The 102,111-nt window shown below is 41.5% G+C and overlaps 1 protein-coding gene across 4 annotated transcripts; it reads right to left on the bottom strand.

Annotated features, from left to right (window-relative positions):
• Positions 1 to 28,244: 28,244 nt before the first annotated feature.
• Positions 28,245 to 101,673, bottom strand: LOC126267398 (thymidylate kinase). 4 transcript variants are annotated; one of them, XM_049972605.1, is made up of 6 exons: positions 101,559 to 101,673; positions 92,372 to 92,508; positions 66,242 to 66,350; positions 44,374 to 44,464; positions 34,595 to 34,783; positions 28,245 to 28,563 (listed from the first exon to the last, which is right to left on the bottom strand). In XM_049972605.1, exons 2-6 carry the CDS (start codon positions 92,505 to 92,507, stop codon positions 28,456 to 28,458), a joined length of 633 nt encoding a protein of 210 aa, XP_049828562.1. In that variant the 5' UTR covers position 92,508; positions 101,559 to 101,673; the 3' UTR covers positions 28,245 to 28,455. The 4 variants fall into 4 exon arrangements, with proteins under 4 accessions (XP_049828562.1, XP_049828561.1, XP_049828559.1 ...); XM_049972604.1 differs by lacking the exon at positions 101,559 to 101,673 and adding an exon at positions 101,131 to 101,358 and having other exon boundaries at positions 92,372 to 92,543; XM_049972602.1 differs by lacking the exon at positions 101,559 to 101,673 and adding an exon at positions 101,131 to 101,358.
• Between the last annotated feature and the right edge of the window lie 438 nt (positions 101,674 to 102,111).

Genomic DNA, 102,111 nt, shown 5'->3' with positions numbered 1-102,111 from the left:
GTATATTATGGATCAGTTTACCCTTTCTTGTCTTATGGAATAGTACTGTGTGTGTGTAGGGGGGGGGGGGGGGGTATATGCCAAACTAATATGAAAAGGATTTCCATACTGCAGAAGCAAGCCTTGAGGATCGTGGTAAAAGTAAGAGCAGGAACGTCTTGCAAAACATTATTCATTAGGCACAATATTCTTACCATATGTGCCATCTATGTACTAGAAACTATAATACTACTGAAAGAAGACACCAAGTTCACAAAAAGAAACATGAATATTCACAACTATGAAACAAGGGATAGAATAGACTTTCAAATGATTAAAAGATGATTAACAGCTAAAATCCCCTATGTAAAAGGAGCTGTTTTTAATAGCTTGTTACCAAATGAAGTTAATATATTGGCAGGGGATGCTTTTAAAAAACAAGTCAAGCAGTGGCATATCCAAAAATGCCATAACAACTTGAATTTATCATGAATTGTAATGTAATAACAAATAATGTAAACTAAAAGAAATTGTAATAACTTTATACTTAGCTGAAAATGCACTTGTGTAAAATTACACGTTATGAGCAATAAATTGAAATTATCAAAAAAACTGTGTGCACCACCAACTATCCCAGTTTCCATGTTACAAAAGAAATCCCAGATTACATCTGCTACTCTGACAATAAATTAATTAATATATTCTTTCTTCTGCCATCTCATCCATGGCACATTAGGTTTGGTGTTAACTGATGTGTCTGACTCAGAATGTTGTTCACAATATACAGTGAAAAGTAATGATACATGAAATGCACTAGCTCAACCAGCAAGTCAGACATCACACATATCTTTCAAAGATTAATATTATCTGAACAATCATTACTCCACATGGGGCTGCAGTTTGTACACAGTAAATTCAATGATCTTGTGAGATTGAAAACATGTTCTTGGAACACGTTCATCAGTATCTGCCTTCCTATACTGCAATCACCACAGATAATGACTTCTGTTCTAGGTTTTAATGTTTTCTCCTCAAGACACAAGCAGGTATGTCTGCTTGTGTCTGTATATATGCGAATGGGTGTGTGTGTGTGTGTGTGTGTGTGTGTGTGTGTGTGTGTGTGTGTGGGCGCGCGCACACAAAAGAGGGTGTATACCTGTCCTTTTTTCCCCCTAAGGTAAGTCTTTCCGCTTCCGGGATTGGAATGACTCCTTGCCCTCTCCCTTAAAACCCACATCCTTTTGTCTTTCCCTCTCCTTCCCTCTTTCCTGATGAAGCAACCATGGGTTGCGAAAGCTTGAATTGTGTGTGTGTTTTTGTGTCTCTACCAACATACCAAAGCTTTCGTTTGGTAAGTTTCATCATCTTTGTTTGGTTCAACATTCCACGTGGGAAAAAATATCTAAAAACAAAGATGCTGTAACTTACCAAATGAAAGCGTTGGTATGCTGATAGAGACATTAAACACACACACAAATTTCAAGCTTTTGCAACCCAAGGTTGCTTCATCAGGAAAGAGGGAAGGAGAGGGAAAGATGAAAGGATGTGGGTTTTAAGGGAGAGGGTAAGGAGTCATTCCAATCCCGGGAGCGGAAAGACTTACCTTACGGGGAAAAAAGGACAGGTATATATACACACACACACACACACACACACACACACACACACACACACACACACACACACACACACACACATCCATGTGCACATATACAGACACAAGCAGACATATGTAAATGCAAAGAGTTGAAACTCTTGATCCTCCAGGTTGCCATATGTCATGCCATGTGATTTCTTCCTGTGGGGTTATGTTAAGGACAAAATTCTTGTATGCCCAGTGCCAACAATGTTGCAAGAACTGTGGGAACCCCTCACTGCTGTTGTGACAGACATTGACAGAAACACACTAGTGAATATATGGACAGAAATGGATTACTATTTGGATGCATGCCGGGTAACCAAGGGCGCACATTGAACATTTGTAGAGTGTATCAGAAACTTGGTAAGTGTGTCTATCTTTCCATATATCATACATCTTTGTGCATTGTATGTTTGTAAATAAACAGAGCTTTGAAATCTGACAAACTTGCTAACCCTATATCTACCATGAATTCTACAATACAGTCACAAGGCTGGTATGATACCCTGTACACTTTTATCTTATTCATTACGTGTCAGTGCAGAACTATCAAACACCTTCTGGAAGGCAAGGAACATGGCATTTACTGCCTTCTGGATTTGATAAGATCCTTGATGTAGCAGCAGCATCTCTGACTAGTAATCAATATACCTTGGGTCCTGTGGTTTGAACCCGTCCACTACTTAAATTTTGAATAAAAATAAATAGCAATGGACCTTAACCCAGTATAACAAATCACTCTTATTCTGCCAAGGGCCTTGTCAAAGAGAGAGAGGGAGCAGAAAGAGTTTCATGGTAAAATCTTGCATTTAGTATGGGAAACTGCCCCTAAAAGGTGGAAGAACCAGCAATGGTCAATGACATGAGGGATAGAAAAGGCAATGGAAACCACTGTATTAAAGATACATAATACATATTTATAGGACATGAGCTTGTAATTGAAAAGTGTCACAATGATATTTCCATTGGTAAAATAATCTGGATGAGTCCTCAATTCAGAACTCCATGAAGGGTTTCCCAATTGAACGTAACCAAGAAAAAGACTGGACAACCAATGAAATGGTTGGAGCATGGAATATAACAGGTTTGAACATGTTAGGGAAGCTAGAAAATCTGAAAAGTGAAATGCAAATTCTCAGTCTAGATATAGTCAGGGTCAGTGAACTGAAATGGAAAGAAGTAAGTATTTCTGGTGAGGTGAATATAGGATAATATCAACATCAGTAGCAGCAGCAGCAAATTGTATAACACAAGTGTGATTCTTTATTAACAGGAAGGTAGGGCAGAGTTTTAGTTAATATGACAGTTCAGTGAGAGAGTTGTCTTCATATAAATAGACGGCAAAAGAATACCAGCAACAATAGTTCAAGATGATGAAGTCATCCAAAAGTCAGAAGAATCACTGTGCAAAGAAGTGGGGTACTGAAGTTCTTAAGCAGTTAGATACTGAATGATTAATACTATGAAAGGCTGTTCAGGTGAAGAGGAATGGACATCTCTACAAGGGGTCAGCACAGAATTCAGGGATAAAAACACAGGTACAAGGAAGGTAACTGCAAAGAAACCTTGTGTAATAGAAGAAATACTTCAACTCATCAACAAAAGAAGTACAGAAATGTTCAAGAAAATTCAGGAATACAGAAATATGAGTCACTTAGTAATGAAATAAATATGAAGATCAGGGAAAACAAGGCAAAATGATTGCACCAAAATGTGAAGAAATCTAAAAAGAAATGGTTGTCGGAAGGTCTGATTCAGCTTATATACTTAAGCCAAAATAACTTTCCATGAAATTAAAAACAAGGGATTCTGCATTAAGAGTGCAATGGCAATTCCAATGGTACATGCAGAGGAGGGAGCAGAAAGATGCAAAGAATACATTAAATGCTTCTATGAGGAAAAGCACTTGTTTGGTGATGTGACTGAGAAAGAAATGGGAGTCAATACACAAGACAATAGAGGATCCAGTATTAGTCAGACTTTAACAGAGCTCTGGAAGACTTGCGACCAAATCAAGCAAAAGGGATAGATAACACTCTTGTGAAATTTCTAAAATCACTGGAAAAAGTGGGTTTGTTTGTTTTGTTTTAGGGCGCAAAAGCAAGTGCAGTCATCAAATGCACCCAAGTTAAAACTACAGAACATGAAGACAGAGAGAAGTACAAAAACGACTATGCGTCAGTCCCAATTGACAGAAGAGTAGACAGCTAAAACCAGGAATGTGGAGAAAGGGCTACAAAGGACACAATAAAAAAAGAGAGATCCAAAACTAAAAATTAAATGGCCTTCGCCATATTGCTTTGACAGATAAAAAGTAAAACGCAGTCAACAACCCCCGTGTCATTTGCTAAAACGGTCGATAACTCAGATACCGAACCCAAGAGGGAAAGTAAATAGTTAAAAAATGGGCATTCTGTCAGGAAGTGGCAGACAGTTACAACTTGGGCGCAATGCGTACAAAGTGGTGGGGGAGCGCAACTTAACAAATGACAATGGCTAAAAAGGCAGTGCCCAATATGCAATCTAGCTAAATGATCTCTTCCCAGCAGTAGGGCTGAGAGGAGGTTGTCCAAGCCGCTGGGAGAGGCTTAATAATGCAGAGTTTATTCCCATGAAGGGAGGGCCAATGGCAATGCCAAAGGAACACCACCTCCTAACAGATGGCAACACAGAGATCATGGGAGGGAATATAGGAAACAGTGGTCTGAGGTACGGAACTGCAGCCTTGGCAGCAGCGTCAGCGGCCTCGTTTCCTGGCAGATCGACATGACCGGGAACCCACATAAACTTCACAGTGGTTCCATCAAGAATGAGCAAGCGACAGTTTTCCTGGACCCGTTGCACTAAGGGACGGGCAGTGTACAGTACACATAGACTTTGAAGGACACACAGTGTCTGAACAGAGGACACAATTGGAAAGCCGTGTTGCCGAATGTACTCCATGGACTGATACAGGGCGAAGATCTCGCCTGTAAATACTGAGCAGTGTGCCAGAAGCCGATATTGAAAGACATGGGTGCCAATTTTACAAAGGCACACCCGACACCACAGTCAATATGACAGACATCAGTGTAAAAAACGGCACTATCGCAAAGTTCCATATGAAGATTGTGACACTGAAGGAGATAAGAGTAAGGCTGGAGTAGTGACCTTAAGAAGTGAATGAAGGCTAAGGTTAACACGGGCCACTGCACGAAGCCAAGGTGGTGGTGAGTTCACACCCACCAGGAAAGCTGCAGGTAGTGTGAAGTACGTTAAGCTGCTGGAGCAAGTGCCAAAAGCGGACTCCAGAAGGTAACAGAGGAAAAGAATATTCCCCATACTGGTGATCAAAGGAATCATCAAAGAAGGAAGCAGGTATAGGATGGGTGGTCACACAAGACAGACAAACAGCATGCATACCTGCTGAGGAGAAAGTCACGGCGGTAGGACAGTGGTAGTTCAGCAGCTTCAGCACACAGATTCTCAACTGGGCTAGTGTAAAAGTTGCCAGTGGCCAAACAGATGCCACAATGGTGAATTGTGTTGAGTTGGCATAAGATGGAAGGAAGTGTAGAAACATAAACCCACCATTGAGGACATTTACGACACTGAGGTTCTGCATACAGTGGGCTGCCAGGTAACACACATGGGAGGACAATGAAACTTTCCTATCAAGCATGAGCCCCAGGAATTCTGTAGTTTCAACAAATGGAAGAGCATTAAAAATGGTAGGAGAAACCAATTGCACCACCAGAAGTTCATACGGATGTTTTTCTCAACTGAAGAACAAAAACCATTATCGATGCTCCAGGAGTAAAGATGATCAAGATACTCCTAAAAACGCTACTCAATGAGACAGGTCTGTGGAGAACTGCAACAGATGGTGAAATCATCAACATAAAGGGAGCCGGAGATGCCCGGTGGAAGGCAGGGCATTATAGGGTTAATGGTGAGGATGACACTCAGGATGGAACTATGAGGTACACCGGTTTCCCGGATAAAAGTGTCCGACAAGGCAGAACACACATGCACCTTGAAAACTCGGTCTTTAAAAATTCCTGAAGGAAACAGGGCAGAGGATACCAGTTCTCCAGCAGGTGTTGCAGGCCTTCTCTGAATTGAAAAACATGGCCATAGTCTGGAATTTCTGCAGAAAACCATTCATGACATGGGTTGACAAAGTAACAAGATGGTCAAATGCAGAAATGTGCCTTTGAAATCCACACTGTGCAGTCATTAGTAAATTGCGAGAGAGAGCCAACATACCAGCCGGGCATGAATCATACGTTCCATCATCCTGCAAACACCAGCTGGTGAGAGAGATGGGGTGGTAGCTAGAAGGAAGGTTTCTGTCCTTGCTGGGCTTAGGTATGCGGTTGTACGTATTAAGCAAAAAATGCTTGCCCACAAGAAAGAGGTGTTGCAACATTTGAGTGTGGACAGTGTCTGGTCCTCAGGCGGAGGATAAGGATGAACTGAGAGCTTGATCAAGTTCCTTCATAGTAAATGCGGCATTGTAGCACTCATGATTCTGAGAAGAAAAGTGTGTTGCCCATACCTCCTCCACTTGTTTCCGATGGAGGAAGGCAGGATGATAATGGGAAGAGCTCGAAATTTCTGCAAAATGGCAGCCCAAGGTGTTGTGGATAGCATTAGGGTCAACAACGATATCGTCTGCTACTGTCAGGCCAGAAACTGGTGAATGGATCTTTGTCCCAGAGAGCCGTGGGAGGTTGGCTCACAAGACAGAGGAAGGGGTGGAACTGTTAAAAGTTCCAGTGAATGAAATCCAGCTAGCTTTTTTACCATCCTGAAGAATACGGTTTTTTGGGACGCACAAGGTCCTGTACTGGAATGTTATGGGGAAAGGGGCACAACAATAAACAATGTACTTTACAGTAATATGCTTACTGCCAGGAAAGCCTGCAGTTCGAAGCAAACGCCGAGGATTGCTGTCAAATGGTGTTGTGTTGTTGCGCGACAATTCCCGTCCACAACTGCTGCCCACACGGCTGAAACGCTCCAGAAACTCAAATTTGAAGTACTGGATCATCCTCCATATAGTCCTGATCTTGCCCCTTCTGACTATCACTTCTTTGGCTCACTCAAACAGGCATTAAGGTGCCATCGATTTGTCTCGGACGAAGCAGTGAAAGAAGCGGTGCATTCCTAGCTCGCAGCTCAACCGAGAACCTTCTTTTATGAGGGCCCCATGAAGCTTGTACAACAGTGGACCAAGTGCATTGAAATGCAAGGAGACTATGTCGAAAAATGATGTTCTTGTAAGTTTCCTATTTGATTACAATACAATTTTATAACTACTTTGCAGATAATAATTGACTTACCCTCGTAAGTTGCCATTTGGGAGTGCACGCAGATGGGGTACGAGTGTCAGCAAATGGATAGCACATGGGAAATGGTCACTCGAGTAGGTGTCAGAAAGAACAGACCACTCAAGACGATGGGCAAGCTGGGCAGTGCAGCAGGATAGGTCCAAATTGGAATAGGTGTGCAAGGAATCAGAAAGGAATATGGGTGTTCCAGTGAAGAGGTTGCATTGATTAAGAAGATCACTCTCAGAAAGGATGTAGGGGAACCCCAGATGGGATGATGCACATTAAAGTCACAGAGTAGCAGAAATGAGGGAGGTACCTGCCCAATAAGCTAAAGGTGGTCTGCTCTGGCAACATCGAATGATGGAGGGACATAAATGGTACAGAGGGAAAATGTCAGGTGAGGAAGGAAAAGACGAACTGCAACTGCCTGAAGATGGGTAGTCAGGGAGATGGACTGACTATGAACATCATCCTGATGGGCAACATGATGCCCCCATGTGAGGGAATGCCTATCTCAGGGGGGAGGTCAAAGCGAACCGGGAATAAATGTGGAAGCTCAAAACGGTCCTGAGGATGCAATTTTGTTTCCTGAAGGCAGAATAAAACGGGAAAAAAGGGATGCTGCAATGCTAAAAGCAGCTGTAAATTCTCTTTATGGGCCCAAAGGCCTCGAACATCCCATTGGAGGAGAGTCATGATGAGGAAGAAACGAAGCGGTGTCACCTCAGTGGATGCCGAGTGAGAGCCTGTGAAGACTCGCTGCTACAGGGCACAGAATCAGAAGGTCCACAGAAGCATCGGCTTGCTTGTGCTGCCAGTCTGTGGAGTACAATGCAGAAAACTGGTTGGTGGTGCACACCAGCAACACAGAGGCTGACAAGGCTAAGGTATCACATGGCAAAACCATCGAAGAGGATCAACGAGTCAGCGGCGAAGAAGAAGAAGAAGAAGAAGAAGAAGAAGACCGTTTGCCTCTGCTGGACTTCTTCCATCCTTTCCAGTTAGCAGAGGAGGACCCAGATGATGTTTGGCTGGAGGGACGTAGGAAGTGTTCAGGGGAATGCTCTTCCTGTCTTTCCAGCCTACCAGTTGTGTAGCTGGTAGCTTCGCCCCTTGTGGCGAGAGTTTGATGACTTGGTGCACAACTGGATGGGGAGGATGGCAATGCTCCCTTGAGACACTGGTTGATTTCACAACATCAGAGCTGAATTTGAGGTTGCATGTCTGCGTGGCCTTGTCCTTCATGGAGTGAGAGTTAACAAGAACAGAACTACAAGTGCCAGATGTGAGAACACAAGATTTGCAACTAGCCAATAACTTGCAAGTGACTAGGTAAGGCACTTTTTCCTTTACCCAGATCACCTGGATAGGCCGCTCATCAAGATACATGGAAAAATCCCATGAGGAGGAGGCATGGCTGCCATAGCAACTGATACAGTGGGGAGGAGGAGGAGGCAGAGAATTGCTCTCATGCTCATCCTCACCACAGGTTTGCATTTGGCTGGGTGTTGTCAAGACGTTCTCGTGTGACTGAAACAATGACACAGGTTGCAGTGCATCAGGTCAGTATGTATGGTCAGACTGTGATAATTTCATAGCCTGCTTTGATCTTGGAAGGAAGCACCACTCTATCAAAGGTGAGAAAAAGAGTGCGAGTGGGCACTACAGTGGAATCTACCTTTTTCATCACCCGATGGACGGCAATGACACCCTGATCACAGAGGTAAGATTGGATTTCAGCCTCGGTCAGTCCGTCAAGCAACCTAGTGTAAATAACACCATGAGAAGAATTCTTGAGTTGTATGGGCCTCGACACAAACAGGATAGCCATGGGGAAGTGAGACGCCAAGCAGTTGTTGTGCTTGAGAACCAGAAGTAGTCTCCAAAAGCAAAGTGCCATTCCGTAAACGAGAGCAGGAGTTCACAGGGTCAGCAATGGCATCAACAACTTTCTGGATAATAAAACCATGAGGAACTGTGGTGCAGCTGGAAAGGTCTTTGAACTGTTAGCCTCATTCCACTTACTTTTTGTAGATGTTGATTAGGAAGACGATTGGCTCATTGCGAGGAAATCCCCCATGATTGCCAGCATCTCCGATGGCGCACTGCTTCCAACTGGGGGTCCCCTTCACAAGGGGGCGCACCCACCATAGGCGATTTTTCACACCTCAGGCCACCTCTTATACGTCAGATTTGCGGGCCGGCCATCAGGTTCGCACAGGAAGAACAAGAAAAAGAGGAACCTCAAATACTGGAGCGGAGGAACAAGAGAAGTAGGGAAACAAAGGAAGAAAAAGGGAACAAAAAAGTGGTGAGACTGTTCTTGTGTCAGTGACAGATAATGTGGAAATTCCCAATAACACCCCAGACATGTTCCCCAATAGAGGGGGGAGGGGGGGGGGGGGGGAGAATAGCAAGAAGATAGACATGCAGTCGGAAGGGAAAAGATGACGCAAAGGCTGAGGTCCTGTGGTACACACGCACAAAACCACCAAATAGCAGCAATTCTCCTGGGAATGGAGGAAATGGGAACCAAGCAACTATTCAAGATCATGTGTAGAATCTCAGACTGCACACATACCATCAGAGTTTTCGAAAAATATCAACCCCACAATCCCAAAGACAGCACAGTCAGTTTAACGGCTCATGCATCAAAGTTGCTGACATGATAGCCATGGAGAAGTGAGGCAGCAAGCAGTTGTTGCACTTGAAAACCAGAAGTAGCCTCCAAAAGCAAAGTGCCATTCCATAAACGAGAGCAGGATTTCACAGGGACGGCAATGGCATCAACAATTTTCTGAATAATAAAACCACGAGGAACTGTGGTGCAGCTGGAAGGGTCTTTGAATTGTTAGCCTCATTCCATTTACATTTTGTACATGTTGATTAGGAAGATGATTGGCTCATTGCAACACAGGGAGAAAGAAGATAAAGAGGAACCTCAAATACCGGAGCGGAGGAACAAGAGGAGTACGGAAACAAAGAGAGGAAAAAGAGAACGAAAAACAGTGGTGAGACTGCTCTTATGTCAGTGACAGACAATGCGGAACATTCCCAATAACACTCCAGACATGTTCCCCAAGGGAGGGGGGAGGGGAGAGAGGGGGGGGGGGGAGAATAACAAGAGAGGATAGACTTGCAGCACGGAAGGAAAAAGATGCTGCAAAGGCTGGGACCCTTGATAGCCAAGCACAAACCCACCAAAGAGAGGTGAGCCCCTGGGGCGTGGAGAAAATGGGAATCACGCAACTATTCAAGTTTGTGTGTAGAATCTCAGTCTGCAGACATACCATCAGAGTTTCAGAAAAATATCAACCCCTCAATCCCAAAGACAGCACAATCAGGTTAATGGCTCATGCATCATGCATTCAAGTTGCTGACAAGAATAATATACAGAATAATGGAAAATAAAACTGAGGATCTGTAAGATGATGATCAGTTTGGCTTTCAGAAAAGTAAGGGCACCACATATGTGCATGACATTTCAACTAATAATGAAAGCAAGACTTTGAAAATCAGCAGTAAGCTACAGGGAGAGATGGACAAAATACAAAATGTACAAGAACAAGAGGGAACAATAAGAATTAGAGAAAAAGAACGATATGCTCTTATGAGAAATTGTGTAAGATAGGGACGTAAATTTCTTAATCTGTACACTGAAGAAGCAATACAGGTATAAAAGGAAGATTCAAGAGTGGGATTAAAATTCAGGGTAAAATGATATCAATGATAAGATTCACTGATGGCATTGACATCCTCACATAAATGAAGAAAAATTACTGGATGTGTTGAATAGGATGAACGGTCTAATGAATACAGTATATGGTGAGTAAACTGAAGAAATGTGAAATGAGAGCGCCAATAAACTTAACATCAAAACTGAGGACTATGCAGTAGACAAAATAAAGGAATTCTGCTACCATCAAAGAAAAATAAAACATGAGACAAAGCAAGGAAGACGTAAAAAACAGATTAGTGCCAGTGAAGAGGCCATTCCTGGAGAAGAGAAGTCTGCAAATATCATTATTAGCCTTAATCTGAGGAAGAAATCTACGAGACTGTATTCTTGGAGCACGGTATTGTATGGTAGTGAAACATGGACTACGGGAAAGTTGAAGAAAAGAATCTCAATGTTTAAGATGTGGTGCTATAGAAAATTAGGTAGACTGATAAAATAAGAAATGAGGAGATTCTCCAATGAATCACAGAAGAAAGGACCATGTGGAAAACACTGACTACATGATGGGACAGGATGGTAAGATATGTGTTAAGACATCAGGGTACGAGAACAAGCTGTAGAGGGTAATAATGTTAAAGGAAGACAGAGACTGAAACGTATCACACAAATAACTGGGGAAGTTGTACGCACTTGTTGTTCTGAGATGAAGAGGTTGCCACTAGACAGGAATGTGGGGTGGGCCATGTTGAACCAGTCAGAAGATTGATGACTAAAAAAGTCTCTTGGATAAAAAGAATGAGTTGGGTTTCACGAGGTGCCAGCAGCCTCCAGCAACTGTTGCTGAAACGGCAGCAGCTTCATTTGTGTTCTGTATGTAGAATCATATGGTATCATGTCAGATCTAGACCCCTTTCCCTAGTTGAACAATTGTAATTCATGTTCTATCCCACTGTTAATTTCTGAGATATGTATTTTGGTGTTAATGCATGACTGAAAGGGGTAACTGTAGTACCACATTTCTCACTAAAACAATTTTGGGAAAAGGAATTTAGTGTTTCAGTCTTCCGTCATTCTCCATTCTTGTGCCAGTAATATGAATCACTGTTATGTGGTTTATATCTGTTTACTCACTTAAGGTAAGACCAAAACTTCTTAGAATTGTTTGTCAAACCAACAGATTAGGCCATACTTTCAAATCTGTTGAACAAAAAAAATCATGGATCTCTCCTTGAACTCATTCTGCCTTAATTCAGTTCTTTGGCTGTTTAAATCTCCCAGTTTTCAGAGCAACTTTCTAACAGTGCTGTAAAACTAGAGCAGGCCTTTCCCATCCTTCACAACTTCGTAAACATGCACCTGTCCGGGGCATATTGTACAGTACTCTTGAATTTTGTCCATCTGCACTCCATTTCTAATCTCAAAAAGAATGTTTGGTGCTGACTGTTAAATAACCTGAAATATGTTTCTTGTCACACTAACTATGCAAAAGTTTCTTCCTACCTTTCTTAACATTCGTACTGACACTCACAGGGATGCTTTAACCCCCATATAACTGAGTCCCTGCGTTGTTAAGTGAATCAAAAACTTCTGGCCTGTGTGTATCCTTGAGATCCAAGACTGTCTCCAGCAGTCATTCTTTGAACATTGCTCAAGGTAACTTTTCGATAAACCATTTAGAACAATATCACATGAAACTTGGCGGATACAGGAAAACCTCAAGGAGGGAGTGCTAAAGATATCTTGAACTACTTTTACTTTTACAATAATAACAAATAATCAAGTCACACGCAAAGTTGAAGAAAGTTTTATTTAAACTAATTATTCACATATAGAATACAATGCCATCTTATGAAATAACAAAAGTTACAATTGTGGTTCTCTTCCGGTGTGAGTGAGTTCAAATATGCCATACCCAAGGTGTTTTGAAGTGCTGATTATTGACTGTCGTCGTTGCCACACAAATCTTGCTGTCACCATAACTGGAGGTAAGGGAGAGGAGGGCAAGATGCAGTGTTGAGTTTATTGTTATGCCAGCACCAGAGGGAGATACATGTGGCAGAGGTGGCTAGGGTACTTCATACCTGACCTCACAGTGTTACATTTCTGGCTGTCAGCAAGTTTATGATATATATATTTTTAGCAGGGCTTCCCAACCTTTTCAGCTGCTGGGCCCCTTCTTCAGTTGAAAATACATGACGGACCCCTAGTCAGTCAAGAGCACAGTAACTTTAAATTTCAGAGCGAAACCCATTGGGAACTGAAACCTTCATAATGCAAGTGCCTTGTTCCCAATGACCTCAGCTTCCTCGACAACCCCCCCCTCCCCCCCCCCCCCCCCCCGAAGTAGCAATAATCTTTGGTTTAGAGATGAATGAAAACAACTTAACTTCAAATTAATGATCTAATTTGAATTCCCACTATATCCAGACACCTAGTGGATTTACTCCCTTTGTTCAAAACATTATAGCCTGATTAAAATTTCTTGGTAATTGACATTTCACACGTTGGAGTTGCCTTCTTCCAAGAGCAATGAACGTCACGACCAAACTGTTCGCTGTTGACTAGCCGCCGATTGTGGTCTGTTCACTTCCACTGTTTGGCTGCTACTGTTGTGTAAGGAGTATGCATATTTCGTAACAGTGTGTGTGTGTGTGTGTGTGTGTGTGTGTGTGTGTGTGTGTGTGTGTGTGTGTGTGTGTGTGTAGTTTTTTGTGAAATCCAAAGAAAAATGTTCAAATGTATGTAAAGTCTACGGGACTTAACTGCTGAGGTCATCAGTCCCTAGTCTTACACACTATTAACCTAAGTTTAACTTCCGCTAAGGACAAAACACCCGCGCGCGCGCACACACGCACACACACACCCACACACACCCACACACACCCACACACACACACGCGCGTGCACGCACATGCCCGATGGAGCACTCGAACCTCCGGCGGGAGCAGCCGCACAATCCTCGACGACATGGCGCCTTAGACTGTGTGGCCATTCCTCGGGGCTGTGAAGAAAAAGAGGCAGACCTATGATTTGGGATACAAACACATCACGAAAGAAAAGAGGCCAAGGAATTACATTTAAAGGACTATTGTGACATCTGTTTTGCAATGTGTTGGAATACATTCACCGAGTTTACATGCGTTTCCAAAACCGGGTTTTGTAAGCCGATGTCCCAGTTCTGCTTTTGGTTGGACAGGTAAATACTTCAAAATCGATTCTGGAAATCTGCTTTTATAAATCTGTTTTCCAGTTCCACAATCGATTTTCGTGCCCATGTAAGCATCTCGGAAAGTCTAGTTATTTTTACGTCTTTGCGTATCAACTGAACAGCAGCTGCCAGTCCACAGCCGGCAGCTAGCAGGCGGTGTTGCAACAGTTTACTGTCAGTTGGTAGCTGGCAGCTGGCAGGTGGCGTGGCAACAATTTAGCTACAGCTGACAACTTCAACTACTACTTGGACACTATATCGTGGCAGTCAGCCTCATTTTTGTCACCTGTAATAAACACCCCCTCTCCTATGGCATTTAATCTGTCTTTCTGATAGATATTTCATGACTCACTAAATATTGCAGAACTTTGTACTTCAGGTTTTGGCCATTTTCAGTCACTATAGTAATGTGAGTGTAAGAAATTTCCTGGATGGCAGTAAATTAGGGTACTTTGTTACAAATAGTTCATCAATTTTTTTTGAAAAAATTTTGGCAGTCAAGGTATCTTTACTCTGAGCACAGTCCAATTTCACTATCTGCTTGTTGGCTGGTGAGAGTTCATCAGAGTACCTCAATCCACTCTGTGTGCCTTCCACAAGTGCTCAGCTACATGAACAGCTGCTTCTTTTGTGTAGTGCACACCTGACCTATCCTGGGGAGTCTTACAGTTCTCCTCTCTATATAATGTAGGCTCAGAAATCTGCAGCCAAGACTATCATAGTGTTAACAAAGCCTTTGGATGATACCCTCCTCTAACCTCAAAACCAAAAGACCCAAACCATCAAACAATGCTGCTAACTGAGAGCTCTGTTTGCAACCCGCGTGTAAAGCCAGCAGCCTTCACCACTTCCAACAGCTCTTCATTTGAAATGAAGACAGGCGTATTAACCATGCAAAAGGCATCATTGGTGCCAGTTTGAGCCACAACTTGCAGATGACTGCACCCTGAATTCTTGACAGCAGCAGGAAGGTCTCCTCCACATCTCAGATAAGGGGCTTCAGCAGACATATCGAGCACACACTTGCTTTCTTTCTGGCCCAGTACCCTATTTCTCTAAAGGGCTGCCTAATGCAACTGAAGTTAGAGCTCCCGATAACTAACAACCCCCCACCCCCCACTGTGTGGCTGCTCGAACCCTGCTAAAGAAGCGGTCACCTGTTCACTCACAGGGTGAATGGACGAGGCCAGAGGCTGGGTCAGCACTCACCACAGAAGTGTTTAGTTCTTAGTGCTGTGAAATGTGGGAAAGACCCCAAGTGGAAATTATAAGAGGAGGAACGGCACCAAAAATGGAACAGAAACATAATACGTAGAAAATCGTCCATGCAACCTGCCACTGAAGATGACTTGGAGAGAATAAAGGTGAAATGCATATGACACGAAAATTGTGTTCCTTTCAGTTGTAGTCAGACGGTCCAAAAGTAAAAATTATCAATATACCGCAAGACTCCTTACCTTTTTTGATTGCTTCTTCTTGATACAGGACACAGCAGGTTTCTCAACAGCTCAAGTGAGTCTTACTGGCCAGTTTTGGTTTCAGTGGGTGATGCAAATCAAACTTGTTAACTAGGGGAACAGTGTAACAACCTGTTCTTCATGTTCCCTGTACATGCACCCAGCCCTACCACTCACAGTCAAGTGAACAAGTGCTGATAGATCCCTTATTTCCTGATAATGTTACACTATAATTCACAAAAAAAAAGTAGGCAATTAGAGAAATAACTAACACTGCTCACAGCAGACAAATAAAACAGCTATGGATCATTTCCAAGCAGAAGACCCTCGTAAAATGACTGAACTAGGCACTCTACACAAACTAAGCATTGCTGCTGCTGCTACTTCTGGCTACAACCCCCTCCCTCCCCCCCCCCCCCCCCCAAAGGCTAGAGCACTGCACTACAAAGTTAGTTCATGCGACATCGACACTAGCTAAACATAACCTTCTAAAAATTAATTAACAGTCCCACAACATACATGGACAGTTACTGTTCATGTCTTTACACAAATATGGATGAAAATGACTAAACTAAATGCTGCATATGTACTAGGTAATGCTGCCAGTAGTGGTTGCTCACTGGTTTAAAACTAGACTACTACTGCATTCAGAACACCTTCAAAGAACATGCAGCAAACTCCTAACTTTATTAACATTGTATAAACAATCCAGAATGAATTTTCACTTTGCAGCAGAGCACGCACTGACTGAAGCTTTTTGATAGATTAAACTGTATGCCAGACTGGGACTCAAACCTGGGACCTTCATATTTCACGAGCAAGTGCTCTACCAACTGAACTGTCCCAGCACAACTCACAACCCGCCATCACCACCGGACTTGGAAGGTAGGAGATGAGGTATGGTAGAAGTATGGTTGTGGGGGTGGGTTTTAAGTCATGCTTGGGTAGCTCAGTCAATAGAACACTGTGTGCAATTCTCTACATAAAATAATGATTGACAAACATTCCAGTTGTAGAAACACACACTTGGATAATTCAGATTTTGAGAACAAAAACATGCTATACAACAAACAATACATCAAGCAAAGAACTCAAGCTGCATAAAAAATGTATTTAACAGATTTTTGGATATCTGTTTTACATTAAACTGTTACTCCAAAACGTTTTGATTATTAATTTTCCATTATTAATTAAGGAAGAGCTGGCTTGACACACTATGGATACAAGAAAGGACAACACAAAGGGTCACAGACTCGTTTGACCCATGGGGCAATGCTTTTATGGTGCAGAAAACCTAAATTGGCAGACACTTGAAGATACATGCCAACTGTTCCACCAAAGCTTCTTTAAGAAACAGCATTACATCAGGAATCTAGAAACATTCTACTAACCTCACACACTACTCCTGCAGGGACTGTAGGAACAAGATTAGACTAATTGTAGCATACATAGTAGAATTTACATAAATGAATACATATTCATTCTCACTACGTTCCATGCATGAATGGAACAGGAACAAACCTTAATACATGATACAGTGAGAAGTAGCTTCTACCATGCAGTTCGTGGTGGTTTGCAGACCGTGATGCTAAAAATCGTGGGATGATGAACAAACAGGAGGAGACTGCTCTAAAGTACGGCAGATCATGGAAAGGGAAAGATTACACACATCAAATTAAAATTTTAATTGAAATAAAGCATTTTTCATTCATCTAGAAATATGGTTAACATGTACTCTTACTTGAAAATGCATGGAAGGAACAATAAGTAAAATAAGGGAAAGGTAACCACTCGCCTATAGTGGATCAATGTGTGCACAGCAACACCAACAGAAAACCCCGGGCCCTTAACTGACCTAAATCTGCTTCTGAGTACATCCCATGCTTGTTATGTAGATTATGATACTGCTTACTTATATCTACTGAAGCAAATTTTGCATGCTTGGAACAAAGTTTCTTGATTTTAATGTTTATTTTTCAAATTTCCCTACTGATACACAAATGGCAGAGTGGATTGTGTCTATGAGGCACTGTTTCAAGTATTATATTTCTTGGTTTATTCTGTTCTAAACTTCAAGCAAAAATTTGCCTTTTTTTCACAACTATATTTGGGCTCATTACTCAAACAATAGTCATTTTCCTGTAATATTTTTGTATAAAGATCAGACTATACATTTTTAATTCCCACACTGTGTTAAATCGCTCTCATCACTTCAATGTTTTGATTTCTCTCCTGGAACATGATAGACAGTTTTCCACAATGAATGACTGTTACGGAAAACACATTGTAGTTTTTATTTAATTATTTCAATTTCCTATCTTTATTTCCATAATGGACATTCATTTTCCACCCATCCATTGTTACTGTTGTAAGTTCAATCATCTGAATGTCAAACATATCAGTTTTTATTTGGAAATTTACATGCTTTGCAAAGTATGGTAGCTTATTTGCAGCTAAAACCTTATCTTTATGCTTCACTTCCTTTCATTCAGACCATTTATCACATTTTTGCTGAAGAGAAACTACTGACCTCTACACTCAAAGCAACCTTAGCTACGTGTTTTACATCCAGGCTTTCTAGTTATTATGATTATCTTGCTATGAGCAAAACAGGAAGAATCAAAATGAAATTTCACTCTGCAGTGGAGTGTGCAATCATATGAAACTTCCTAGCTGATTAAAACTGTGTGCTGGACTGAGACTTGAATTCGGAACTTCTGCCTTTTGCAGGTAAGCCCTCTACTGACTGAGCTTCTAAAGCACGACTCATGACCCACCCTCACAGCTTTATTTCTGCCAGTACCTCATCTTCTATCTTTCAAACTTCACAGAAGCTCTCCTCGAAACTTGCAAGAAGGTCAAGGTGGCCAGAGACAGTGATCATGAGTGTGCGAGTTGTGTTTGCATGAATGTGTTGTTTGCTGTCCATTTCAGAAGGCCTTTTGGCAAAAAGCTTACTTGATCTATCCTTTTCATAATACTGTCATTAACTTAGTTTGTCTAATTCAATTCCTTAATATCCTACTGCACAATATTTTGGAACAACACTTCCCTGAGGCACAAATTAATCACTGTTAAGAAATGTAATTTTTATATACTGATTCTATAAAATACAGACTTGTTCTCCATAACGAATTGTTTTTGCATGTGAGATATGGATCATACTATACTAAAGTAGATAATGAGAACAAAGGAAAAACAAGACAATCATATGTGGTCATGAATATAGTGGGTAGGCGTCGGGGATATAGTCATCACTCTGCAGCAGTCTGTACACAATTTTGAAACTTGTACTCAGAACATTGCCTTTGTCAGTAAATTCTCTTTAACACTTATGTTAATTGGGTTTCTTATGTGGGGCAATACTGTCCAAGACCTTCAGTCTTGGCAGAAGGACAATATGGTGTTTTGATGACATGGAGCTTCCTGCATGGCAGTTGCTGATGTGGTGTGGTGTCACCCAACAGGGAACAATGTCCACTCTAGCTATTGGCTGAAAGCATCCGTAACATATATAAGCATGTGAAAGATGTAGGCCCCTGGATAGCCAAACAGTTTGAGGCCAAGACTTTCGCTATCACTGCTTGAGAAGTCTTGCGGGATCAGCCCAAGCAAACAGTTGTGTCTTGGTCACAGGCTGTACAAACTGTTGCATAATGTTTTAATTATCATCAGTTGAAGTTCAAATAACAGTCAAAAGGCAAAGAAATAGTCACAAAAATGTTGACATTCATAATTATTAAATCGGAAGTGAATGTGATGATTAAGAATCACTGCATATTATAATGTGTTGTTAGGCACCAGTGGATTTACGTGCTGTGATAGCATTGATTAAAAAAATTCTTTCAGTTCTGTCTTCAGACAGTTATTAAAGCTGGCATCCCTAAAATTTACTTAAAGTGTTCAGTACTGAAGTCACGTTCCTCACTATCCCACAATTTTCACTTAATAGTACTCCGACGTCTCAATGTATCAACAAGTCCACGGTATGGTCTCACCAACTACTGTGAAAGAGACATCATCTATAAATGACATCATGTTCGAGACCTCTATAGACATTCTTGGTAGGGTGTGACAGATCTGTACATCTCCAAACACAACTCTCACATGTACAGTCAGTTTACTGCAAATAGATGCCATGGCAGTACTTATCAATGTAATGGGAGTGTTTTACTCTTTTACCATCTGAGGCATGACTCACAACCCATCTTCATAGCTTCAATTCTGTCAATACCCCTCTCCTACTATCCAAACTTAAAAGAAGCTCTCTCGCGTGCCCAGCACTAGCATAAGAGGTGGGTCCTTCTCAACCTGGGACAAAAGTGATCTGGCCCTCCTTCCCGAACTGATCCCTCTTTTCTCAACGAAGAAGGAACTAACAGTTCCACAAGTTATGTAATACATAAAGACTTCAGACAGTAAATTATGCATGTCGTCCCATGCTAAGACCACTGCACAACAATTGTAGTGCTTTGTCAGAAGAAAGTAAGAGTGTACATGTTCTGGGCTTCTTGTAGACACAGGTCAGGTGCAGTATGGGAAACATCACAGCAGGTGTTTGAAATGGAACATCGACTGGAAATGTACTCCAAAGCTGAAGTACGCAGGACAGTATGATTCTTTTGAATAAAGTGAAATGGTGCCAACAATTTGACCGAGGCCCCACAGACGCTGTGTTGATCAGGAAGCCCAGATCACGCAATTTCCATCTTTTTGTCAAGCTGAAAGAATGTCTGGGGGGAAGAGAGATTTCCCAATGAAGAAGACATTCACAAAATGTTCTCCAATGGCTCTATAGCCAAGGAGCAGATTTTTATTGTTGAAGAACTGAATGACTGGCAGAATGTACAACTGTAGTTTACAAGGACTTGGTAACAACAATGAAAAGTTGTGCCATGTATCAATGTACTTTGAAGTGTAGTGCAGCATTCAATAGAAGTCACTTGGCCTGCCATAATAATGTGTAACTTACTTTTTGAAGTCTCCTCCCAGCTTTTTCCTACTTTAAATGTGTCCATCAGTGGTACTCGTACTGGCCAGCCACTCTGTTTCCTTGTAATTTGACAGCTCCCCCAAGTGGATTCTCTTTTTGATATTATTAATAAAATTAGTTTCAAAAATTTTAGTGCGCCTACCCAGAACCGATTCCATAAGCAAATGACAATCATGATGCATTATAAAGGTGAGAACAACTTGGGCAGAAGAACGGATTTTTAACAATTTAAAGCAGTTCACCAACAAACTTTTATTAATTCACATCACTGCGCCATGAAAAATGCAAAACATTTTCTTAGAACTTAGCTACTGTTCAAATGTATCACTGTTGCCAATAAGAAGGCCATGATAAATAAACAGATGCTCTCACCAAGATTTGAATTCCATTCACCTGATGACGACTTGATACCTCTGATATCAGTGCCTCGACAAAACAAATAAGTCAGTCAAAAATGTTGGTTATAACTGTGTATATATTCTCTATTTAAATAGCTCTACAAATAGAAATAACATGCATAGTACGAGAAACTGCATATAACTTTTGTGAATCAATGCCTAAGGAAATTGCTGATTTTGAAGTGTACTTTGATAATGGCTCATGTACTGATGTTTACTGACAAACCGTAACTTTGACCACTCTTCCTCCATGCTCAGTTTAAGGACTGGTTGGCAGCAGATCTCCAGTCATCTTTCTTTCTGTGTAGGTATTACACCTGACACCTTTTATAATATGATCTATTTATATCAGTCATGGTGTTTCTCTGGTTCTTACAACACTAAAACATACCTCTACGATTGTTTTTCAGAGCCCCTCTTGACTCACTAAATGACCAATAATCATAACTCTTCATTTTTACAGTAGTTGTAATGAGATTTATTTTATGCTTTCCATCACACAAGAAACTATATCATATGTTTTTAATAAAATATAAAGCAGTAATTCAACAGGCAGCTTCAACCCGAGATTACATAAAGTCACAGATAAGGATCAAATATACATCTCTGCCTACCTTCTTATGTTTTGTCTTCCACAGAGGACAAAGTGCAGCCATCTTTTAGACTTCATTTCCGCCACTGGAGAGAAGTGGCAACAAATAATCTTTCACCACCATTGTATCAAACTGCACAATTAAGCTAATGTATTTCAAATTAATTATGTGAAGATTCTGAGTTGTAAAAAAACAACGATGTTAGTTAATAATTAGACATTGCATACTGAACACACAGGGAAAGTCTTGGAGAACAATAAAAGGTCTACAGTTTTTTTTTCTCTGATCCTATCTCTACTCCGTGGCTCAAATTATTTTTATAAGATCCACCCCAAAGATTTAATTGCCTTCTCTGGGGTGCACAGATCAGAAATTATGTGTTTCATGATAGTCTTCTGTTAGCTCCTCTCTCACTGTTTTAAAGAGCTCTTCATTTGTTCTCTTATCAGTCAACTTGATTTTCAGAATGCATTTAACTACATATGTCAAAATAAGTGTTTTTCCTTTTCTCAGTACCCAGAGTGGAGGTCTTCCAGCCATAAAATATTATATTCAATTTTCTAATTTGTATTGGGTTTCTTTTAGAAGTCAAATATCATCATCTTTTTATTGAAGACACTTTTTGCTGGAGCAATTGTGTTTGTGATCTTGTTTCTTAAATATGTAAATGAGTGAACTGTTCCTATACTTCCCATATTTAAGAAGAGTGAAAAGACACAGCCTTCTTTGGTATGTTCTCACCAGCCTTTGTTGCACATTTTTCTGGTTGTCATTTGAGCTATGAAGAGTGGTGACAGCTGCTCGTTTCATACAAGGTCATGAATGTGATTCAAATTCTCAGTGCTGTGCCTAAACATCACCAGATTCTACATTAAAACGGTGAAGCACCATGAAGCTTAGAGATGGGCCATCCGTCTTATATACAAACCATTCTATGATTCCCTTGCAAAAATTGATTGCTGGTAACACAATAGATACCACTGATTTCTTGTCCATCAGCCAACTGCAGATTTGTTATATACATTACAAAAAGGAGAAAAAAAATAAATGACCACCACTGTGACACATATAATAATATATTGTGCAGGGCAGATTATATATATATATATATATATATATATATATATATATATATATATATATCAAGCTTTTGCAACCAACGGTTGCTTCTTCAGGAAAGAAGTAAGGAGACGAAAGGATGTGGGTTTTAAGGGAGAGGGTAAGGAGTCATTCCAATCCCGGGAGCAGAAAGACTTACCTTAGGGGGAAAAAAGGACAGGTATACACTTGCGCACACACACACATATCCATCCGCACATACACAGACACAATCAGACATTTGTAAAGGCAAAGAGTTTGGGCAGAGATGTCAGTCGAGGCGGAAGTACACAGGCAAAGATGTTGTTGAAAGACAGGTGAGGTATGAGCGGCGGCAACTTGAAAGATGTGCTGGCCGTGCACCAAGGCATGTTTAGCGACAGGGTGATCCTCATTGTCAACAAACACTGTCTGCCTGTGTCCATTCATGCGAATGGACAGTTTGTTGCTGGTCATTCCCACATAGAAAGCTTCACAGTGTAGGCAGGTCAGTTGGTAACTCACGTGGGTGCTTTCACACGCGGCTCTGCCTTTGATCGTGTACACCTTCCGAGTTACAGGACTGCAGTAGGTGGTGGTGGGAGGGTGCATGGGACAGGTTTTACACCGGGGGCGGTTACAAGGGTAGGAGCCAGAGGGTAGGGAAGGTGGTTTGGGGATTTCACAGGGATGAATTAAGAGGTTATGAAGGTTAGGTGGACGGCGGAAAGACACTCTTGGTGGAGTGGGGAGGATTTCGTGAAGGATGGATCTCATTTCAGGGCAGGATTTTAGGAAGTCGTATCCCTGCTGGAGAGCCACATTCAGAGTCTGATCCAGTCCCAGAAAGTATCCTGTCACAAGTGGGGCACTTTTGTGGTGGTTCTGTGGGAGGTTCTGGGTTTGATGGGATGAGGAAGTGGCTCTGGTTATTTGTTTCTGTACCAGGTCGGGAGGGTAGTTGCGGGATGCGAAAGCTGTTTTCAGGTTGTTGGTGTAATGGTTCAGGGATTCCCGACTGGAGCAGATTCATTTGCCACGAAGACCTAGGCTGTAGGAAAGGGACCGTTTGATGTGGAATGGGTGGCAGCTGTCATAATGGAGGTACTGTTGCTTGTTGGTGGGTTTGATGTGGACGGACAAGTGAAGCTGGCCATTGGACAGATGGAGGTCAACGTCAAGGAAAGTGGCAAGGGATTTCGAGTAGGACCAGGTGAATCTGATAGAATCAAAGGAGTTGAGGTTGGAGAGGAAATTCTGGAGTTCTTCTTCGCTGTGAGTCCAGATCATGAAGATGTCATGAATAAATCTGTACCAAACTTTGGGTTGGCAGGCCTGGGTAACCAAGACGACTTCCTCTAAGTGACCCATGAATAGGTTGGCATATGAGGGGGCCATCCTGGTACCCATGGCTGTTCCCTTTAATTGTTAGTATGTCTGGCCTTCAAAATTGAAGAAGTTGTGGGTCAGGATGAAGCTGGCTAAGGTAATGAGGAAAGAGGTTATAGGTAGGGTGGCAGGTGATCGGCGTGAAAGGAAGTTCTCCATCGCAGCGAGGCCCTGGACGTGTGGAATATTTGTGTATAAGGAAGGGGCATCAATGGTTACAAGGATGGTTTCCGGGGGTAACAGATTGGGTAAGGATTCCATCCTTCACGAAATCCTCCCCACTCCACCAAGAGTGTCTTTCCGCCGTCCACCTAACCTTCCTAACCTCTTGGTTCATCCCTATGAAATCCCCAAACCACCTTCCCTACCCTCTGGCTCCTACCCTTGTAACCGCCCCCGGTGTAAAACCTGTCCTATGCACCCTCCTGCCACCACCTACTCCAGTCCTGTAACCCAGAAGGTGTACACGATCAAAGGCAGAGCCACGTGTGAAAGCACCCACATGATTTACCAACTGACCTGCCTACACTGTGAAGCTTTCTATGTGGGAATGACCAGCAACAAACTGTCCAATCGCATGAATGGACACAGGCAGACAGTGTTTGTTGGTAATGTGGATCACCCTGTGGCTATACATGCCTTGGTGCACGGCCAGCACATCTTGGTACAGTATTACACTGTCCGGGTTATCTGGATACTTCCCACCAACACCAACCTATCCGAACTCCGGAGATAGGAACTTGCCCTTCAGTATATCCTCTCTTCTCGATATCCGCCAGGCCTCAACCTCCGCTAATTTCAAGTTGCCACCGCTCATACCTCACCTGTCTTTCAACAACTTCTTTGCCTCTGTACTTCTGCCTCGACTGACATCTCTGCCCAAACTCTTTGCCTTTACAAATGTGTGCTTGTGTCTGTGTATGTGCGGATGGATATGTGTGTGTGTGTGTGTGTGTGTGTGTGTGTGTGTGTGTGTGTGTGTGTGTGTGTGTGTGTTATTTTATTCTGCCTGTCTACCGGTGCTTTCCCGCTTGGTAAGTCTTGGAATCTTTGTTTTTAATATATATATATATATATATATATATAACTCTTTACATTCTCAATGACTCGTGTGAAAACTCTACTAGCTATTAATTATTTTATGTACAATATTCACCACCTCCCACGTTGTTGTTGTGGTGGTCTTCATTCCAGAACTGGTTTGGTGCAGCTCTCTTTGCTACTCTATACTGTGCAAGTTTCTTCATCTCCGAGTAACTACTGCAGCCTACGTCCTGCTGAATCTGTTTAGTGTAGTCACCTCTTGGTCCGCCTCTATGATTTTCTCTCCATGCTTTTCTCCAGTACTAAACTGGTGATCCCTTGATGCCTCTCTCCTATCAAACGAGACCTCCTTCTAGCTGAGTTTGCCACAAATTCTTCTTGCCCCCAATTATATTCAATACCTGCTCATCAGTTACGTGATCAACTCATCTAATCTTCAGCATTCTTTTGTAACAACACATTTCAAAAGCTTCTATACTCTCTTTGGCTAAACTATTTGTTCTCCACGTTTCACATCCATACATGGCTACATTCCATAAAAATACTTTCAGAAAAGACTTCCTGACACTTAAATCTATACATGATGTTCACAAATTTCTCTTCTTCAGAAATGCTTTTCATGCCATAGCCAGTCTATATTTTATATCCTCTCTACTTCAACCAACATCAGTCACTTTGCTACCCAAATAGCAAAACTCATCTACTACTTTAAGTGTTTCATTTCCTAACCTAGTACCCTCAACATTGCCTGATTTAATTCGGCTACATTCCATTATCCTCATTTTACTCTTATTGATGTTCATCTTATCTCCTCCTTTCAAGACACTGTCCATTCTGTTCAACTGCTCTGTCTCTGACAGAATTAAAATGTCCTCAGCAAATCTCAAAGCTCTTATTTCTTCTCAATGGATTTTAATTCCTACTCCAATTTTTTTTTCCTTTACTGCTTGCTCAATATACAGACTGAATAACACCGAAGATAGGCTACAACCCTGCCTCACTCCCTTCTCAACCACTGCTTCCCTTTCGTGGCCCTCAGCTCTTAGTACTGCCATTTGGTTTCTGTACAAATTGTAAATAGCTTTTCGCCCCCTGTATTTTACCTCTGCCACCTTCAGAATTTGAAAGAGTATTACAGTCAGCATTGTCAAAAACTTTCTCTAAGTCTACAAATGCTAAAAACAAAGGCTTGCTTTTCCCTAATCTATCTTCTAAGATAAGCCATAGGGTCAATATTTCCTTTTAAGTTCCAACATTTCTATGGAATCAAAACTGATCTTCCCCAAGATCGGCTTCTACAAGTTTTTCCATTCATCTGTAAAGAATTTATGTTAGTATTTTGCAACCATGACTTATTAAACTTATAGTTCGGTACTTTTTACAACTGTCAACACCTGCTTTCTTTGGGATGGGAGTTGTTATATTCTTCTTGAAGCCTGAGGGTATTTCGCCTGTCTCATACTCCTTAGTCACCAGATGTAGAGTTTTGTCATGGCTCATTCTCCCAAAGCTATCAGTAATTCTAATGGAATATTCTCTACTCCCGGGGCCTTGTTTCGACTTAGGTCTTTCAGTGCTCTATCAAACTTTTCACGCTATCGACAGGGGATCTCAGGTTGATTCCGTATTTCTAGATTTCTGCATTTCCTTCTTTGTTTAGGACTGGTTTTCTATCTGAGCTCTTGATATTCACAGATCTGGTTCTCTTTTCTCCAAACGTCTCTTTAATTTTCCTGAAGGCAGTATCTATCTTACCCCTAGTGAGACATGTATTTACATCCTAACATTTGTCCTCTACCCATCCCTGCTTATCCATTTTGCACTTCCTGTCTATCTCATTTTTGAGACTTTGTATCCCTCCACATTTACTGCATTTTCATATTTTCTCCTTTCATCAATTAAATCCAATACCTCCTCTGTTACCCAAAGATTTCTACTAACCTTCGCCATTTTACTTACTTGATCCTCTGCTGCCTTCACTATTTCATCTCTCAAAGCTATCCATTTTTCTTCTACTGTATTTCTGTCCCCTGTTCTTGTCCATCATTCTCTAATGCTCTCCTTGAAACTCTCTACAACCTCTGGTTCATTCAGTTTATCCAGGCCCCATCTCCTTAAATGCTTACTTTTTTGGAATTTCTTCAGTTTTAATCTACAGTTCAGAACCAATAGATTGTGGTCACACATCTGCCCCTGAAAATGACTTACAATTTAAAACCTGGTTCTTACATCTCTGTCTTACCGTTATATAATCTGTCTCAAACCTTCCAGTGTCTCCAGGCCTCCTCCACGTATACAACCTTCTTTCATGATTCTTAAACCAAGTGTTAGCTATGATTAGGTTTTGCTGTGCTACCATGCGCCTTCCTGTTTCATTCATTACCCCAGTCCATATACACCTACTACTTTTCCTTCTCTTCCTTTTCCTACTATTGAATTCCAATCCCCCATGACTTTTCAATGTTCTTCTTCCTTAACTATCTGAATAACTTCTTTTATCACATTATACATTTCTTCAATCTCTTCATCTGCAGAGCTAGTTGGTATAGAAACATTTTCTACTGTGGTAGCATGGGCTTGGGCTACCATAATGTGTTCACTATGCCGTTCATACTAGTTTATCTGCATTCCTATTTTTTATTCATTATTAAACTAACTCCTGCATTACCCCTATTTGATTTTGTATTTATAACCCTGTATTCACCTGACCAGAAGTCTTGTTCCTCCTGCCACCGAACTTCACTAATTCCCACAATATCGAACTGTGACCTATCCATTTCTCTTTTTAAATTTTCTAAACTACCTGCCCAATTAAGGGATCTGACATTCCACACTCCGATCCACATAACACCAGTTTTCTTTTTCTGATAACAACGTCGTCCTGAGTAGTCCCTACCAGGAGATCCGAATGGGGGACTATTTTACCTCTGGAATATTTTACCCAGAAGGACGCCATTATCATTTAACCATACAGTAAAGCTGCATGCCCCTGAGGAAAAATTACAGCTGCAGTTTCCCCTTGCTTTCAGCCATTCTCAGTACCAGCACAGGAAGGCGGTTTTGGTTGATGTTACAGGCTCAGATCAGTCAATCATTCAGAATGTTGCCCCTGCAACTACTGAAAAGGCTGCTGCCTCCCTTCAGGAACCACATATTTGTCTGGCCTCTCAACAGATACCCTCCGTTATGGTTGCACCTATGGTATGGCTTTCTGTATTGCTGAGGCACACAGGCCTCCCCACGAACAGCAAGGTCCATGGTTCATGGGGGGACATCACACATAAGATGAGCAAATGTTAGTTAATAATTTGAGCAAATTTGTCAATGAAGTACGTACAATTAGATGCAGGTGTTTTTTACCAACAGACTTTCAAAGGTGACTGTTGTTATTCTTTTTTTATGCATGCTTCATAACTGTGACAAAATATTTTAAAAAGTTCTCACAGAGGAGAATTAGAAGATGATTCCTGTTATTAGATGTACTGTCTCCTCTGCCACATACTCTCTTTCTCTTTAATTCAACACTTACATATTAAAAATCACTTTGCCTTTCAGCAGAAAGGGCAAACAATAACAATATATAAAAATGAGCAAATTACATTACACGTATATTAACTGTGTGATATTCTCATTATCAGCAACTGGAGAACTATGACAATCACCCTTCTCTGGAAATGAAAGCTACCACAGATAACCAATTTCAGAATTTTTCACATTTTCTATTATACTTAGAGCATTTGTAAGTATTTCTTCATGTAAAATGTCTTTCTTTTGGTCAGCATTCAAAACCTGAAAAATAAATTAATTTTTAAAAAGAGTGGCAAACAAAAGAAAAAATATTGTGTGTCAAATTGGTTTTGTAGTAACTATACAAATCAATATCACTCTGCTTCCCAGTTTAATATTTTTATCCAATAAGTAAAGGGTTGAAAAAGGGACAGAAGAGGTTGACAGAAGGATATAGGATGACTTAGAATTTCTATTTGGTGTGATGAATGTCAGCTTGCTCTAAAAGTAGAAAAATGGAAGGATATTTCAGATGACTAGGTAAAGGAATCCAGTAATGTTTGAATACAGTATCAGTGGGGTGCTGCTTGATACAGTCATGTCGATTAAATATCTTGACATAATGTTGAAAAGGGATGTGAAATGGAACAAGAGCACAGGTATTATAGTACAGAAGGTGAATGCTCAGTTACAGTTTATTGGGAGAATTTTAAGAAAGAAGACCATGTGTAGAACACTAGTGTGATCTATTCTTGAGTACTGCTTGAGTGTTATGGGATCCCTACAAGGTCAGATTAAAGGCAGACATCGAAGCAATTCGTAGTAGTGCTCCTAGATTTGTTACTTGTAGGTCTGATCAACAGGCAGGTATAACAAAAATGTTTTCTGAACTGAAATAGGAAGTTCTGGAGGTAAGGAGACATTCTTCTGGTTAATAACCACAAACATACTTTTTGTGAAAGGGCTTTGTAGACAAGACAAGACAGATTAAGGCTCATGAAGAGTTGTTTTTTACTCACTCCATTTGCAATGAAAGGGGAAGATCACTGTGGCACGAGGAACCCTCTGCCATGCACTATGTAGAGGCTTGTGGAGTATGTACATAGACATATATTTAGAGTAGATGGGCGTGTGTAGAGTTGAAAGGGATGGGGAGTTAATAACACAAGTTCCTTGTCTCTGCCAAAGTAACAGCAATTTTGAAGTGCTTATCTGCTGCTCAGATAACTATGCAGTGTGCTCATTTTTGTGTGTGTGTGTGGTGTGTGTGTGTGTGTGTGTGTGTGTGTGTGTGTGTGTGTGTAATTTTACTCTCTACAAATTACTTGTCCTAGCTCGATAATTGTATCAGGTTGGTGATGTACCATATTTTACATGAAACATCTGCAAAAAGCACTGAACTTAAAACTATTTTACCAAATAAAAATGCTGGTAAATATATTTATGCCTGTTTCAGGATAGTGTGGCTGAAAAATCTACACAACAGCCAATGCACTCCAGTCCAAACAATTTTCTAGACTTTATTTAGTCAATTTTCCTAACAATGGATGGATTTTCCAAATCATCTGTTACAGAGATCACAAAAGTCACAAAATCACTAGGTCTCTGAAAATCAGTAAGTCATCTGGTTATTATTGTATTTCAATTGAAACAGTAAAACACTGGTATTAGTTGCTTGTGTGACTTTCTAACTAGTCAATGAGTCAAAGTGTATTTCCTGAAAAACTGAACTGTGCAGTACTAACACGTGATTGTAAAATTGGATGTAAGCAAGTAATGTTATTACAGGTACTTCTTTGTCCTTCCTCTATACTGAAAAGTTCTTGAGAAGGCACCTCACAACAGTACACTGAACTACCACTCTGAGAATAACATATTAACAGTAGCCCAATTTGGCTTCTGTAAAGGGTTCTCTACTGACAAAGTTCTTAAACTTACATGCCAATAAATATAGTCCCTAATGGTGTTTGTGGTTAATATTGAGGAGGAACACAATTTTCATATATTGGCTTGTCACGGGTCCGCCAAAGGCGGCACAAAAAATATCCATGTAGTGATTACCAAACACATTTATTTACACAAGATGTGGAGTAAGTACTTCTTGATATAGAACAGCAACATTTCTGGCGGCTGAAGACCGGTTAGATTGTCACTGAGTCTAATTTCAATGAACACACTTTACAAAAGTCAAAGTCCCCTAGGATGCTCAGTATTACAGAACAAATTGAATGAATAAGGTTTAAGTCCCATAGGGAGATAAACTAAGCTCATCAGTAGCCATTTAAACAGGAATATATTTACAAGTCCACAATCTTCCACAACGACAGAGCTCCACCTTCTTTGATGATGAGGCCACGAACACTCTAACCTAACCTAAGTCCATAGATTACAGCTCACAGGTTTACAAAGTCAGATATGAATGGCAGCAGTGTCACGGAAGCAGCTCTCAAGTGAGAAATTGAATTGGTGGAATCCTTGTGGAATCGGCATCTGGCAGAGTGAAACTTACTCAGAGTGAACTCATCTCCTTTGGCCTAAACGTTGCCCTAAATACCATTTGCTGCTAGGTTCAGCCGGGCCTGTTTTTGATCACGTGTCTTATGGAAGAGAATAGCTCCATGCGGCCCATGGCTTCTTGAGGCACTTGGGTTGCCTCATGGTGGACAATCAGAGCACGCCATCAATCTTCCAAAAAATTTTCCCCTGTGTGTAAGGCATCTTCAGAGCACTGAACTGTCACTGGTTGCTGACGCTGCAAGTGTTAAGCCTTGGTACAGCAGTTTGCTTTTGAGTGTTCATCAGAGTTGCAGTTTCCATTGTTTTTCCATAACATTTTTATTACTAACTCAGCCATTATCTTCAGGTGCCATGAGTGGCATAATGATGCAATGATGCATAACTGCTGCCCGGCTGGAGTCCAATCATACAGCAAGAATGCATACCAACTCAACTTGCAGCACCAGAAGAAGATAATTGGATTGGTCATCAAAATACCATGCACAAAAATGGAATTGACAATTCAGCTAAATACACAAAAGCACTCTAACACACTATTAAGACCTGATTGATCAATTTTCACATAGACTTCTGCATTCTCATCGAAAGTTGAGAAAGGAGTTTTATATTCTGGAGCAAAAGTGTGTATCACATACCAGCAGAAAACTGATAATATTTCAGAATAGAATAAAAGAATACTTCAACATCCATTCCAACAATTTATCAGAGCATTTGGAATTAGAGTTACACATAGTTTATGCCCCTAACATTTGTATGTTGATAATGGACTATAAAGTTACATAAATGCTTTGTCCGAATCATTAGTAAAATCATTGACTGATATGAGAAGGAAAAGGAGGAGGAGGAGGAGGAGGAGGAGGAGGAGGAGGAGGAGGAGGAGAAGGAGAAGGAGGAGGATGAGGATTAGTGGCTTTTTCCAAAGCACTAAAGTAGTTTTTATCCTAATATACATTAAGTAATTTAGACGTGACTCACATAATTAAAAGTGTGAGTATGATGGCACCAGCTATAATTAGTTGTTAATATACTTTACAGAATTTGCCTGCAGTGGCTGCTTCTGGCTGTCAATTTATAAAAGAATGGAAAGCAGGGAAAGATTTAATTGCTCATTTTTCCCATGCACCATTTGGAACAATAGAGAAACAGTTTGGAGGTTTTGATGAACCCTCTGCCAAGCACTTAATTGTGACTCGCAGAATAATCACGTAGATGTAGATGTTGAACACGACTTGTTCCAGATCTCTGAAGGCTCTTCCAACTGATTGGATTCAGCTACCACAATGCATGTTTGGCTTGTACAACTTGTTTTATGCAGTCTTACCTCACCTATCAATGTACTCTACATGAAATAAATAACAAACCTCTGAAATGAGCTAGAGTGTACAGCTAAATGAAGAAAGAAAGATACACACATCTACCTTGAAATCTGGCACATACTCAATTTGCCTGTCTACACCCGTCATTACAGTATCATGGAATGGCTCCATTCAAAAGGAACCATCACATACGTTGAAATGCTTATCCCAATGGTAGACGATCAATTCCCATTTTGTAGAATGCAATCGGCCGCTGATGGATCCATCCACACTTGCACTTCCTCATCTGACTAAAACTGATGTCCACACTTCATTCTTCAGGTCACCAAAAATGTGAAAATCATACAGTGAAATAGCCAAGCTGTAATGAGAAGGTTGCAGTGTTTCACAACCAAATCAGACTTCATCTGATTGGCAATGTGGGGGCAGGCATTATTGTGCCAAAGTATGATTTCACCCGAAAGCATTCCCGGGTATTTTGACTTTATGGCAGTTTCTGCAAAGTGTCTTCATAGTGTGGCGCATTGATTGTGGTTCTACATTCAAGGAACTCAAGGAGCAAAGGGGCCTCCAGTCCAAGAATAAGTTCATCAGGACCCTACCAGAACTAGTGTGAACAGCTTTGGATTTCTTTGGCAGAGGACATGCTGGCTGTTTCCATTGTTGGTTTTGCCATTTACCCCAGGCTTGAAATGTTGGCACCACATTCCCTGTGACAATACAGAACACACATGCTTGCTCTTCCTCATGGTACTACAGCACATGACTCAGACTTGATAGCATTCTGTCCATCTTTTGACCCTCTGTCCAGTGATACAACACCCGCTGTGTGCAAATTTGCGGTAATGCATGTGATCTTTGATGAAGGCATGCTCAGAGCCATGGCTAATGCTCGCCTTAACATGAATATTATCTTCCGTGATCAGTCAGTCTCCCCTGATAAGGCCATCTATTCTCCCATGACATAAGGGTTAATGGCTCGATGGATCTGTCCTGGGTGCGGATCGCCTTGCAGTGATGGGCGCCCTTCCTGGAATCTCCTCTGCCACTTGTGCACACACATTAGGGGCATGCAGCGTTTACCATACACAGAGGACAATTAATGACAAATTTTGCATACTCCAGCACACTCAGCCGCCATAGAATGAACCACTCATCTCTTCTCTTCTTTTCTTGCCTCCATGTCACAGCTGAATGAACACACTAGACCAGTCGTAACCCAACAACTGTGTGCACCTCTGATGTGGCACTATGCCATTTCCCTACATGACAGTGACAGTATTTAAACATAACAACCGTGGGCCCATATTGTTTCTTGACTCATTTGGGAATGTGGGTTCTCTAAATGCTGTACGGTTTTCTGTGATGCTCAATATCTTCCTTGTATTGACTGCCACAGAAATTTGTTGAGCATTTCTGTGGCATTCCTATACTAACTGAATAAACCAAAACCCATAAGGAAGTGTGCAGCCTTACCCCCCCCCCCTTTTTTTTCTGTTTTTAATTCAAGTTGAAAAAATCTCAAGACATTCACAAAATAATCAGGAATTTTAATTACTTTTTCTCTGAATTCAGCCAATAAAACTTCTCCACTTCTAGATTCATATGGTCATCCCACCATAAAATGCTTCGGATACATAATTCTAAATACTTGTGCTTATGGCCAACTGCCTGTTGTGTAGTCAAACAAAATAGGACCTTTTCAACTATTTGAACATATAACATTTCATTTACTTTCAGATATACTACTTCTACTAATTCCAATTCAACTGGATCCATGCTTCAAGAAAACATTCACCACCCATCAGTTGATGACATTATCTTATACAGGGAAAGATGACATTTGGAGATCAAGTGTTTCCCAACTGCATGTTATTTAAATGATTCATAAATGATTCAAGATTTCGAAACAAGGTTTCCAAAAAGTGATGTTATGCACCACCTGTTAATTTACCAATCTACTGATGAACATGTTCTTTCTTTTTGTGAAGTGACGTACAAAAAAGCCAATCACATAATACTTGCCTACTTTTCCAGTGAAACATCTTACAAATTAAGCAATGTGCAGTTTCATCTCCATTGCTATAACAGGATCTGAACTGATGATGTGACCCTCGTAGAGATTATTTTCTGCTGATTTTTGTGAAACATTTTATATGCATTACATTACTAATTAATGTTTTCAAGAGCTCTAAAATGTCATTACAATAAAGGATATTCCACTTGTGGGATTAAGAAAGGAGACAGAAAAGAAGTAAGTAGCAAACAATACAGCTAAATACTTACTCTGTTGCATACAATCACAGCTGGAACTCACTCAACTTAATTAATGACTCTGTGTCATTACATAGAACATCTGTTATGTTTCTAGTTTCAAAAACTGTTCATACTAGCAATACAGACATAACAACTTTTGAAGTTCTACATATCTTATGATAAATTACATAATTAGAATCATTGAGTGAAAATGAAATGGTTACCTTCCAACTATTGTCAATTAGCTTCTTGAAGTTGTTATAAACTGATCTTTGGAAATTTGTTGTTTCATATCTCTCTGAACCAAATCCACCACGCTTTTCCATTGCTTCCATGTTCATATCCAGAAAGAAAACTACATCTGGCTTTGGCAACCCAGTCCCAGGTAAGGTGCACCATTTAAAGTCCATTGCCTATAGCAGAAAGTTATGCACACTAACAAGTTCATAACAATAAAATTACTGATGACAGTTACACAAACAAAATAAATTTCACTCAACTGTGAATGCTAAGTAAGTACCAACATTTAATTACACATCACCCAAACCATTTCCTTCTGTACATCTTTTCCATTTGTTAGATGAATCTGTATTTCTGAATTTTAGGATCAAATGTTTTTCAGGGGTCCTAAATTAGAGTGGGATTCTGAGAATAAATTATTTTAACAATTTTGTTGAAAAAATTATGATGTAATTTTGTGTTTTGGGGAAGAAGTCAATATGAAATCTCACACATTCCCAAAAATTAACATAAAACAGTTTAATCTTGACCTGGAATATTAATTTTTTATTGTAATTGAAGTTAGTAATCTACAGTTCCTGCCATATTGAGAAGCAATGATGAATAGATTCTTTGCACACATCTTCACCCCTGAGAGGATCCCTGCACTCTGTTTAACAAATGTCAACTTGTGCTACCTCCTAATCATTCATTCTCAAGTGCTTGCACTTTCATGTAGTTTGTTCTCAAGTAACCGTTTTAACGCATGTTTTGGAGTGCTCACATTGAGAGTGCCTATCCATTATTTAGGCATAAATCCATAAAACAGCCTAAATGCGACACGTAAGAGAATCATTGTCGTACGTTAATCCATTGTAACTTGTGTATTTTCTTCAACATTTCATTCTGAATCATGAAAAATACCCTTACTTGATCCGTGTCAAAATTCACTCTCCTTGCAGGGCTTCATTTCCCCCTTTCTCTCCGTTCTTCCCCTTTCAAACTTTTAAGTGAAAATTCTAATATCTTTATGAACGGATTGGAACCTTTCTTGACAGTAGGTCATTTCTTTTATCAGTTCACAGGAGAGATTGTTCTTGTTGTGCTTCTAGGACAATCAAAATGAAATGCTCTTTTGCTGTGTCAACGTCCCCTTATGTCAACGCGACCTCAGACAGACACACTAATAAGGCTATATTCTGGGGGACATTTTCTACACTGTTGTTCTCAGTAGCTTTGAAATAAACTGTCATACTTTAATAATGAGAATCGATTAATGCACACATTTTCTTTCTTTTTATTCGCCCAGATATGTTCTGACACCTATGCATCATCCTCTGTTGATCAAATTTTATTTCCATAAAGTATAATATAAAGTTTATAATCATTTATCTACTATAAACTTTATATTGTACTTTACAGAAACAAAATTTGATCCTCAGCACATGGCACACAGGTGTCAAAACATGTCTGACTGAATAAAAAGAAATAAATAGTGTTTCCATATGACAGATTTTCAAAACAACCCAAATTTTAAATCGCAAACACAGACAAACCTCAAGAGAAGTTTTGAGCCTTAGTAAGATGATTCAACAATTAATGTTTCTTACTTCAGGGAAAAAAAATCTTGTAGTGTACTCCAGCCAAGTTTGCTTTGAAGCTCTTCATAATGATCAGCATTTAGTGCATATGGATAAGTTATCCACCGGAAAGACAACTTGAATTGGATGTAGCATGCTTGCAGGCCATTGTCAAAATAGTTTTGAGTTATTTTTGCAAAAGGTAGTTTTATGTTGTCTTATTAGTTGGATGGACCTAAGAAGAAGGATTGTGCATGTAAACAGAAGAGTTTTATTTCTCTGCACACAACGGCATATTTTACTTGTGAAAGTGTCTCTCTTTCAGACAGACAGATCACCATCAACTGTGTCAGATGGCCTCACTCTATGATGTGCTCAGATTTGGGATTCAAACGAAACTATCATGCATAGTGATAAAAAATTTCTGGAGTACTTCTCTTCCAAGTGAAACACTGATGATGAAACATTCTTTAATCATCAGGATTTATATCAGCTACCACTGAGACATGTGCCACTGCATTGTAACACTTTAATGACCTTGCCTGTGGATATTCACATTGGATATTCACATCAGTACTTGTCTCAAACCATGATACGTTGATTTTCTTCTGACTGACAGCCACAAATGTAATTTTTACTAGTCAAAACTGGCCTTACTCATGAAAGCAGCAAAAATTGCATACTCTACTCTCCTAATTGCATATTCTACATGAAATTCCATGAGCTTCCATCATACTAAATTTTTGTGTTCTGTTCACATAGTGTTTCTTTATGTTCTCTGAAAAATGCTTGCTTTTGACCAATTTTCAAACAATACTGTCCAGAATATCTCATGATATTTGATACATTTTCCATCCACAATTGAGTGAACACAGCACCATACTGGGCCTCACAGATTTAAATTCACATCCATTCTCTGCTAACTGCTGCACAGTGCATGGCAGATGGTACTTTTCTCTGTAGAAATTATTAGGGCTTTTCCCCCATTCCATTCATATATGTATTGCGGGAAGAACAATTGCTTGTTGTAGTATACAGTACATATAATTACAACACATCACGATACACTGTAATTTTATTTCATTGTTATCTATTTATTACCATGCCTCTATTGTTTAACAACATTTAAATGTAGAAAATAGTCTAATCGAATTTTAATTCCACCTTATAAAATTATGCTGACCAATGTTCATGAAGTACTTGCTTTAAATACACGATGGGGTAGCTAATTTTGTACAGATTAATTAGTGTTGATGACGAACTAGTCCTGTTCTCAGCAAATGAAATATTAATATAACTCTGAACAAAATTGGCATATTGTAAAATTGATTGTTAAAAATACTCATCATGTAACGTTTAATAATGAAACAATCTTTATTTTATGGAATTTCTATTGAGCATCCTGTCTTGTTTAAATGATTTTTTACAGCTTAAAATATCATTTCACATATTACCTATGATCGTTTATATTGTCAAAATGTTATTTAAGTGACGGCAGCTGCAACCACAAAGAAAGAGGAGAGTAGTGGCAGTAGAATGAATGCAAGAGAGAGTCTCAGTAGTACTTGTTATGGAATTCAGTGCAGTTGTGTAATGGAGAAGTGAAGTTCCAAAGCTACAAATAGATCAGTTTTAGAGACAGTGCTGCTAACTATGAGCCTCCTCGTAACTTTGGGAGGAATGCCAGTCTTATAAACTTTCTCTGCCTGTTGCTGGAATGATCCAAGTACAACCTCAGAGACCAGACAACAGACCTCATTTTGTTGCAACATGCACAACAAACTGCGGTAGGTTACAACCTGTTTCCTCAATGGCCACTGGAACAGCCTCTTCAGCATGCTGAATGCACAAGGTATTCTTACACAGGATTTCACCTTCTCTGGTATTGCATGGGAGTCAACAAAACCAGAGGCAGTGGCCAGCTGATCACTGAGCACTGATCCAGCCCAGTACTCGGACAGTACGGCATGTGACATATTGGTGAACAGTTCTTGAGTGATCAAGAGAACTTTTTTCGACTATGTTGTTGTATAGTTTCCATTCGCTATACACTAAGGGTTGACACGTTTTTCTTGCTTTAAACTGTGCAAGAACAGAGTTCTATATGGAATGTCAGCTTACCTTCATATGAAAATTTTCCACAGGACATGTTTCCGAAGATTCAATGGTACGCATATTAGTAAAGAAATTTCGAGAGACTGGATCCATGTTGGTCACAAGAGGTCTAAGAAAGAAACTTTGAAATCATTACACCATTTAGCACTTCAGGCTGCTGTTCAGCACCATCTCCTCACAGAGCTATGCACAACCTCAAAGAAAAAAAACTTACAAAGGAATGGTAGTGCATCAACTGACAATTTAGATTCTGTTCCTTGACATCAGTACAGCAACTGGCTGTTGCAGTTTGTGCATGATGGAGAGGTTAATCCTAAAATGCTCCTTTTTCGATGAAGAATTAGTCTTTATCATTGTATGTGAAACTGCAGAACAATCAACAGTGAAGTTCTGAAAATCCTCATCAGTTACACAAAGACCAAGACTCTCAGAATGATGTAAATCACTACTAGTAGTGTGATATGCAATTAGTGCAACAAAATTATTGGACAGATCTCTTCATACTAAACCATAAATTTTGATATATTAGTGAACAAAAGACTTTTTTTTTTTTCTTCAGAGAGCTAACAACTAAGTAAAAGACCTACAGTTATTTCATACAGGACAATGACAACAGTACACATTGTGAGTGTGTCTAATAGTGTTACAAGTTGTTTTTGATGAAACAATTGAGCCATGGCATCTCTCCTGATATCGATCCTTGCCTCGTTTTGATCTTTGATTGTTGATTGCTACTTGAGCAAGAAGTGGTGTAATCTGGCACAGAGAAAAGGGCTCTCTGGAGAGAGGTGTGGGCAGTATAAACCTAGCAAATGCCCCGTGAAGTGGTTGTTCTTTTGGCCAGTGTCAGCAGTACTTACGGTGTGTTGTGGGTTAGTTGGGGAACCTAGGCATTTGGAGTCCATCAACAGCTGTTGCTAACTGGACCTTGTTCATTTATCTGCTTCTTGGAGAATTTATGCTGCCAAATGTGGGCCCTGAAAAATATTTTAAAGTGAGTTTGCCGAGCTTACTTTGTTTTATTTAGACATGTTTTCTGGCCTCAACATCTACACATGTGTTTACCCTTAAATTTTTTAAGTGCAGTTTGCTTTTTGCCTTTGAATTCCGAGTTCATATTTGTAACTTATTACATGGGTCTGTGTTACAATCCATCAAGTCCAGAGTGATGCTGAATAGTAATTCAAGTTATTCACACCAGGGTTTGAGTAATATCACCGACATTGTTACCCTGAAAACCTGTGATCATTGTGGGTGTGTGTTGTTTCACCCTCTCTTAACACTGTCATTTAGTCTGTTTCAGGCACCACTGTGTATTACCGAGCAGAGGTCATATTTGACAGCGCTGTTATTCCAACAAACATTTTCTGCAGAGTTTTGGGTGTTGCCTCTGCACAGGATAAGAAATGACTAAGTCAGATTTATAACTGGGTATTTTGCGAATTAGTTTTATGGAAATTTTGATGTAGTTTTGACACAAGCATTCTAAAATTTAAATTTCCTTGGGTCATTCACTTGTTCTGCCTGTAGCCCCCCATGCATCTGTAATTTATCTTTGGTACACTCAGTTGAGATTGTGTCACTGCATTTAGAGCTTCAGTGGGATGTTCTGGGCTTAGTTGTGTTCATTTGATTTCGCATGCTTACAGTTGGGGTCTCCATAATTTAAAATTTATTAATGTACGCTCTGTACACCAGGAGTCTATGCTATCCTTGATTGCTTGTCGGCCCTGTACTTCTATGTGCATGTGTCAGTGTTCGAGCCTCTTTGTGGCTTATGATTCTTGTTTCGCACGCCTATAGTCTAGTGGTACACTGTTTGTCCTTCCGCCAGCTGTCAGAGGATCAGGCTAGCAAGGCATTAACTGTGTCTAACATTGTGTGTGACCATGTTATTGGAACACACTCCATGTACGTAATACAAAATAAGTTGTATTGTTTTGTTTCACCCCTCAGAGTCTTTGACACAATTTTGGAGTGTTTGCTTTAATAGCTTGTGCTCTCCAAGTGGTCACTAAATTCTGTGCTAAAGAAAAGGATTCTAATTTTTTATGTTACCATACTTCCAGGTTGCTCACTGAAACTGGTACTTTTTACTGGTCTTGTATTTTTATATTTTTAAAAGAAAAAGGTTCTTGTTTAAATGCTTTCCTAAAAATGTTGGTGGGCATGAAGAACTTTGCCTGCGGGATTCACTAAACAGTATCGGTTCTTCTTGTCTCTCCTAATAGTGAGTATCATGTATTGTTCAAAATTATTTTAATAAGTAGAAGTTGTGATCCCCTAGTCTTTCTGGTTCGAGTTCTTGCCTTTATTGCCATCATCTTGTTCCTTCTGCAGGGAAAGTTTTATTAGTATGTTTGCACCCTTTGGGGCGTATATGTTGTACGTAAGTTTTGGGTTTGTGAAGTGAAATGTTACTTATGGATCTCTTACCCTCTAAGGTGCTGCTGTTAGATCATCCAAATAAATTTTTCTTTAAATTAAATTATTGTTTTTATAACTGAAAGCTATACATTGTAGTATTAAAATTGTAAACTTTATTTGAGTTTAAAGAACCTTTATATTTCCTAGTGAAGTTTATTACATGTTTTAATTCTGAAACCTTTTATGAATAAATCACTTTGTGTGCAATAAATGGTGAATGACGATCCAAACCTTGGGGTCCAGTCCTTCCACTAAATACTTACTGGTGATTTTGGGGTGCTGAGGTTTCCCATCAAGCATCAGTAACTGGCCTCCTCATTCCCCAAATATAAATACATACAAGCTTAACTTTGAGCGATATCAAATAATAAGATGAAGCCAACAATCTACATATAATGAACAGGTACAATACAGCATTCCAGCTTGCAATTTCAAGAATTTTTGCAGCTGAAGATCGGTAAGGGTTTGACATTGTGTTGACAAGGTGTCACTTCACCCTTACTGCAGAAAGACATAATTTTAATCAGCTGCTAAAAATAAAAGTAAGCTCAATTTATATGTACTGCATCTCAAGTTATGAACAACTCTGAGATGATATGCTGAGCTGTCTGGTGGCAGCTACAGAGAGCTAGCTGGTGTATATATTGAGTCAACTGCAGATATACTCTTCTGTCATACATGAAACATCCTATATTACATCCACTGTGTAGCAAAATTAAAGGCTCACTTTTTCGAAACCCCACTAATTGTCTCCCATGGTGATGTATAGATTTGAGGTTTGGCTCAAAGAAAGGTGTCATCACCTTTCTTCCTTTGTAAAAGTGCAAAAGCATGGCACCTTGCGACATCATTGGCAATGCTTCAAACAGCAAGGTGTCAACAGAAAACTCGGAACTTCATATGAGTTGTAAGGTGGGTTAGTGTTGTCACACTGGCACCAAATTTCACAAGAAGCCACTGTAGAGATGTCACATGGTGAGAAAGTCATCACAGCCCAACTTCCTCACATTTCACCCCTTCTTTTGATGTCTCTGAGAAGGAGATCAGAACTGCAACACACAGCATTGACCTAACCTGGTTTACTTATGGGTGGCTGACGATAACATTTCAGATACATTGATACTCAGAACCAACACGAAAAGGCCTCAGTGGTTGGCATAAAGGACATCAATGAAACCATGCCTTTCCCTGAGGCATTGATTCACACACATTTTGCAGTCAAAAACAACAGTCTGCAGTGCAGTGAGCAACAGGAAAATGTTCTTGACAACATTTGACACTGCTGACACCCTTGGATATTTCAACCCTTCTCTAAGGACATTGTGCGGCTGCACCCCCTCTGAATGTGCTCACACCCCTTTGGAACGTAGCCTGACTGTGAGCTTCGCTCTTGTGTACATGCTGGAAGCACTAGGGATTGTTCAAAAGCAATCAACAAAATTTGGACATAATCCAAACCAGCAAAGGGTACTTATGATTTTTCAACACTCCTTTTTCTGCCCTCCTGTGATGTGATCATCTAGCAGTGCAACATTAACATACGAATCAATAAAACCCCACAGTTCGGTATCACCCTTGGTGCCATCCATGCAACTATGGTGAGCATGTTACAAATGTATCTGTCAGAGACCTTGACACCAATTCAGCCTGGTAGCTGCTCTAGTGTCTTAAGGTAGGCAAACCCCACCCCTTAAACATGAAGGAGTTGCCTAACCCTCATGAACTAGAGCAGCCATCAGGCAGATTTGGGTGGCACTGATGATGTTACCGAACTGGAGGGGTCTTAGAGGCACCCTCCGCCGTTTTATTCGCGCAAAGTACCCTTTGCTGCTTCAGATCACATTCAAATTTTGTGGGAATGGTTTTGAATGGTCCCTAGTGGTTCCAACCTGTACACAAGAGCCAAAATTTGGAGTCGCACTGCACTCCATTGGGGTGTGATCACATTCAGTGGGTAAGCAGATGGACAATGTCCTTAGAGAAGGGTTGAAATGTCCAAGGGTGTCAGCAGTGTCAAAGGTTGTGAAGAACATATTCCTGCTGCATATCCCACAGTGAAATATCATTTACGACTACAAACTGTGCGAGACTCAATGCCCCAGGGAAAGGGTTGGTTGTTGGTTTCATTTATGCCCTTTATGCCAACCTGTAAGGCCTTTTTGTGTTGATGGTGAGCAGCGATGTGTCTGAAATGTTTTCCTCAGCCACCAATATGAAAACTGTGTGATTTCTATGCTGGATGACTAGTTCTGACCTCCATCGCAGGGGCGTCAAAAGAAGTTTGAAATGTGGATAAGAGGGGCTGTGATGACATTCTCATTGTGGTAACATCCATGGTGGCTTTAGGCAAAACTGTGGTAAAATTTGGTGCCAACGTGACATCATTAACCCCCCTTACAGCTCACAAGAACTCCCGAGCAGTGGCCCATTTTTTCACCTGTTTCAACATTCTGAAACATCGCCAAGCCCGATGGGATGCCGTAGGGCACCACGCATTTGCACCATTGTAGAGGAAAGTTGTAGGCATCCTTGAGCCAAACTTCAAACCTATGCATCACAATGGGAGATAATTAGTGGGGTTTTGAAAAAGTAGTTGTGGGCTGTATTTGTTTGAAAGGTCATAATAGTACTGGAACAATAATGTTCATGGGACACCTCAATCACCAAGACACATATTTTGCAATGACATAGCCAGCAAGAAGTAGAGGACAGCAACTCCCTGATCCCGCCCCCCTTCCTACGGGGAAGGCAGTGGGGGCAAGGGGAGGGGGAAGAACTCGGCAAACCAAACTTGCATCCTGCACCGAAAGGAATATTGTTTAGAAACAACTTTAAGAAAGCCAAAACGGGTTAAGGATATTCACTAGTAGTAAATGTAGTAAGAGCTATTTGTTGTGAAATCTCAAACCTGTTTCTCCATTTTTCACTACTCTCCTTGCAGCTGAAAATTCTTAAAGTTTCCAGTAGTGATGTACCTTCAGTTTGTGATTTTTTTTCTCATGTTAGCAAGTAATATAAAAAACTACACAAAATGTGAATATAGAAAATATTTGCAGTTATCTGAACATTAATTGCCTGAGTGCAACTCAATATATACAAATCACTTACAAACTATACTCTCTCTGTTAATTACAAAGTGCTCATAGATAACATTATGCAATGCTGTTTAGCACTATTGTGGTTTATTCATTTTAAAACACAGTTTTTCATTTGGTACGACTTTTTATTTTGTAAGAAATTGTGCTCTGTTTCCTGGTCCCACAAAACTAATATGAGTGGTCCCTCCTCCCCCCCCCCCCCCCCTTCCTCCCCACCCAGTTTACATCTTGCATGTGTTCTTAACAATATGCATAGGGGAGGTAGTAAACATTATAGTGACAGTCCACACAGAAAATACAGAGTGCAGGACACAGAATACTACTACCCACTTAATTATGCTCATATATGAAGCCACCATTACCAAACAAGCAATGGCCATCACAACAAGCATAAAACATTCAATGGTCAAACAGAATTAAGCAAATTAACTCTTCTTCATATGCACTTCGCAGTTTTCTTAAAGTATACAAGTTCAGTATTAGAGTTTTGGCATAGACACTTAAAAATGTTTTATCTATTTTAAAATTTTATGCAGTATAATTAAAATGTAGTAGCCAACATACCTCCTTTGCTGCAGAATAGGCCACATTTGAATATGCATATCGATCAATAACCAGCGTAACTCCATTTTGTAATGCAGATTTTATTTTTGGTCTATTAGGAAACAAATAAACAATATCATGATTACATTTAAAGAATAGATTTCAACTTAAATAACAATCAACAAAAAATGATAGCTCACAAAGCTGGAACAGTGAGATTGTTGCATTCAATATGGTTGTGATGCATGTGAAATGTACACATGTGTAAATGTCAGGTGCTTTCATATGAAATACACTATAGAATTAAATCTTAAATTTTTTCACCCTTGTTTAATCTTCCTTCAGTAATCATCTGTTCAATTAATATCCAGAAATTTACAATGATGATTTCTACCCATAGTACTTCACAATTGTCGAAACTATACAGCTGCATCACCAAATACAGATATCAAACTAGATTGGCAGATGCCACAGATTATCCTAAAGCTCTTACCCTCTTTTGGAACATAGGTTTCACTAAACAAAAAATGACAGCTGTCAGTGTGTAATTGAAGAGTACAATCAGAACCAGATGTGAATCACATATTCTAACTTGTTTCTTACTTTGGCATTAACAAAGACTGCACCATGAACACACCAGAAACATTACATACTCAAAACATAACCAATGGGCTCCCATTGTCACCTATTATTGCCAATTTGTTCAACAAACATTTCAAGGAATGGGCCTTAGAGTGCATTGAAACCCAAGAGTTTTTTCATATATTTGGCTTCACGGAAGTGAGAATTTAAATGGACTTTTAGAACATCTCTATTCAATACATCCAAATATTTGATTCATAATGGAGGTGTAGAAGGATGGCTGTTTTCCCTTTCTCTATTTGTTCGTCAGGAGGAAGACTGATGGTACACTGTGACACACACTGTTTATGGGAAGGCAACTCACACTGACTTGTACCTACAGGCTTATAGTTGTCACCATCCGGCTCAATGTGAAGAGGTACTTCATAACTTTGTTCACAGGGCCCACGTCACCTCAGACCCTGAAAATTTGTTAGATGAGCTAGCCTATCTCGAAGTCAAGCCTTACACAGGGAGCATTCTTAACAGGATTGCTTGAATTCTATGGAAATATAATGTGAAATGTTTTTTTCTACCAGCATCTAAAATTAGGGTCCTTATAGGGTCCATAAAGGATGATTTTAGTTGTCATACGGTGAATGTCTATCACATTCCTTGCAGTTGTGTCATGCCAATGGGCCAGACCATAGAAGACCAATGTACTGAGCATTAGAGTAATACACACTTACAATGGCCGAGTGAATCTGCTATTGCAGAACATTACCTTGGTATTGGTCATTTTATGGGCTATAACATGGAGATTCTGACATGCAGTACTCTCACCATTCAGACTAAAATACAACTGAAATGTGTCAAACAGGAGCAACAATCTGGAGTGGTACAAGGAAAGGAGAGGGACAATAGCCTAGAGGGGAAGAGGAATCAGTGCTGCCTAACAGAGTGTGCAGGGGCCAGAGGTAGCACAACAAAGCTGCTAGGCACAGCATCGGGAGGCTTTGAGGGAGAAAGATAGATGGCAAAGCTGAGCTGAAAGGAGAGGAGCAGAGAAGAGGTAGAGACCAGTGAATGCACTGGCAGAGAGCAGCACACATTGAGGTTGAGGGGACTTGAACTGGGAGAAAGTGGCAGGACAGAGGGGACAGAATAGTTGGGTAGAGGCTGTAGGGTCAGTATGTTACCAGAGGCTGAGGCCGCAACGATTTGGGGAGTGGGGAATGTGTTGTAAGGATAACTCTCATCAGTGCAGTTTATAAAATCTGGTAGCAGAAAGGAGGGTCTAAATGGGTTGGGTTGTGAAGCAGCCGTTGAAAACTAAAATGTTATATTCAGCTGCATGCTGTGTCACAGGGTGGTCAACTTTGCTCTTGGCCCCAGATGGTGGGCAGCTGGTTGGTAGTCATACCAATATGAAAAGCTGAGCAATGTTTACAGCAGAGATTGGTAAATGACACAGTTGCATTCACAGCATAGAATAATCCTGTGACATGACTGGAACAAGGAGTATTGTGTGTGTGGACTGGGCATGGCTTTCACTTGGTCCTTCTACAGGTCCTTCTACCCCTATGGCAAGGGGTTGGAATTTGTGGTGGCATAGGGATGGACTAGCATATTGTGGAGGTTGGGTGGGTGACAGAACAGCACTTAGGAGAATAATGTATTGCAAGGTTCACAGGTTAAATACTGTTTCTCAATACAAGTTAAATACAGTACTCACAGCAGAATATTGACAGTGGAGGGAGTACTGTTTACTACACCACACAGTCATAGTTTTTTACAATTTTATTCATAGTATTTTTTATGGATTTTTTGGTGCAAATTATATCAACAAACAGCATTGTGTATGTGGTTGGTGGGAGAAATATCAAACAGGTTTTGCTTTAGCTATTTTAGTAGTAATCATAAGTGCTGAAGAAGCAAAACTCATTTGGTTGTTCAATAGCAGTTCGAGATGGCTCATCTGGTGAATAGCTTTCTAGTATTGCAACCTGAAAATGTTCGTCCTTGCTCTCTTAAGTGTGGTATTTCCACATCAAAGGAATATTTGTGATCAGTGTGCAAACAATCCTGTCCAAAGATAGTGTGTGTTTTCTGTGCTTTCCAGAATCTACAATGCTCCTATAGGCTCAAGCCTACAGATACACACATTTTTCTTATAACAATATAATGAGAAGGAAAGTTGCTACTCACCATATATCGGAGATGCTGAGTCACAGATAGGCACAACAAAAAGACTCACAATTATAGCTTTTGGGCATTAAGGCCTTTGTCAAAAATATACACACATACATACATGCACACACACTCACGAAACACAACTCACACACACAACTGTGGTCTCAGGCAATTGAAAATACACTCAGAATATTCCTTCTCATAATATTGTTACATTCAATCCTGGGTTTTTGTGTTTTTCTTATGCAATATAAGGTACATTGTGCAAGTGAACTTATATATTCACCTTTTATTCCAGGGGATTGTATGTCTTTGTAACTGAAAAATTCTTGCCTATTGTCTTCTGTGTTGTAGTAAGCCTCTAAATAACTTTTTCACTTTCAGGACTTCCCTATTCTGGTTACCAATTTGCCAATGAATGGCAAAACATATCTTTTCTTGGCTGGAATTTGAGAAGTTATAAAGTTCTTGATAAAAATCAATTATGAACACATGAATTAACAGCAGACAGTGTACCAAGAAGTAGAACCCATCATGTTAATGGGGAAACAGATGCTCCAAAGCAGGGTCTGAAAGGGTTTGTGAATGTGTCCTTCGATAGTGACTTCCACACTTAGATGTTCACCATCAATCACACGTCTGTTAATGGATATTTTACAGATTCATGCCACCAAGCAAAAAGTACTTTGAATCAATTTGATATTCTATTTGCACCATTTCAAACATGACATCAGTCCTTTCAATTTTAAGTAAGAATAAACTACTTTGTTTGCAAACACCATCCTGCTATGGCTAAACTTTTTAGCAATGCTACTAGCATCAAGTGTATTTCAGTATTTCTGTGAAACCACAATCTTTGGTGTGGTCACACAACTCTGTGGGGGCTAATTCACCAGTCTTGGAATGGATATGGTATGACCACTTCCAATTGGGTTATATAAAAACATAACAGATAAACCAGATTAAAGAGAAAATTATACCATATGATTCCATTGATATGCTTGTTTATCAAAGGACTCCAACCTGGTAACCACACCCTGAACCAATATGAGAACCTTCTTTGCCTTTAAGACAGGAAGTTGACACACCAATATTTTGTAGTAGTAACATCAAACCCTGCTTCAGAAGATAAACAACCCAATGTCTACTACATATTGCTATGAATCACAGGGAGAATACTTCAACAACACTATGAAAATGATAGATTGTTACACCCGCAGAGAGTTGAGTCACAGAAAGATTTAAGAAAAAGACTACTTAACCAGTAAGTTTTCAGCCAGGACTTTCTTTTGCTATAGACAACATATACAAACACATTCACACAAACACAGTTCACACGCATATGACCACTGTCTCTGGCTTCAAGGTCAGACTATGAGCAACTGCACATGGTGGGAGAAGCAATTTGGGTGGTGGGGTAAGAAGACGGTTTGGGTGGGGGGGGGGGGGGGATGGAGAGTAGGGTACTGGTGGAGGAGTGTAAAGTATTGTTTGTCGGAGCATATGGAGAAGAGGTGGAGAGAGGGTAGGGCAGCTACATGCAGTCAGGAGGTTAGATGGAGGGTGGGGTGAGGACAGAAAAGGAGAAAAGTAAACAGACAGTGGGGGCACTTGTGAAACAGAAGGCTGTGGAGTGGAAACAGGGGAAGGATAGGTGGGTGAAGGACAATGATGACAGAGAGCTTGTTGATTGTCATGCCCACATAGAATGAAGCACAATGGCTACAGCTTAGCTTATAGATCACATGACTAGTTTCACCTGTAGCCCTGCCTTTGAAGGGGTTGGTGATGCTTGTGATCGGACTGGAGTAGGTGGTGTGGGAGGATGTACGGGAAGATCTCGCATCTTTGTCTATTACAGGATTATGAGACATGAGGCAAGGGGTTAGGAGCAGGGCTTATGTAGGGATGAGTGAGGATATTTCATAGGTTCAGTGGGCAGCAGAATACCACTGTGGGATGGGTGTGGAAGACAGTAGGTAGTCCTCATTTTAGGGCACGATGAGACAAAGAATAGAAACTCTAGCGTAGAATGTAACTCAGTTGCTCCAGTCCCGGGTGATACTGAGTCATGACGGGGTATGCTCCTCTGTGGCCAGACACTGGTACTTTGGGAGGTGGTGGATATCTGGAGATAAGACACAGGAGATCTGTTTCTGTACTAGATTGGGAGGGTAAGTACCATCTGTGAAGGCCTTAGTGAGACCCTTGGTATATTTCAAGAGGGACTGCTTGTCACTACAGATGCAATGGTGATGGGTAGCTAGGCTGCATGGAAAGGACTTCTTCGTAGAGAATGCATGGCAGCTGTTAAAGTGGAGGTATTGCTGGAGGTGGAGGTCAACGTTGAGGAAGGTGGCTTGTTGGGTTGAGTAGGACCACATGAGATGAATGGGAGAGAAGGTGTTGAGGTTCTGGAGGAATGTGGATATAGGGCGTTCCCACCCTCCATCCAGATCAAAAAGATGTCATCAATTAATCAATTAATTTGGGATTCTGGGTGGTTAGAAAGGACTCCTCTAGATGATCCACAAATAGATTGGCATGACAACCATGCCTCCATCCTTGCTACCTTCCCTGTTTTCCTTTCCCTGTTGCTTCATAACCTGGGTTGTGAGTAACTAAATCCACTTTCCCTTCTTCCCTTTCTTTCCCCTCTCTCCTCCCTGATGAAGGAACATTTATTCCGAAAGCTAGGAACTTAAATTTTCGGTTGTTTTTTGTGTTTCTATCGGCTGTACTGAGCTGAGGTAAGTACTGGCCAGCCCCTCTATCCCTTTGTTAGTAATTGTTTCACATCTTTATATGAGATTTTCCATTAATTAGTTAGAGATTCAATTATATCACTCACCAGAGCTTCAACTGCCTCTCATCACACCCTGAAATGAATGATATTCTATCAAAAAGCCTACCTTGATCACCAAAACTAGTATTCCTTCACCCAACCAACCCATGTAATACACTAGAGTATCCATATTCCAACACTATTCCCTATCTTGCACTATAAATGTCATTCCCCTTGCAAATGCTTCAGGTTCAAGATCTACACTGTACACCCATCCACTAACTTCTACCGTAGTTCAGTGATAGGTATTTCATACCCTACGTGTGAAAAACAACATTATATTCTTTGTGTGTCCCATTTACATTGCAGTGTTCCACAAATACAAGGTTTAAACTACCATAGCCATCTTCCCAATGCTTTCCTATTGTATTAATTTCCACATAGCTCCTCCCTTGTTCAAGCCCTACATTACTCCCAACCTCCCCCACCCCTCTTCCATTTTTTAATGTCGGCTCTTCCATTCCTCCTTATCCTAACACCACTGACCCCCCCATTTGCCTCAACCTTTATCGTGTTTCCTATCACCACCCTATCACCCCCTAGTATTATACATCTTCCTCCTTGCCGAGTTTTATCAACCCCCCCTCCCGTCCAACAACTGAAAGTCTGAACAATCACCTCTCAAACAATCAGGGTCACCAGGGCCACAAGTTGAACCATTTTGGTGAGAACAGGTGTGTAACTATAAAAAGAAGAACAACATATCTCTGCTGATATATTTTTCCATTTGCTATGTATTGATCAATTATAGGTGAATGATTGCCTTTCTTCATCCTTACTTATTGTTTGCACCTCGAAATTTCCAATTTTGTATTACATTTTTTAAAAAGTTGGTTAACCTAAAAACACCGTGAGCCTAGTGAAGGCATAGGCTTGCCTCTGCTTAAGCCTATCACTCAGTGTGAAATATTTACAGTATCTTCATCTTTATGAAGCATAATGCAATGCACATATGTGAAAACTAATCCATGACAAGTGAATGCCTCTGATCATCTCATCCATAAGGTATGAGTCAACAATTTCCTGGAAGACACTTTGCATTACTTCTGCAGTGGTATAAAGGTGACGAAGTCACTTGGACAAATGTGGCAATGGAAAGTCCTTGATGGAACATAAATAATTTAAGGAGTAAAGATAACACCCACTGAACAGTTGAAGTGCTGAGTTCCTTAAAAAAATGAAAGAAAGAAAGTAAGAGAGACCACACACAGGTATATACACTATCTGTACAGCTACAATATACCAACATTGTAACCACTGACTACATTGTGCAGGCACAATGTAGCTGCACAAGGGTTTTGTGTGTGTGTGTTTTGTCAGATACCCCTTATTTACAAACCACATTTTATTTCCTTATTTTGCAGATTTACATTTTATATCACACCTGCATATACTATTAGCATTCAATGAGCTCAGGCAGTACTGTAAAACACATAGCAAGGAGTAAGATACCAGTTCCTATGCTGGCTGATGCAGCCATTGGACCATCTGGCATTGCCAGTAGGTGGTGGAATGTGGCACCAGAACTAGCTGTGAGAAAGGTAGTTACATTAGCGCACAATATGTAGGAAATCACAGCCATTCTGGTGCGAAGCATGTCATTTTGTATAATAAATATGTATTAATAAAAGCAACTTTTTCTACTACAGATGTTCCGACAAGCCTGCTGATCATAAGTACTTTCTTACAACAATATTGCAACTCAAGAAAGCAGTAATCAAATGAATAATGTTTAAACACACAAAGTTGTAGAAACAGCTACAATGTTTCCGATTTTAAGTACAAGATCTAGACTGCATGCCATAGTCAGCAGTCTCCAATAGGATGCATTCCAGACTAGTTCTGTTGTAAGACCATGGCCTCAAGAAACTGCTAATTTTGAGTTAATAATTCATATATTGTTTCATTATTATTAGCTTACAGGGTTTATACAAATAAATACATCATTAGGGTAGCCATGAACATTATATCAAGTAATACAGCATCCTGTATCATCACTTTACAAGATATAGAATTGCACTTTCCAGAGAATCCAATGGTGCTGACAAAGCTTCTGCGAGGACATCAACTACGAGAGCTTAGCGGCAAAACAGGTAGGAAGAAATGCTATACGATGTGTGGTGTCACCGCCAGACACCACACTTGCCTGTAAATCGACCACGGTACGGTAGTATACGTCGGACCCGCGTGTCGCCATTATCAGTGATTGCAGACTGAGCGCCACCACACGGCAGGTCTAGAGAGACTTCCTAGCACTCGCCCCAGTTGTACAGCCGACTTTGCTAGCGATGGTTCACTGACAAAATACGCTCTCATTTGCTGAGACGATAGTTAGCATAGCCTTCAGATACCTTATTTGCTACGACCTAGCAAGTCACCATTATCAGTTACAATTGATAATGTGAATCATGTAATGTCAAGAGCGACGTTCACCATTAATGGATTAAAGTTAAGTATTCCACCAGCTATGTCCGTTTTTGTGAAGTCTAATTTCCTTGTCCTGTACCAGACCTCACGCCAGCCTGTGTGAGCTAAAACGCTTGCCTTTCGGCCTCCTCTAGTAACACGGTGTTGGCTCTTCTGCCAACCACAACACGATGACTCACTAAAATAATCCAAAGACTATAATGAAAGTTTCACTCTGCAGCAAGCATGGGCTGATGTGAAACTTCCTAGCTGATTGCAACTGTATGCCAAACAGTGTAATATTGGTAATTTTCACCTCACAAACATTAGTATACGTTCATTAGTTAACGCCTGATTCTTTATCCTTGCCGCTCCTGTACGGCGGTTGTAAATCTCTATGTACATGTATTGATTAATGATATAAAAAGAATTCTGCTGTTTCAAGACGAATGAGGCCTTGAGTGCTTCATCTTTTACTGTTTCTATTCCATGAAAGGCAGATGCAAACTTGCTGCATTCCGTAATCTGAGTTTTGTAATTTGTGGAAAATATTCAGTGAATGTACTAATTGTCTTCTCAATCAGGGAACATACATGCTTATGTAATTAATTATGAGCAGGCACCATCAAGAGGACATTAATATCAAGTATTGCCTGTTATGTGCAAAAGGCTCTGAGCACTATGGGACTTAACATCTATGGTCATCAGTCTGTTATGTGCAAAGCTTTTGTTAATACACACCAGCTATTGTAACTGTAATACAAAAAGGTACATAGCATTAAAAAAGGTGTTGTATATGAAGTGTGCTTATTTAGACAAATTATCCAAAACTCTACCGTCTGGTGAGCAAGGTGTATGAAACAGGTGAAATACCCACAGACTTCACGAAGAACATAATAATTCCAATCCCAAAGAAAGCAGGTGTTGACAGATGTGAAAATTACCGAACAATCAGTCTAATAAGCCACAGCTGCAAAATACTAGCACGAATTCTTTACCGACAAATGGAAAAACTAGTAGAAGCCGACCTCGGGGAAGATCAGTTTGGATTCCGTAGAAATACTGGAACACGTGAGGCAATACTGACCTTCCGACTTACCTTAGAAGAAAGATTAAGGAAAGGCAAACCTACGTTTCTAGCGTTTGTAGACTTAGAGAAAGCTTTTGACAATGTTGACTGGAATACTCTCTTTCAAATTCTAAAAGTGGCAGGGGTAAAATACAGGGAGCGAAAGCTATTTACAATTTGTACAGAAACCAGATGGCAGTTATAAAAGTTGAGGGGCATGAAAGGGAAGAAGCGGTTGGGAAGGGCGTGAGACAGGGTTGTAGCCTCTCCCTGATGTTATTCAATCTGTATATTGAGCAAGCAGTAAAGGAAACAAGAGAAAAATTCGGAGTAGGTATTAAAATCCAGGGAGAAGAAATAAAAACTTTGAGGCTCGCCGATGACATTGTAATTCTGTCAGAGACAGCAAAGGACTTGGAAGAGCAGTTGAACAGAATGGACAGTGTTTTGAAAGGAGGGTATAAGATGAACATCAACAAAAGCAAAACGAGGATAATGGAATGTAGTCAAATTAAGTCGGGTGATGCTGAGGGAATTAGATTAGGAAATGAGACACTTAAAGTAGTAAAGAAGTTTTTGCTATTTGGGGAGCAAAATAACTGATGATGGTCGAAGTAGAGAGGATATAAAATGTAGACTGGCAATGGCAAGGAAAGCGTTTCTGAAGAAGAGAAATTTGTTAACATCGAGTATAGATTTAAATGTCAGGAAGTCATTTCTGAAAGTATTTGTATGGAGTGTAGCCACGTATGGAAGTGAAACATGGACAATAAATAGTTTGGGCAAGAGGAGAATAGAAGCTTTCAAAATGTGGTGCTACAGAAGAATGCTGAAGATTAGATGGGTAGATCACATAACTAACGAGGAGGTATTGAGTAGGATTGCGGAGAAGAGAAGTTTGTGGCACAACTTGACGAGAAGAAGGGACCGGTTGGTAGGTCATGTTCTGAGGCATCAAGGTATCACCAATTTAGTATTGGAGGGCAGCGTGGAGAGTAAAAATCGTAGAGGGAGACCAAGAGATGAGTACACTAAGCAGACTCTGAAGGATGTAGGTTGCAGTAAGTACTGGGAGATGAAGAGGCTTGCAGAGGATAGAGTGGCATGGAGAGCTGCAACAAACCAGTCTCAGGACTGAAGACCACAACAACAACAACATCCATAAGTATCTCCATCTCCTCATTACTCGAATGTTAATCATTTTATATCAGTTTATCTCCAGAACTTATGATCATGTTGATGGACGGAACACAGAATTGAGGCAGGAGGAACATTATCGTTTTCCTATCATTTCTGAATCAATCTTTTTTAATTGTGTAGCGGTGTTTTCCTTTTAAAGTTAGTAAATCTTTTGGTCCCTTAGTGTCGATGCGAGTATGAATGCATCACGGTCATGAACACGCGCGGAACCGATAATGTTGCATCCTACCAATCTCAAATTAATTAATCTGCTGCTCTATGTCCAAAGAATGTCAGGCATTTAAAAAAATATTTGTCAGGTGAAATAATCATTACAGTGACTTGTTTCGATAAGACAATACGATCAATCTGTAATTCTGTTTCCAAGTTACACACAAAATTTCATTACATCTTCAACACTATATTTTTTATAACACTACATGTAACAATAACCAAAACGGCCTTGCTGTGCTGGTACTGCGAATGGCTGAAAGCAAGGGGAAACTACGGCCGTAATTTTTCCCAAGGGCATGCAGCTTTACTGTATGATTATAGAGTAGCATGGAGAGCTGCATCAAACCAGCCTCAGGACTGAAGACAACAACAACAACAACACAATAGACACTTGAACTTTCCCTTTCGCAGGCACATGATCTACTGACAGCTACCCAAGCACGACTCATGACCCATCCTCACAGCTTTACTTCTGCCAGTACCTTGTCTCCTACATTCCAAACTTCACAGAAGCTCTCCTGCATACCTTGGAGAACCAGCACTCCTGGAAGAAAGAATAAAGCGGAGGCATGGCTTAGCCACAGCCTGGGGGGATGTTTCCAGAATGAAATTTTTACTGTACAGCGGAGTGTGCACTGATATGAAACTTCCTGTGTGCCGGTCTGAGGCTCGAACTCGGGACCTTTGCCTTTCAGGGGCTAGTGCTCTATAGACTGAGCTACCCAAGCATGATTCATGACTCATCCTCACTGCTTTAATTCTGCCAGTAGCCAACTCCTACATTCCAAACTACACAGAAGCTCTCCTGCATACTTTGCAGAACTAGCTCATCAGTAGAGCACTTGCCTGCAAAAGGCTAAGGTCCAGAGTTCATGTCTCAGTCCGGCACACAGTTTTAATCGGACAGGAACTTTTATATCAGCACACATTCTGCTACACAGTGAAAATTTATTTCTGTAAACATCCCCAGGGCTGAGGTTAAGCCATGTCTATGCTATATCCTTCCTTCCAGGATTGTTACCGTATTTACTCGAATCTAAGCCGCACCTGAAAAATGAGACTCAAAATTCAAGGGGAGAGAAAAGTTTTAGGCCGCATCTCCAAATCGAAACAAAGTTGGCCCATTGTAAAATGAGACACAAATTAGGTCGAATGAACGACGATACAGCTATAGTAGTTTGGTTCAAGTCGTAAGCTTAGCAGTTAAGCTTTACCGCGTCAGGCGCTCCGTCCGTATTTATACGGATACCCTTCCTTTTTCACGTGCTTCGTCTGGTTTGAATTGATTGCTTATTTTTCTTTGATCTGATAAGTGCCGTTCTCTTTGTTATAGGTGTTTATGTCACTCTAAGCTGAAAATGCATTACTTTACAGTGTCATGCATTGTTTGTCCATTCTGATTATGAGTGTTTACGGTCTGTCGATGCTCGCAGCATGGCTTGCTTTTGTGCACGCAACCGCCGCTTACAATTTTTAAAAAAAGGAAGAGAGGAATCGTCTCATTAGCGAAACAATGGCAAGAGACTGCTATTTGTTGTTACTTAGGCTACACTGCTGCTTTCTTTGATAATGATCAACAAGTACCAAATAATAGACTGTGTATGATAGAAGATGTTCTGAACATTAGTTTAGCGAAAATATTTCTCTGTTTGAAAATCTTTGCAGACGCCTCTTTGGTACATTACGTTCTGCACAGAAATTAGAGTCATCTTAGATTTAAAAATCTAGTCAATTGTAGTGCTTCATTTCTGACCATATCACTATTAGGCATATGAATAATACAAATATAAACATGACATGATACGAATATTCTTCCGCGTTTTCTGTTGTCTCACTCTAGTTTCATAGTTTATTATGCAGACAGGCTTTAAATGAGATAGGCAAGCACGAAAGAATACATGGCAAAATGTTTATACTCGTATTATTCTTATGGTGAAGAGAATATCGCAATTCATAAAAGTTGCTATTAGCAACCATCTCTTCTCACAGTTAAGAAAAAAATCAGAACGTACAGTTGGCCATATTGACAAACATCCCAAACAGTATTACCAGTCGGATTTATAGTAAATTGAAATGCTGCTACATTCGAAGATGAATAATACGGAATTTGTATTTTCTTCGTTGGATAATGTATGAAAATGCAGTGGTCGAAACTCGGGGTGGAGAAAAAAGATTGTCTTCCACTTTTTTTTTTTTTTAATTTACTTACTGACACAGAGGTTTTGGCGCCAGTATTTATCTTTGTGCCTGCAAAGCATGCCTGTGTAGCACTACATATATTCGATGGCAGAAGTAAGTTGTGGCGGCACCTATCAACATTTTTCAGAACTTCCGATTACTTTGCACTCGATTCTAAGCCACAGGCTATTTTTTGGATTACAAAAACTGGAAAAAAAGTGCGGCTTAGATTCGAGTAAATATGGTAGTTCTGTAAGGTGTGCAGGAGAGCTTCTGTGAAATTTAGAATGTAGGAGACAATATACTGGCGGAATTAAAGCTGTGAGGATGGGTAGCAAGTTGTGCTTTGGCGCAAAAGGCGAAGGTCTCGAGTTCCAGTCACGGTCCAGCACACAGTTTAAATCTGCCAGGAAGTTTCAATCCCAGGACTGGCTGTCTTAACCTCTGTAAATTTCAGATGGAAAAGCATGGCCAGTCATACAGTATGCCTCTTATGCCATCTTCTACGGACTCACAAACTTCACTGAGACACTTCAGGAAGTTCAGTTAAATTTGTGTGTGTGTGGTGTGTGTGTGTGTGTGTGTGTGTGTGTGTGTGTGTGTGTGTGTGTGTCAGCTACCCTTGTTTGGGTGCCTATTGACAATTCTGTATTTTAACTGTTCACTGAATCATTAATTTTATGCCTTAAATTATTAATTTGGACTAACATTATCAAAAGGTTGATGTTATCATACAATGATATGTACGAGGTGTCTCACCTAACTCTGCCTCTTCAAATACCTCTGGAACAACAATCGATATTCAAAAACGGTTTTCACCAGCATGAACGTATGACAGGGGCTTGTTGTTGTTGTCTTCAGTCCTGAGACTGGTTTGATGCAGCTCTCCATGCTACTCTATCTCCCAGTACCTACTGCAACCTACATCCTTCTGAATCTGCTTAGTGTACTCATCTCTTGGTCTCCCTCTACGATTTTTACCCTCCACGCTGCCCTCCAATGCTAAATTTGTGATCCCTTGATGCCTCAAAACATGTCCTACCAACCGATCCCTTCTTCTAGTCTAGTTGTGCCACAGACTTCTCTTCTCCCCAATCCTATTCAATACCTCCTCATTAGTTACGTGCTCTATCCACCTTATCTTCAGTATTCTTCTGTAGCACCACATTTCGAAAGCTTCTATTCTCTTCTTGTCCAAACTAGTTATCGTCCATGTTTCACTTCCATACATGGCTACACTCCAAACAAATACTTTCAGAAACGACTTCCTGATACATAAATCTATATTCGATGTTAACAAATTTCTCTTCTTCAGAAACGCTTTCCTTGCCATTGCCAGTCTACATTTTATATCCTCTCTACTTCGACCATCATCAGTTATTTTACTTCCTAAATAGCAAAACTCCTTTACTACTTTAAGTGTCTCATTTCCTAATCTAATTCCCTCAGCATCACCCGATTTAATTTGACTACATTCCATTATCCTCGTTTTGCTTTTGTTAATGTTCATCTTATATCCTGCTTTCAAGACACTGTCCATTCCGTTCAACTGCTCTTCCAAGTCCTTTGCCGTCTCTGACAGAATTACAATGTCATCGGCGAACCTCAAAGTTTTTACTTCGTCTCCATGAATTTTAATACCTACTCCAAATTTTTCTTTTGTTTCCTTTACTGCTTGCTCAATATACAGATTGAATAGAGGCTACAACCCTGTCTCACTCCTTTCCCAACCACTGCTTCCCTTTCATGCCCCTCGACTCTTATGACTGCCATCTGGTTTCTGTACAAATTATAAATAGCCTTTCGCTCCCTGTATTTTACCCCTGCCACCTTTAGAATTTGAAAAAGAGTATTCCAGTCAACATTATCAAAAGCTTTCTCTAAGTCTACAAATGCTACAAACGTAGGTTTGCCTTTTCTTAATCTTTCTTCTAAGATAAGTCGTAAGGTCAGTATTGCCTCACGTGTTCCAACATTTCGACGGAATCCAAACTGATCCTCCCCGAGGTCTGCATCTACCAGTTTTTCCATTCGTCTGTAAAGAATTCGCGTTAGTATTTTGCAGCCGTGGCTTATTAAACTGATAGTTCGGTAATTTTCACATCTGTGAGCACCTGCTTTCTTTGGGATTGGAATTATTATATTCTTCTTGAAGTCTGAGGGTATTTCGCCTGTCACATACACCTTGCTCACCAGCTGGTAGAGTTTTGTCAGGACTGGTTCTCCCAAGGCCGTCAGTAGTTCTAATGGAATGTTGTCTACTCCGGGGGCCTTGTTTCGACTCAGGTCTTTCAGTGCTCTGTCAAACTCTTCACGCAGTATCGTATCTCCCATTTCGTCTTCATCTACATCCTCTTCCATTTCCATAATATTGTCCTCAAGTACATCGCCCTTGTATAAACCTTCTATATACTCCTTCCACCTTTCTGCCTTCCCTTCTTTGCTTAGAACTGGGCTGCCATCTGAGCTCTTGATATTCATACACGTGGTTCTCTTCTCTCCAAAAGGTCTCTTTAATTTTCCTGTAGGCAGTATCTATCTTACCCCTAGTGAGATAAGCTTCTACATCCTTACATTTGTCCTCTAGCCATCCCTGTTTAGCCATTTTGCACTTCCTCTCGATCTCATTTTTGAGACGTTTGTATTCCTTTTTGCCTGCTTCATTTACTGCATTTTTATATTTTCTCCTTTCATCAATTAAATTCAATATTTCTTCTGTTACCCTAGGATTTGTAGCAGCCCTCGTCTTTGTACCTACTTTATCCTCTGCTGCCTTCACTACTACATCCCTCAGAGCTACCCATTCTTCTTCTACTGTATTTCTTTACCCTATTCCTGTCAATTGTTCCCTTATGCTCTCCCTGAAACTCTGTACAACCTCTGGTTCTTTCAGTTTATCCAGGTCCCATCTCCTTAATTTCCCACATTTTTGCAGTTTCTTCAGTTTTAATCTACAGGTCATAACCAATAGATTGTGGTCAGAGTCCACATCTGCCCCTGGAAATGTCTTACAACTTAAAACCTGGTTCCTTAATCTCTGTCTTACCATTATATAATCTATCTGATACCTTTTAGTATCTCCAGGGTTCTTCCACATATACAACCTTCTTTCATGATTCTTAAACCAAGTGTTAGCTATGATTAAGTTGTGCTCTGTGCAAAATTCTACTAGGCGGCTTCCTCTTTCATTTCTTAGCCCCAATCCATATTCACCTACTATGTTTCCTTCTCTCCCTTTTCCTACACTCGAATTCCAGTCACCCATTACTATTAAATTTTCGTCTCCCTTCACTATCTGAATAATTTCTTTTATTTCATCGTACATTTCTTCAATTTCTTCATCATCTGCAGAGCTAGTTGGCATATAAACTTGTACTACTGTAGTAGGTGTAGGCTTCGTATCTATTTTGGCCACAACAATGCGTTCACTATGCTGTTTGTAGTAGCTTACCCACATTCCTATTTTCCTATTCATTATTAAACCTACTCCTGCATTACCCCTATTTGATTTTGTGTTTATAACCCTGTAGTCACCTGACCAGAAGTCTTGTTCCTCCTGCCACCGAACTTCACTAATTCCCACTATATCTAACTTTAACCTATCCATTTCCCTTTTTAAATTTTCTAACCTACCTGCCCGATTAAGGGATCTGACATTCCACACTCCGATCCGTAGAACGCCAGTTTTCTTTCTCCTGATAACTACATCCTCCTGAGTAGTCCCCGCCCGGAGACCCGAATGGGGGACTATTTTACCTCCGGAATATTTTACCCAAGAGGATGCCATCATCATTTAATCATACAGTAAAGCTGCATGTCCTCGGGAAAAATTACGGCTGTAGTTTCCCCTTGCTTTCAGCCGTTCGCAGTACCAGCACAGCAAGGCCGTTTTGGTTAATGTTGCAAGGCCAGATCAGTCAATCATCCAGACTGTTGCCCCTGCAACTACTGAAAAGGCTGCTGCCCCTCTTCAGGAACCACACGTTTGTCTGGCCTCTCAACAGATACCCCTCCGTTGTGGTTGCACCTACGGTACGGCCATCTGTATCGCTGAGGCACGCAAGCCTCCCCACCAACGGCAAGGTCCATGGTTCATGGGGGGGGGGGGGGGGGGGGGACAGGGAAACTAAATACTATGCGAAATTTTAAAATGTAAACAAATACTATTTTCAACACAAACTTGTATATTTTTAAATGGAAACTGCCTATTATTTCATATGCAATCAATAGCACGAAAAATCACAAATATAATGGTGTTGGTTACATCACAATACGTCAATTGCATCTCGAGAAATTGCGAAGCGATGCTGACACTTCAAATAAATGGGTGTCAGAGGCTCATGCAATGGGAAGGTAAGCACAATCCACAAAAATAAACAAGTAACACGGCCAATGCAAAGTTACATTTTTCAAATTGTAAATGTACGCTTATTCTAGCGAAATGACAACTAGATTTACAATTGGAGCTAACACACTTGAATTCACTTTGCTTAACACACTTACTAGTGCCCTGTCACCCACAGAAACTGTAATGTTGTGAATTACATCCAGTATAGAAAATACACCCACATCAAAACTGTGTCACATCAACATATGTTCGAAGTGCCCTCTGTTTGCATCAATACACATTTACAGACAGGTAATGAGAGAGAGTTGCACAGATTGTAGAGTTGCTACAGATATTGCTGCACATGCCGCAGTAATACGATGTTGCATATCCTGTACTGTCACTGGGGGTTCTTGATACATTCAGTCTCTCACTGCGCCCAGAGGAAGATGCATGCATAGCACTGTAGTTTCAGTTCTCTGAAACTGCAGACGTGTGTGCAAGTTGCGCTTGCACGAGTGTGTGTGTGTGTGTGTGTGTGTGTGTGTGTGTGTGTGTGTGTGTGTGTGCGCGCGCGCGCGTATATGTGTCTACTGCTGACAAAGGCCTTAATGGCCGAAAGCTATGATAGTGTGAATCTTTTTATTGTGCCTATCGTGACTCAGCATCTCCACTACATGGTGACTAGCAACTTTCCTTCTCTCGTATTGTTACATTCCATCCTGGATTTTCCATTGTTGGCCTTACAATACAGTTAGCAATGACACCACACCAAACATTGACACACCCACTGTCGTTAATGAGCAACTTGGCGAAGCCAGTGGGGATTTTGCATGGACCAGTAGTGCATGTTCCACAGATTCACATTACCATGATTTGTAAATGAAGCCTCGTATGTAAACAACGTACTGCTTAGAAATAATGGATTATCTTGCAACTGCTGAAGTGCAAAACCACAGAATGCACTGTGAGATTCGTAGTCATTCCTGTACAGTTCTTGGTGCAGCGAGATATGCAACTGATGAAATCGATGCCGATGCAAGATTCTGCACACATTACTGCGGCTTATTCCTACACCTCGTGCAATTTCTTGTAAACCCACCTGAGGATTGTGCGCTACAGCAACGAGAACAGCAATTTCGTTTCCACTGCCAGTTGCTGGTGTTGTACATCGAAGTTTTGTGGGAGCCCAGCTTCCTGTTTCCGTGAATGTCTTGCAGATGTTGCCAATGGTTCAACGTGACTGACACCGCCAATCTGGGTAGCGTTCAGCATACAGTGTCACAGCTGCAGTTTCATTTCTGTGTCATTCACCATAAATTAAAATAATACCTAGTTTTTCTTCATTACTGAAGGCCGGCATATCGGCTGGATGACAGCAAATGTAACAAGCCCCAAGAAAACAGGTTTTAATGTTGCAACATATATGAATTATGTTACAGTAAGAGAGCAGTTCAGCAGATGAGATTGGGAGACACTTGTACACTGACGATAGAGTGTGCCGTGGTGATATTGGTATGTTTACGGCAGGATACAGGCACCAGTGCTGCCAACCCCTGCTCTGAACACAGTACCACATGCGATGCATTATGTCAGAAATTTTGACGCTGTTGCTATCCTTAACAAGCCACATATTTCCGAACTTATGAAGTTTAGAAATGTGAAACCAAGTGTGTTACCACTAATTGCACCTCTAGTTGTCATTTCACAACAATAAACATTATGCACAGGACATCCATCATTCTGATACTGCATTATTTGACACATTATAAGCGGTGGACCAGTTCAAGTAAGGTACAGCTCAAAAAGGGGCTAAACTATCCCCCTTTAGGAGTGCCATCAATGAAATATGGGCCAATGACATGCTGTCATACAATACCACACCATACAGTAACACTCCACAGACGTCAGTCACATCACAGGTGCGCGCTTGAGTCTTAGGATGTGTGCTAGCTGTGCGCTTCATTTATTTCAAGTGTCACCTTCGCTTAGAAATTATTTGGAATGTAAATGACGTACTGCGATGCAACCAATGCCATTATTTTTGTGATTCTTCATGTTACTGATTGCATACGAAATAACAGGGGGGGGCGTCCATTTAAAAACACATCAGTTTTTGTTGAAAATAGTATTTGTTTACGTTTTAAAATTTCGCACAGTATTTGGTTTCCCAAGCCCCTGCCGTACGTTCATGCTGGTGAAAACTGTTTTTGAATATCTATTGTTGTTCCAGAGATATTTGTGGTGGCAGAGTTGTGTGAGACACCCTGTATATGCAGACAAGCAACAAACGAAAATTTTTACCTAGGCTGGGATTCAAACCTGGGTCTCCTGCACACTAAGCATATGTGCTAGGCAGATTTGCTGACCACTATGCCACCCTGGACAGTGGCTTTGCACAACTGCATGGACTACCCTAGCACGCCTCCATCCTCAATCCAAAGTCGCACTCACACCTCAGCCTTTTTGGCATTCCGTCCTAAACTTGAACAGCACTTCAGTCCACATACATTCATCACTGATGTTTGAAACTTGAAAAAGTCTCTAGAACCAGATAGTTTCACTTAACTGAAAGCCCCTATGCTTGAGTTTCAGGCAGGATCCCCAGTTTTGTTCGCTGCAGAGGTGCTATTCCAACACAGTTGGAGAGCCTCTGCAACATCTACCTGCCTAGTGAGCAGGGAACTTCAGTTCAAATCCCCGCCTTGGTACAAATTCCTATTCATCATTTTAGTCTGCATATATATGTCACCGATGTTTGAGACTTGAAAAGGTCTCTGGAGCCAGATAGTTTCATATACCATACAATACTTAATGATAAATATCAGACTTGTTTACTAAATCTATGAACTATTTTCTGCAAAAAAAAGGGGGGGGGGGGGGGTTGACACACTTGTGTCATCACTTGACTGTGTGACATGTCTGAAGGGATTAACAAAGTTGCATACTTTGAAAGGTTGTATTAAGATCTCTCACACTATCTGAAGAACCAACGATAAACCTGAAACACAGAGGCAGCATTAACTATAGCAGCATTTCCACTTCACATATTTTGCTGTTACTGGTATACTTTTGGATGAAAAGCACATCATATTGCTCATCTTGGTACACATTTATCTGAAGAATGCTCCGAGAGGTTTGGGGGACAGTAGGGAAACAGACCACCTCTCACTCCCTTCCACTACTGTTTCCTATAGTTTTCCACAGTCCGTGTTACTGGCTGTGCAAAAAATACTTCGCTATAAGTTTTGTATTGTGTTTCATTGTCCACCATGTACAGTTTCCCATTTTCTTTAATTTTTTTCTTGTTGACAGCACTGGTGCAAAAGAGGAAAATATAATGTAATTTGCATGTAGCCATCACATACCTATTGTAAGTAAGTAACAGATAAGAAAATCCTACAACATTGATGTTTTAAATGAATATAATGAAAAGTGTAACATGAAAAAAATGCATTCAGTAGTTGCATACACAGTATCACTATTGATGACCTATTTACGCAGCAGTTACGGATACCACAGACACGAAAATGAGGAATTTGACCAACATTATTCCAAAGTATCAGTAGGCTGAAAATGTGAAATGCTTACACATATTTGCATCACTCAAACCTCATCAAGTCAGTCAGATACAATGTTAATCTAACTACATTCACAAAAAAACAGTGTGCAGTATTCTGTTCCAGACTGTGTCACAATGCACACCTAACTTGCTGCCTCATTTCTGTTAAGCACATCCTTCTCAGCAAAGTGGTTCAATGTACCCTCTTCCCTGCATGAAAAATAATTTGCAGGATGTATTCTTAATTGGCCTCTATCTTCTGAGCTCATAAATATTATATAAATGTCAAAAAATAACTCACTTTATATGAAAAGAATAGGTTATAATGTAATTGGATAGATTAAAAAAATCTCCTCTCTAACCTCTATAGCTATGCCCATTCATCCTAACTGGTAACTTCACATGTATACTGATGCAGAGCATGTTCTACACTCCATATTAGTTTTCTATACCCCCCCCCCCCCCCCATTCCACCTCTACCACATACAATACACTTAGCTTTCCATTCTTATTAACTAATGCATGATGTTTTGGCAGTAATATCTGTCTTGCATATTATCCTATCTTCTATCCTTAAGCTCTCAGGTTTTCAAATCTCATCTGTTGCAGTCCCAACAATCTGTCTTTCCTTGTCATCCCAATCAGTAAGCCCCTTTACCCAGAGCTAGGGGTAACTTTTCCAAACTCTCTCCATCTCCTACACCTCATCACATCTTTTCCTTCATCCCTCTTCCTTCCCCTTCAACAGTTCTGATAGAAGAAGGAGCCAAGAGCTTTGAAAGCTTGCAAATTTAAATACCTTTATATGCACATTTTCCTGCCACCACTTAGTGACCAGATTTTTTATCTATCCAATTACATTGTATTTTTAAGTATTAATTATTATTATTATTATTATTATTATTATTATTATTATTATTATTATTGAAAAGGACAGATTGTTACTCACCATATACAGGAGACGCTGAGTCGCAGACAGGTACAATGGAAAGACCGCTATACAATTTAGCTTTTGGCCAGAAAGTATTTTTTTGAAGTGGAAAACACACTATCATTGAAACAAAGCATAACTCAGGCACACATACTCACAAGACCACTGTCTCTGCGTGGCCACGGTGGCCAGAGACTGTGGTTGTGTGTGTGTGTTATGCTTGTGAGAATGTGTGTCTTTTTTCTACTTCAAAATGCCTTTTGGTGAAAGCTAAACTGTACAGCAGTCTTTTCATTGTGTCTGTCAGACACTACGTCCTCTCTATATGGAGAATGCCAATATCTCCTTTTCATAATATTGTTGTTATTCCATCGTGGACTTTCCATTGCTTAAAAGTAACTCACTCATTTTCCCATATATTTGCAGCAAATGTAAGGTGTATGGTCCTGTCTGGGAGTTCTTCCTCCTTTTTCAGGTATGAGTCAATCACTTTACCAATGGCGGTCGACCGATCTACGGGCAGACAAAATGATATCTCATTATATTTACAGATTACACAAGTGACATATTCTGACCTTTCTTCTTTTTCTTTTTCTTCCTTTCAAACTGTTTTTGAGTGTGTCTAAAAAAATATTCATTTATAAATACAACTGAATTGTGCAGCTGGTTCAATAAAGAAATTAATACAAAAATGCTGTGATAAAAAAATTTATGCTTTGTATCCAGTAAACTATCAGCTACAATATCCTGCTCCCCTCCCTTTTACACACACACACACACACACACACACACACACACACACACACACACACACACAACTTTGCTTTTGCAAGATTAGCAGAGGAACCTCTTTCAGCCTGGAGTGGGATGATAATATTGGCTGGGAGATACACGTAATATGATGGATCACTGTCTCTCTTTTGTCAGTAGAGGTTGTTTACAGTCCCATTATAAGCATAAATGAGCAATTAAAATTTTCCATTGACTGAGAGATTTTCACTCTGCAGCGGAGTGTGCGCAGATATGAAACTTCCTGGCAGATTAAAACTGTGCCCAACCGAGACTCGAACTCGGGACCTTTGCCTTTCGCAGGCAAGTGCTCTACCATCTGAGCTACTGAAGCACGACTCACGCCCGGTACTCACAGCTTTACTTCTGCCAGTATCTCGTCTCCTACCTTCCAAACTTTACAGAAGCTCTTCTGCACGTGTGCCGAGTCAATGCTTATGCTATTTGGTGAGTGGTCTCCTTTACCCCTAATTTACTTACATTCTACCACAACTTTCCTACATATGTATACTGTTGTTACCTTGTTTAGTGTTTTTATCAGCTGTCTTGGAAAACAACTGCTGTGAAGTATAGAACACAGACAAAAAGGATATTGGGAATGGGATGGAATGAAGGGAAAATAAAATAAAATAAACTGGGGTTTAATGTCCCATTGATGATGCACTAGTCAAACCAAGTTCAGCAAGAATGGTATAGGGAATTGGCTGGGGTCTTCTAAAATGAACTATCTTGGAAATCACCTTCAGGGACCTTGTGAAACCAAGTCAAAGTGAATACCTGGACTTGGATTTGAGTGATGCTTCTCCTGAATATAAATACACTGCATTAAGCATTTGCACAATCTAACTCTGTGATGCAAACACACACACACACACACACACACACACACACACACACACACACACACACAGAGAGAGAGAGAGAGAGAGAGAGAGAGAGAGATGGCAGTTTTACGTAATTTCTGGCTTTTTATGTATGCTCACCATTCTGTTGTTGTTGTTGTTGGGATGTTTAAGGGGGACTAAACAGCTAAGGTCATCAGTCCCCCATTCCAAAAAACCGGCGAAACAAAATTTACGGAACAGGTAAAACCCCAAGGGGGGAGGAGACGCCCCTCCCCCCAGTCACTGAAAGAACACCAATGTGTCAGCGAACACTAGAGACAAGAAGAGTACAGACGAACCCTGGACAGAAAGAAACGGAAGAAAATAAGAGGGTCGGAGACTGGTTGACTGACCATGGGTACAAAAATTGGGAAAGAGTCAACCATCTGAATACACACATTAAAATCTGCAACCAATGAGACACTCGAGGACAAGATACACAGAAAGGAAAAGGGACAGGTCCCCCCTAAATGGAACCATAAAAAGGACTACCACGGATAAAATTTAAAACGTCGTCAGCCATGGAGGCATCGTTGCATAAAACCAAAGGCAACGTGCCCGGGAGATTAAAAGTCTGCCGGAGGATGCGCAGGCGGGGACACTCCAACAAAATGTGGGCGACTGTCAACCGGGACCCACACTGACACAGGGGGGGATCCTCCTGACGCAAAAGATGTCCGTGCGTCAGGTAGGTATGGCCGATGCGGAGCCGACACAGGATGACAGAGTCCCTGCGAGAAGCCCACAGGGAGGACTGCCACACATCGGTCGTCTCCTTGACAGCCCGCAGTTTATTCGGAGAAGTCAGGCTACGCCACTCGTCACGCCACATCTGAAGCACCTTACGGCGCAACGCCAGCTGCAAATCACGAGCCGGGAGGCCGATCGCCAAAGTGGGGGCGTCGACCGCCCCTTTGGCCAGCCTGTCGACACGTTCATTCCCCGGGATGCCAACGTGACCTGGCGTCCAAACAAAGACCACCGAACGACCAGAGCGGGTAATGGCAAAAACAGACTCCTGAATAAAGGATACCAGAGGAGAAGAGGTATAGCAGCGGTCAATAGCCTGGAGGCTGCTCAGGGAGTCACTGCAGATGACGATGGACGTACCTGAGCAGGAACGCATATGCTCAAGAGCGCGCAATATGGCCACCAGCTCTGCAGTAAAAATACTGCAGCCAGCCGGCAAGGAGCGCTGTTCAACATGGGCAGCGTGAGCAAAAGCGTGAGCAAAAGCGTGAGCCAAAGCGTGAGCCAAAGCGTGAGCCAAAGCGTAGGCAGGACGACCATCCACCAGGGAACCATCAGTGTAGACAGGCTCACAGCCTGAAAATGAGGCGACGAGCGCAAGAAAACAGTGACGGAGGGCCACATGCGGAACCGAGTCCTTGGGTTCCCGTGCCAAGTCCAGGCGGATGGACGGACGGGTCATACACCAGGGAGGCGTGGGTGCACAGGCCCGGAAGGGCGGCAGAAGAGGGAACGACCCCAGTTCCGACAGCAGGGACTGGACACGGACAGCAATGGACAGCCCAGACCTAGGTCGCCGGTTGGGCAGAGGGAGGACCCTGGCAGGGAAAAGCAGGCGATGATTGGGATGGCCCGGTGAGCAATGCATGTGGACAGCATAGTCGGCGAGCAGTCGGTGGCGGCAAATCCGCAGCGGGGGAACCCCGGCCTCCACCAGCAGACTATCCACGGGGCTCGTACGGAAAGCACCAGTTGCAAGCCGAACCCCACAGTGGTATATGGGGTCCAACAACGTCAACACTGAGGGCGATGCAGACCCATAGGCCAGGCTCCCATAATCAAGCCTGGACTGCACAAGGGCTCTGTACAATCGCAACAGCGTGCTGCGATCTGCACGCCAAGACGCATGGCTCAGGCAGCGGAGGGCGTTGAGGTGCTGCCAGCACTTTTGCTTCAGCTGAGTAATATGAGGAACCCATGTGAGCCGGGCATCAAAGACGAGTCCTAAGAAGCGGCTAGTGTCCACCACTTCAAGTAGGTGACCGTCGAGGTAAAGTTCCGGATGAGGGTGGACCGTCCGACGCCTGCAGAAGTGCATAACTCGAGTCTTGGCCGCAGAGAACTGAAATCCATGAGTCAGAGCCCATGATGCCGCCTTGCGAACGGCTGCTTGCAGCCTGCGTTCGGCGACTCACGTAGTCGTTGAGCTAAATGAGATGCAGAAGTCGTCGGCATACAAAGAAGGAGACACCGACGACCCCACAGCTGCAGCCAGACCATTAATGGCCACTAGAAATAAGGAAACGCTCAATACCGAGCCCTGCGGGACCCCATTTTCCTGTATATAAGAGGAACTAGAGGCGGCACGGACTTGCACCCGGAAAGAGCGGCGCAATAAAAAGTTTTGAAGAAAAGCTGGAAGCTGACCACGAAGACCCCACTCGCGCAACATAGCAAGGATGTGATGCCTCCATGTTGTGTCATATGCCTTCCGCAGATCAAAAAATACAGCAACGAGATGCTGACGGCGGATAGCAGATTCCAGCCGCACCAAATTGTCCGCAGCAGACCGGCCCTGTCGGAAGCCACCCTGGGATGGAGCGAGGAGACCGCGCGACTCAAGGACCCAACACACACGCCGCCCCACCATACGTTCGAGCAATTTGCACAAAACGTTGGTTAGTGTAATGGGACGATAGCCGTCCACCGCCAGAGGGTCCGCACCGGGCTTCAAGATGGGAACGATAACACCCTCTCGCCATTGCGACGGGAACACGCCCTCGCTCCAAATGCGGTTAAAGATGGTGAGGATGTGTCTCTGGCAGTCCCTGGAGAGATGCTTCAGCATCTGCGCGTGGATGCAGTCCGGTCCTGGCGCTGTATCAGGGCAATTGGCGAGGGCAGCGAGGAATTCCCTCTCGCTGAAAGGAGCATTGTATTTTTCAGAACGACGTGTGTGGAACGATAACGGCGTCCGCTCGGCGCGCTCCTTTAGAGAGCGAAAGGCAGGAGGGTAAGTTGCAGTCGCAGAGCTCGTAGCAAAGTGCGTAGCAAGGTGGTCAGCAATGGTGGCGGCGTCCGTGCAGACAGCGCCGTCCAGGGAGATTCCAGGGACACCCATAGGGGTCTGGTATCCATAAATCCGCCGGATGCGGGACCACACGAGCGACGGGGAGACACGGGAGCCCAAGGATGAAATGTACCTCTCCCAGCATTCCTGCTTACGCCGTGCAATAAGACGACGGGCCGAGGTACGGAGCTTCTTAAAGGCGATGAGGGTCTCCAGAGACGGGTGCCGCTTATGACGCTGGAGAGCCCGCCTACGGTCGCGAATAGCCTCAGCAATCTCCGGCGACCACCAGGGGACAGACTTCCTCCGAGGGAGTCCAGAAGAGCGAGGGATGGCAGTCTCGGCCGCAGAAATAATTGACGAGGTCAAGACACGGACCACCTCGTCAATGTCACCCTGTGGGAGAGAAGCAATGGTGGCAGCGGAAGTAAAAGCCGGCCAGTCAGCCCTGTTGAGAGCCCAGCGGGGCAGGCGCCCAGAAGAATGACACTGGGGCAGTGACAAATAGATGGAAAAATGGTCACTACCACACAGATCAGGATGAACTCTCCAGTGAAGGGATGGGACAAGTCCGGGGCTGCAAAGAGAGAGATCGATGGCCGAGAACGAGCCATGGGCCACACTGAAATGCGTGGGAGCACCGGTGTTCAAAAGGCTAAGGTCGAGCTGAGCCAACACATGCTCCACAGCGCGACCACGGTCATCGGAGACAGTCCCACCCCATAGAGGGTTGTGGGCATTGAAATCGCCCAGAAGCAGCAATGGCGGCGGGAGTTGAGCCAGCAGCGCAGCCAAGACATGTCGGGGGAGTTGCCCATACGGAGGAACGTAAACAGAGCAAACAGTAATAGCCGGCGAGAGCTCAATCCTGACAGCGACTGCCTCTAAAGGCGTCAGAAGGGGTACTGGTGAGCTACAGACAGAGTGGTGAACAAAGAGGCAAACTCCACCTGAAGCTCGTTGACAGTCAGCACGGTTCTTATAGTATCCCCGATAACCGCGAAGGGCAGGTGTCCGCATTGCTGGAAACCAAGTTTCCTGAAGAGCAATGCACAGAACAGGGGAAACACTCAAAAGCATCCAGAGCTCAGGCAGGTGGCGGAAATAACCGCCGCAATTCCACTGGAGAATGGAAGCAGGAAGGGACTGGGAGGGCGTTAACTCCACTAAGAGGCAGACGGCGCCGCAGAGTCAACGGCCGCCACCGAGCGAGAGTCAGCTGTGTCCATAGGAGAGGTCCCCGAGGGTTCCGTGAGGGCGAGATCCGCGGCAGAGGCGAGGATCTCCACCGCATCCCCAGAGCCAGAGCTATTGACAGCAGGCGGTACTGAAACTGCCGGAGCATCCTTCTTCTTGGACACGTTCCAGTCCTTCTTCTCGCGTCTGTCCTTTGGCTTAGAGGGCTGGGAGAGTTTCTCTGAAGGAGCGTCGGAGGCTGACGACGACGCAGGAGCCCTACGACCAGCAGGTGGATGAACCTTCAGCCACTGGCTGACATCCGGCGGGGTAGCAGAAGAAACGGAAGAAGGGAGGGCCCCGAGGGACCCCTTCCGCGAGAGAGGAGCCGGCAGAGACGACGCCGGCGGAGACAACGCCGGCAGAGAAGGGGGAGGGGGAGGGGGAGGGATCGAGCCCCCTGGTTTTGGAGCAGATGTCACTCCTGAAGCATGTGCGGGGGGAGTGACAGAAGGGGGTTTGCCCCCAACTGCTAAGGGGGCAACAGAGGAAGGCTTGCCCCCAGACACAAGGGGGGCAGACAGAGATGGACGGCCCCGAGGGCCAACTGAAGGCGGCACAGAGGAGGCGACAACTGCCGCCCGCGAGGGCGACGATAACGTAGCTGCAGCATAAGAAGTTTGAAGAGGGACAGGATGCAACCATTCAAATTTCAGTTTTGCCTCGCGATAAGTAAGCCGGTCCAGGGTCTTAAATTCCATAATCTTCCGCTCCTTATGAAGAACGGGGCAGTCCGGCGAGCATGGAGAGTGGTGTTCCCCACAGTTGACACAGACAGGCGGAGGCGCACATGGAGAATCGGGATGAGAGGGGCGTCCGCAATCTCGACATGTGGCACTGGATGGGCAACGGGAGGACATATGCCCAAACTTCCAGCACTGGAAGCACCGCATCGGGGGAGGGACGTATGGCTTGACGTCACAACGGTAAACCATTACCTTGACCTTCTCAGGCAATACAGCACCCTGGAAGGCCAAGATAAAGGCACCGGTGGCCACCCTGTTGGTCTTGGGTCCTCTGTGCACACGACGGACAAAATGCACACCACGTCGTTCCAAGTCAGCTCTCAGCTCGTCATCGGACTGTAACAAGAGGTCGCGATGGTAAATAATCCCCTGGACCATATTTAAGCTACTGTGGGGAGTGACGGTAACAGGGACGTCTCCCAGCTTATCACACAAGAGCAACACCCGTGACTGGGCTGGGGAGGCCGTCTTGAGGAGGATGGACCCATTCCTCATTTTAGACAAACCCGCCACTTCCCCAAACTTATCCTCCAGGTGTTCCACAAAAAACATAGGCTTTGTCGAAAGAAAGGAGTCACCATCAGTCCTGCTGCAGACAAGGTATTGTGGTACATAAGGCTCCTGCTTGGCACTAGATCTGCGTCCCTCCCATGGCGCAGCCAACGAGGGGAACAACTGAGGATCATATTGTGCAGCATCGAATTCAATTTTGCCTCGCTTAGAGACGCTGGTGGCAGTGCGACCACCAGCTTGGTGAGATTTATTGCGCTTCATTGCGCCACATCCGCCCAGATGCCACCTACTCCGAACGAGGGCTCTCCCCAAGGGCGCTACCCAGCCAAAGCAACGGGTACCTGGCCGATATCCCATTGCCCGGAGTCCCCGTGCCCCAGACAAGATGGGCACATACTCCTTGGCATGCATGGGGAGGAAACAGCTCTGGCATCTGTAGTGCGATCCCTGCGTGGTCAGGGGGCTACCACCAAGAGGGTACATGACGACCCCACCACAACGGACTGGCTACCGTGCTGGATTTTAGGTGTTGAAAGGGTCCACAGTTGCCGTGGGCACTAAGAAGGGGATTGCGCACAAGACGAGGAGGCAACCCAGAAGACATGGGGTGTAAATCCCTCCACACGACAATAGATAGCATGCAATATGGAGGTGCACGATGGACCAATAGAAAAACACCACGTAAGGCGTCCTTCCCCAAATGGCACGCACTAACAACGGAAATTTTGAAAATGGCAGGTCAAACCCAAGTGGGGACCATCACATAAGGCCGAAACTTTGAAGACTCCTTTTAGTCGCCTCTTACGACAGGCAGGAATACCGCGGGCCTATTCGTACCCCCGAACCCGCAGGGGGGGCTCACCATTCTGAATAAATGCTAACCGACATGTCTTGATAGTAAAGGGTACCTATCACATTCTGTGATACAAAGCTATACCTACTGCAGGTTGCTTTAGTAACTGAGCTATTCCCTTAGTGGAAGCTCTTCAGTTTTGTAAGTGGGATTAATTAAATCGTGCAATAAGTTCCATAAACCCCATCATGAAGCCTTCAGGGATGTGGAAAGAATCAAATTATACATTAACAGGTAGAAGCAGCCATTGCAGGATGCTTCTGTACAGTATATTAACAACACATTTTGACTTGTGCTAAATCTAATCACACTGATAATTAAAGAAATACCTTCTGGATTACTTTATAAACTTGTAGATTTATATTATGAGGAAAATGGGAGGTCTGAAAGAAGCCAATGCCCCTTGTGCTATAACATCTAGCAGTTATAAGTAATTTTGGTTTTTTGAAATTGCATAACATTAGGCTTTGTAACAATGATGGTTAAACTGTTTGCTACAAACCATTTGTACACTCATTTTATTATTCTCGTAAATGGACCTGCTATGAATGTGCTTGAGCCCTTTATTAGTATACTAGAGTCACCAGCAAAACATCATAGTTTTTAAAGAGGCCTCCAATGTCTCAGGTAAATCATTTAAATAGATCGGGACATTAGAAAGCACTAGAAAATTCTTTAAGTGTGGATGTATACCAAAAATGACAGGTTTATTTGTGGAGAAAGGGAAACAAAATTAGTTTTTGTTTCATTTTCTGGTCTAGAAATGTTCACACTTCTCTTTCTGTCTACAACTTGTCAGCTCACTATCACTCTACTATGAAATCATAATTGCTTTCCACTCTATAGTGGCAACACATGCAGTTGGTAATTATAATTAGTGGGATTTAGCAAAATATCACGAACAACTCAAGAAACCAGTTGAGGCTTGCTGATTCGCCTGAGGACCATCAACAGTGGAACACTGAGTACAGACAAAAGACAACAACATGAAAAATGGACAGTGGAGAAATCCTTCAATGTTGCCAGGCCGGACACCAGGTCCCTCCTCCCTGAAACAGGCACATATGGCCAGAAGCGTCCAGGTTGATGATTGGCAGGTGAACTGTTTGCACGGTGGGTATCCTTACGTTGAAACACACTGTAAGGTGTCAGGATATGGGAGTATTTGGCATCACGCCAGAACATGGTGACATGGGTTTCATTGCAGAGGCTGCGTGGAGTCCTCTACCTCCATGTGGTCAACAGAAATCACTGTTGGTATTCTGGAGTGCAAGTTACACCCGTGTGGTTGTCAAACTAGCTGTCTAGGACAGAGTGACCCACCTACATTGGCAATGTCAGTAAGTTCTTGGACAGTGTTGTGTGGTGTGAAGATGCTCTGAAATCTCACGGCATCAACTGTCATAAGGCACCAACTGTACAAGGTAATCACTGCAGTCATGTCCACATCTCTATTGCCCCATAAAAGTGTGCCCACACTACTGTGTTATAGTATATCACCCAGCATGCCGGGTCCACGGTTCACGGGGCCAGGAGATGGTGGAAAGTTTGCGGGTTGTCACCCATGGAGGACCTCCACTGGACTACAATCACGGACAGGGCAACCTCCAAGGTGCTTGGAGTGGCTTGCAGGAGATAAATCTTCATGCAGGCACAAAGGGCACTGAAGCACGTGGCTTGTGGTTTGTCCTTGTTCACAATCACAGGACGTATCTACTGTTATGAAGATCACGAAGTTATAATGAGCACTGCTGTAGTGATAGTGAATCCCACCTCTTAACATTTGATGCTTAAATGTCTGAACCATGTGCTCTGCCTTGTTGATGGAGAATGGATGAAATGGCAGACTAAAAATGTGTTTTACGCCATCTGAGGCTCATAATTATTTAGAAACTTGCCATGAACTGGGGCAAATTGTCTGACATGATAGTTCAAAGAAGCCCTTCAATGGTGAGAATCTGGACAAGCATGTAAATTCTGGCATCTGTTGTGGCAGATGCCATGCTGACCACATATGGGTAACTTTCACGATTATGAACCAACACAGCTCAGACAGAAGCCTGCAGAGTCCAAATGGATGCTGTCCCAGGAGCGATAGGGGTGGGCAACGGAGTGCGCCAGGGCTGAAAGATCGGGGTAGACAAGTCTGATGCAGGGCGCAAGCAGAGCAGCTATGGACCATGGCTTTGACGTCCTTGTTTAACCCTGACAGTAATTGTGTCATCAAACTACTGCTTTCATCTACGAAATGCCACAGTGCTGTGATGGAGCAGTTGAAAAACTTGAGGCTGCAGGGCACTTGGTATGATGACATGGTGAGTGTCTGCCTCAGTGTCAACCAAGAGGACGCTTGTGATGACCGACAGACAGTGGTGGACACAGTTCCAGAGCCAGACTGGTGTTCTTTGAAAAAAGAAAAAAAAAAGTGGGTCATACACAGAGCAAATAGAGTATGACTGACAGCAAGATTGGATCACGGCATGTGTGAGCAGCAAAATGTGTAGCTGTAATGGGGAACCCATCGAAGGTTTGTCAGGGTTCCCCATCAATGTGGAGACGGAGGATTTCCTACTGGCCAAAGGCCAGGCATTGTCCCCATAGGTACGAAAAACAGAGCATCCACATCAGCATCTTGCACTCTGAGCTTGTACCTCATGGTATAAGTGTAGGAGCTGAAGAAAGATGCACAACAATAGAGCCGTTGTGCGGTCCATTTTGGAAGACTGGCGCACCGCCAAAGAACATCACCATTGGTTTGTGACCTTTAATTAATGAGGACTTAGTTCCAAAAAGGTAAACATGGACCTTCTTAATTGCAAAGACAACTGATAAAGCTTTGTTTTGTATATGCATGTAGTTCTTTCGAGCAATTGTCAGTGTCTGACACATAGGTGGTCAGTTGCTCAGTACTGCCATTGTCACAAAGCGGCAACATTGCACCAGTGCCATATGAAGAGGCATATGTGGCCAGCATCAGTGGATGTAATGACAAAAAGGGCGTGAGGCATGATGAAGAACACAGCATATTCTTCCACTGAGTGAAAGCACCCTCACACACAGCCATCCACCAGTACTGAATGCCTTCTTCTGCACCTCATTTAGCAAATGTATGATACAGGCCACTTGTGGAAGGAACATGGAATAATAGTTTGCCTTAACAAAAAGAAAAACAAAAACAAAACAAAAAAAACTTGCGGCTCCTGTATGTTTTAGGCACGATGGGGTAGTGTGTCGACAGCTGTGCTACTGCAGTCAATGGTCTGGGTCCCTTCTTTGCTGAGCGAGTGCCCGACGTATTCCACTTTTCCACTTGAGCCTGAAAAAACTGGCATTTATCCAAGCAGCACTCTAACTCTGCATCATGTAATGTAGTAAAGAGTGTGCAAAGTTTCTGCAATTGCTCATGATGTGTAGCACTCGTGACAATTAAGGCGTGGAGATAGGTAGTGCAAGTGGGTATAAACATGGTTAACTGTTCCAAGTACCTCTACCTCTGGACGACTGTTGTACAGAGAGACATCACAAAAGCAAGCACTTGTATTTACATAAGCCGAAGGGAGTGTTGATAACCATAACATTTTACAGCTCCTTATCCAACAGGATCTGCAAATGTGCGTTGGCAACGTCTACCGTATTTACTCGAATCTAGGCTGCACTTGAATCTAAGCCACACCTGAAAAATGAGACTCGAAATAAAGGAAAAAAAATTTTCCCGAATCTAAGCCGCACCTGAAATTCGAGACTTGAAATTCAAGGGGAGAGAAAAATTTTAGGCTGCACCTCCAAATAGGAAGCATCTTTGCTGTAATGACTTCCATCCCAATTCCCGTATCATATCTGCCACACTCTCTCCCCTATTACGTGATAATACAAAACGAGCTGCCCTTTTTTGCACCCTTTCGATGTCCTCCGTCAATCCCACCTGGTAAGGATCCCACACCGCGCAGCAATATTCTAACAGAGGATGAACGAATGCAGTGTAAGCTGTCTCTTTAGTGGACTTGTTGCATCTTCTAAGTGTCCTGCCAATGAAACGCAACCTTTGACTCCCCTTCCCCACAATATTATCTATGTGGTCTTTCCAACTGAAGTTGTTCTTAATTTTAACTCCCAGGTACTTAGTTGAATTGACAGCCTTGAGAATTGTACTATTTATCGAGTAATCAAATTCGAACAGATTTCTTTTGGAACTCATGTGGATCACCTCACACTTTTCGTTATTTAGCGTCAACTGCCACCTACCACATCATACAGCAATCTTTTCTAAATCGCTTTGCAACTGATACTGGTCTTCGGATGACCTTACTATACGGTAAATTACAGCGTCATCTGGGAACAACCTAAGAACTGCTCAGATTGTCACCCAGGTCATTTATATAGAGCAGGAACAGCAGAGGTCCCAGGACGCTTCCCTGGGGAACACCTGATATCACTTCAGTTTTACTTGATGATTTGCCGTCTATTACTACAAACTGCGACCTTCCCGACAGGAAATCACGAAACCAGTCGCACAACTGAGACGATACCCCATAGGCCCGCAGCTTGATTAGAAGTCGCTTGTGAGGAACGGTGTCAGAAGCTTTCCGGAAATCTAGAAATACGGAATCAACTTGAGATCCCCTGTCGATAGCGGCCATTACTTCGTGCGAATAAAGAGCTAGCTGCGTTGCACAAGAGCGATGTTTTCTGAAACCATGCTGATTACGTATCAATAGATCGTTTCCTTCGAGGTGATTCATAATGTTTGAATACAGTATATGCTCCAAAACCCTACTGCAAACCGACGTCAATGATATAGGTCTGTAGTTAGATGGATTACTCCTACTAACCTTTTTAAACACTGGTGCGACCTGCGCAATTTTCCAATCTGTAGGTACAAATCTATCGGTGAGCGAGCGGTCGTATATGAGTGCTAAGTAGGGAGCTATTGTATCAGCGTAATCTGCGAGGAACCTAATCAGTATACAATCTGGACCAGAAGACTTGCCCGTATCAAGCGATTTGAGTTGCTTCGCAACCCCTAAGGTATCTACTTCTAAGAAACTCATGCTAGCGGCTGTTCGTGTTTCAAATTCTGGAATATTCCATTCATCTTCCTTGGTGAAGGAATTTCGGAAAACTGCGTTCCATAACTCCGCTTTAGCGGTACAGTTGTCGGGAACACTACCATCGGCACTGCACAGCGAAGGTATTGACTGCGTCTTGCCGCTTGTGTACTTTACATACGACCAGAATTTCTTCGGATTTTCTACCAAATTTCGAGACAATGTTTCGTTGTGGAACCTATTAAAGACAACCCGCATTGAATCCGTGCCAAATTTCGCGCGTCTGTAAATTTTAGCCAATCTTTGGGATTTCGCGTTCTTCTGAACTTCGCATGCTTTTTCCGTTGCCTCTGCAACAGCGTTCGCGTCTGTTTTGTGTACCACGAGGGATCCATTCCATCTCTTACCAATTTATGAGGTATGAATCTCTCAATTTATACGGGTACCTTTCCTTTTTCACGTGCTTCATGTGGTTTGAATAGATTGCTTATTTTTCTATGATCTGATAAGTGCCGTTTTCTTTGTTATAGGTGTTTACGTCACTAACCTGAAAATGCATTATTGTACTGGCTCATGCATTGTTTGTCGCATTCTGATACTGTGTGTTTACGAACTATCGCCGCTCGCAGCATGGCTTGCTTTTGGGCGCGCTACCGCCACTTACAATATAAAAAAAAAAAAGAGGAATTGTCTCATTAGTGAAACAATGGCAAGAGATTGCTATTTGTTGTTACTTACACTGCTGCTTTCTTTGATAATAATCAACAAGAACCAAATAACAGACTGCATATGATAGAAGACGTTCTGAATGAGAGTTTAGCTAAAAATTTTCTCCATTTGAAAATCCTTGCAGATGCCTCTTCTGTACATTACATTCTGCACAGAAATAAGAGTAATCTTAGATTTAAAAATTTAGTCATTTGCCGTGCTTCATGTCTGACTGTATCACTATTAGGCATAAGAATATAAACATGACATGATATGTATATTCTTCTGAGTTTGCTGTTGTTTCACACTGGTTTCGTAGTTTATTAGGCAGACAGGATTTAAATGAAATAACAGCAGACACGAAAGAATATGTGGCAAAATGTTTATATTCATATTATTCTTATGGTGAAGAGAATACTGCATGTGATCCACAATTCATAAAAGTTCCTATTAGCAACCATCTCTTCTCACAGGTAAGAAAAAATTCAGAATGTAGAGTTGGCCATATTGACAAACATCCCAAACAGTATTGCCAGTCGGATTTTCGTCGTACATTGGAATGCTGCTACATTCGAAGATGAACAATACGGACTTTGTATTTACTTCGTTGGATAATGTATGAAAATGCAGTGGTCAAAACTCAAAGCAGAGAAAAAAAGCTCATCTTCCACCTTTTTTTTAATTTATTTACTGACACAGAGGTTTTGGCACCAGTATTTATCTTTGTGCCTGCAAAGAATGCCTGTGTATCACTATGTATATTCGATGGCAGAAGTTAGTTGTGGCGGCACCTACCAAAATTTTTCACAACTTCCGCTTACTTTGCACTCGATTCTAAGCCGCAGGCGGTTTTTTGGATTACACAAACGGGAAAAAATGGTGCAGCTTAGATTCAAGTAAATACTGTATTTTACAAAAATATTCCTCTCTGACAAGCTCTGCAAGGAGGTCTTCTGGACATAGTACAGGTTAGCTCTCTACTTGTACATGGATATTGACAGTTGACTTAAAGTCTATGCACAGGCAGAGGGAGCCATTGTGTTTCTTTACCACTACTAATGAGGAAGCAAAGATGGCAGACAGTGAAGTGCAACGTATTGAGAACACTCTTATTAAGATTAGAAAAGTGGCAGAAGAAGGATACATGAAGAAAGAAATGAAGAACGAATTACTAGAGGCAGTGAGTGAAATAAAAAAAGGCTTAGACTCTTTGAAAAATGAAACAAAAGCAAAGGAGGAGGAGAATAGGAATCCTATGAGAGGTTAGGAATATTCAACAAGAGGAGACAAGCCAGGAAGAAGACAGCTGCAGTGCCAGAAAACTAGCGACATATATCGGAGAAATGCAGGAAACAGCGCATAGTGGATGGTGGACTGCTGGACACCTATCGACATCTACTGGAGAAACACAGGAAACAGCACTTAGTGGACAGAGGCAGACAGAAGAGACACCTACAGGGTCTGCGAAGAACTTCAGTGGAGACATCTTTGGAGTGGGCAGCTCTCTGGGGGGGGGGGGGGGGGGGGGGGGGGGGAAAGAGAATAACATAGAACTGGGAGAATTGAGGCATAAAATGGAGGAGATAGCCGATTTCCTAAAAAAACAACTAGGGATATTAATACAGGAGCAAACAAAGAAAACTGTAAAAAGGAAAGTCACTTAGAACCAGAGAAAACCAAAACTGATGGAAACAACATACAAACTAAGTATAACAACAAAGTTTAACCAGAGGGGATAACAAAATACAGAAATCCTCTGTTCCACCAACAAAATCAGCCCCAAGTCCAAATCAATGCACATGAGCAACATAATAAAACCCAAAATCAGGTTACCATATTTACTCGAATCTAAGCTGTACTTTTTTTCCGGGTTTTGTAATTAAAAAAACCGGCCTGCGGCTTAGAATCGAGCGCAAAGTAAGCAGAAGTTCTGAAAAATGTTCATAGGTGCCGCCACAACTAACTTCTGCCGTCTAATATATGTAGCGCTACACAGGCATGCTTTGCAGGCACAAAGATAAATACTGGCGCCAAAACCTCTGAGTCAGTAAATAAATTAAAAAGAAAAAGGTGGAAGACCAGCTTTTTTTCTCCGCCCCAAGTTTCGACCACTGAATTTTCATACATTATCCAACGAAGAAAATACAAATTCCATATTGTTCATCTTCGAATGTAGCGGCATTTCAATGTACTACAAAAATCTGATTGGAAAGACGGTTTGGGATGTTTGTCAATGTGGCCAACTGTACGTTCTGAATTTTTTTCTACCTGTGAGAAGAGATGGTTGCTAATAGCAACTTTTATGAACTGTGAATCACATGCAGTATTCTCTTCACCATAAGAATAATACGAATATAAACATTTTGCCATGTATTCTTTCATGTTTGCTACTATCTCATTTAATACCTGTCTGCCTAACAAACTACGAAACTCGAGTGAGACAACAGCAAATGTGGAAAACTACACATATCATGTCATCTTTATATTCATATTATTCTTATTCCTAATAGTGATACAGTCAGAAATGAAGCACAGCAATTGACTAGATTTTTAAATCTAAGATGACTAATTTCTGTGCAGAATGTAATGTACGAAAGAGGCGTCTGCAAAGATTTTCAAATGGAAATTTTTTTTCACTAAACTCTCGCTCAGAACATCATCTATCATACACATTCTATTATTTGGTTCTTGTTGATCATTATCAAAGGAAGCAGCAGTGTAAGTAACAACAAATAGCAGTCTCTTGCCATTGTTTCGCTAATGAGACGATTCCTCTCTCCCTTTTTTTAAAATTGTAAGCGGCGGTTGCGTGCACAAAAGCAAGCCATGCTGCAAGTGGCGACAGGCCGTAAACACAGAATGCGACAAACAATGCATGACACAGTACAGTAATGCATTTTTAGCTTAGAGTGACGTAAACACCTATATCAAAGAGAAATGAGCACTCAATTCAAACCAGATGAAGCACGTGAAAGAGGAAGGGTACCCATATAAATATGGATGGAGTGCCTGACACTTAGCAATGGCTACCTGGTATAGCTTAACTGCTAAGCTTATGACTCGAACCAAACTACTGTAGCTGTATCGTCATTCATTCGACCTAAATTGTGTCTCAATTACAATGGACCAACTTTGTTTCGATTTGGAGGTGCAGCCTAAAACTTTTCTCTCCCCTTGAATTTCAAGTCTCAAATTTCAGGTGCAACTTAGATTCGAGAAATTTATTTCCCTTGATTTCGAGTCTCATTTTTCAGGTGCGGCCTAGATTCGAGTAAATATGGTAATGAACTAGAGGGACTATTCTGGAGAACTGTGGTAGGGCAGAGATGATACAGGGAAAGAAACCAGACTAATAATAAAACCATAATGGATCCAAAGAAAGACAAAGAAATGCAAGCAGCTGAAACAACACTAGGCTATATATCGGTAACTTAAAGAGAACCGCCACAACTGATACCGGAGTGAAATACCTCAACAAGAACAGAATATGAAACTGCAAAGGCGCTGGGCGACAAAAAAGCTTTCAAAGCAGGCATTCTGTTTGAAGATCTACAAATCACACAAGAACCACAATTCCGGCCTGAAAACATAAAAGAATGTTGATTTCATTCCCCAAGGAGATCAATGGAAGAGGGAGCAGAGCTCATCTAAACTAAGAAGAAAACCAGAAGAACAAGAAATAAAATCTGTCTTGTGGAATATAGAGGGAATAAAAAAAGCTCTTAATCCAATGCCAACAGACATTCAGCAAAACTCGGATCTTGCAATTCTAGAAAGAGGACGACCCATGGGAGGAATATCTATCCTACTGAAATCCTGGATGACCCCCACCAAAGAAAGCATAAAACAAGAAATAGTATGCTAGTAGAAGCATCATACATAAATATAATTGCAGCCTATTTCCAACCTATACAAATGCAGTAGAAATAATTGATGAAATAATCACACGCATCAAACAATGCAACAGCAAACCCACCATTATTGCAGGCGATGTCAACTGCAGAATAAACACGGAGAACTATAAAACAAGAATAGTCATTGAAACCCCAGAAGACGATGGTTTTACCGTACTGAACGATACACAAATACCTACGCATATATGCCATAATGGGAAAAGCACCATTGATATCACATTAACAAGAGGAGAAATAAAAGGAAGTATTCAACCAATATGGCATGATTCCATCACCCCTACATGAAAGCACATTCCAATGAAGATAAAAATAAATAATGTCAACTCACCACCAGCAAGGAAGACCCACGAAATCACACAAAGAAAAATGGATAAAGAAAAAATAGTAAACCAACAAGAACAAATAACACAAACATAAACTTTAATAGAGGAGGGAGACCTTGAAAAAGCAACAGGCAAAATAGAAGACCTCCTAAAAAATTCAATAATACAAACAAACCCAAAAACAAGGACTTCAAAAAGATGGTTCGATGCTGAATGCTATAGCAAAAGGAACACTGTTCTAAGAACACTCGGACGAAGCAGGGAAAGACCCATACATAGCAGCAAGACGAAGAGGAAAAAGACAATGTATGGGAATCTCTAAATGAAGATGATTTAAAAGAAGTAATAAAAACACTGAAGAACAAGAACGTAGCAGGACCCGATAACATATATAATGAACATATACAAGATGCGAAAGAGGCTCTCCAACACATATGGATCAAGCTATTCAACAAATGCCTGGAACTTGGAAGAATTCCGACCCAATGGAGACACTCGATAATAAACGTTCTCAACAAAGCTAGAGAAGATCCAACGGACACAAACAAGTACAGAAGCATAGCCCTATAAAATACTCAGTTCAAGATGTTTTCAAGATAATTACACAAAAAATCAAAGCCTGTGTGGACAGTCACTTCCCAGAATGACAAATGGGCTTCAGATCTAGAAGATCAACACTTACGGCAGTCAGGCTTCTTCTAAACATTGACCAAGTGCTACAAAAGAAACAAATGTTCTACACAGTGTTCATAGACTTTACCAAAGCCTTTGACCTACTGGAAAGAGATCTCATAGTCCAAAAACTGGAAAACAGAATGGGAGAAGACAGCATATGGGTACGAATAATCAAGTAAATCCTCGAATACAACTTAATTACAATATCAGGCAACCTCTCTTTTTCGAATCACATTTTGCAATCAAACAGATTCTTACAGGGTGACCCAATGAGCCCTTTGCTGTACATTCTTGCCACTGAAGAAGTACCGCGAATTGGAGAAAATGAAGACGATGTGTACACATATGCATATGCTGATGACAAAGCCGTAGGAACAACATAAATACAGAAGCTGCAGAAAATCATTGAGAAAATAGATAAATGGTGCAGTGAACATGAACTACACATAAACATAACAAAGACGTAAATGGTGATTTTCAGAAAAGGAGGCAAAACACCCAAGAATGTGGAAATCAACATCAGAGGACAAAAATTAAAAATCTCACAAGACTTTAAATACCTAGGGGTGACATTGCAACCAAAAGCCAAATGCTTCACGAAACATACAACAGAATGTGCAGCCAAAGCAATAATAGCAATACATGACATCAAAAACATCCACCTACTCAGTCTAAGACGGCCATGAAATTATTCAATTCAAAAATCTTGCCAATCCTGGGCGACAGGATTGATGTTAAATGGGGCCACCTGAGAGAAAAAAAAATCTAGAAACACTAGAAAAAGTAAAATCGACTTATCTAAAAAGAGCAATAGGTCTCTCAAAGACAACAAGATCTAGACTAGTATAAGTGACAGACATTCCTAAGTGAAGACATCAAACTTCGATATATGATGCCATACACCAAGGCTTCCACAAATCAACTGAAGATCATGGAGGATAAATGAGAGAAAGTATGGCCGGAGTTCTATGGTACTGAAGCAATGACTAACTGCTCATGGACAACACCAAACTTCGAACTGCGACATTTCTTAACTAGATTCACGGCTTTCATCATCTAATTTGCAAAAACAAAAATTATCACAACCCAACCACCATGTGTTTGTATGAACCGTGTAACAAAGCCTGTCAACAATATCACATAGAACTGTGCAGTAAAAGAGTGAAATCTATAAATGAATATGCAAACATGTAAAACGTAAATGTAAAATGCAAAATGTTAAGCAAAGTAATGGTGTATGGCTATTTGGCTGCAATTTTATTAAATAAATAAAATACTAATGACATGGCCCAAGCAATTGCATTAAGCAGTTCAATCACCTCAGCTTCCTGGAGTAAACCGATGTCCTGCTTAAAAACCATCCATAAAGAGACGGAATGGGTTTTGCTCAGCAGAAACAGACCACTGCATCTGGATGCAAGGAGATATGAGCCTGGAAGTCTGCAGCAAGTCCAGGTAACATTGAAAAATATAGGAAAAAGCAGCACAATGGTCGTCAAGTTTCTGGAAGGGAACCATGTCAGAGCTGACATGAACCTAGTCATTGATGGAGAATCCAAACAATGAGAAGGCATCCAGACTGAAAATGTTTCCCACCAAGTGACTATTGACAACAGACAGCATTATTGGCCATGTGACCTCCTTATAGTCTGCGGAAGCGAACTGATCCTGGAGAGGAACTGAACTGTCACCATACATTATGAACATATGAGGGTGAGGCTAAGTTGGGCGGACGAGGGAGGAGTGAACTAACTGGACACCTTTGCTTGCAACTGTGAGGTTTATAAGAAACATGTGAGCAAAAGGTCTGCCAGGAGGAGCTATTTGCCTTTAGTTCATATACCATTTCTTGACAATTGTGGGGAGCTGGCCCTTTCCTCATGGCTTACAGCAGACTGTTCCGAGATGTCAGCCTTTTACAAGATGGGTCCAGTGCACCCAGCAATCCAGACAATATGCCCGCATAAGAAGCAGTCTGGGCAAGATGGAAGACCCCGCTACCCACACCAACAGTGCATGACAGGCTGTTCAGACACCACTGACACACCTGAATTATATGAAATCACGCCACTGCACTCTAAGAAGTAGTTTACAAGGATTTCACAATCCTGGGGCACGATGCAGCACCTGGACCACTGCTACTTACGGTCGTGTCTTGATGCATTCATTTACTACTTATGCAATTCTGAAAGAGTGTGCAGCTGTCAAAATATCATTCACCGGTTGGTTGTCTCATGTAAGGGCTGGCGTACAGCCCCAATCGACAGCTAAAGGGACCACTACATACCAAATTAAAGAGTCAACATAGGAGTTTCAAAAGCCAGCAAAATCCCAACGGTGACTCAACCCTTGTGAATCAGTGACCCAGGTGCAATATGACTGACAGCGTTGGTTATGGAGTAACAGTATTAATGAAATTCGAGCCACAATGTGACCACACAGAGTCATTGCAAATAATAATTCAACAGTAATGTGCACATCTTCTCAAATGTGAGGGTGACAGGATTTGACAGAGGAGCCAAATTCTTAAGTAAAAACAAAAAGTCTCCAGAGAATCCTAACAGAACGAGTGACCATTGGAGTGCGCCATTAGTGACCTGAAAGGTGAAGAATTGATGCTTCAGCCACTGTAAATGTGTGTTCCAATACTCTTTGGCCTTTTTAAATAGCAGAAAAGCAGGTGAGCACTCTCCGCCTGGAAATTGACCACTGCCTGGATTGAGTGTGTACCCTGAATCTGTAGTTGATCCTCCAGAAGCTGAATTTCTTGATGGAGCAATTCATTTGGCTGCTGCTGCTGTAATTGCTGCTGCGAGAGCAGCTGTTGCTTTTGTTAGGCTATTCCAAGAGCTTCACAAGATTTGCATCCACGTTAAGCTGCTAATCTTTTACCACTTCACCAATCATTATGGCCAGGATTTAACAGAAGATCGAGAATTAAACAATAAACTAGGTAATGCTAGCCATACTGTTCAGGGACTGTCGACAGCAGAACATTGAGTATGGACAGAAGACAATAATGAGGAAAGCGGACAGCGGAGAAGGCACAACAACAAAGGGCAGCGAGTAATGCATGAGAGAAACCAAGATGTAGTGAAAAGGAAACCACAGAATAATGGTGCATTACAGTAAGCAATATGACTGTGAGGTGAATATAACAGTGAAAGAATCATTGAGCATTACTCATCAGTGTGGGATCTGTACCAGGTCGGGTTAACAGAGAAGATACAGAAAATCCAAAGAAGAGCAGTGCATTTCATCACAGGGTTATTAGGAAAGCGTGATAGCGTTACAGAGATGTTTAGCAAACTCAAGTGGCAGACTCTGCAAGAGAGGCGCTCTGTATCGAGGTGTAGCTTGCTGTCCAGGTTTTGAGAGGGTGCATTTCTGGATGAGGTATCGAATATATTGCGTCCCCCTACTTATACCTCTGAGGAGAACACGAATGTAAAATTAGAGAGATTCGAGTGCGCACAGAGACTTTCCAGCAGTCGTTCTTCCTGCAAACCATACACGACTGGAACAGGAAAGGGAGGTAATTACAGTGGCATGTAAGGTGCCCTCCGCCACACACTGTTGGGTGGCCTGCGGAGTATAAATGTAGATGTAGATGTAGATGAAAGTAGGACCACAGTGCAGCCATCATTGAGCAGATGTTACAGTACTGCTGGGAGCACTAATTGCTCAGTGAGAGGCGCAGGGCATTGTGGCAAAACGAGACAAGTGCTACAGCATAGTGATGCATGTGTAGTCATAGGTGTAGCAGCTCTGCCTAGTGCACATTGTTCAGATGCATGCATGTGGGGCTTCAAAGTTGCTGGGCCAAGATAATAGAGTACCGACACTTGAAAAATACTGGAAAGAACAGTGTCATCATATGTCTTGCTGTATGCTCCTTTCAGGTGTCAAGCCCAAAAAACTGCAATTCTGCATTGCAGCAGCTCTGTAACGTAAGTTCTTTAAAAGAAGGGAGCAAAAATTTCTACCAAATGTTTTAAAACTTTTTTAAGTAACACTGATTATATTCTGAAAATAATTCATTCACGTTCATAATGAAGAAGTCCTACAGAATCACCATATTGGTTACAAAACTGAAATAACATCAAATTTCTTCCTAAAAATTGTCTTTCAGAGCTCGCAACATCACAGTTTCTGTGTGTCAGAAAATTTGGTTGGTAAATTGCCACTGTCAAAGTTCAATCATTACTGGCTGCCCTAAAGTGAATTTCAGCAACTGCAAAACTAACCTAAATTATTTTTTCACGTGGAAAATACTCAACTTGTCACGCTTTATCTGACACAGACTACATTACAGAAAACAGTTAATAGAAATTCAAAATTTGACAACATTGCATAAATCTGAGGCAGAGTGCAAACAGACAGACAGACAGACAGACAGACGGACTACATCAAGCCAAAGATTCAACTCCCTCCTCTAGTGATCCAAGGGGGAGATTTCACAGGCACAATCAGCTTAGGGAATACACTGCTGTGAAGAGCTATTACATACAACTATCTCTAGTGACCATATCCGACCTGATTATTAAGAGTTATCATCGCATTACCATTTAGGATTTTGCAGTGACAAGTTAATTTCCAACTGGTAGGGGATCTTTTCCTGAATGAAATCAATATAAATTGTCATCCTTTTCTGCCAAATAAAACAAACAGAAATTTTGAAAGATTTTATATGATCTCCAGAGTGCTCTGAAAAGATAATTTAAATGTGCTACAACACATTAGAATAAAAAATCTGTGATTGAACCCAAGATATACAGGGTGTTTCAAAAATGACCGGTATATTTGAAACGGCAATAAAAAATAAACGAGCAGCGATAGAAATACACCGTTTGTTGCAATGTGCTTGGGACAACAGTACATTTTCAGGCGGACAAACTTTCGAAATTACAGTAGTTACAATTTTCAACAAGATGGTGCTGCAAGTGATGTGAAAGATATAGCAGACAACGCAGTCTGTGGGTGCGCCATTCTGTACGTCGCCTTTCTGCTGTAAGCATGTGCTGTTCCCTACGTGCAAGTGTGCTGTGGACAACATGGTTTATTCCTTAGAACAGAGGATTTTCTGGTGTTGGAATTCCACTGCCTAGAACACAGTGTTGTTGCAACAAGACAAAGTTTTCAATAGAGGTTTAATGTAACCAAAGGACCGAAAAGCGATACAATGAAGGATCTGTTTGAAAAATTTCAACGGACTGGGAACGTGACGGATGAATGTGCTGGAAAGGTAGGGCGACCGTGTACGGCAACCACAGAGGGCAACGCGCAGCTAGTGCACCAGGTGATCCAACAGCGGCCTCGGGTTTCCGTTCGCCGTGTTGCAGCTGCGGTCCAAATGATGCCAACGTCCACGTATCGTCTCATGTGCCAGAGTTTACACCTCTATCCATACAAAATTCAAACGCAGCAACCCCTCAGCGCTGCTACCATTGCTGCACGAGAGACATTCGCTAACGATATAGTGCACAGGATTGATGATGGCGATATGCATGTGGACAGCATTTGGTTTACTGACAAAGCTTATTTTTACCTGGACGGCTTCGTCAATAAACAGAACTGGCGCATATGGGGAACCGAAAAGCCCCATGTTGCAGTCCCATCGTCCCTGCATCCTCAAAAAGTACTGGTCTGGGCCGCCATTTCTTCCAAAGGAATCATTGGCCCATTTTTCAGATCCGAAACGATTACTGCATCACGCTATCTGGACATTCTTCGTGAATTTGTGGCGGTACAAACTGCCTTAGACGACACTGCGAACACCTCGTGGTTTATGCAAGATGGTGCCCGGCCACATCGCACGGCCGACGTCTTTAATTTCCTGAATGAATATTTCGATGATCGTGTTATTGCTTTGGGCTATCCGAAACATACAGGAGGCGGCGTGGATTGGCCTCCCTATTCGCCAGACATGAACCCCTGTGACTTCTTTCTGTGGGGACACTTGAAAGACCAGGTGTACCGCCAGAATCCAGAAACAATTGAACAGCTGAAGCAGTACATCTCATCTGCATGTGAAGCTATTCCGCAAGACACGTTGTCAAAGGTTCCTGGTAATTTCATTCAGAGATTATGCCATATTATTGCTACACATGGGGGATATGTGGAAAATATCATACTATAGAGTTTCCCAGACCGCAGCGCCATCTGTTGTTGACAATTCTAACTACTGTAATTTCGAAAGTTTGTCTGCCTGAAAATGTACTGTTGTCCCAAGCATACTGCAACAAACTGTGTATTTCTATCGCTGCTCGTTTAGTTTGTATTGCCGTTTCAAATATACCGGTCATTTTTGAAACACCCTGTATGTAACCACTAGAATAAAAAAAGTCTGTAAAAAACACACACACACACACACACACACACACACACACACACACACACACACTTCTTTGGTTCAATTACAGATTTTTCAAATTCTAGTGTGTTGTAGCACATTTAAATTATCTTTTCAGAACACTCTGGAGATCATATAAAATCTTTCAAAATTTATATTTGTTTTATTTGCAGAAAAGGATGACAATTTATATTGATTTCATTCAGGAAAAGATCCCCCACCAGTTGGAAATTAATTGGTCACTGCAAAATCCTAAATGGTAATGCAATGATAACTATTAAGCACACAAAACTACGATATTACAATACCGTCATAAAACCAGAATGCCTATATGGATCAGAGACACTAATTTTAAACAGGAAAACAGACAAAGAAAACATTCAGAAAAAGGAGCGGAAGAACATAAGAAAAAAATTAGGCCCAAAACTTGTAGATGGACAGTATTGGCTCAGAGGCAAACAGGAAATCAAACAATACTCTAATATTCACAGTGAAACTAGAAAATACAGATTAAGATTCTATGGACACATCGAAAAAATGAATCTGGACAGATTTACAAAGCAAATAGTTGAATTCTATGAAAACAGGAGTAAATCTAAAACAGACCCAATGAAATGGATTGGCAAAATCAAAACAGATCTGAAACTAACAGGAATTACACCAGAGGATGTCCAAAACAGGGAACTCTTCAGATCCAAAATTCAAAAGTGGCAAGTTGACCAAGAGGAGAAACCAAAGAAACTGGAACAACATGGTCTCAAGAAGGAAAAGAAGCCCACAGCAAAAGAATGAAAGATGTATGGGCACAAAGAAAGGCAAATTCACACCACTAAGTACTTTGCATAGTCCTAATGGGCTCATTTGCAGACTTAACTACATTTGAGGTAGCATAAGCATAATGTATGTAAAATTATATGTTTATCTGAAATTTTTGACTTTCTAGCTTCATTTCCTGCCATTCATTAACACGTAAAACTCCAAATAAATTTACAATAGCTTTTCATTACATTAAATCACAGTCACAGTAAGGCTATTACATACACAACTATTATTATTTCAGAGTGATTGCACAATGGAAGTGACATCACATGGGAGCACTGGTTAGGGATGGTGTGAGGGTGGGCTTGCTTACACAATCAAAACCATTCAGCAGCACAGACCGATTTCACTACCATAAACACAAGTGAGGTAGGGAAAACCATACTTGCTTCCCAAATTAAGCATTAAAGAGTCAATAGCATTTAATCATTTCCCAGATATGGAGTACAGATGAATTTCATCAATCTGGTTTTGGTATATTCTTCATGAAAGCTTTAACTTTTTAGATCTGTTGTTAATATAAGTCTTTATGCTACTAACCGCTTAAACAGAGAAAAACATCGCAAACAATTAAGGATAATACTTTCATTTTTTATGTTAATAAGGCTAAAAATATTATAGCAATTTAATCACTTACCGGGAAAACACAGAAATTCTGTAGTAATGCCCTTATTTCTTAGATTCTCAACGAGTTTCTTGCACTGGGTAGTTTTTCCAGATCTATCACATCCTTCAAATACTATTAGGGCACCTCTCTTTGTAAGACTAGTCATTCTGGAAGACAGGTGGACCACATTTGAAAATCATTCCTTAAAAAAAAAAGGATTTTACAGAACACCAGAATTAATAATTGAAAACCAAGATACAAAGGCAATTTTCAATTATTCCAACTTAAATCTTTTAATAATTGCATGGAAAGAGCAATTAAAAAAAAATGTTAACCCCTAAGAGAATCAAAATTCCAGGGCTTCTACAACTGAGGTATCTATGATCAGGATCTGACATGTGTCCACAGCAGTGGGAAAGAAAACTACAGAAAGAAAAATGGATACTGTGCAAGACCAAACAATTAAATGCACTATGGTTGCTAATACCTTGTACAGGCTATATTTTCTTTGATATGACACAAACAATTTCTAATTTGTTACTATAACTGTCATGCCACTTATATACATTGTCTATGTCTCAACTGACACAGATATCTATGTCCAAAATACTCCTCTATTTATTGCGCAGCAGAATAGTAATTAAGGGCAGGAATAAAAGCTGGGGAACAGGGTGCCTGTGTCGCCATTCCTTGGTAGTACAAGTATTGCTTTACCTGCTGTATCCTGAAACCACCTCTTGGGCTACCCTTCACATCACTATCAGGTCTTCTCTGCCTACATGCTGTGTTGACAATCAACAATGGGGGCATGCAGATTTCTGGGACAGAGTTTAAGCACAGTTTCATTCAGTGAGAGCACCGAGGCTCGGACAGATCTCCACAGCCACAGCAGGCTGCAGCAATGTGATGGCAACTGGACCCTTCTATGAAGGGGCTACGGCACTGACCTCAGAAAATGCTATAACCAACACTGGCAAATTCCTCACCAGTTGCTGATGTGTTACCATGTACCTTTGTACAATGGGAGCTCAGTGCAGCCACTGCTAGAAAGCACTGGGAAGAAGATAGGAGTAATTGTAGAACTTCTGGAAATAAATGTCTGTCAACTGAATGATGTCTCATTAGTGCCCTGGTGCTCTACAGGACTCCAACAGTGCAACTTCGTTTGTCTATTCTGCACTCCTCTACATCTATACTCTGAAAACCACCAAGAGTGATTAACTGACTTTCTAGGGATAGTTTACATCTGTCTTCATGAGTCTGCCAGGTCAGTTGCTTTGTATCCCTGTGATGCTCTCCCATGGATTAAACAAACCTGTGACCATGTGCTGTCCTTCTGTGTATGTTCAATATGCCCTGTTAGTACTATCTGGTAGCGGTCCCACAGACTTGAGCAATATTCTAGAATTGGTCACACAAATGAATTGTAAGCAATCTCTTTTGTAGACTGAAGGCACTTCCCCGGTATTCTACCAATAAACTGAAGTATACCACCTGCTTTACCCACAACTGAACCTTTGAGATCATTCCATTCCATATCCATACAAAGTGTTACACCCAGGTACTTGAATGAGTTGGTTGACTTCAACAGTAACTCATTGATAATATAGTCATAGGAAACTAGCTTTTTTTTCATTTTATGAAGTGCAAAGTTTTACATTTCTGAACATTTAGAGCAAGTTGCCAGTCTCTGCACCACACCGAAATCTTATCAAGATTGTCTGAATATTTATGGAGCTTCTCTCAGATAGTACTCCATTATGGATAACTGGATCATCTGCAAAATGCCTGGTCTTACTATTAATGTTGTCTGCAATCTTCTCCTTCCTCCTTTTTTTTTTTTTTAACTATGACACTGTTTCAAATTCAGAATTATTTTACTTTTGTGGGTGAAAAGCACAGGAATATCATGACAGTCTTCCTATTGCTTAAAAAGTTCACTTCTCAGAATAGGCAGTCTTGTACTTGTTTTTAAATATAATCTGATGGATATTTCAAGCAAAAAAGGAAAATGCAATGTTTATGCTACTCAACTTCTTAACACCTAGCATCAAAAGTTTGTCCAAATATGCAATAATATAGTTGATTGATTACCTTCTACCTTCTTTCTAAAATTCACAAACCCAATCATCCTAGCCGTCCCACCGTAGCTGGTTACCAAGCCCCCACAGAACGTATCTCTGCCTACATAGATCAATCAACACAATCTGGAACCACATCACCCTAATTCAGTAGTTAACCTTTCCTCCAAACCTCTCTCCTAATCCGAAACCTCTGTCCTTTCCAAATGCCTCACCTTCAGCCCCACTCCTAGGTTCAACCAAACAGCCCTCGTCAAAGATTTACTGTCCTACTCTCTGCTGGAAATATCACTTTGCCACGAAGAAAAATGATCCTACGCCTACTCCTAATGATCCAACTCCCCAAGACACTATCCAAATTGAACCCTGCCTGGAGCAGTTCCATCCTCCGTCAAAGCAGGACCCACCTCCTCTTCCTCAAATTCACCCTCTCCAAACATTCCAGGAATTTCTCACTTCCAGCCTTGCCTCTCAATCCTTCTTAAGAAACCTTAATCCTACTCCCAACATCACCACTGCTGAAGCCCAAGCTATCCGTGATCTGAAGTCTGACCGATCCATCATCATTCTTCCAGCGGACAAGGGTTCCACGACCGTGGTACTTGTTCGTCGGGAGTATGTGGCTGAGGGACTGCGTCAGCTTTCAGACAACTCCACATACAAAGTTTGCCAAGGTAATCCCATTCCTGATGTCCTGGCGGAGCTTTAAGGAATCCTCAGAACCTTAGGCCCCCTACAAAAACTTTCACCCGACTCCATCAACCTCCTGACCGCACCGACATCCCTACCTTCTTCCTAAAATTCACAAACCCAATCATCCCAGCCGCCCCATTGTAGCTGGTTACCAAGCCCCCAAAGAATGTATCTCTGCCTATGTAGATCAACACCTTCAACCCATTACATGCAGTCTCCAATCCTTCATCAAAGACACCAAAGACTTTCTCGAACGCCTGGAATCCTTACCCAATCTGTTACCCCCGGAAACCATCCTTGTAACCATTGATGCCACTACCTTATACACAAATAATCCGCACGTCCAGGGCCTCGCTGCGATGGAGCACTTCCTTTCATGCCGATTAACTGCCACTCTACCTAAAACCTCTTTCCTCATTAACTTAGCCAGCTTCATCCTGACCCACAACTTCTTCACTTTTGAAGGCCAGACATACCAACAATTAAAGGGAACAGCCATGGGTACCAGGATGGCCTCCTTATACGCCAACATATTCATGGGACGCTTAGAGGAGGCCTGCCAACCAAAGTTTGGTACAGATTTGTTGATGACATCTTCATAATATGGACTCCAGAATCTCCTCTCCAACCTCAACTCCTTTGGTTCCATCAGATTCACCTGGTCCTACTCCAAATCCCTTGCCACTTTCCTTGACGTTGACCTCCATCTGTCCAATGGCCAGCTTCACTTGTCCGTCCACATCAAACCCACCAACAAGCAACAGTACCTCCATTATGACAGCTGCCACCCATTCCACATCAAATGGTCCCTTCCCTACAGCCTAGGTCTTCGTGGCAAACGAATCTGCTCCAGTCGGGAATCCCTGAACCATTACACCAACAACCTGAAAACAGCTTTCGCATCCCGCAACTACCCTCCCAACCTGGTTCAGAAGCGAATAACCAGAGCCACTTCCTCATCCCCTCAAACCCTGAACCTCCCACAGAAGAACCACAAAAGTGCCCCACTTGTGACAGGATACTTTCCTTGACTGGATCAGACTCTGAATGTGGCTCTCCAGCAGGGATACAACTTCCTCAAATCCTGCCCTGAAATGAGATCCATCCTTCACGAAATCCTCCCCACTCCACCAAGAGTGTCTTTCTGCCGTCCACCTAATCTTCGTAACCTCTTAGTTCATCCCTATGAAATCCCCAAACCACCTTCCCTACCCTCTGGCTCCTACCCTTGTAACCGCCCCCCGGTGTAAAACCTGTCCCATGCACCCTCCCACCACCACCTACTCCAGTCCTGTAACCCGGAAGGTGTACACGATCAAAGACAGAGCCACGGGTGAAAGCACCCACGTGATTTACCAACTGACCTGCCTACACTGTGAAGCTTTCTATGTGGGAATGACCAGCAACAAACTGTCCATTCGCATGAATGGACACAGGGAGACAGTGTTTGTTGGTAATGAGGATCACCCTGTGGCTAAACATGCCTTGGTGCACGGCCAGCACATCTTGGCACAGTGTTACACCGTCCGGGTTATCTGGATACTTCCCACTAATAGCAACCTGTCAGAACTCCGGAGATGGGAACTTGCCCTTCAGTATATCCTCTCTTCTCGTTATCCGCCAGGCCTCAACCTCCGCTAATTTCAAGTTGACGCCGCTCATACCTCACCTGTCTTTCAACAACATCTTTGCCTCTGTACTTCCGCCTCCACTGACATCTCTGCCCAAATTCTTTGCCTTTACAAATGTCAGAGTGTGTGTGTGTGTGTGTGTGTGTGTGTGTGTGTGTGTGTGTGTGTGTGTGTGTGTGTGTGTGTGTGTGCACACGTGAGTGCATACCTGCCCTTTTCTCCCCTTAAGATAAGTCTTTCCGCTCCCGGGATTGGAATGACTCCTTACCCTCTCCCTTAAAACCCACATCCTTATGTCTTTCCCTCTCCTTCCTTCTTTCCTGACGAAGCAACCTTGGGTTGCGAAAGCTTGAAATTTGTGTGTGTGTTTTTTATTGTCTCCTATCAACATAACAACGGTTTCGTTTGGTAAGTAACAGCATCTTTATTTTTAGATATACTTTTCCCACGTGGAATGTTTCCCTCTATTATATACATATAATATATTTATATATTTACGATATTACTTAAGGTTTCTGATTTTACAAAATAAGCACAAATGTTACAGAATTGCACGATCAAGGAAAGATTCAAACAGAAATATTAATGTTCTCTAAAATTCATAAAACTGGACTTAACTCATTCTTTCCCTTGACCCTTCAACTGTTATGTCTAATTTTTAATGCAAAATTGTATCATTGTATACAAACCAAAACCTGTATCATGTACATAACAAGTGGTTGATGAATAAATAACATAACAAAAGGTAATTCCAAAATTAAGCTGCTCAAAAATCAGGATTTTTTTTAATTACCCTGGCTCCACTTCTACTTAAAAGTCAACCTATTATGCTCAAATAATTGTTGTCAACTTCCTTAATAATGATTTTGTCAAAAATAGTAGTGTGCTGAATGTATGCTCAAATTATTCATAAATTTATTAGTACACAACCTTCCTGGTCACTCTTTGTGGGGATTCCAACCTGGCTTAACATCTACAAAAGGAGTTGAAAGTACTGTTTCCCCTCATTTTATATTCATTTGAATTCAAACTGTGTGTAAATGCTACTTTATTGGACCTTGGCAAAGCTTTTTATTCTGGCAGTCATATAATGGTATTAAAACAGCTCTACTGCTATGGCTATAAAGCCACAGAGCTGCATTTGATTAAATCTTATCTAAGTTACGGAAATTACACTTTAATGATGGGAATTCAAACTTTCTAAGACTTACACAAGAAGTTCCACATGGTTCCGAGCGAGGGCTTTTGCAATTCATGGTTAACATAATGACCTGCCTATTACTGCACCTTGCAGGTCTCTGTACTCTATGCAGATCATGCAAATTTTGTTAATGGTGGAACACACTCAGAAGCACTAAAAAAAATGGGGGGTGAAGAAACTCTTCAAAATTTCTTACACATGTTCTGTGGAAATCAATCATTCTAAAATTGTAAATGTTCTGTATAGGCTCAGCAATAATGACAATGATGGTAGTGCAACTAATTGCCTTACCATCTTACCATTCATTTTGAGCCGAAACTAGCATGGATAACTAACAAAAACTGCCAGGTCTTTATAATTAATGTGCAGATACTCACAGAGGTGTGCACTGCAATTATCATATGGCAGTGAAACTTGGTAGATTTTCTAAGGTGTTAATGTGGAACCAATTTACACTGGAAAAAAATTGTTCCAATTTTGGCCAATAGGTGCAAATCAGTGCTGTGAATTCAAGAAACGCATATAGAATTTTTTCCACATATAATTGATTAGGTCAAACAAGTGAGAAAAGCGTAATGTCAGTTTCCAGAATGAGATTTTCACTCTGCAGAGGAGTGTGCACTGACATGAAACTTCCTGGCAGATTAAAACTGTGGCAGAAATGAAGCTGTGAGGACAGAGTGCGAGTTGTGCTTGGGTAGCTCAGATGGTAGAGCACTTGCATGCGAAAGGCACAGAGTCTCGGTCTGGCACACAGTCTTAATCTGCCAGGAAGTTTCATAATGTCAGTTTTATTATTAACCACTACTTACACATTGTGTTCCATAAAAGCACCGGTAACATCTAGATACTGTGTAGCAGCAGATTAGAGCCCACACTGGGTCTCAATAAGTAGCTGCACTTTAATAATAATCACCTGGTATGTAGTGGGTGTAAAAAAAAGGTACGGCAAAACATTCAGGAAACATTTCTGACACATATAAGAATAAAATTTAGTATATGGATCTGAGTCTAGAATGTTTTATTTCCATGTTGGAGCTTGTTTTCTATTTCTCTTCATAATCATGAGTAACACACAGAAACTGAACATACCACCTTTACATGAAATGATTTTATCACATGAAATGTTCAAAATACCCTCTTGGTTATGTTTTGTTAGAATGTACACCTATAGGAAGTTGTAATTCTCAAGTTCACTGCTAAAGCTTGTTACTCCATTTAAATGAAGGTAATGTTGACATGTGACTCACTTCATTGTTTGTGTTTACAGGTGACTAACTTCATTGCTCCACTAGTATCATTTACATAGTATCCATCACCTGTTTGATGTTAATCATGGACTTGGTTCCCGGAACAGTGCGATGGAAGTGTACTTGAATGCGGAGCTGGCGGAAGCCAAATTGCTGTATGGATTAGCACATAGTAATGGCTATGCCAGTCTACATTAGTATCAAGACAGATTTTTAGAATGACAGTGTACTGACAGGTGAAATGTTGGAGCAATTTATTGTCGTCGTAAGGGGTATGCAACATATAAGCCTCCCGGCTGGAGGAGGCCAAGAAGGATGAGGACACCTCAACTGAAGAAGGAACATCTTTGTGCAGTTGGCAACAACTGTAGTGTCAGTGTATTATCTGCAACAAGTAATGTTTGTGACATAACTGTCTGCAGAGTACTAAATGAGAACCAGCTATACAAATGTGCTGTTCGCGAATGAAGTTTTCTTTCAAAGTTGATGATTAATGTGTTGAAGGGTTGTAGAAACTGGGCTCCAACATGGAAATAAACCAGTTCCAGACCAACATCCATATAACATATTTTATCACTCTATTTGTGAGAAATGTTTCCAGAAAGTTTGATCATACTTGTTTTTACACCTTGTATACAAAAAATTACCCCAAACTACATTTTTCCTAACCAAGCATGTTGCAAGCTGCAGGTTGTGCAGTTGACAGAAGTTGCGCAATTGAAATGCTATTTTCCAACTCTTATTCCAGTTTTCACAACCATCTAACCTATGGATTACTATTGTGAGGAAAATTATTGACAGTGTAAAGTGTGTGTACTTAGCAACTGTTGCATCCCTTTACATACTTATTTGTTGGGTGCAGAAGCACAAACAACAATATTCTATACATGACCATGATAAACACCTCACACATGCAGGGATACAATTATTCAACATGCCACCAAGGCAAGCAGGCACTGTGTCACAAATTTGGTTTATGAAAAATTTATTTTATGCAAGAGACGATTTTTGAACATGTGATAAAATCATTATTTTCCCTTACTGTTGCTGTAACTCCAACTGTTAATGCTATTGGTATTGATTTGTGTGTACTGTAAAGTACAGTACAGTAGGCTACCATTAATAATTATCATTTAGCTACTTACCTATTTTTTAATGTTATTAATATGTTGTATAAGATGTAAGTTATATATATTTAAAATGTAGTTAATAGATTTCCTATCAAGCAAGATTTTTCTTAGTTGTATAAAATGATATAGGCAGCAGGCCTGCACTGTATGCAGGCATTTCTTGAACAAACTGTAACATCACTGATAGTATGCACAATGATAGATGATGGATAAATAAAAAAGTAACATGGATACTAACTTAGAAAATTTCACGAAGCAGTACTCATGGACGGAAGGTCTTTTGAGTTCTTCATCTCGCATCAGGATAAACAGTTAGGATATTAGATCAACAAACCACAGTGGTGCAATTAGCATTCTGCCCATGTCCCACAAGTGAATGTGCCTGACATATGTGGTTTCCTTATTTTGGCTGTTTTCAGCTTTCGGCGACAAAAACACCGGGTTAAGTATTGCTGAGGCATAGTTACTACAAGGTGTCGTCGACCGGGTAATTCCTAACATATCAACTAAATTGCTTCTGGAGATTTCACTGTGGGTACTTGGTGTAACATGATTACACGGGTAAAATTTTTTGTTGGTATGATTACTGCTCGTTCATTACCTTTAGCTGATATTAGGAAACGCAGTTTCAATTCACCGACGCTTGACTGTTTTCATACTCATAAAACGCCCTTAAAGTGTTGAACGGCTTACGGATGTACAAAGAACTGTTATTCCACAGTAATACAAATATATATGTGATTGTTATTCCATAACAGTACCTTTCCAATACTGCATATAACTTAGGTAATACGTAAACTTACTTGCTGAAATCGTGTGCTCTCTACATTCAAAAAGTAACGGTTCGAAAGTGGCATTATTTGCAAATTACGAAAATGACTTCTTACACTTGACCTACTATAAGGATGATCAAGTTCAGATCATCCGTTCAGATCAAGTCGATTTCATGTTGCGCTCTTGTAGTGTAAAACTCAACTGTAAACAAACACACGCCAGTCTGACTAAAGCCTAATTTTAGTTCTGGTGTCGGCACTGAGCTGCCAAGTTGGCGGTAAACTTGAACTAGCTAAAATGTAGGTTCTCAAATCTTATTTACTTTTTTATTTATTAGCCCATAAGATAGCTTTCAAGCTACATAAGGCACCATCCATAGTTACATATATATGTAGCATATTTTCTCCAATCATGTCTTAGCTAAAATAAATGGAATGTAATTAACTGCGCTCTTTACCATTGGTGAATGTGTGCTGCACTTTTTTGCCACCTGTACTGCCATGGGTCAAAGGGAATAATCAAACAGCATTAACTCGGACTGACGGGATTTCTAGTCAACACGAGTTAGATCTTTACCATAGTCTAACATTGTGTCTACTAAATCGAGTTGTGTTCAAGCGGTACGCGGCGGTCGCCGCTATCGATGACAGGTTGGTTGGAGTTATCGTCGTCGTGCAGACTGAACACGAGTTGAACCGATTGGTTTAATGCCTGCAGAATGGGACATCACTCACCGTGATCTCTAAAAATGCAGTAGCTTGTTATGATTTATTTTGTTTGATCGAAATTCGCTACGCGTTTGATAAGTGTTATTTACAAGTGGGTCTATACATAACATAAGCGTCATAGCACCTCGCAAATATATATCTATATTAAAATTTTGAGCGGCAACCATTCATGAACATGGCGACGCATTCGGCTACCTTAAAATCGCCCGATCACTGCCCAAACCTTACAGCAAATTCAAATTATCTCATGAGTGTATTTGCAAGTTCAGTCTGCAGTGTGAC

This window comes from Schistocerca gregaria, chromosome 4 (assembly GCF_023897955.1).
Source record: "Schistocerca gregaria isolate iqSchGreg1 chromosome 4, iqSchGreg1.2, whole genome shotgun sequence".
In the NCBI taxonomy this organism is placed as follows: Eukaryota; Metazoa; Arthropoda; class Insecta; order Orthoptera; family Acrididae; genus Schistocerca; species Schistocerca gregaria.
Note: the sequence above shows the minus strand (reverse complement) of the source record. Positions and strands in the feature narration are given on the sequence as shown.

Coding starts and splice junctions, on each gene's coding strand:
- LOC126267398 (XM_049972605.1), bottom strand. CDS start 92,507: ATGACTAGTCTTACAAAGAGAGGTGCCCTAATAGTATTTGAAGGATGT. Junction 34,784..44,373: donor CCTATTCTGCAGCAAAGGAG/GTATGTTGGCTA, acceptor TTTCTGCTATAG/GCAATGGACTTTAAATGGTG. Junction 28,564..34,594: donor TAATTGACAATAGTTGGAAG/GTAACCATTTCA, acceptor TTTATTTTTCAG/GTTTTGAATGCTGACCAAAA.